Here is a 104,725-nt window from a genome sequence, read left to right as displayed (position 1 = left end):
TCTCACATATGGGTGACTTCATCCATGGAGGAAAAAAAAAATATATATATATAAATATAAGAGCTGTCATACTGGGACAGACCGAAGGTCCATCAAGCCCCGCATCCTATTTCCAACATTGGCCAATCCAGGTTATCCAAACCTTTTTTAAACCCCACTAAACTAACTGCTTTTACCACAGTCTCTGACAACGAATTCCAGAGTTTGAGTGAAGAAATATTTTCTCTGATTTGTTTTAAATTTACCACTTTGTAGCTTCATTGTGGGCCCCCTAGTCCTAATATTTTTGGAAAGAGTAAACAAGCGATTCACATCTACCCGTTCCACTCCACTTATTATTTTATAGACCTCTATCATATCACCCCCCCCCCCCCCCCCCCAGCCATATTTTCTCCAAGTTGAAGAACCCTAGCCGCTTTAGTCTTTCCTCATAGGGAAGTTGTCTCATCCCATTTATCATTTTCATCACCCTTCTCTGTACCTTTATTAATTCTACTATATCTTTTTTGAGATGCAGTGACCAGAATTGCACATAGTATTCAAGGTTTGGTCACACCATGGAGCAATGCAAATGCATTATAACGTCCTCATTTTTGTTTTCCATTCCTTATCTAATAATACCTAACATTCTATTTGCTTTCTTAGTCACTACCACAGACTGAGCAGAGGGTTTCAACGTATCATCAATGATGACACCTACATCCCTTACCTGCCTAATGTAGAATCTTGCAATCACATAGCTGTAGTGGGTTCTTCTTTCCCACATGCACCTGCTCACATTAAACGTCATCTGCCATTTGGATTCCCAGTCTCATAAGGTCCTCTTGTAATTTTTCACAATCCTTTTGCAATTTAACAACTTTGAATAACTTTATGTTGTCAGCAGATTTAATTACCTCACTAGTCACTCCCATCTCTAGATCATTTATAAATATGTTAAAAAGCAGCTGTCCCAGAACACACCCCTGTGGAACCCCACTATCCATTTAGAATACAGACCATTTAACCCTACTCTCTGTTTTCTATTTTTTTAGCCAGTTTTTAATCCACAATAGAATACTACCTCCTATCCCATGGCTGTCCAATTTCCTCTGGAGTCTTTCATGAGGTACTTTGCCAAATGCCTGTTGAAAATCCAGATATACCATCCAGATTATTTTCGAAAGAGAAAGACGCCCACATTTCGACCCAAATCGGGAGATGGGCGTCTTTCTCCCATGGGCGCCCAAATCGGTAAAATCGAAAGCCGATTTTGGGCGTCTCCAACTGCAATCTGTCGCAGGAACGGACAAAGTTGACGGGGGCATGTCGGAGGCGTGGTGAAGGCGGGACTGGGGCGTGTTTATCGGCCGAGGAGAGATGGGCGCCCTCGGCCGATAATCAAAAAAAGAAGGGCGCCAGAAGCAAGAATTTGGGTCAATTTTTCTGGACCCTTTTTTCTCATGAACAAGTCCCCCAAAAGTGCCCCATCTGGCCAGATGACCACCGGAGGGAATCGGGGATGACCTCCCCTGACTCCCCCAGTGGTCACTAACCCCCTCCCACCCAAAAAAAAAAGAACTTTAAAAACATTTTTTTTCCAGCCTGTATGCCAACCTCAAATGTCATACCCAGCTCCATCACAGCAGTATGCAGGTCCCTGGAGCAGTTGTTAGTGGGTGCAGTGCACTTCAGCCAGGTGGACCCAGGCCCATCCCCCCCCCCCCACCTGTTACACTTGTGGTGGAAAATGGGAGCCCTCCAAACCGCCCCCAAAACCCACTGTACCCACATCTAGGTGCCCCCCTTCAGCCATAAGTGCTATATAATGGTGTAGAGTTGTGGGCAGTGGGTTTTGGGGGGGTATTTGGGGGGCTCAGCACCCAAGGGAAGGGAGCTATGGAGGTATTTTAATGTTTTTTTTATTTACTTGTTACAAGTGCCCCCTAGGGTGCCCGGTTGGTGTCCTGGCATGTGAGGGGGACCAGTGCACGATGAATCCTGGCCCCTCCCATGACCAAATGCCTTGGATTTGTTCGTTTTTGAGCTTGGTGCTTTCGGTTTCCATTATCGCTGAAAAACGAATCCGCCCAGCTCAAATCCGCCGAAATCCGATGCATTTGCCCGGCACAGACCGTATTATCGAAAAAAAAAGATGGCCGCCCATTTTTTTTCGAAAATACGGTCTGGCCCGCCCCTTCATGTGCCCATCCTCGGAGATAGACGTCCATGGAGATGGCCGTTTGCGTTCGATTATGCCCCTCCACATCAACTGGCTCACCTTTATTCACGTTTGTTCACTCCTTCAAAGAAATGGAATAGATTGGTGAGGCAAGATTTCCCTTCACTAAATCCATGTTGGCTTTATCTCATTGATCCATGCCTTTTAATATGCTCTGTAATTTTGTTCTTTATAATAGTCTCTACCATTTTGCCCAGCACCAGCGTCAGGCTCACCGGTCTATAATTTCCCGGATCACCTCTGGAACCATTTTAAAAATCGACCAATTACTGGCTACCCTCCAATCTTCCGGTACCTTGCTTTAAATTCTATCAGTACTCTGCGATAAATACCATTTGGTCCAGGCGTTTTGCTACATGATAGTGTACTGTCACTTTAAAACATTGAAGCAGTGCTCCCACCTTGCTGACAGATACTCGAGCATGGGACCAGCAGTCTAGCATTTTCCGCAGAGCAGAGGGGTTGATTTTCTGATCTCTCCTGAACTCGACAATCATTGGCCTTTTGGTGCCTTCCCTTTTTCAGCATACTTTTTTCTTCATATTCTTCTTCTTTCTCACTAATTTCGTTCAATTTATTCATTTTTCTAAATTCTTTTTCATTTTTTTTATTTTTCGCTTTTGGGACTTCTGAACCCTTCTTTTGCGTGAGGCAGAATATTTTCAGGTATGCGACTGCTTGATCTCCCTGGGCCATTGAGCCTTTTGACATTGCATCAGCTGTTTTCCCTTCTATGTTAATAAGGGTGCAAAGTGGCTTTAAGAAGTGTACTTGATTCAATAGGATCACCTCAGACACAGACCCCCATAACTGGTGTGTTCAGTGCTTGGGTCTGGAGCACCAGGACATACATCATGGCCTCTGCCTGCTCATTCAAGTGAGGACACTTTAAAGCCCACAGAGTACAGCGTAAAAAACATTTTGGTTGTACATCCACATCAAGCATGGCAGAAGATTTGGTACCTCACGTAGAATCTGCATCAGGAGGGTCCAACTTCGGACTTGGTACGCAACCTTGTAAAGACTCTAAGTCCTCTTTGTCAGTGCCACGTACATCAGGGGACGTGCAGCATAAAAACCTAAGAAGCATCACCCTCGTTCTCCCTCTTGGCACTTGCCAACACCTCCCTGCATCAACATCCTTGATGCACGGGAAGTATCCATGCCACAGAGACTGCTCTCCTCCTCTCCAGCTGATTTCTCATCGAGAGCCTTTGAGGTCTTCGAGATCTCATAAGCCTGCACAGGTTATAATGCAGGCTGCGTCCTCATCGCTTTCTTAGCCAGTACCGAAGCCTACTCTACAGAAGAAAATCCAGGCTATTCTCAAAGAGGAGCTCTCGGGGCTACTGCATATGCAGACTATACAGACTTACAGGGTGCTTGTGTCAGCCTCTGCCCAGTCCATCGATAGATCGGAGAGACAGTCGCGGGAGAGGTCCCGTACACCAGCTCAAAGTCGACCATCAGCAGCATCATGAATCCAACTGACACATGTTGGCATTGACATAGAAACTTTCTCCAGCCTCGGAGATGCATCTGCCTCGACACAGAGCCAACATGCTAGTTAACACTTCCTTCCATGTACTTCCCAAAAACAGTACTTTGAAGAGAGACTCGGACCTCTCAGCTGAGGAGTCCTATGGCATTCCATCTGATCCTTTGCAAGTCTTCTCCAGAAAGTATATCCTTTCCTAGCTTTGTCTGTGAGATGGCCTATGCCATACCTTTCAAATTGAAGACAAAGGAAGAACTTCATTCAGAGCTCTTTCAGGATCTAAATCACTGTTCCACTTCATACACTTATGAAAAATACTCTGATCAAGAACTGAAAGACTCCACTAGCAGTTCAAATTGCTCCAAAGAAAATTGACACAGTGTGAAAAATATAGAAATGCACTGGATTAAAAAGAAACTAGTTACCCCATCATTCCTTAGTTGTGGAACGTGCTTTAAAATGTACATGCAGTACAAGATCTCATGCTTCTACGCCTCCAGGCAGAGAAGCTAGAACATTAGACTCTTTAGCCTCAATGCTAACCATCGTATATTAGATTATCAACTTTATTCCATAATTTACTTAAAATCTCTAATATTCTCTCCTTTGCAGACTTCTTACATAAGTACATAAGTATTGCCATACTGGGAAAGACCAAAGGGTCATCGAGCCCAGCATCCTGTTTCCAACAGTGGCCAATCCAGGTCACAAATACCCGGTAAGATCCCAAAAATGTACAAAACATTTTATACTGCTTATCCCAGAAACAGTGGATTTTCCCCAAGTCCATTTAATAACGGTCTATGGACTTTTCCTTTAGGAAGCCAGCCAAACCTTTTTTAAACTCTGCTAAGCTAACCGCCTTTACCACATTCTCTGGCAACGAATTCCAGAGTTTAATTACACGTTGAGTGAAGAAAAAGTTGCTCCGATTCATTTTAAATTTACTACATTAAAGCTTCATCGCATGCCCCCTGGTCCTGGTATTTTTGGAAAGCGTGAACAGACGCTTCACATCTACCCATTCAACTCCACTCATTATTTTATAGACCTGTTGAAAAGGCTGATGAGTTCCTCAAGCATCACAGGAAATGTCTAGATTGTTGTAAATATCTGGCAGAACAGTCCTTTGATGTCTCTGCATGCATTTCTGCCTTAGGAGTAGCAATGCAGCATCTTTCCTGGCTCAGGGTCTCCAACCTCAAATCTGCTGTGCAATAGCATCTAGCAGATGTCTTTCTTGTGGAGATAACTTGTTTGGTGATGAAGTCGAGGAAGTGGCCGACCTAGTATACAGATACTATTAGAACTCTATCCAGGCCACAGACTTCTGCCACCTCTTTTTCTTCTAGAAGATTTGCAGGAGGTTTCCAATGCTACAATTAATATACATCTAAGCATCATTATGCCCTCCTCCACCTCAAAGGAATATTCCCCAACACTGACGGCCGTGATGGCAGTGAAGACAGAAATCAAAAACTCCTTGAGGCATTCAAGATGGCGTCTGAGTAAGACGTGTTGGAAGCAGCTCCTGTTCCAGCTCTCTATTTTCGACGAAGAAATATACCTTCTATACTAATGCCTAAAAGGAGAGGAATACAACGCGCCAGCCCTGCAACGCCTGTCTTACCTGTTGCTGGGACATTGGATCGCTTCCTTGCTCTGGGTGGATTGTCGGGAGCTGCCTCACTGTTGCATGGTCTGGGGAGAGGTCTCCCAGCATTGCAGCCTGAGTTTGAGACATCTTTCAGCCCCGAACAGACAGCACCACTTCCAATGCCGGTGGTGAACCCGAGGACGGTCCAGGAAACCCCAGAGGAGGACTCAATGGGGTTTCCCGGCACGGGTGCCGACTCGAGGAAAGAAATGCCGACTGTCCCCGCGGTGGAAAAGGCGGGTGAAGAAGGAGGAGATACTACTCTTGGGGAAAACCGTGAATCACTTTGGAGACAACCAGGGAAAGCTTCCACTACAGATTTGGTCTTATCAAGTAAGTCCTTTTTACCTCAAAAACCTACAATGATAACCTTAGAGGCCTCTTTTTCACAGAAGTTTTTACTTCTTAATCAACAACATAACTCTGAATTAGAAAAAATAACTACGATGGATAAAACATTAATAAATATGGGTAAAGAGGTGGAAAAAATTCAGAAATGATATAAAACTCTCCCAACAGATACAAGCAAACCTTATTAAAGAAAATCTTTTTTTACATAATAAAATTGAAATATTAGAAAATTTTCAAAGCTCTAATACCCTCAGATTAACAAATTTTCCTAAGCAATTGTCAATTTCACCTTTAATAACTTTTAAAACATATCTAACTGAGATATGAAAAATTCCTGAAGGATCATATCCTCCAATATCAAAAATATATTATATTCTACCGTTTTTCAAGAAACAACAAGAACAAGGAGAGAGACTTGATCAACATTTAGAGAATTTAGATATGAACTTAACACAAATATTGCAGGGTGACAAAATTGGAATGACAACTGCTACACTTAAAGTTATATTTATCCTGCAACCTGATAGAGATTGGGTACTAAAACAATATTTTCTTCATAAAGATCAACTTTTCCTGGACTGTAAAATTAGAGTTTACCCAGATATCTCCAGAGTAACACAGAAGAAAAGGCAAGAGTTTTTGAAACTGCGTCCGAAAGTGACTCAGTTGGGCGCTTTATTCTGGCTGAACTTCCCTTGCAAATGTGTTTTAAAATTTAACTCTGTTAAATATGTTTTCTTTGATTCTAAACAATTAAATTCTTTTTTGGAAGCTAAGCTGGCTGAGCAGCCAGTGACACATCCAAGTAGGGTAATAACATCGACTCCATCAATATATACAGTATAAAAGGCGAGTGTCGTACTCACTCGCAAATGCGCAGTAGAGACCTCGGCCCCGCCCCTGCATCAATACGTGATGACGGGGGGCGGAACAGAGAGGGTCTGTACTGCACATTTCTGAGGGAGGGACACTGCCATCTAACGCTCCCCCCACCCGAGTCACCGCCGCCACCCACCTTCTACCCGGTCGGGCCCTCGCTCCACTATTGAAACAGCGAGGGTCCGGGAACGCAGCACTGAGCTCTGCTGAGCTGCCGACATCGCCCTTCCTTCTTCTCTGCCTCTGTCCCGCCCTCGATGACGTTACATCACACGAGGGCGGAACAGGCAGAGAAGAAGAACGAAGGCCGACGTCGGCAGCTCAGCAGAGCTCAGTGCTGCGTTCTCGGACCCTCGCTGTTTCAATAGCGGAGCGAGGGCCCGGCCGGGTGGAAGGTGAGTGGTGACGGCTGGGGGGGGGGCGAATTCGGAGGGGGAGGGGCAGCGGCGAACTCGGCTGCGGGGGCGGGCCTTTCAACCCCCCCCTTCCTATAATAGCCCGTTTTTACGGGCTCAAAGGCTAGTAATAGTATATATAACCCGGCGAATCTTCTCGGCCGTCTTTTTTCTTTTTTAAGTGTTAGATGTTATTAAATCTACCTTAAGTTTTGATTACCTTAAGAATTGTGCAATGCCTCCAATTGTTGGACTAAAGATGAGTAATAGATCATTCCTAATGTGTAAGAAATGTATAAACATTATTTTTTGATGTATGTATTTTGACTTAAAATCATCTTTTCATATTTCAAATGTTATGTTGGAATTAATCTGAAAAATTTAATATAAAAAAAAAAGAAATCACAGACTCCTTCTGAGTCTAAACAACTACCCAGTTTTTTACTCCTTCATAGAGAGCATTTCCACCATACAGTTATTCTTGCCAAGCTACTTCTGATGACCCCTCATAATCTCTGACCATTGGGTGCTACATATCATACATCACAGTTTAGCTCTGCATTGGGGAAAAAAGACCTTCTGACCATCAACCAAGAGAGTCAACTCCCTCCAAATGATAGTACTTCAGAAGGAGCTCTCTGCCTTCCTCCAGTAGAATGCAACAGAATCAATTCCTCCGCTGGAGAGGAGTCGAGGGTTTTACTCCAGATACTTTCTCATACTAAAAAAGATAGGGGGGAGTACAACCAATTCTCAACCTGTGAGATTTAAACAACTTCCTACTCAAAGAAAAATTTCACATGGTTTCCCTGGGATAACTTCTTCCCATGATCCAACTCAATGACTGGCTTTGTTCTTTAGATTTGAAGGAAACATACACTTATATATCTATCCTCCCTTCCCACAGAATGTTCATATCTATCCTCCCTTCCCACAGAACGTTCCTGCGCTTCTGCTATGGAACTCAGCATTAGCAATACAAGGTCTTACTGTTCAGCTTGGCTTGGTTTCAGCTCCTTGAGTCTTCACAAAATTCCTGATAATGGTAGATGCAACACTTCACAAGTGGAACTTACACATCTTCCCCTACCTTGACGACTGGTTAATCAAGGCAGCCTCTTGAGAGGTGGCACAGACTTCAATTCTGTCCACCAGAAGACTCATAGAACTCCTTGGGTTTGTGATAATTACTCCAAATCACATCTTCAACCTGTTCAAACCTTAGAGTTCATTGTGGCTCTCCTTGACACTATTCAGAGTCAAGGCCTTCTTCCCTCAACCAAGAGCAAACAACCTAATATATCTCCCTAAATAGATTTCCACATCCATCCAGGTATCTGCTTATCAGTACTCCACCTACTCAGGCATATGGCTTCAACAGTCCATGTAACACTATTGGCTCAACTTCAGTTCAGAATTCCTGAGTGGACACTCTCCTCTCAGTGCTCCCAGGCCACAGGATTGCTCTCAGCCCGTATTCGAGTTAGTCCACAGCTACCTCACTTCATACAGTGGTGGATACTGTCCCAGAATTTCACCAGGAGACTTCTGTTTCAACCCCTTCCACATCACAAAGTCCTCACCACAAATGCCTCCATGCTTGGTTGGAGTGCTCACCTCGGTCTCCACACACCAGGGTTCTTGGTCCCCATACAGGTTACAATTTATATACCACTAACACCAAAAGTCCAAAGTGATTTACAATAATATTAAAATCAAAACAACCTCTTCATATCAGAAACTCAATCAAAACTAACAAAGAAATTCTTTAAAAAGAAAAGTTTTTAGCATCTTTCTAAAATAAGTATACTCCAAATTGTTCATGAAACAAGAAACATATGCTTGCCAGATTTTATGTGCTTGGTAGGCAAAATGTTTATCAGAAATCTTTAATCTCTTAATGCCCTTGGCTGAAGAGAAAGCAAAAGGGGAGCAATTTATAGTTCTTCTACTCTTAACCTGAAAATTCAAAGTGGGAAACTAAGAGGGGCATAATCGAAAGGGACACCCAAGTTTTGATGAGGATGTCCTCGCAAAATGTCCCCATCCAGGGGCGGGGAAACCTGTATTTTTGAAACAAGATGGATGTCCATCTTTCGTTTCGATAACATGGTCAGGGACGCCCAAATCCTGAAATTTGGTTGTCCTTAGAGATGGTCGTCCCTAGACTTGGATAAAGTCAGGAAAGTAGACATCTGTCAACCAAATCCGCCCCGTTCTGGGTGCTTAGACTTTTTATGGAAATCACAGATTGTTTATACCAAATGCTTGGTTAAACAGCCATAAATTTAGGTTTGTTTTAAATCTAGAGTAAGAGGCTTCATGCTCAAGATTTTGGGTAAGAGAGTTCCAAAGTTTAGTCGTAATACAGCTACATTTTGCAGGATGAGAAGTCTAACCATAAATTTTGTGAGAAGGGACCATCCAGTAATTTGCCTGCGTAGAGCGAAGTCAATAGGAGAGAAGGGAGTGCAGGTAGGATGATATCCCTGTATAAAATGCCCTCTGGGTCAATATAAGGATCTTAAATTTAATCCTTGAATATACTGTCACATGAGCTGTGGACCTTGCTCCAGAGAGTAACCTGACTGCTGTGTTTTCTATCAACTGTACGTGCTTTTGATATTGAAAGCAGCCCATTAAAAGGGAATTACAGTAATCGATTCTGCTTATCCCCAGAGCTTGGTTGCTTTCTGATCTAAGAAACACAAAAGAGATCTGATATGAGACCTCCGTTTATGTTGGATTTCTTTAATTTTAACATATATATAGACCCCTTTTTAATGTGTTACTTTTACTTAAATGGACATTATTATTTTGCATATTTTTCTTACGTGCTGTATTATTGAAAATTATTATTATTAGCATTTGTATAGCGCTACCAGATGCACGCAGCGCTGAACACCTGATACAAAGAGATAGTCCCTGCTCAAAAGAGCTTACAATGTAAATAATACAGACAGACAAGATAGTTACGGGTGAGGGAAGTAATGGGAGCTAAAAAGCAGCCGTGAAAAGGTGAGTTTTCAGCATAGATTTGAAAACAGGTAGAGATGGAGCTAGACGTATAGGTCCAGGAAGTCTATTCCAGACATAAGGTGCCACGAGAGAAAAGCAGCGAAGCCTGGAGTTAGCAGTGGAGGAGAAGGGGGACGACAAGAGAGATTTGTCCAGTGAGTGGAGTTCACGGAGAGGAATGTAGGGAGAGATGAGAGTGGAGAGGTAATGGGGGGCTGCAGAGTTGGATGCATTTAAAGGTCAGTACGAGAAGTTTAAACTGAATGTGGAAGCGGGCAGGGAGCCAGTGAAGTGACTTGAGGAGTGGGCTAGTGTGGGTATAACGATTCTGGCGGAAAATAAGTCATGCCGCAGAATTTTGGACAGACTGGAGAGGAGAGAGATGGCTGAGCGGAAGACCAGTGAGAAGTAAATTACAATATACACCTTACGTGACTTTCGTCAGTATCTTATGTTAGACAATTTCTATTGTCCTTAATATTTTTATTGCATTCACTTTTTAGTCATCAGCTCTCATCCTTATATTGTTATACACAAGTCTTTAACATATAGATGTATTTTGTGTTCACAGTGATGTCCTGTTGTTTTTACATAATGGAATACACAATTACACACAATCTAATTTTAATGTAAAAAAAATCCATACCCTTTTATTCATTTTGGTTCCTTTGTTTTCCTAGTACACACACATATACATGCCACAGTCTAGATAATGTGTTCACAGTTGATTTCTCCTTTAAGCATTCAATCTTCTTTCTTTTTCTTCATCCCAAATGCATATCAATATTTTCTCGCAACATAAGTCTGAATCATTTTTCTTTTATTACCACCAGTTACACATACACGCTTTCCTTCTTCAACAAACACACACAAACACCAGTTTTCCAACACTGATTGCAGATTAAGGGCCCTGTTTGCTAAGCAGCGTTATAGGCGCGTTAACCATGTACGTGACTACAATATCCTTATAGACCAGGGGCATAGCCAGACACCCAAGTTTGGGTGGGCCAGGGCCCAAGGTGGGTGGGCAGCACTCCGCTTTGTCCTACAAGTGATTTGGTTTCTCCCTCTCTCACCTGCATGCCATATGGTCTTTCAAACATCCCTTCTCCCCCGTATACCTTTTAAATAGCAGATTTTCACCGTCAGCAAAAAGTTGTTGGGAGTTTTTGGCTGGTGGGGCTTGGGGTCCCTGCCAGCCACATTATATGTGTGCTGCTACTTGGTGGGCCTGAACCTAAAGTGAGTGGGCCTGGGGCCACCCCAGCCCACCCTTGGCTACGCCACTGTTATAGACGCCTACATGATTAATTGTAGGCGTGCTAAAAACACTAACACGCCTTAGTAAACAGGGCCCTAATTTAATTTTGTTCTCAACACAGGTTTCTAGACAAATGACCATTCTACTTTTCTTTTCCCATTAGAAATATATATTAGGTTCTGGAGCACTTGGCTTAGGCATCAGTTTCTTCATATGTTTAGTGTACAGACATTTTTCATTTAATAAGCCCCGCAATTATTCACTCTTTTATTCAGAGACATTTTCCCTAATATTTCTGAAGTAGGTCTGTATTTGTGTATCATCTGTCATGTTTTTCATTATTCCTCGTTACAGCATCCCACTCATCTATGACTAGTAATGCCGCTTAAGATGTGAATAATGATTTTCACCTTAGCGCCCCTGCAGTATCTGCAACCTTTAGGGTCCTTTTACTAAGGTGCGCTGAAAAATGGCCTGTGCTGGTGTAGATGCGTGTATTGGACGCTCACAGCTCCGTTTTTCAGCGCACCTGCAAAAAAGGCCTTTTTTATGGCCGAAAATGGACATGTGGCAAAATAACAATTGGCACACGTCCATTTTGGGCCTGAGACCTTACTGCCACCCATTGACCTAGCGGTAAGGTCTCACATGTTAACCAGGTGGTAATGTTCTATGTGCATGCAATGCCAATTACCACCCGGTTAGTGCTGCATGCCAGAATATTTCCAGCGCGCTTAGTGGACGTGTGTAAAAAATGAAATTACCGCCTGGGCCATGCGGTAGCCGGGCAGTAGTTCAAAATTGACGTGCATAGTACACGCTTATGCGTCTACATGGCTTAGTAAAAGGGCCCCTTAATTTGTTGTTACAATGTGTACCTTTTCTTAAACACTTTCCTGGGACTTGCATTCCCTACTGATTTATTACCATACATCAGAGGCTACTTTCTACCGTTTCAGCTACACAGTCCTAAACATTGTGTATCTGGTAATTTTTTTCTAAGTTCCACTGATTGCTTCATGAGCATGCGCTTTACTTGGCGCTTTTTTTGTATACTTCCAAATTGAAAAAAAGTGATCTACAAAACTGACCACTCTGCAGACTTCACTTACCTAGGAACCAAATGGTGGAACTCCTTACCACCTTATCCAGCTTATTTTCGAAAGAGAAAGACGCCCATATTTCGACCCAAATCGGGAGATGGGCGCCCAAATCGCTATAATCGAAAGCCAATTTGGGGCACCTCTAACTGCAGTCTGTCGCAGGAACGGACATTGACCGGGGCGTTCGGAGGCGAGTTGAAGGCGTGACTGGGGCGTGTTTATCAGCCAAGGAGAGATGGGCGTGCTCGGCTGATAATGGAAAAAAGAAGGGCGCCAGAAGCGAGAATTTGGGTGACTTTTTTTGGACCCTTTTTTTCCGAACAAGTCCCCAAAAAGTGCCCCAACTGCCCATATGACCACCGGAGGGAATCGGGGATGACCTCCCCTGATTCCCCCAGTGGTCACTAACCCCCTCCCACCAAAAAAAAAGAACTTTAAAAACTTTTTTTCCAGCCTGTATGCCAACCTCAAATGTCATACCCAGCTCCATCACAGCAGTATGCAGGTCCCTGGAGCAGTTGTTAGTGGGTGCAGTGCACTTCAGGCAGGTGGACCCAGGCCCATCCCCCTCTACCTGTTACACTTGTGCTGCTAAATGGGAGCGCTTCAAACCGCCCCCAAAACCCACTGTACCCACATCTAGGTTCCCTCCTTCAGCCATAAGTGCTATGGTAATGGTGTAGAGTTGTGGGCAGTGGGTTTTGGGGGGGATTTGGGGGGCTCAGCACCCAAGGTAAGGGAGCTATGGACTTGGGAAGTATTTTAATCTTTTTAAATTGTTACAAGTGCCCCCTAGGGTGCCCGGTTGGTGTTATGGCATGTGAGGGGGACCAGTGCACTACAAATCCTGGCTCCTCCCATGACCAAATGCCTTGGATTTGTTCATTTTTGAGCTGGGCGCCTTTGGTTTCCATTATCGCTGAAAACCGATACCGCCCAGCTCAAATCCGTGATGCATTTGCCCAGCACAAACTGTATTATCAAAACAAAAGATGGATGCCCATCTTTTTTGAACATACGGTCTGGCCCGCCCCTTTGAGGACACATGGAGATGGGCGTTCACGTTCGATTATGCCCCTCCATGTGTCCTATCCTGTTTATTGTAAGCCACATTGAACTCAAACTTGTTTGGGATAATGTGGGATATAAATGTCACAAATAAATAAAATAAAAAACCACGTCATGGAAGCGAGGCTAGACTTAGCGTTTCGCTATTTTTTCCTGAGCAATACATAGAAGAGTTCACGCAGTTATTAACTAAAGGTCTTTTTTTAAGGTAGCGCTTTATTTTGGTATGTGCAGTCTATGCATTAGCACTTATGTTTACTTTTATGTCTACAGTTTTATACACATAGGTATACGTGAACATATTGTTACCGTAGATTACTTCAAATAGAACTGCTACAGAATAAGCCCATTGTTGTTATTATTATCACATAATTTGAGCCTTTTTCTGAAAAATGAGGCTCTCTGTGTTTTTTCCCCTCTCAGTTCACCAACGCAGATCACGTGTACTTCTCTCCTTTTAAAAGTTTTAGGCAATTCCAATCCATTAGCACTGCTCCTGTCTCAAGGTTTATAGGCACTTTTGTCACTAGGGGGTCCTTTAGCTAAGGTGCACCAAAAAGTGGCCTGTGCTGGTGTAGACACGTGTTTTGAACGCGCACAGGTCCATTTTTCAATGCACCTGGAAAAAAAAAGCCTTTTTTTTTTAAGTTGAAAATGGACGTGTGGCAAAATAAAAATTGACACACGCCCATTTTGGGCCTGAGACCTTACTGCCACCCACTGACCTAGCGGTAAAGTCTCACGCGTTAACCGGACGGTAATCATCAGCATGCATACAATGCTGATTACCGCCTGGTTAACGCCGTGCACCAGAAATTTTCCAGGGCTCGTAGTGGGCGTGTGTGGATAATGAAATTACCACCCGGGCCACGCGGTAGTTGGGCAGTTCAAAATTGATGCTTGTAGTATGCACGTATGCACCTACACGGCTTAGTAAAAGGGCCCCTAGTTCTTCTATCAGCAGTTCTGTGTGCTTTTTAGAAGCTTCTAGTATTTTTATTCATGGGTGCTTTTGTTCCTGGTTTGTCTATTAGCAGTCATGGGTACTTTTCATATATATGCACTGCTTCTTTTTTTTTTTTTTTAAGCCATTTTTGTTACACACTTTCTTTACATTTCCTCTTGGAGGAAGTCAATATAGGCAGATGATTCCCTTCCCTTTTTTTCACTGTATTTTTGTTCATATTACATGCTTTGCTCACCTTCCTACCATTTGTATTATGTGTGTGCAGCGGCAGTCTGAACTCATTCGTACTGACAAACACATCGCTGTTCATTTTTAAAAAGCCATTTTTGTCACACAGATCTTCCTTTATATTTCTTCCTGGAGAAAGCCAGTACGTGCATGAGCCCCCTTTTTCCCCCCCATATTTTTTCATGCTAAATGTTCACCTTCCAATCATTTGTATTATTTGTACAGTGAATTTTCAGCAGTCTGAACTAATTCATACGGATAATTACTGTAGAAATCATTTACTCTGGAATGCAATGCCTGAAGGGCTGTGCTTAGCATAAGACTATCTCTACTTCAGGAAGCAGGTGAAAGCTTGGCTCTTCAACCAGGCCTTTAATGGAAGACGTAACTAACTTGTTTGTCTCACTCTCACACACACATAGAGTGACATGGGTAGCACATACTGCGGCAGGACATGTTTATGCACTCCTACCCTAGTGAGATAATATTGAACCATCTTTCTGACCTCATGTGCAACTTTCTTTGAATTAGTCACCTTATTTTCTAACTCTTCTTACTCTCTTACCTATCTATATGTTCCATCTTTGCTTATACCCTTCACTGTCAGTTAAAATGTTCTATTACGTATTGTGTTGACATTGTAAGTAGTATATTATGCCATACTTTGTATTGTTATTTTAATATTTTTACTACTGTAATTGCCGATTGCTCATGTTTGATCTATTCTGTGCACCGCCTTGAGTGAATTCCTTCAAAAAGGTGGTAAATGAATCTAATAAATAAAAAAAAAATAAAAAATTTACACAGTGAAGCTTAAATACAACGCACAAATCCTTTTCATTTTGCAATGTTTTTCTGAACAAGATGCAATACCCTACCCAAATGTCCACTATATATGAGCAGGGTCCTCTGGATAGTCAGGGGTCCTTTTAGTAAGCTGCAGCAAAAGGGAGCCTGCTCTGGTGTTGGCACGTGTTTTTGATGCCCGCCGAGGCCCCCTCTTACCACAGCAGGACTTTTTTAAAGAAATGGACATGCGCCTTCTTTGAGTGGGAGCACTTACTGCCACCCATTGAGATGGCAGTAAGGGCTCCCACTCTACTTCAGAGGTAATCAGGCAGCGGTCGGCACTGCTCGATTACTGCCGGGTACACACCAGCGCTACAAAAAATAGAAATATTTTTTGTAGCGCCGGAAATGGTGCATGCTGGAGGTGGGAACTACCGCCGGGCTGCTGTGGTAGCGTAGCGGTACTTCCCTTTTAACGAGCGGTAAGGCCACATGGGCTTACTGCCGTTTTGTAAAAGGGCCCCTCAAGTTGTAACATTTGCCTTGGTGTATATACCCTGTAGACCCATCTTATGGGGGTCTTTTACTAAAGCTTAGCTCGAGTTATATGCAGTAGAGCCCATAGGAATAAAATGGGCCCTGCTGCAGATAACTCGAGCTAAGCTTTAGTAAAAGACCCCCTATGTTTGCAATATCTGCTCTGAGCACCTATCTTTATATACATGTTTAGTCTTAATTTTAGGTCAGTCTGTTACACATTTTTTTCTTTTCTTTTCTTTTGAATACCACATTTTTACTCTATTTCATTTTGCATATATCTATGGCTTTGCACTGTGAGACGTTTGTCATACTTTCAGTTTTTCAATAACCTGTATGATTTTCACATACCATACTTATATTTTTACTGTACTCAAGCATTGCCTATATGGATATTCTAGCTCTGACATTAATCTTTATAGACCAACCTGATGTTTACAATATCATTCTTAAGCAAGAATTTTTACATGCAGGATTAAATCAAGGTTAGTCAGATATACCTTTTTTGCCTTATATTTGTACTAGCTGTTGAGCCCGTAAAAACGGGCTGGTATTGGAGTTTTCCTTCCCCCCCCCCCCCCCCGCGAGGTCGCCACCGCTCCCCCCCCCCTCGGAGTCGCTGCCGCCGCTGACACCCCTCCACCCGGCCCGGGCCCTCTCTTCGCTTCTGAACTTACACATCCATTTGCCGAACACAGCAAGGCACATCAGCTGAGCTGCCGTGGGCCCTTCCTTCTCTGCCTGTGGCCCCGCCCTCCTGTGACATAACGTCAGCAAGGGCGGGACACAGGCAGAGAAGGAAGGGGCAGCTCAGCTGATGTGCGTTGCTGCATTCGGCGAATGAATGTGTAAGTTTAGAAGGGAAGAGAGGGCCTGGGCCGGGTGGAGGGGTGGCGGCGGCGGCGACTCAGAGTGGGGGGGGGAGGGGTAGCAACCTCGGCGGCACAGTTTCCCTCTCTGTCCCGCCCCTCCCGTCATCACGTATTGACGCGGGGGCGGGACAGACAGGGAAGTCTCTACTGCGCATTTGCGAGTGAGTACGGTCACTCGCCGTTTTTATGTTTGATACCAGTGTGTATTTATCTATTGTTTTGCATTTTCAGTTCTCGTATATCATCTTGGTTGCCTTATTTTCGATACTAATGGCCCTGTTTACTAAGGTGCACAAATTTTTTAGCACGTCTTAAAAATTAGTGCGTGCTAATGCTAGAGACACCCATAAGAATATAATAGGTGTCTCTATCGTTAGTGCGCACTAAAAGGTTATTGTGCCTACAGCGCGGCTTAGGGACCTTGGTGTCCAGCTGTTCTTGTTTTTTAACCTCTTTTCCATCATCTTAGAATGTGCTATTTCTCTCACATATATTTCAGATTTTGATGATAATTCTTATATTTGTAATTTTATTGTATTCTTACATCAATGACGTTTTTTATTGAACACTATATTTTTCTCTTACGTATATTTTTTCACTTATGTATTTTACTTACTTTGTCTTTTACTTATGTATTACATTTTTTTATTGATGCATTGTTTATGTTTATTTAGACTCCTAAGGCAAACCTGTGGCTGAAACACAGTACTGGGTCGAGTCTTCCATCAATAAACTTCATTTAAAATCCTACAGCTGTCACGTTCATCTCTGGCGCGCATGGAAAGGTCTACTTCCTACTCTTTAACTATTAGGGCCCTGTTTACTAAGCAGCAATATAGACGCATTAACATTTTTAACACGCGCTTATATTATACCTATAGGCGCCTACATGGTTAGCACACACTCTAAGTATAGGCGCGCTAAAAACACTAACGCACCTTAGTAAACAGGGCCCTTAGCCTGGGACATTCTTAGTTTGTTCCATTGTGCCAGAAAAACATCCAAGTTCTGGAAATGCATAAATCCCACCCCCAACATGCCTCCAACTCTCCCCCTTGTGATTTGGACGCACTGCAGATGAACTGTATATAGAAATGTCTTAAAAATGGGTTTCAAAAATAGCAATTTGAATGTTTTGGCAAAAAAACATCCATCTGCTGCTTCGTGACACTTTTTGGATGGTTTTTCTGTTTTGAAAATAAGCCCCTAAGTATAGGAAGATAAGTAAGAAGCAAGCGTAATATTGATGGAAAGAGAATATATTAATTTGAAATTGTTATTGCATTGATGAAAAGTTGCCCTTATGATGAAGGGTGGTGGTTCTCTTTGAGAAGCCCCAAATGTGGGATGTGAATCTATTAAAGTCCACCTCTGAAGATCTAACAACAACTTTTTCTGGGTTTTGTTTGTGTGGGATATGGGTTGTACAGTGTGATTTATTTTAAATAAATATAACATTGTTGCCCATGTTTCTTTGTAAAATAGACCCCCATAACTATCTCTAATAATGTACAAATGCCCATGGACAAATTTATACCTGTTCCAAAAAATGTGTAACAGTGGCATAGCCAAGGGTGGGCTCAGGTCCACCCACTTTGAGCTCAGGCCCACTCAGTAGCAGCACACCTATGATGTGAGTGACAGGGATCCCAAGCCCCAGCAGCCGAAAACTCTCAACAACTGTATACCTTGTAAATAGCAGATCTTCACCTGCAGCGATGAGCAACTGATACATGCTGTGGGGCCAACATGAGCAGTGTATACTAGTTGCTGCTCACTGCCAATGAAAATCTACTATTTAAAAGGTATGTGGGGGGGGGGGGGGGGAGGATGTTTGAGAGACCATATGGCATGCAGGCGAGAGAGGACGAGACCATATCACTTGTGGGACAAGGTGGAGTTCTGCCTACCCATCTTTGTCCCAGGCCCACCCAATATTGGGTGTCTGGCTACGCCCCTGATGTGTAAATACATTTGTGTACTCAATACATGTATACATGCATTTCATAATATATGCACGTATATCACAAGGCCATTTCTGTTCCACCCAAACCATGCCCCTGGGCACACCTATATGCAAATCACATAAAAGTAGGCTCACTCTGTGTGCCCACTTTTTTTTTTTATCAGTTTGCAGTTGTGCAATTTTATAAAAAAATAGTTTTCTGTGTATAAAACATGCTGAAAATGCTTTATAAAGTTACCCTCAGGATGAAAAAAGATGTGTACTTGTTCACACATTACTTATGTGCTCATACCACCTTTATTGAAATTTTGTCAAAATGTGTAAAAAAAAACCCCAAAAAAACATCCTCCAAAAAGTGAACATTTCAGTTTGTAGAAAGCAAGGAGCTAATCTCCTGATTGGAATGTTCTGTCAAACATGCACAACAATTTAGGTTTAACAGCACCATTACCCACGCTGCATCCAAATGATCTTTACTACTGCAGTATTTCACATCCATAGATGCAGACGACATTTCTGTGGCTCACTATTTTTTTTTTGTACAACTTGATAGCATGCTTCTGAGGGGTGGGGGGGGGGGGGGGGTACGCCAACACGCACCAAGAAAGTTACAGTACTTGAGAAGGAATTGGTGATAGTGCTTACAAATCCTTGGCATTCTTCGGACACCATAATTGAATTTCAAAAGCGATGGACCATCAAATCACCACTGGTGTGATACCTTATGAACTTTTGTTTTTTACATTAATAAAATATCAGTGCTTGTAGAAGAGAATGATGCTCAACATCACTCACCATTTCTAAAAAATAATAATAATAATTCTAGAAGCAACTATAGCTGCAAAGGTTTAAAGAGTCTCCACAGAGTATAAAGCCCTATGGCACAAAGACAGAGAGAGAGAGCGGAGAAAAGAATGATTAAATTCAGTGTAAACCATCTGTATGGCTAATAGCCACATTGAGTAGCTTCTGAGTTTCTTCTGTCTGTTGACGAACTCTATTAAGCTGCTCTGCCAACGGACTCTGGCTAATGGCAGATGAAAACTCCATATCTGAGAAAAGAATACACAAACATTTTAGTGTCCACATTCAAATGGGATTCTGGCATTAAGAAGCATTTCACCATTGTGAATTATTTTGAAATCTATATACAAAATCTAAATGTGCTCATGTGTGTCTGTATTTAAAACAAATACACGAGGCTAGACCACAGTAGTTCAATGCCAGTGACAGAAGACCTGGGTGCAATTTCTGGACTTGCCTTCCGCTCCTTAGGGTCTGTTGGGGTTGGGATAGAAACAGAGAAAAATGACGGCAGATAAAGACCATATGGTCTATTCAGTATGCCCATCTACTCTCCCTTCCTTTCCCTTAGGGATTCTATCTGTGTGTCCTAAGCGTTCTTGAATTCAGATTGTCTCTGTCTCCACCACCTCCACCAGGAGGCTGTTCCACAAATTCACCACACTTTCTGTGATGTAGTAGTATTTGGAAATATGGTGGAGATGGCATTCATAGCCTCTTGGAGAGAAGGAATCCCAGACTGCTAAGAGCAAAACCTACTGGCTGGAATGAGGAGGCTTGCATTCTGAGTTCCAGAGGGAATCAGAGCCTAGGGCTCCTGGTCAAGGACCGTCCATGCAATGGATGGGGCCGTATGATGGGAGGCGGGATGTAAAAATAGAGAAATACCTCTGGTGGTTGCGAATGAAGATTTGTAGCACCAGTGTCCAACATAAGCTAATTTTGATTGAGGAGAAATCTCAAAAGTTACAGGGGGAAATTGCAGAGCCAAACAACATGCACTACAAAAATTTGCAACAAACTGAGGGGCCCTTTTACTAAGCTGCGTAGGTGCCTATCGCGCGCCCAACGCATGCCAATTCGGATCTACCACCCGGCTATCACCTGGCCCAGGCGGTAATTTCATTTTTTTACATGCACCGGATAATATATTTATTTTCCGGCACGTGGCGCTAACCAGACAGTAATCAGCACTGTACGCGCGCAGATGATTACCGCCCACTTAACGCATGAGACCTTACCGCTAAGTGAATGGGTGGTGGTAAGCTTTCAGGCCCAAAATGGACATGTGCCAATTTTCATTTTGCTGCACGTTCATTTTCGGCCAAACAAAAAAAAGGCCTTTTTAGCAGGCTTGCTGAAAAATGGACCTGCTCGCGTCCAATACACACATCTACAACAGCGCAGGCCATATTTTGGCGCACCTTAGTAAAAGGACCTCTTAGGGGCATGTTTACTAAGCCACAGTAAGCCAGCCTAGTACAATAAAAATTCTGCACTAGCTGTTGGGGTGGGAACAAGGGTTATAGGCAGAGATACTGTGCAGCCAATACTTGATTGTAAGCAATATGTTATCGCATATTAAGTGTAGCCACATTATTGATAGTTATAGTTATTAGTGATAGCTGTGATAGTTAACATCAAGAACTGGTGTTAAGTGCAGCTGTGCTTCCAGCAGCCAGATAGTCCAGCAGCTCCCAAAATGAACACCACCCCTCCATCAAGCACCCCCCACCCAAGAAGCTCCCACCCCTTAAGACCCCACCATAAGGTAATCCCCCCCATCTTATCCACCTCCCATCAAGATATCACCACACAACTAGCCTGGAACACCCCCCCCCCCTTTAATTACTCAAGCTATCCCAGGTAGTCTATTGTAGGGGGCAGGAACAGTCCTCTTCTGTTCCTACTCCTTCCAGTGCTGCAGTTCAAAACAGCAAGTCTAACCCTTACCAGTAGTTTTGCGATACTATCATTAGGGTTCGTTCTACCAAATAATGACAATTGCTCCCTATTTGATAGATTGAGCTCTGGCAGCTCGGGGGAGGAGTCTGGGTGGAGTTTCTAGATACAGAGTTAGCGGAGATATTCAAAATGGCCGTCCTAACTATATGCAGTTAGTTATGCAGATACTGGTTTCACTATCATAGATACCCGGGTAACTGCCAGAGATCAGGTTGTACCTGGATATTTAGTACCAGCCAGTATCCAGATACCGGTGCTGAATATCTGGGTATGAAAAACTGCAGTGGCCAATGTTTAAATCAAACACTGAACAACACTGTTGAATGTCAGCGGGTAGGAGGTTGTTATTATTACAGACAACATCATATGTCACACTGTAGATATACTGTATGGCTTACAAGCAGAGTACTGGTAAATGAAATTTAATGTGAAGAAGTATAGGCCAGGGTAATGTAATTCAGGCACAAAAATTAGCAGGTATACTAAGTTGTGGATAGAGCAAAACTTTGCTACTGCTAACCAAGGAAATGACCTCAGTATAGTCAGGGCCCCTAGCTCACAACCATTCTGCAGCCAGAGAAATGATGCAACAAAAACCACAGAAGTGGAAAGAATACAGATATCCCACGGAGAATCACAGGAAAAAAAAGGAGTGGGATCAGAGTCAGACTTCAAAACAGACCAGAGACGCTGGTCGTAGGTCAAAAACTTTAATAAAGGATGGCTCGACAAGGTACCATGTTTTGGCACACGAGGTGCCTTCTTCAGGAGTCTTGTTGTCTGTGTCTGAAAATCTTAATCCTCAATTTGTGGATTCTAGAAGGAAGTGGTCTTTAATTTGCTGCTTCTGAACAACACTATAGAGCTATGTGTGCCAAAACATAGTACCTTGTCAAGTCATCCTTTATTAAAGTTTTTGACCTACGTCCAGCCTCTCTGGTCTGTTTCGAAGAGCCTGACTCTGTTCCCACTCCTTGTTTTTTCCTGCCAGAAAAATGACTGCAGAATTTGTCTCCTATTCTGTAATCACAGCAAATAGCCTACTATCCTATAGCTGCTTTGAGTTGTGGCTAGTCCTGATCACATTTCTCCCACCACTGTAAGATGGGGCAATGGGCTCTGTGCCTGCACCTCCCTCCTTGTGAGAAGGAGGTCTCTTTTACCTCCCACTGCCAGTGGCAGTTCCTCTTTCCTACTGTCATTGCCTCGTGCACATGTCATCCCAGCTGCTATCAGAACGTAGGCATGATGGCTGCCTTGCAAACCTTTGTCATGAGGTCTGCTGAGGTTGCAGTATGTGAAAACATGCTGGCATAGTGTGGCTGCACTCTGAGAGATAGCTTCCAAGGTAAGTGTATACATAAACAGAAGACAGGTTGTATATGTTATATACTTTACAGACTGCCTTTAAAATGTATGTTTAGTTTTTAGTTTGCATTTTAAACTAGAGAGGTATGGTAGCCGTGTTAGTCCACTCTTAAGGTTATCAATAGAAATCAAATAAAATAAAACATGGAAAAGAAAATAAGATGATACCTTTTTTTATTGGACATAACTTAATACATTTCTTGATTAGCTTTCAAAGGTTGCCCTTCTTCGTCAGATCGGAAATAAGCAAATGTGGTAGCAGATAGTATATATAAGTGGGTAGGAGGTATGCATGGGGACATCAAAGCATTTCATTGATACCTGAAAGGTAACTTTAAAACAATACAGGAATGTAAGACCTTTGAAGTCAGAATGATTGAATATTTTGACACCCAACAGACAGGACTTAACAAAGATCTGGGTTTTCTAGCCCATTATAAACCATAAAATTGTGTTTCTCTGTTTATCACCATCCTCTCACCTACCCACACCCATCCTGTTAGAATATCAATGAAATGCTTTGATGTCCCCATGCATACCTCCTACCCACCCCCTTCCTCCCACTCTGCCAGACTGTCAAAGTAATGCTTGGATGTTTCACTTATATATACTATCTGCTACCACATTTGCTTATTTCCGATCTGATGAAGAAGGGCAACCTTTGAAAACTAATCAAGAAATGTATTAAGTTATGTCCACTAAAAAAGGTATCATCATATTTTTTTCCATGTTTTATTTTGTTTGATTTCTATTGATAACCATTTTAAACTATACACTCTTCTATATAGAAACATAGAAAAATGTAGGCAGATAAAGACCACATGGCCTATCCAGTCCACCCATGCACGCCATCTACTATCCCTATCAATCCCTGAGAGATCCTATGTACTTCTCCCAAGCTCTGTGGAATTCAGATACTATTTTCGCTCCACTATGTCCACTGGGAGGCCGTTCCATGAATTTACCATCCTTTCCATGAAGGTTACTTCTGAGTCTAACCCTTTCACCTTCATCCTGTGACCCCTCGTTCCAGAGCTTTCTTTCAGTTAAAAGAGACTCACCTCCTGTGCATTTACGTCACATAGGTATTTAAAAGTCTTTATCATATCTCCCCTCTCCTGCCTTTCTTCTAAAGTATAGATATTGAGATCTTTAAGTCTCGACGGAAAGCAGTTGAAGGCTACCAAAATCGGCTTTCGATTATGCCGATTTGGGCGACCCTGAGAGAAGGACGCCCATTTCCTGATTTGTGTCGGAAGATGGGCGCCCTTCTCTTTCGAAAATGCCCCTAGAGTGTGTCATATGCCTCCTTTGCAGAGAGATCACTGACAAAAGAAGTCTCAATAGCAAATGCTAACAACGTTCCTTAACCTATCTACTGTAATAAAGGGCAGACAATGTTCTCTCTTGTCTATATGCTGGTGCAGGGATTTACAGAATGGAATACTGATTTATTTAGAAGATGTATAGCTGATTGTTCTACTTGAAATGTTTTTGGAATCTCTAAGTCACCTCAAGCTGCCTACAGAGGCAATGAATAAATACAAATATATAAAGAATATAACAGGTAGAATGTTAGCTTTATAATTGCTTTTTACCCCTTATAACCAATTTGTTTATAGTTAAGTTTGCATGAATTCTAATTCACCATGAATAATTCATGGACAAGTCACATTTTTTACAGCGATTCTTTAATAGTTATTTTATGATCCAGAAGTTTCCTTTTTTTTTCTGCTCTATTTGGCTTTGCTATGTTTTACATAGTAACATAGTAAATGACGGCAGATAAAGACCTGTATGGTCTATCCAGTCTGCCCAACAAGATAAACTCATTTTACATGGTATCTGATACTTTATATGTATACCCGAGTTTGATTTGTCCTTGCCTTTCTCAGGGCACAGACCGTAGAAGTCTGCCCAGTACTGTTCTTGTACTAAGTTCTGAAGCTAACATCGAAGCCCCTTAAAATTAACACTCCAGCCCATCCCTAACTATTCAGTCACGATCAGGGCGTAGACCGAAGAAGTCTGCCCAGCTCCCATTTTGTTTCCAATTACCGGCGTCGCCACCCAATCTCTGCTAAGATTCCACGGAGCCATTCCTTCGGCACAGGATTCCTTTGTGTTTATTCCACGCATGTTTGAATTCCATTACTGTTTTCATCTCCACCACCTCCCACGGGAGGGCATTCCACATATCCACCACCCTCTCCATGAAAAAATACTTCCTGACATTAGTCCTGAGTCTGCCCCCCTTCAACCTCAATTCATGTCCTCTAGTTCTACCGCCTTCCCGTCTCCGGAAAAGGTTCGTTTGCGGATTAATACCTTTCAAATATTTGAACGTCTGTATCATATCACCCCTGTTTCTCCTTTCCTCCAAGGTATACATGTTCAGGTCAGCAAGTCTCTCCTCATACGGTTTGCAACGCAAATCCCATACCATTTTTGTAGCTTTTCTTTGCACCGCTTCCAGTCTTTTTACATCTTTAGCAAGATATGGCCTCCAAAACTGAACACAATACTCCAAGTGGGGCCTCACCAATGACTTGTAGAGGGGCATCAACACCTTCTTTCTTCTGCTGGTTATGCCCCTCTCTACGCAGCCTAGCATCCTTCTGACAATGGCCGTCACCTTGTCTCTTCACCTTCAGATCCTCCGACACCAACACCCCAAGGTCTCTCTCCTGAGTCGAGCTTACTAATCTCTCCCCTCCTATCCGGTATCTCTCTTTTGGGTTTCTGCACCCCAAGTGCATCACTCTACACTTCTTGGCATAAAATTTTAACTGCCAGACCCTCAACCATTCTTCTAACGTTTGGAGATCCCTTCTCATCGTTTCTACTCCCTCCAGGGTAACCACTCTATTGGCTATTTCGTGTCATCTGCAAAAAGGCACACCTTTCCTTCCAACCCTTCGGCAATAACTCCCACAAATATATTAAACAGAATAGGCCCCAGCACCGACCCCTGAGGAACTCCACTGCTCACTTTCCTTTCCTCCGAGCGGATTCCATTTATCACCACCCTCTGCCACCTTTCGGTCAACCAGTTTCTTATCCAGTTCACCACTTTTGGTCCTAAGTTCAACCCTTTCAGCTTATTCACGAGTCTTCTGTGGGGGACCATATCAAAGGCTTTGCTCAAGTCCAGGCACCAGGAACTAGGCTACTTGTCACGAAGGTACTGTAAGCGGGGCTGAAATTCCTAAAGAGTGCTCAGCCCCAATGATGCCCAGGCGCACCCCTCCCCTGACGTCCTGTCGATAGCCCCAATCCAGCAGGTGTCAGTGTATGCGCACTCCCCAAACTTGAATCTGGACCTAAGACAGACCAGCAGCTGTGGTTTGCAAAAGCTATGAACAAAGTCACCGTAGTTCACATTTGCTTTGCATTCTGGTTTGATGTCACTTGCCTTCACTCAGTGTGCAGACAGTAGATATCCCCAGCTGCTGGAAACGAAGCTCCTGGTGTTTGAGGAAATTCATGAGGTAGTGCTGGACTGCTTCCATTTCACATTTCAACAGAGACATCATTTTTTCTGCAAAAGAGAAATAAACAAATGAACCTAATTAAGCATTAAGGCAGTGCTTCCATGACTGAAGCCAAATACAACTGAAGGGAGAAATGAAGATGTAACTACAGCGGCAGAACAAGGTCAAAAACAGTTTTCATATACTAGTTTGCCACTTATATAAAGAAATAAAATGAAAAAAAAAGTGGAAAATGTCCTTTTATTCTGATGATGTCTAGAAGAGAAACATGAAAACAACGGGCCTCTGGCTATGAAGTGTAACTAATCTTATCAATAAGTGGGCTAGAGGGGAGAAACAAAATGGAACTTACCAGTAGTTCAAATGTTAAAAAAAAAGTGACGTGGCAGGACATTTTTTTAACAACTTAACTCAATTGCATATTATGGGGGTAATTGTATAACAGAATGTCTATGGGAGAAACCCCAAAAGGCGCCTATTTCACAAAAACTACATAAGCACCTATGTGTCTTGATAAAATATAATATCTCCTCATTTATAAAACTTTCCTCCTCCCTGCTTTTTCTTCTTTTTGTAGTCTAAGAAAGTGATTGATTGTAGATAAATATATTTTAGTTTTTTGTTTTCCTCGTATTGTATTAGATTACAGTCATCTCTGTATTACTGTTTGCAAGTGACCCTTGTAAAAAGAAAGATTATCCTTTATAATAAAACTCACCCTCAACGTTCTGAGGACAGTGACGTCACTGTCACTTCCTTCCAGAACGGTTCGTAAGACCATGGTGGTGAAGCCACCGAAATCGCCCAGGCTAGGGGCCCCGCCCTCGCGTCAAACGTCATGACGTCGAGGGCGGAGCAATGGCGTTCGGTGCGTCCAAGAGGCAGATGCGGAATGCGGCGCAATGCCGTCAGAACGACGAAGGGGTCCGTAGGTAGGTAGGTAGGGAGGGAGAAGGGGGGGTTGGGGAGGAAAACCTTGCTAGCGCCCATTTCATTTGCTCCTGAAACGGGCCTGTTTTCCTAGTATATAAATAAAAATAAATTAAAACGAGAAAAAAAAATAGACTCCCGAAACCAGCTCCAAGAGCACACAAAGGCCCAGGAACAAATTTACCACCGTTCTGAAAAAGGTGGAAATGGGTACATGTATTCTAGCTGTGTAAAATGTAACTCCATCTCTCCTCTGCCCAAATTATACCCCAGTTCATTTACACAAACATTGCATAAAAGGAGGCACATTCTTTCCATGCATCTACTTTTGACATGTATATGGGACTGTGCTATTACATAAAAAGCATGTAAAACAGGCATTACATAGAGAAATTGTATGAAGCTCTTTCCAGTTATTTATTTGTTACATTTGTATCCCACATTTTCCCGCATATTTGTAGGCTCAATGTGGCTTACATGGTACTGGAGAGGCGTTTGCAGACTCCGGTGAGAACAAATACAAAGTGGTGCTATGGTAAGATAAAGTTTGTGTGGCACAGCCACAAATGGGAGTCTGCGGAAGGGTTGAGTTATGTCCATTATGTGCTTTAGTTTTGTTGTGTCGCAGGGATCAGACATTTAGGTTGGGTCAGTAGGGTATGCCTTTTTAAACAGGATAGTTTTTAGTGATTTCCGGAAGTTTAGATGGTCGTGTAATGTTTTTGAGGCTTTTACATAAGTACATAAGCACCGCCATACTGGGAAAAGACCAAGGGTCCATCAAGCCCAGCATCCTGTCTCCGACAGTGGCCAATCCAGGCTTCAAGAACCCAGCACCCCCCCCCCCCCAAAAAAAAATTAATAATGTTCAATGGACTTTTCCCTCAGGAATCTGTCCAAACCCCCTTTAAATTCCGTAAGGCCAGCTGCTGTCACTACATTCTCTGGCAACGAGTTCCAGAGTCTAACCAGGGGCGTAGTCAGACAACAGATTTTGGGTAGGCCTAGGCAAGAAGTGGGTGGGTGGGCACCAAGTGTTCTCCCCCCCCCCCCCCCCCGCACCACCACCAAAAAAAAAATATCTCAGCTGGCGAGAAAACGCTTCTTTCCACTTTGACAGTCTTCAGCAGGAATGCGCTGAAGACTGAGCATGCGCAGGTGCCAGTATCAAGGAGAGTAGTGTTTTCATTACCATCAGGGGGAGGTCTTCAGCTGGTGGAGCTGGGGATCTCCACCAGTTACTAATATAGATTTCTCCAGAAGGAGTCAGTAGCCTTAGGATTTATTCATTGTATAAACACAATCAAATCTGACATTATTCCATTTTGGATTAAAACATTAATATTACCATGTAATGCCAATTGTCTGATGATAGAAGCAGCCTGAAATGATAGTTCGGGATGATGCCCTTGGCTTGCCAGTCCCATCATGCGTCTTAAAAGTGGAATGTCCATCCTTTCCACCAACTGCGACTGCACCAATTCTGCAGAGACGGCGGGTGTGGAAACATTATAAAACTTACAGCAAACTTGAGTGACCTGCCATTGCTTAAAAAAATGTCCTCTGTTAAACATACAAGCAGCTAATCAACCATGTCATACACCAAAGCCACCTTATAATATATCCTCATGTAGCAGTAACATGTCTTTGTGGGCTCTAACACCATTTTATTGGACCAAAAAATGTTGGGGTGAAGGAACTTTCTGCATAGATGTGGCTGAATTCTTTATTTGTAACTGTTTCCTTCCTTCAACCTTACAATTACATCTGAAGAAAGGGACCTGTATGAATTCAAACTCATAGACCACAACATCATTTTTGCTGGTCTATTAAAAGTATTAAAACCAACATTAATTCCTATTTTTTCCCCAAGACCAATATGGTTTCTGGAGCATGTCCCATTATTTATTTAGATTTTGCTCACACCTTTTTCAGTAGTAGCTCAAGGTGAGTTACATTCAGGTACTCTGGATATTTCTGTGTCCCAGGAGGGCTCACAATCTAAGTTTGTACCTGAGGCAATAGAGGGTTAAGTGACTTGCCCAAGATCACAAGGAGCAACAGTGGGATTTGAACCAGCCACCTCTGGATTGCAAGACCAGTGCTCTAATCACTAGGTCACTCCTTCACACACTTATGTGAGCTGTACTGAAAACCTCCCAGTTTGCTGCTAATTCCAATTATTGTTCAATATTTCCCCCACATTATTCTCTGCTGAAAAACATTTCATCATTTTTCCATCTATATATTATATAGACTCCCCTTCCCCCATCTTCTCCTAGGTTTGCTCCTTTTCTTACCTTTTGTACCACTGTTTTATATTTTAATTGTTAACTGCTTTGGACTCTATTCTATTTATGGCGCCTGAAAGATCAGTGTTGAAAAAATTTCCGCCTAGGTGTATTCTATAAGCTTCACCTAAAGTTAGGCACAGTTTATAGGATACGCCTAGCTGGGTTATTGAATATGCCCAGCAGATATTCCTGTGCCTAACTCTAGGTGCGTCCATTTACACCAAGTAAAACTTGGTGTAAATACCGGCGCCTAAGTTAGGCGCTGGACAGGGCGTATTCTATAACCTTGCGTGTAACTTTTTGGAATGCCCACAACATTGTCATTCCTCACCCATGACTACATCCCTTTTCGGATGCGCACATTAGAATTTATGCACACCGCTTTGCAGAATACACTTAGGGCCCTGTTTACTAAGCCACGTTATAGACGCGTTAGCGTTTTTAATGTGCGTTAACCATATAAGTGCCTACAATATCCCTATAGGTGCCTACACAGTTAGCAAATGCACTAATTGTAGGTGCATTAAAAATGCTAATGCGCCTTAGTAAGCAGGGCCCTTAGTGAGTTGTGTGTGTAAATTCTAATTAATGCCAATTAGTGTTGACAATTGCTTGTTACAAACAGTTATCAACACTGATTGGCTTGCTAAGGTAATTAAACTGTGTGTGCAAATCTGGAATACGACAAATTTGTGCATTCAATTTCAGTCATGCTATACAAAATCCAGGGGTTTATGCCTATGTGTAGGCCTAGCAGTATATCAAATGCACATTTATATCTTGGCTGGTACAGCTCTAATTTGCAGGAAGACATCTGAATCATAGACGTAAATGTGTCTGTAACAATTCTAGTAGAGGGAGAGATACAGGGTTTTTTTTTTGTTAGTAAGGAAATATAAAAAGATCTAGAAGTCCTTTTACACAGCTGCAGCAAAAGGGGGCCTGCGTTGGCGTCGGTGTGCGTTTTTGACGTGCACTGAGGCCAACTTTTACCGCGGCAGGTAAAAGGCAGGTCTTTGTTTTTTCATGACATGGCTGTGTGGCAAGTAAAACACTTGATGCATGACCATTTCGGGGGGGGGGGGGGGGGAAGAGCACTTACAGCCACCCATTGAGGTGGCGGTAAGGTTCCCGCGATAACCTGGCGGTAACCAGGCAGCGTGCAGCACTGCCCGATTACCACCGGGTACACACCGGCGCTATAAAAATACAAATATTTTTGTAACGCAGGATATGACATGCACTGGGGCGGGAACTACCGCTGGGCTACTGCTGTAGCCCGGCGGTACTTTTCTTTTAGCGAGCGGTAAGCCCACTTTGGTCTTACCACAACTTTGTACAAGGACCTACTAGTTTCTAAAGAATTCTGCCAAGAAACAGAATGGGAGGGAATGTTATTTTGGGGGTTGGGGTGGGGGAGAAGTCCAATTAGTTGAAATGCCAAAGCAATCTTGACACCTCTGTGGGTCTGATTCATACCTCACTGTAATATACACATGACTATAGTCACATGGGCACTTTGGCCAATTACAGTTTAGTTCACATTAAATGGTTTACGTGTCATACCGTGTTTTGTCAGCTCAGCAATACATGACGTCACACACACAAGTGATTCCTCTTCATTTTCAGCGCTGAGAAAAGCTTGGAGAAGTCCCTCAAAACACTTAGTCTTAATGATTGCCTGCCAAACCGAGAAAGGGAATACAGGCTTTCAGGTTTAAATAATGTAGCAAATCAAGAAGAAATGGGGAATTTATTTTAGTATCCCATATAGGGCACAGGATCTGGTGGGGCCAAAGCGCCCAAGGACCTTCCACCTTGTAACTCTGCAGGTCTGCTGCACACTTGGAAAGATGCATGTAGATTTGAAAATTGAATATAAATGTGTATTTCCTCCACATTCATGCTGGGACCAACCTATTTTTTCCATGGCTAGATCTAACAAAATGTAGCCACTCTCTCTGAAAGATGCAGTTTAGTTATCCAGTTACATTCCTTTGAAACTTGTTCTCAATGTAACCCATACAAAGCAGATATATGTATTAAAAAAAAAAAACAGGCCTATAAGACTATGAGGGGCATAATCGAAAGGGACTCCCAAGTTTTGTGGAGGACGTTCTCGCAAAACGTCCAGATGGAGGGGCAGGAAAAGCCGTATTATCAAAACAAGATGGACGTCCATCTTTCGTTTCGATAAGACGGTCGGGGAAGCCCAAATCTTGAAATTTAGGTCGTCCTTAGAGATGGCCGTCCCTAAACTTGGTCATTTCTGATTTTCGGCGATAATGGAAACCAAGGACGCCCATCTCAGAAACGACCAAATGCAAGCCCTTTGGTCGTGGAAGGAGCCAGTATTTCTAGTGCACTGGTCCCCCTGATATGCCAGGACACCAACCAGGCACCCTAGGAGGCACTGCAGTGGACTTTATAAAATGCTCCCATTCCACTCCACTCATTATTTTCTAGACCTCTATCACATCTCCCCTCGGCTGTCTTATCTGTAAGCTGACGAGCCCTAGCCATTTTAGCCTTTCCTCAAAGGGAAGTCATCCCATCCTCTGAATCATTTTCGTCGCCCTTCTCTGTACCTTTTCTAATTCCACTATATCTTTTTTGAGATGCGGTGACCAGAACTGCACACAGTATTCGAGGTGCAGTTGCATCATGGAGGGCTACAAAGATATTATAACGTCCTCATTTTTGTTTTCCATTCCTTTCCTAATAATACCTAATATTCTATTTGCTTTCTTAGCCGCCGCCGCACACTAAGCAGAGGGTTTCAACGTATCGTCAACAATGACACCTAGATCCCTTTCCTGGTGGGTGACACCTAATGTGGAACCCTGCATCACGTAGCTATAGTTCAGGTTCCTCTTTCCCACATGCATCACTTTGCACTTGCTCACATTAAACATCATCTGCCATTTGGATTCCCAGTCTCGTAAGGTCTTCTTGTAATTTTTCATAATCCTCTTGCGATTTAACAAATTTGAATAACTTTGTGTCGTCAGCAAATTTAATTACCTCACTAGTTACTTCCATTTCTAGATCATTTATAAATATGTTAAAAAAACAGATCCCTGGGGTACCCCACTATCTACCCTTCTCCATTGAGAATACTGAGCATTTAACCCTACTCTCTGTTTTCTATCTTTTAACCAGTTTTTAATCCACAATAGAACACTACCTCCTATACCATGACTCTCCAATTTCCTCTGCAGTATTCCTGGCTTCAGAATATATTGTCATCTGGGAATTGTAGTCCAAACTCCTATTAAAGGGACCAAGCTTAAAAGTACCGTTCCACTTTTTTGGCCACATACACAGTGGCCCCCCAGGTTACGTACCACAGTATTTATTATTTATGTTGTGTGTGTGTGTGAAATTATCCCTTTATTAATATCTTTTTATTTGGTCTATGTTTTACTATTTTTGCCCTGTGGTATCTGTTTTGTAATACCCATCCTCTTTTCTTTTGGGAAGCCCCAAGCGATGCTACTTCTTTCTGTATGTGTAGCTTTTTAAAACATATGCTCCAGCTAAGAATTCAGCAGAGCCTTTTGAAAAACATTTGGGGAAATGTGAATATCCCAGTGTGGCCACCCCATTGTACATGTAGAATTCCTATGCAAAATGAAGCTTAAAATCTGCATAATCATAGGTAAAACATACGTGCATATTTACACCTGCTTGGGAGCAGGTGTAAAATGCATGTGGGTGAAATACACAGTACTGGTCTAAAATTCCTGCAGTGTCAATATTATATTTCACTTGGAAGACTTCAGCTGGACCAAAATTTAACAATTAAATTACTGACTGGTATGAAAAATGTGATCATGAGACCCTTCTGCTAAAAAGTGTCCACTGCTTGCCTCTCTCTCTCATAGAACAACTTTTAAAATCTTGCTTCTTGTCTATAAATTCAAAGTCGTGGTCTTCCTCTATGTCTGTCTTGACTACCAATTCACATTGCTTGGATATGTATATAAGTACATAAGCACCGCCATACTGGGAAAAGACCAAGGGTCCATCAAGCCCAGCATTTGTACAGCACTGCGTAACCCTAGTAGCGCTTTAGAAATGTTAAATAGTAGTAGTAGCATCCTGTCTCCAACAGCGGCCAATCCAGGCTTCAAGAACCCGGCAACCCCCCCCCCCTCACCCCCCCCCCCCCCCCCCCACACACACACTTTTTAAAATAATGTTCAATTGACTTTTCCCTCAGGAATCTGTCCAAACCCCCTTTAAATTCCATAAGGTTTAATTTAATTAGATTTGTTCTCAGTCTATCCCAAATACCATCTTTAGCATGACTGCTCCGACATTAGGGAATGCTGGGCAGGCTGGATGGGCCATGCAGCTCTTTATCTGCTGACACTGTTTACTAAGGTGTGGTAGAGATTTTAGCGCATGCAAATGCTAGAGACACCCATAGGAATATATGGGTGTCTTTAGCATTAGTGCGTGCTCATTTTTAGTGCAGGCTAAAAATGCTAGCACACCTACAGCACAGCTTAGTGAACAGGGCCCTTAGTATGTTACTTTGGGGCTCATTTTCAAAGCACTTATTTAATTTTATTTATTTATTAGGATTCATTTACCACCTTTTTGAAGGAATTCACTCAAGGCGGTGTACAGAATAGATCAAATATGAGCAATCGGCAATTACAGTAGTAAAAATATTCAAATAACAATACAAAGTATGGCATAATATACTACTTACAATGTCAACACAATACGTAATAGAACATTTTAACTGACAGTGAAGGGTATAAGCAAAGATGGAACATATAGATAGGTAAGAGAGTAAGAAGAGTCAGAAAGTAAGGTGACTAATTTAAAGAACGTTGCACATGAGGTCAGAGAGATGGTTCAATATTATCTCAGCTAGGGTAGGAGTGGATAAACATGTCCTGCTGCAGTACGTGCTACCCATGTCACTCCTTGTGTGTGTGAGTGAGACTAATGAGTTAGTTACGTCTTCCATTAAAGGCCTGGTTGAAGAGCCAAGCTTTCATCTGCTTCCTGAAGTAGAAATAGTCTTATGTTAAGCACAGCCGTTCAGGCAGTGCATTCCAGAGTGTGGAGGCTACTCCGGAGAAGGCTCACTTACGGGTATCACATCTAACGTACAGAACTTTGTAAGTAAGTCCTTTGAAAATAGGCCTGTATCACTCTCCCTAGACTTGGAGCAATCCCTAGAAAAATGTAAAACCTATTTATTTCAGAATGCATATGGGTGATTGAATGAGGTGGCATGGAGGGCTGTCCAGTACTGGAGAATGCAGGTGGCTCTTTCCCTAGATATCCGTTCCAATTAAAGTTGTAACTTCCACACTATTATCTAAAATCGGTTATTTGTAAGCAGTGTGTGCTTTCTAGCAAAAAAGGTGCCGGTACTCAAATGCCAGGCCACCCTTCAGGGGTGGGGTGATCACCGAGGGACCCACCCCACAATAGGCAGGCCCCCTGCAACCAATCACAGAATCTATGAAAAGGCAGAATTGGTGTGTAGAGCCTTGGGGACCATGAGTCAATTTTAGCAGATAATGAAAAAGGTGCCGGTACTAAGTATCCCCAAGTACCCCCTCAAAAAAAAGTCCTGTTTTTAAGTCACTCAGAAGTTTCTTTCAATGATGGGATATCAAATACTCAAGAAACCTGGAACTAACTCAGAAGGTAGCAGGACCTATACCTTCTTTTGATTAAAAGGCTATTTATTTTTTTTCAAATAATGGAAGTCAGTATGAAATATGAAGGCCATTACAACATAAGTTAACATTTGAGATGACTATGTTGAACTATTGCTTTAAAATGATCACTTAAAATTATAAAAGATGAGCTAGAGAAAGCAGAATGGCAAGGAAAAGTGTCCATTTACAATAGCTAAGCAAGAAGTAAACGTTCCAAAGTTGCTCATTTCTGTCACTGGAAGCCTCAGCATCCATTTTGAAAATACAGCAGCGGCGCCTATGGCACAGGAGAACAAAGCAGAGATGGAGGAGTGGCAGAAAGCAGGAAAGAGTGGGCGGCCTTCAAGATCAAGGTAGATCTTCTTGGGAGGGCTGTAGTGTAGCGCAGGGTAAGCATGGCAGTTTCTGGCGCCTCTTGATTGTTGGTGCCCCCCTGCCATGCATACCCTGCTTACCGCATTCCGCCGGCCCTGCAGAGGAGGGATAACGCTCAGACTACTACCACCACCCACAGCCATGAAGCAGCAGTGCCCTGTGCAACTACAAGTTTGAATAGTCTTAAGCCTGTCTCTGTTTGCTAGCTGGATCCGCGGAGTAATTTTCAGATACTTTACCTGTATGTTTTCGGGAAGGTTCAGGTTCTCAATAATTTGGGCAATGTGACCTGTCAGCAATGGGTTGGGTGTCTGAGTGAGCAGTAGACTCCTCAGACTCTGCAGCAATTCTTCACACATCAGGGCACCCTGCAAAAAGCAGTAATATTTTTTTCACTTCTACAGAGGATAATAAAACATCTTCAATTGTCATGACTCTATAGACGTCGCTTATTATAGTGTATAAGCCTCTCGGAAGGATAGGTAGCTATAGTTAGCAAAGTTAAGGCCATATGGTGAAAGGAAATGAAGGATTAAGAACATAGCAGATTCTAAACAGAGTATATCACATAACTATCTTGGTGTCATGTGCAAAGATATGTAAATTGTACTTATTAAATGCTGTTGCCCTGCTGACAAAGGTGACTCTTATCCCCTTAGCTCTGTGTCATGCTCTTTATGTGGACTAGATATGTTACTATCAGTGCATTCTTTCTAGTGAAAAAGGTGCCAGTACCCTTCGAGGTGGGGTGATCACTGAGGGACTCACCCCACAATAGCCAGACCTCCTGCAACCAGTCACAGAATCTATGACAAAGCAGAATTGGTGTGTAGAGCCTGAGCTCTTTCATTAAAACTTTGGGACCATGGGTCAATTTTAGCAGACAATGGAAAAGGTGCCGGTCCTCAGTACCTCCAAGTACCCCCTCAAAAAAAGCCCTGGTTACTATAGATCTATTATATGCCTTAGTTTGTGGTTGTTTTAATTTGTGTACACCAGAGGATATTTTAGTATTGCTGGTTGACCTCCTAATCTGGAATGCTCTGATACTGCAAACCAGGATTTACATGGTTAACTATGCAGCTAAGGGAATGCCCCTCTCAAAAAAAAAAAAAGCCCATCAAACAAACTGCTATGAGTCTCCTCCCCCCCACCCAAGACACACATACACACACATCATTTGATCATAGCCAGCAGAGAGCCAATGATCTGTGGGCTCAGCACACTAAAGAGTGGAATGAACTCTAGGTTCCAGGTTCCCTTTGATTACCACTTGCTTAGGGTCAGACCATCAAAGTGGATTACATGCAATAAAATATACTGGAAAGAAATTACATTATACAGAGAAAAGTAAACTCTTGGCCATCTTTTCAGCTAGATATGGAGGAGATATCAGCTTACACCGGACATATGGTGCAGAATTAATCCTGTAAGCCTGACATTCTTTCAACAGCATAGAAATTGTGGATTCTCAAAGCCTCCCTGTAGGTAGGTAATTGGAGCCCATCATCTGATATTGTTCAAATCAGGATAGCCAGCAGACGTTACTGCCCCATGTGCAAAGAAAACTATTTTGGGTTGTTTGCTGAGGGTAGCCAACACCTCCCTCTGCTTGTTTGATATATAAGCTGAAAGGAAAGGGCCCAGGGTTGAGGGCTAGAGGCCAGGAATCACTAGGTCCCATTGTCAGGGGTCATAAATCAGTGAAATCTCTTCATAGAGCAAATTGTCCTAAAACCTGTGTTACAACACATTGAGCTAAACAAACCTGAACTGACTATGCTCCATGTAGGATTGAACCCAACAACAGCTGTGGGAGTCTAGACTCAAGTCAGTCTGCAATGGCAGTCCAGCCTAACAGCCACCCTTACAATATCTATAGAGACACCCACTCCTAAGCATTTCCCTGAAACTGGGGCCCAATTTACACAGAGTAATCACGCCTCTTTTGAACCTCTGTACCAGTGCCTTCGCCATAATACTGCATAATACAAATGGGAGGAAAGCATAGAGCCTTAAGGAACCCCACAATTCAGAAAGCGAGCAGTAGAAGTGTCCTGCGATAGTTGAACAACATACTTACAACCAGCGATAAAAGATGAAAACCAGTAAAGGACAGTATCAGCAATACCCATAGAAGAAAGATGAGAAAACAGTAAATCTTGGTTAACCAGATCTAAGGCTGAGTGAGGTCAAGTGATATCAGAAGAACTGTCTTACCATTATCGATGGATGTGTAAATATTATTAAGAAGGGAAATCATTATGGTTTTAGTAGAGTGGCCAGCCCGGAAGCCTGATTGCATAGGATGTAGCATATTACATGATTCAGTGTGGTCCGTTAGCTGCCTAAAAACAATCCTATCTAAGATCTTCAGAAGGAAAGGGACATGAGAAATGGGCCTATAGTTACTGGGATCAAGAGCATCAAGGGAGGATTTCTTTAAAGTAGGATAAACTACAGAGGGTTTCCAAGAGTCAGGGATAAAACCAAATGACAGACTGTGTAGAATCATAGAATGAACGAAGGGAACCAGACCGTGTTTAGGAATATTAATCCAGAAAGGATGGATTGGATCTAAAGAACAATGAGTCTTGCAAAGGGATGTAATTGCTTTAGTGGTCTCAGCCAGGGAGGAGAGATTTAACTCAACCCAAGATGAGGTTAAGGCTATATTCACAGAAGCTAGACAAACAGGAGAGAACTCATGATAGGAGGGACAATACTGACAAAGAAATTATGTTCCCCGAGGAATAAACAGAATTTAGAGCCAACGGGGGAGCTGTATTTCCAAAAGAGCAAGAAGAAAGAGAAGCACAGATATCATGACTCTTCTGTTTGAATTTCAAAGCAAAATCCTCAGCAGACAAGGAGACGGTAAGATGTTGCATTGAGCCTATGGAGGAAAACTTAGAAAGCAAGCAGAAAAAAGCTTGCAATTGATTAGGTGCTCCATGAATAAGTTCAGAATAATATTTAATGCAGGCCTGTCAGAAATGATTATAATTGTACTGAAGCAACTATGAGTAGAAGAAGAAGGTGACTTACGCCATGCCCTTTCAGCATGGTGAAGTTGATGTTTTGAAAGATGAAGATCTCCCTTAAACGAGGGCTTGTGATTAGCAGTAAAGGATGTTGTCACACAATACGGGACATAAGGTGCAACAGAACCATGAAGGGTGGAATCTCAGAGTTCTGATTGAGTGGCTATGGGCAATTCACAAAACTCCTTTGGAAAAAACGCAGTTAAAAATGGAATTGCAGAAGGATCAATTTATTTAAAATCCAAGAAAGAGGGACTAGGCGTGCAAGTAGGTAGATCCAACTTAAGATGTAAATCTAAAGTAATCAAGAAATGATCTGACCACAGTAGAATAGAGAACTCAAAATTAGTAAAAACAAAGGGTGAAAAGGTATGAGATAGTATTAGGTCCAGAGTATGACTTGCCAAATGGGTGGGAAAAGGAACATGTTTTAAGAGAGATAGATCCACTAACAAAGATAATTGTTATCTAAGGGATATGATGGCTTATTCACATGAAAATTGAAGTCACCTAGAATAACCAGATTAGGAAATTGAATACTAACATCAGTGAGGCATTAGAAAAAACGGTCTGTAGTAGAAGACAGCAAGAGGGAGAGAGATACACAAGTAGAAAGTAAAAAGGTGGAGTAGCATTTAAACCAAGCAGTCCAGGAATGGAAAGGTATCATAGCCTAGAGACGAAAGAGGCAATGTGGACGGAGCAAGACCTGCATCACTTCTGCCATGAGAACTAGAATTTCAAGAGATTGAGAAAGCCAAATAGCCTGGAGGAAGACACAGTGACAGCAGTAGAGAGTCACCATCACAGAGCTAGGTCTCCATAAGAAAGAAAAGAGACTGAGAATGATTCTGGAGAGATCTCCAGAATCATTCTATAAAAGTTGCCAAAAATTGTGCGTACAATTTAAGTGATTAACGAGCCAATTAATACCAACAATTACATTTAATTGGCACTAATTATATTTAATTGGTTTTTAGTTGTGTAAATTTAGGATCTGTGCCTAAATTTTACGTGAGGCCCAAAAAAGGCGGTGTGGAAATAGGAGGTTCATAGGTGTTTTGGGGCAGAGAATGGGCGTGGTTTCAAGTTACATGCACAACTGGGGCAATGCCCATAAATTTAGGCGTGGACATTTACACCACGTTTTCATCTGTACAAATTGCAGCAACTAAATGTACGTGTGACCTCTGCGCTTAGGCGATATTCTATAAACTGCGCCTAACTTTAACCATGGTTTATAGAACAGTGCTTTTTTCTGTGCCAATTTTTTAGGTGCCATATATAGAATTCACCCCTAAGCCCAGATTTTCCTGAGCTTTAGTAAAAGGGCTCCTGAGTAACTAAATTCTGTTGAAAGGCTCCCCAGACCAACATATATGCTGGCTGGGAATTTGCAGAATAACTCGGGTCTTGCTGGCACTGGAGTGCTCTGAGTGTCTCTGGTGAATATCTGGAAAATCTAGGCAAATATATCTTTTGGAAGAAAAGCTTTGGCAAAGCCAGGGTGTTTTCTAATATACGCCACCTTTGAGCCTAAAATAAATTTGGGTGACTCAAGTTCCTGGCAAGTAACTTAAACATTATTTTACAGAGAGAAAAGAAACAATACTAGTATTTTGGACAATTTTCCATTCATTGAGACACCTCTAATTTTATGCAGCCTGCAAATATTGTACAATTACGTTTTTTGCTTAGTAATGTATGGTAAACTGTCAATTCCATACTGTTCAAGAAAATGCTTAATTTAAACAAGTTTGAGCTCTTCTAAAACTAAGGTGATTAACTATAGTGTGCTAACATGTACTAATACATGCTAATGTGTGTATTTTTTTACATTTTTTTTAAACCAGAGGGCCCACTTCTTGCAGTGAGACATATTTACTAATAAGGGAAAGGGAACGGGACTTGATATACCACCTTTCTGTGGTTTTTACAATTACATTCAAAGCGGTTTACACAGGTACTTAAATACTGGGGCAATGAAGGGTTAAGTGACTTGCCCAGAGGCACAAGGAGATGCAGTGGGAATCAAATCCAGTTCCCCAGGATCAAAGTCTGCTGCACTAACCACTAGGCTACTCCTCTACTCTGTATGTTAGCATATGTTACACAGAGGGGGATAATCGAACGGGTACGCCTAACTCCATGGCTGCCCATCTCCGAGGACGGGGGGCGCGAAGGGGCGGGACAGATCGTATTATGGAAAAAGGTGGGCGGCCATCTTTTCTTTCTATAATACGGTTGGTGCCAGCCAAATGCCTAGGATTTGGGCGGATTTGAGATGGTCGGCATCAGTTTTCTGCGATAATGGAAACCGAAGCCAGCCATCTGGTCCCCCTCAATTGCCAGGACACTAACCGGGCACCCTAGGGGGCACTTTTAAAAATTAAAAAAAACATTAAAATACCTCCCAGGTGCATAGCTCCCTTACCTTGGGTGCTGAGCCCCCCAAATCTCCCCCAAAACCCACTCCCCACAACTCTACACCATTACCATAGCACTTATGGGGGAAGGGGGGCACCTAGATGTGGGTGCAGTGGGTTTTGGGGGGGGGTTTGGAGAACTCCCATTTACCAGCACAAGTGGAACAGATAGGGGGGGAATGGGCCTGGGTCCACCTGCCTAAAGTTCACTGCACCCACTAAAAACTGCTCCAGGGACCTGCATACTGCTGTCATGGAGCTGGGTATGACATTTCAGGCTGGCATAAAGGCTGGCAAAAAAATGTTTTTAAAGTTAGGTTTTTTTTTTGGTGGGAGGGGGTTAGTGACCACTGGGGGAGTCAGGGGAGGTCATCCCCGATTCCCTCCAGTGGTCATCTGGGCAGTTTGGGCACTTTTTTGGGACTTGGACGTAAAAAAAAAGGGTCCCAAAAAAGTGGACCAAATTATCGCTAGGGCTGCCCTTCTTTTTTCCATTATCGTCCGAGGGCGCCCGTCTCTTAAGCACGCCCCGGCACGCCCCTGTCCCGCCTTTGCTACCCTTCCAACACACCCCTGGGAACTTTGTTCGTCCTCACAACGGACTGCAGTTGGGGGCGCTCAAAATCGGCTTTCAATTATACCTATTTGGGCACCCACGAGAGAAGGGCAGCCATCTCCCAATTTGGGTCAGAAGATGGAAGTCCTTCTCTTTCAAAAATGAGCCTGACAATGTAGTAAATTAAGATTTAGATTTATTATTTATAACCTTATATAGGGCAAATAAAAAAGAACATCGATATAAAAATAAACACAAAAATAACAGTCTTAAACATTAATACAAAACCCCCCAATGTATACAGTGCACTTCATTGGTATTCCCTACATACCGAAACAGGAATGCATGTGTCCCACCCAGAGAGTCATGTCTATTCAGCAGAGTCAAAGGGATCCTTTTACCGAGCTGCTGTAAAAGGTGGCCCACGGTAGTGTGGGCATGTGGAATTGCTGCATGCCCAGGCCACTTTTTACCACAGCCATAAAAACCCTTTCTTTAAATGGAGGTCATAAATGGCTGTGCACTAACCCAAAAAAAAAATTGGCTCGCAGCCATTTACTGCCTGAGCCCTTACTGCCTCTTATTTAGTAGGCGGAAAGGGCTCATGTGCCACTCACGAGGTAGCGGGCAGCGAATAGCGATGGCTGTGCGCTGCCCCCCCATGCTAGAAAATAAATTTTATTTTCTGGGTGTGAGAAACGGTGCGCAACAAACACAGAACTACCGCAGGGCACCTAGGCATGCTCAGTGGTGGTGCTATTTCCCCGTGTGCTACCCAAGCGGTAGCCCTACTGCCCTTTAATAATAGGGCCCAAAAGTAAGCCATACACAATAAATTTGCCTTCAAGTGACGTTTGGATGTTCAAGAAGGCATACTACAACGACCAATCCTAAATAATAGATAACTAGACGTTACATGAACTAGACAAAAACAAACTCTTTACATTAGATTGATAACATTCGCTGCCACTAATGAAAGTTACACAATACGCACTACCACTTTATCTCTCATGCCGGAAATGAACTTTATTTCTCATGCCGGTAATGAACTTTTTATATTTGTTTATCTAACTTATTTTATAATTCACTCTATCATTCAGGAACTTCAATACAATACCTCTTCCGCTACCGTATACAGTTCAAGCTTCTCCTATTGACCTTCAAGTGCACTCAATCTGCAGCCCCCCATTACCTCTCTACCCTCCTCTCCCCGTATGTTCCCACCCGTAACCTCCGCTCTCAGGACAAATCACTCCTATCTGTACCCTTCTCCACCACCGCTAACTCCAGACTCCGCCCCTTCTGCCTCGCATCACCTTATGCCTGGAACAGACTTCCCGAGCCCATACGCCATGCGCCTTCCCTGCCCATTTTCAAGTCCTTACTCAAAGCCCATCTCTTCTCCCTTGCCTTTGGCGCCTAACCACCTTCCCCATTCATGATACCTACACTGACTACATAGTTTGTTACCTTTAGATTGTAAGCTCTCTTGAGCAGGGACTGTCCTTCCCCATGTTTTAACTTGTACAGCGCTGCGTAACCCTGGCAGCGCTATAGAAATGCTAAGTAGTAGTAGTAGTAGTAGTCTTTGTATTCTATTGTACCATTTATCTACCTTAATGCAATACCACTTGTAATTCTCTATCCGGAAATGGTGATCGCCATTACTGCATAATGTAAGCCATATTGAGCCTGCAGATTGGTGGGAAAATGTGGGATACAAATGCAACAAGTAAATAAATAATGAATGAGTCTCATTTTCCAATCCAGAAGGCAACGTATTTCATTCAGTAGGTTCAGTAATTGAGAAGGTCCCTTGTCTAGTCATATCCAAACGTAGACGATTCAAAGCAGGTACAACCAAATTACACGCTGCTATCGAATGTAACTGCCGTGATCGTGCATATCTCTTAACAGCATGCCTCAAATAAGCAGACGAGTCTTGATACAGCGCACAATGAACCAACACTAATAATTTAAACTTTACCCAAAAAAGCAATTGGTAAACATTTTAGTCTCTACAAATATACGAAAATATGCTCAAACTTAGGAAAGCCAAAAATCAAACGCACTGCTGAATTTTGTACCACCTGCAATGGTTGAACACAAGTCGTAGGTAACTCCAAATAAACAATATTGCACAACACTGCAGCACGCCTAATTTATCGATCATCAAGATACGTATCCTCTTTTCCACTCTTGAGAAAGCTTCACTGGCTTCCGATAAGATCGCGTATATTTATTTGTTACATTTGTATCCCACATTTTCCCACTTATTTGCAGGCTCAATGTGGCTTACATAGTACCGTAAAGGCGTTCGCCAAGTCCGGTAGAGAAACAAATACAAGGTAATGCTGTGGTCGAATCAAGTTCATGAGTTTGGGTGCAGTGGGGATAGAAGAGAGGAAGGGTTATGTGGTGTCCATTACGAGCTGTGGTTTTGCTGTGTTGCAGAGTTCAGGCACTTATGTTTAAGTTCTGTCCTATGATTTTTAAAAAATAATTTATGGCTATGCTCCTTTATATCTAGAGAACTTCATCCACCTCTCAGTCAGAAATTCAGCATAAGGATGCAGATTATCTTTGTTATTACAATGCCCCAGTCCAAGGGATGTGAAATACAAAACCCTGTTTAATGGAACGTACTTTTATCGATCACCACACTGGTGGAATTCATTGCCAATGAATTTTTGACAAATTTCTCAATATTCAGCAATTAAGAAAGCTATTAAAACCTATTTTTATCATCTTAATTTTTTTAATTGTTTTTGTTGGATATTTTAAATTGATGTACATCCAGGAGTTTGTCCTGCTTCTTCTGACTTTGTGCTCTGCATAGAACTCTCAGGGAACATTGTGGTATAGAAGAGCAAAATGTAATTTAATGTAAAGTAGTCTAGGCCACTCAAAAACATGGCCCCCACAACCCTTACGAAATCCATTTTTGGCAACAGCTGCTGCAACCGACTCAGTATATGCAACTTAAAAAATGAGCTTCAAATCAGCTGCTGAATCTGGGCCTAAAAGAAAAGCAAGAATCAAACATTGATTCCTAACAACCTATCATGATTTGGAGCTCTACTTAAATTAAACTATGTCATATTTGCATCATATTTATAGTACAAAAAAAATGTCTAAGGTGCTGTTGAAGAAACATTTGACAAAATCTTTCTCCTTTTCCTTGATGAAATTTCGTTCTTACCTTATTAAGAGGATGCTGGGAAAATATCCAGAGAAGGGCTATGGATGACTTCTGGACTTCTTTATTGTTGGAGTCAAGAAGCGCGAGCAGCAGAGGTAGGATGTTCATGGCTATGAGATCTGTCTGAGTGTCTCCTGAAGGAAGAATTGACTATGTTGGTTACAAGGGAAGCAATCATTACTCACAAAACTGCACAGGGTAATAAGGTATTGAGATACATTCAGGGCAATAAAAGAACTACCCAATATTCTGACATTACCAGCCTGCAATTAGGCCAAAGGTATCAATCCTCCATTCTGGGAGGAGTGGCCTAATAGTTAGTGCAGCGGGTTTTGATCCTGGCAACCTGGGTTTGATTCCCACTGCAGCTCCTTGTGACCTTGGACAAGTTACTTAACCCTCCATTGCCCCAGGTACAAAAACTTAGCTTGTGAGCCTTCTAGGGACAGAGAAAGTACCTGCATATAATGTGTACAGTGCTGCGTACGTCTAGTAGCGCTATAGAAATAATTAGTAGTAGTAGTTACTAGTGGGAGGTCCAGCCAACTGACCAGTATCTTTCACTCAGTCTAATATACCAATGCAAGTAAGAAACTGGACCAAAACTGATCTAAGACTGGGGGATCATATAAGCTGTTATGAAAAATATCTGTGAGCACCTCTGATGGTGTATAAGCTGGTACAAAAGAAGTATTGACTCCCTAAACCTAAGGGGGTTGATATTCAAAGTGATTTAACTGGCCAGAAATGGCTCCCGGCCTGTTAAATAGCTTTTGTGGGGTTATCTGCTAATATTCAGTGGCATTTAACCAGTTAGTGATGCTGGATATCACCACTGGCTGCTAAACTCAAAGCCAGCAAGCTTATGGGCAGAGTTGACACTTATGCAATTAAAAACCAACATTCAGCACTTAACCACCTAAACTTAGCAGTCAAATCGGACTGCATAAAATCACACTTAGGGCCCTGTTTACTAAGAGGGGCATTTTTGAAAGGAATGTTCATGTTTTAATATGGATGTCCTTGCAAAACGTCCCGATCCAGGGGTGGGGAAACCTGTATTTTCGAAACAAGATGGACGTCCATCTTTCATTTCGAAAATACCGTCAGGGACGTCCAAATCCTTAAATTTGGTCGTCCCTAGATTTGGTCGTCCCTAGACTTGGTCGTTTCTGATTTTCGGCGATAAAGGAAACCAAGGACGTCCATCCGTTGGAGGAGACAGCATTTGTAGTGCACTGGTCCCCCTGACATGCCAGGACACCAACCGGGCACCCAAGGGGGCACTACAGTGGACTTCAGAAATTGCTCCCAGGTGCATAGCTCCCTTACCTTGTGTGCTTCGCACCCCAAAACCCACTACTGTACATCACTACCATAGCCCTTACGGATGAAGGGCAGCACCTAGATGTGGGTACAGTGGGTTTCTGGTGGGTTTTGGAAGGCTCGATGTTTCCTCCACAAATGTAACAGGTGGGGGGGGGGGGTATGGGCCTGGGTCCACCTGCCTGAAGTGCACTGCTGTACCCACTAAAACTGCTCCAAGGACCTGCATACTGCTGTTATGGACCTCAGTATGACATCTGAGGCTGGCATAGAGGCTGGCAATCAATATTTTGAAAGATATCTTTTGAGGGTGGGAGGGAGGGTCAGTGACCACTGGGGCAGTAAGGGGAGGTCATCCCCGATTCTCTCTGGTGGTCATCTGGTCATTTCGGGCACTTTTTGTGCCTTGGTCGTAAGAAAAACAGGACCAGGTAAAGTCGTCCAAGTTTTCGTCAGGGACGTCCTTGTTTCTTTCGATTATGGGTCAAGGACATCCAAGTGTTAGGCACGCCCAAGTCCTGCCTTCGCTACGCCTCTGACACGCCCCCTTGAACTTTGGCTGTCCCTGTGACGGAAAGCAGTTGGGGACATCGAAAATCAGCTATCGATTATACCGATTTGGACGACCCTGGGAGAAGAACGCCCATCTTCCGATTTATGTTGAAAGATGGGCGTCCTTCTCTTTTGAAAATGAGCCCAAAAGGCACGTTAGCATTTTTAGTGCGACTACAATTAGCACGTGTGCTAACTGTGTAGGCGCCTATAGGGATATTGTTGGCGTGTCCATGGTTAGCATGCATTAAAAACGCTAACGCACCTATAACGCAGCTTAGTAAACAAGGCCCTTAGCCGCATAAGAGATAGCCAGCCCCATAATCCAGATATTCGATGTCGCAACCTGGATGTGGCTTGGCATTAAATATCCAGGAATAATGCCAGAGACAGCTAAAAAAAAAATCTGCACACTGTCATTGGCTGAATATCTACCCCGGAATCTTTATTTCATCCAGTCAGAACATTTGGTATTTTGCTGAAACCCTTTGTGTTAGTGATATACAATAATAATTCATACGTTCTGAATTACATAAAATATTTTATATCGAAATTTGCTTTACCTCAATTAGGGCTAGATTTACTAACATGTACTACTGTGTTACCATGAGCTAATGTGACTACTAAACCAGAAATTACCGTCCTTTAAAAAAAATGTTTTTATATTTTTTAAAATACACAAAAAAATGTGTAAATGTGATGTGCTCAGAAAACAAAACATGCCTTGATCAGTGTAAATAACATCCAAACTTGGCCACTGTTATCTATCATCGCACATCTAGCTTCTCTTGCTATTATAGTATTATAGTCTTATTAACATTCATAGATATCATATTCAGTATTTATCTCACAACCACAAATTCATATCTCAATTCCTTATTGTAGGGAGCCACGAACACAGTGTGCGATGGAGATAGAGTCCAACAACTATCCAGTTGGAACTGGTTGTCTTTGAGCTATGGACAATTCTACAATAGGGTGCCTCGATTAAGGTGCCCCGGTAATGTGGGTGAGAGTCTAATCTGTATGGACATTTGGGCGCCCTGGTATCTGTATAGATCACTAGTGTATATTTGAGTACCCAATATTAGTTTATATTTAGGCAGCCTATTTACACTTACCATAAACGTGGTATAGATGGGCACACCTAAATGTAGCAGGCAGTGGGGCAACCTACAGTATTCTGTAAGTTGCCTGTTTAAACGTCTGCCCTGCCTATGGTCCAGTCATACCCCATCCCCTTAAAAATATGCACCATGCCAGTAGTTGCTAAGCCTGGTCCTGGAGGTACCCCAGTCAGTCAGATTTTCAGGATAGCCACAATGAATATTCATGAGAGAGATTTGCATATAATGGAGGCAGTGCATGCAAATCTCTCTCATGAATATTCATTGTGGTTATCCTGAAAACCTGACTGGCTAGGCTGCCTCCAGGACCAGGTTTGGGAACCACTGCACTGTGCCATTTGAATGTCTATTTGCAGAATTCCACTTAGAGTGGCATAATCGAATGGGGCACCCAAGTTTTCATAAGGGCGTCCTCGCAGAACAGCCCTGCGAAGGGGAGGGGAAACCCGTATTATCAAAACAAGATGGGCATCCATCTTTCGTTTCGATAATACGGTCGGGGATGCACAAATCTCAACATTTAGGTCGACCTTAGAGATGGTCGGCCTAAATGTTGAGATGGTCGACCTTAGAGATGGTCGTCCCCGGTTTTCGGCCATAATGGAAACTGAGGACGTCCATTTCAAAAACGACCAAACCAAGCCCTTTGGTCGTGGGAGGAGCCAGAATTCGTAGTGCACTGGTCCCCCTCACATGCCAGGACACCAATCGGGCACCCTAGGGAGCACTGCAGTGGACTTCACAAATTGCTCCCAGGTGCATAGCTCCCTTACCTTGAGTGCTGAGCCCCCCCCAAAACCCACTACCCACAACTGTACACCACTATCATAACCTTAAGGGGCACCTACATGTGGGTACAGTGGGTTTGTGGTGGGTTTTGGAGGGCTCACATTTACTAGCACAAGTGTAACAGGTAGGGGGGAAGGGACTGGGTCCGCCTGGCTAAAGTGCACTGCACCCACTAAAACTGCTCCAGGGACCTGCGTACTGATGTCATGGAGCTGGGTATGACATACGAGGATGGTATGGAGGCTGGCAAAACATATTTTTAAAGTTTTTTTTTTAGGGTGGGAGGGGGTTGGTGACCACTGGGGGAGTAAGGGGAGGTCATCCCTGATTCCCTCCGGTGGTCATCTGGTCAGTTCGGCCACCTTTTTGAGGCTTGGTCGCAACAAAAAATGGACCAAGTAAAGTCGGCCAAGTGCTCGTCAGGGACGCCCTTCTTTTTTCCATTATCGGCTGAGGACACCCATCTCTTAAGCACGCCCCAATCCTGCCTTCGCTACGGTGCTGACATGCCCCCGGGACCTTTGGTTGTCCCCGCGAAGGAAAGCAGTTGAGGACGCCCAAAATCGGCTTTCGATTATGCCGATTTGGGTGACCCTGAGAGAAGGACACCCATCTCCCGATTTGTGTCAGAAGATGGGTGCCCTTCTCTTTCGAAAATAAGCCTGAAAGGCACCCAAATTACATTTTCATGGCTAAGTGTACCCTTAGTTGCATAAATGTCAGTATTCTGTTTATTTAGGTGCACAGTTGGTATGTAAATGAATTGTTATAGAATTTCCGTTTACTTGAAACTACCCAGTGTATTTTCTCCTGTTTTATAACACCTCCTAACTCACTTAGCCCACTCACTGTAGCCACTAGTCAGGGATCACACCCCCAAAACCCAGTAGTGCAAACCTAGAATCTGACGGCAAAGTATTGTCACTTTCCTCTTGTTAACCTACTTGTTTTTGTTCGTGTATGTAAACCACTTAGAAGACTTCTAATAGGCAGTCAATCAAATGATTATTCAACTTGAACCTTAACTGTGGCTTTCCTCCCACCAGGGTCTGTGCAAACTCCTTTTCCACCATCCCCAGCGCAGACTAGCCCAGGTCACAGAAGCCTGGCTCAGGAATGAAGCTCTGTAGCACTGCTGCTGAGCATCAGATAGGCTCCAGCATTTCCTTCGCTTAATATTTCCCCTTTTCTAAACTGGCTGTATTGCTACATCCAGTTTCACCAAATTTTTAACTGCTGGAGACTTTTCAAGGATATATTACAGAAGAGAAGCATTTGCCTGCCAATATTTTGGGAGCCCCTCCTCTCAAATACAAAGGAGAATTGAAAGAACAGAATGAAAGAAATACATCTCACCATTTGTGGCTAAGTTTCTCAGACACACACAAGACTGGATTGAGACCTAGTAGAACAGAAAGATAGTTTGAATAACAAGGTACAACAATGTTTAATAGCTACTTAGACTGACTATACTAGTAAAATAAAATAGATATGGCTTATAGAATATGCGTAACAGGAAAATGCAAAAATAATTATATATTTTCTGGATTAATAAAATTATAACTGATCCCCACAATCCAGGTAAAAAGACAAAAATATATATAATATATTTCCAGTCCAGAAGAAACTTTTAGACTACTGTACATAACCATATCACTCAAAAAATCATTTGCCATTCATTTGCAACCTTCTATGAATTTTTATATGTGCACATTTGGTGCAAAGCGTTCCTCACTCTAAGAAAATGAGTCTGATCTCTGTAAACTAGCATGGCAGACCCGCAGGAGCTGAAGCAGACGGAAAGGTTTATTGAAGAGACCCACAGTGACATACTATTACGGTACCAAGTCCAGTCTAGCATGCCTAGGAGCCAGCCACCAGTGATCTCCCCTAGGTCAAACCTTTGGTAGATTCCTGAATCCTGGAGTACATAAGCATCATCAGTGGATCCTGGGTAGTGAGCACACACATCCACAATCTCCCCCTGGGCATCATTCGTGACCTGCATGTTCGGGGGGGGGGGGGGGGTCTGAGTGCAACGCGTATGCCGTTGATGACATCTGTGACTGAGGGGAAGTAGTCTATGGTGTACAACTGAGCCATGTTGGAGGCCTGGGCAGTATTGGGAAAGGTAATATATTGTGAGGTGTGGGTGAGAAAGGCATCGAGGAACTGGGCAAGACAATTGGAGATGGCGGGCTGGATGAGGCCTGCATTGACTGCTAGCACTGACTAAAAGGTTCCAGTGGCAAGAAAAGCAAGGGAAGTCTGTGACCTTAAAGTGGACTGGCACTGGATTATTCCTGCATGTCCTGGAGAAGGGGTTTTAGCTGGTCACAGAGATGCTTTAAGACAGCCCTATCAAAGCAGTACCTAGTAAGACATTTCTGGTCAGTGAGGTATACGGGGGGTGGGGGGAGGTAAGTGCTCAAGTTTGCAGATGACACAAAATTATTCAAAGTCGTTCAATTATACACAGAGCGTGAGAAATTGCAAGAGGACCTTGAGAGACCACGAGATTGGGCACCAGATGGTTGATAAAATTTAGGGCCATGTTTACTTAGCCACACTGTAGGCGTGCAAACCTTTTAGCGCAATTTAATAATAGAGACACCCATAGGAATATAATGGGTGCCTCTATCATTAGCATGTGCTAATTTTTAGCGCGTGCTATAAGGTTTGCACGCCTACAGCGTGGCTTAGTAAACAGGCTCTTAATGTGGACATGCACAAAGTGATGCACAATGTTAGGAAAAGAGTGTGCGGTAACAGCCACAAGAAAGCAAACAGAATGTTAGAAATTCTTAGGAAGGGAATAGAAAATTAAAGAGACAATGTCATAAATACCTCTGTATTGCTGCATGGTGGGACCACACCTTGAATATTGGGCTAGATTCTATATTTGGTGCCAAAAACCTTGGCACACAAAAATGCTATTCTATAAACTGTACTTAATGTTAGGTGCAGTTTATAGAATAGCGCTTATGTGCAGGACTTACGTGTAAATTTAGGCGCTGCCATTTGCATCAACAAAAACATGGTGCAAATTCCTGAGCCTAAATTTATGTGAGTGGCCCTCATATTCTATAATTATGTGCGTAATTGAAAACTATGCCCCGATCTGCCCCGAAACGCCCAGGACCCTCCCATTTCTGCATCCCCTTTTGGGACTGCATGTAAAATTTAGGCATGAGTCTGTCAATTAAGTCTAATTAGTACCAATAACTGCAACTTTTATAGAATTAGGGGGATTGTGTGCATCTCTAGAAAAATATTGTAGAATTAGAAAAGATACAAAGAAGGGTGTCCAAAATTATAAAAGGGATGGAATAATTCCTTTATTAAGTAAGGCTAATAAGGTTTGGGCTCAGCTAGGAAAAGAGACAGCTGAAGGGATATATGCTGAAGGTCTATAAAATTATGCATGGAATGCAGTGGATAAACACAAATCAGTTGTTTGTTCTTTCAAAAAGTACAAAGGATAAGAGATATGATCGAAAATATATTTTTTTTCAGTCAACACAGAATTTGTTGCTGAGGATATGACGAAACTAGTTAGCGTAGCTGGGTTTAAAAAAGATTGGACAGCTTCCTGGAGATAAAGTCCTACAAACTATTATGAATAAGATTCGGAAAAATCCACTGCTTATTCCTTGCTTAGGGAATATGGAATCTAATGTTTGGGATCTTTCCAGCTACTTGTGACCTGTATTAGTGACTGTTGGAAACAGGATACTGAGCTTGATGGACCTCTTGCTTGGCCTAGTTTGGCAGCTCTAGTGTTTTGTTCTGCTTCCTTAGCTGGCAATTACTCTGTTTGTGTTAAAACAGTTACAGACACTGTCATTTTTAGGACACGGATAGTTTAACAAGTTCAGGACTAATGCCTTTTTCATGTTGTGTTTCTGTTATTCTCCCAAAGTGGGTGCAACACAAATCATTTACAAGCATTGTGTCATAACATTGCCAACAAACACTAGGTCATGTCCTGTGGCACGTGAAGAAAAAAATATATATTTGTGTCCTGTTTCTGTCTGTGGTGATCATGGTGTGCAGTAAACTAGTCAAGTTTGTATAAGCATGTCATGTGCATATTTTGTAACCAGTTCTCCGCTCGGCCTGTTCGCATTGATATTGTGTTATTAATATACAGTACATGTTCTTTGGCTCTTAGTTATTCTAGGTAACTGGAAATCCAGTGATCTAATTGACTTTCACTATTGGTGGAACATGGTAGGTGCTATGCAGCAATAATAGTGGAGAATAATGGGATTAAAGTTTTCTTAATACCTGAAGAAGGGTAGAAAAGTGGAAGGTGATATTGGTCATTCTACGTTTCATTGTAACATCTGAAGTTGTTTTTGAAGTCCCACTCCAGCTCATCCAAATCTGTTCAGCCACAATTAAGGTACTCATTTTGCTTCCTAATTACTGGTGTTGCCATCTAATCACCACTAAGCTTCTATAGATCCATTCCTTCTAAACAGGATTCTTTTGTGTTTATCCCACGCATTTTTGAATTTGGTTACCGTTTTCATCCCCATCACCTCCTGCGGGAGGTCATTCCGGGTGTCTACCACCCAACTTTCTGACATTATTCCTTAGTCGGCCCCCACTGTGACCTCAATTCGTGTCCTCTAGTTCTACCACCTTCCCGTCTCTGGAAAAGGTTTGTTTGTAGATTAATACCTTTCAAGTATTTGAACATTTGTATCATATCACCCGTTTCCCTTTTTCTTCAGGGTGTACATGTTCAGATCAACAAGTCTCTCCTCACACGTCTTGCAACGTCTTGCTTTTCTCTGAACTGCTTCAAGTCTTTATACATCCTTAGCAAGATAAGGCCTCCAAAACTGAATATAATACTCCAAGTGGGGCCTGACCAGTGACTTGTACAGGGGCATCAATTTGTTTTCCAATGTTAATGGCATGCTGCATTATCATACTGTTACAGTGTTTATATTGTAAACTGTTGAAACTCAAAAATATGAACAAAATATAAAAGATTACACATAAAAGTATTTAAAACCATTTGATCCCACCTATCTGACAATAATGAGAGTTATTGTAATGGTATATATGAAACCCCCCCCCCCCCCAAACAAACAAACAAACCCATAGAGCAAATGCAGTGCATTCAAAGAGAAGTGAGATCCACAATCTCAATTGTTAGGCATGTGAGAAAAATATCTTGTCGTTGCCTAATTGACATTTCTAGTTCCAACAAAGTCTCAAACTCAAAGATACTTTTCAACAGTACCACAACTTTTGGAGCACTGATATGCTGTAAACAGCTCTGGGGTCATTATCGTTTTACCCACCAGTCTGAGTTTACAAGGGGCCACCTTTCTTCAAAAATATTCAGCCTCCCTCTGACCGTCAGGTTATCTGGTATGGGTATGTTTATGTCTGCTATGCTCCACTGGAGACAGTATAAAACTTGTACCCTTTTTAGACTGGGGTGCTGGCTGGGATTTCTGAACCCTTGTCTGCTGGGGCTGGGAGTGTGAACCCCAAGGATGCTGGAAAGTGCTAGTCAAAGAAGCAAACCTCTGCCTTTGAGAGTAGTAGGTACTCTTATGACTTCTATCTGAAGACCTTCAAGAAGTGGAGGCCACAGAAGGAGCAAGCTAAGACAGGGACTTCATGGTGCCAGTCCATTTCTTAATGAGGTCAGCAACCTCCCCTATCTTGGTTTGTTACCTCGGCAAGGAATGTTCATCAATTTTTCTTGAATAATTGGTTCTAGATCAGAGACATGCAGCCAAGAGACTCTGCATAGGCCAATACCTATGGCAGAAAGTCTGGATACCACGTCAAAGACATCAAAAATTGCCTGACCTATGTGCTCTTGACACTCCTTCTGCTTAGTTGCTAACTGGCAAAGTTCTGTGGCCTGCTCTGGAAGCAGAGTGTCTGCAAACTCTAGCACACTGTGCACCAAATTCTTCAAGTAAATGCTTATGTAGAGTTGGTAAGACTGGTTGAAGGGGATGAGCATTGAGCCTTGAAACACCTGCCTCCCAAAAGACTCCAGAGTGCAAGCATCCCTGCTTGAGGGAGCCGAGGCATGGGTCCTTGAGCTTCTGGCTCTTTGGATAGCAGATTCAATCACCAAGGAATGATACAGAAGCTGAGGCTTCTTGAATTCAGGAGCCTTCTGGACTCTATACATAGAGTCCACCTTCTATGGAACAACTTGCACAGTGAGTAGGGTCTCCCAATTCTTCATCTGTGTGGTCTTCTTTGGAGGGGAGTCATAATCAAGGATGCCCAATATCTCAGCCCTGGGCTCATCCTTGATTTCTAACTTAAATGGTATGGCCTCCGCTGTCTCCCTCAAAATGTTGACAAAAGAGAGCTCCTCTGGAGGTGGCTTTCTCCTTTCCAATGGTGGAGAGGGGTCTAATGGTAGTCCAAGGGATCCCTCCTCTGGGAGGTCTTCTGGCTCTACATCAGACATCCAGGAGCAGTCGGACTTTGACTAGGCAAAGTATTCCTCAAAGGATGTCTGTATCTGCTTTGGACCACTGGATGTGCAACCAGGCTTTTTGTGAGAGCACTGAGGTATGAGTCCCATCCTGAACTCCGGGGTTGCTTCCTACCCTAATGGGCTGGAAAGGAGCACTGCATAAGTTGGTGCCAGCTCCAGTGCCTGAGGAGGCACTGGCATTGACACATGCCAGACAGATAGGGCATGGGTCTCCAGGATGGGCTGGAGCAACACCACAGTTTATATCAGAGTTCGCAATGCTTCAGTGTCACGCTGAGCTAGGATGCGCCCCAGCTCCTTCTGTAACATTACCTGGAGCCAATCCTCAAAGACAGGCATCAGTAAAGGCAGGGCTGGCACCATGTGGAGAAAGTCTGTGAGAATAAAGGAGCAGAATCAGAGTGGAGTTTCAGATTTTGGGAGACTGATGCATTGCCATTGCTTCCATGAAGAGGGTGTGGTTCTCATGGCATTTATGCTTCTCAGGTACAGACGATGCTAGTGTCCTAGATCTCCTGGCACCATGTTTTTAAGAGGACAGATGAGGATACTTCTTCACATTCGCTCGATACCAAGCATGGGAGTCCCTTGGTACTGATGAGGATGATGAGTTCTCAGTGTTGGGTACAATGATGCTCGGCCTGAACGAGCATTACCAGCACCCGAGTTTGAGGCATGGGGAGATCTCCTTGAAGTCGATGTGTCTCCTGTTTCTGGTACAGCTCCAGAAGCTATAAGGACTAATACCTTTGATGCCAATATCATTGGACCAGACTTCAGCATGCCAAAAAGTCTCTCCCATAGGGCCTCATGACTTTTCTGTGTTTTCTTCTGCATTTGAGCACATAAAGAACAGTGAAAGGACTTACAGTCAGGGCCCAGGCAGGTTAGGCACACATTATTATGGGTCCATGACAGACATGGTCCAAGCACAGCTGTGCACCACTTAAACCTACTGGAAGGTTTCTGGGACATAACTGGAAAGATAGACGCAGCATAATCATTGGCTCAATTTTTTTTTGAAAAATAAAGACCCAGCCAGGACCTTGGACCTAAGGAGGCTGCAAGCCATGGGAAAAAAATGGAAACTTTAAAAAATGCCAGAAAACCCTATGAAACTAAGGAGAAAATAAGAAAAAAATAATGGTCCCACACTACTCATGAGAAGAGGTAGGAAGGCAAAGAGGGAAAATTCAGTGTGGAGAAAAGCCATGTCTTCACTTCTCTGTAGATGAAACAGAACTGCGGGTCCTGTGTGAGTCAAGCAGGTGGGAAGACACGCACGCGTATGAGCGGTCAGGCCTGCAGAAAGCTTCAGGAATCTTCTGAACACTGGGCAGCATCCATGCTGAAGCTCTGTCAATTGCATCACTTATCTGCACTAATCTTCTGTCCTGCTTGTCCTCAGAGAAATGACTTTTCATTGCTGAATTACTACACAAAGACATTTTCACCTGACCAGGTACAGCTGTGCTGTAACTTTTTATTCATATCCAATTAGCTTGCTGGTTATTATTTTTTTTCACACGGGAAATTGTAGCTCAGTAAAAACAGAATATATGTTTTCCATGGAGCTGCTCTCACCAGTCAAAAGGATACTAATCACTTAATGATGTCTGATAAATATCTACAGGTATATCCAAGAGAAAAACATTTCTTAAGCTCTATAGTTCAGTTTCATTATTTAATGGCTTACAGCCTGATTCATTAAGCTCCCTCCTCATAGACAGAGATTGAGATTAAAAAAATAAAAAGAAGGCCTTAGTGAATCAAGCCTTTGTCCAAAGAGCCATTCTAACAAGGAATGTGAGAGCAGATAGTGGCTCTGGGGCTCATTTACCCTTTCTACTTCCTCAGAGTAAGGGTGTTCTGTGATTATTTCATCTTTTCTTGAACTCTGATGTTTTTTTCCCCATCTCCTTCACTGGGAAGTTGTTTCATGTGTCTACCACCCTATCTGTGAAGACATTTCTTTTCTCTTTCCTTATTCTACTCCTTTTCAGCCCCCAACTGTGACCTTTTAATCTACAGCTCCTTTTCCATGAAAAAGGTACGTGCATATAGCTTTGAGTTATTTGAACGTTTCTAATATCACCTCCCTTTTCCCAAGACTAATGTTACGACAAGCTGGGACCCAGAGCAATTACCCTGCTTAACCCACCCTCCTCTGCTATATACAGTAGATACAGTATTTAGGTCCTTAAGTCTCATGTCATGGGGCTTAAGGTACAGAATCCTATTCTTAGTGGAACAGTGTGCTAAACAAAAAAAAAACCTCTGGGTTCAGTATTCCAAAAGGTTCGTCCAACTAATATAATAAAATCCTTACTCCAAGTTTGCAGAATTCCCCCAGGAGTATTGTAACACTAACAAAAGTTTCAGATTTAGGAAGACTTTATTTTAGGAATCCACAGATCTTCTAGCTGGAGGCAACTGTTAACTTCTCACAGCTGACAATACTTGTTGCAACATAGCACTATGATTGTTGCTACAGTGTCAGCAGTTGAAAGAAATTGTCTCAGGATCTGCAGCTTGCACAACGTAACCCCCTCTCCTCCCCTCCCCAAAACAAAGTCCTCTTGCCCCAGTTTCTTCCACCATAAACTCTCTACCCTCTCCCAATTCATCTCCCCCACACATTCTAACTTCATAGCTTATATCTTCCTCATATAATACCCCTCGATACTTAGGGTTACCATATGGCGCCAGAAAAAGGAAGACAGATTGAGCCAGTCCAGATACTCATTCTGTCCTTTCAGTTTGTTTTCCTTCACACATCTTTAGCGATCTAATACACTCTTCTGCTTCCTTCCACATATCCAGGGCCGCCGAGAGACCGAACTGGGCCCGTCCCCCCGGATACAGCTGGTAATTTCAGTCCATTCAGCCTATCCTTGATTCTGGGAAAAGTAATGGAGTCACTGCTAAAAGGAAAGAATAGCGGAATATACCTAAAGATCTTGGATCACAGACAAAACATCAAATTAAAAAGAAAACTAAATTATCTTGACACACTGCTAGGGATCAGGCACCACCATTTTGGAAGATGGCAGCACTGAGGTCAGGAGTAAGCGGACCTCATAAGAACCTAAGAATAGCCATACTGGGTCAGACCAATGGTCCATCTAGCCTAGTATCCTGCTTCCAACAGTGGCCAATCCAGGTCACAAGTACCTGGCAGAAACTCAATTAGTAGCAACATTCCATGATCTCAATCCTGGGCAAGCAGTAGCTTCCTCCATGTCCATCTCAATATCAGACTATAGACTTTTCCTCCAGGAACTTGTCCAAACTTTTTAAAACCCAGATACGCTAACTGCTGTTACCACATCCTCTGGCTTCCAAGCTTTTAGAGGTAGGAGGGGGATTGGTAGGATTGTGGGATCCACTTGGACAACCAGAAACTATTTTGGTGGAGTTGATGGACAGGGGGATGCAAGGTCCACAAGGGCCACAAAGGATCTTGGGTCATCTGAGGTGAAGCGTTTTACTCCTTTTGCTCCCAGCTGCATCTTTACTTCAGCTATGAACTGGCATAAAGATTCAATGCTAAGAAATGAATTAAAAAACGCACTAGATTTTAGCATGTTTTTTATACCAAGAGCAACTTGTTAGGAAAGGATCTATATTGTTTGTTTGTTGGTTGTTTTTTTGTTTTTTTTTGCATGTACATTGTGCAGCTTTTTAGTATGGTGGTTTAATGCTGATTTCCCCACATTAAAATTTCTTTTGTAAAAAAAAATGTACCTATCCAATTTAAATTATAACATTCAATCACAGTGAACGTAAACAGAAATAAGAAATCAAATTACTTCCATTAATCTACTTAAGCATAAACACACCTTAGCCCACAACAGAATAGGATCAAGCAAAGATAAAGAAAATTAAAGTAAAATTACATTTAAATAGAGGACCTTTAGGGCTTCTTTTACTAAGGAGCAGTAAGCAATAGCGTGTGATTACCGTGGGATACACTAAGGTGTCCTGCAGTATGTTTTGAATGTACACGAGCAAACCAAACGCTAAAAAATATTTTACAATTTTTCTGGGGAGGAGACATTCTGGGGCTACATTGCCACAACATGTGAGGCCTTACTGCCTATAAAATAAGTGGCGGTGAGGGCTCACACATTCTTTTTTGGTAATGGCGCATACTAATGGCAACATTACTGCAAGGTCATTAATTCGGAAAATGGAAAACTGGCCATTTTCAGTAGTGGTGTAAAGTGGCCACTTTTTACTGCTGCCTTGTAAAAGGAACCCTTAATGCCCTGTTTACAATGGTGCGTTAATGTTTTTAGCGCACCTACACTTAGTGCTCATGCTAGCCATGTAGGCACGTACATGGTTAACGCGCGTTAAAAACGTTAATGCGCCTATAACACTGCTTAGTAAACAGGGCCCTTTGTGAGTTAACAGCAACTGGTTAATGATCTAAAGTCATTGGCAAACTCTTTCTACTGAACTAGATTCCCTATCAAGAAGAAAATCTATGTGCTGTTTACGGTCAAAGAACAAAATGATTTATACCACTATAGGTAAAAAGCCATTGGAAAGGAAATTTAAGCATAAAAGTACCACCTAAAGTGAAAATTCTTGGCTTCAATGCCAAAAATTCTTTACATCTAAGCTCGGTACTTCTAGATAAGTTAGGAAATATGTAAACATAAGACCCAAAACACTACTCATTATTTCTGAAGTCTCAAACCTGTGTTTCGGTCTGGCTCTACTGCAAATGTTACCAACATCGTAGGTCTTCCTGTTACCAATTCTAAAAACTTCAGTCACATTTAGAGTCTTCTTGAGGATTTCCCTGAGATCTAACAACAGGTGCTTCTCTACCAGGCAGTGATAAATATACTGCCCTTGCAATAGGAGGTAAATTATCTTCAGAGAAATTCAACACCTGATGCATCTCTTAAACCATGTCCATTGAGCTAGGGAAATTCAAAAACTGAAGGTTGTTCTCTCTTTCACAATTTTCAAAATATTCCAGCCTTCTTAACAGTTCCCTCTCTTTAAGTTGTTGGACATTCAGGGGCCCTTGTACTATGTTTCAACAATCTTTATTGATAATCCAACATGTTAAATATTTTCAATAGAACAACTTTACAAGATTTGGAATATCCAAACATGCTGCATATAAACAACATAATAGTATTCAGGATCCAAAATTTAACATTTTCTCCCCTCCTCACCCAATCTTCCCCCTTCCTCCCCCCTCCCAAGTATTGCATCCACCACTTTAAACATTAAGTAGTAATAACACTATATCCCAACCTGAATTGGTCAATAGACCCAAAGATATAATACAGCCAGACAGTCTTATTGAGTACTAACCTCTCCAACCTTGAGAAAGCCACCCTCCCTACTACAATCTCCCCCCTCCATCTAAGCCCCAGAGGGTCTGGACTCTTATGACCTCCCGGAACGATGGACGGGAAGCATCTTGAACCGGCTCTTATTTCCCTCCCCCCTTACCTCTATCTATGGTAACCATTATAATTAAGCAATTATAAAAAAAAATGGATATTCTTAACAAGTTCCAGTGTGTGCGGCAGGTGGAAAGGCTCCAGTCAAACGCAGATAGGGGCCCTTTTACTAATATGCGTAGGCGCCTATGAACGTACAACATGCATCACATTACAACTTCCGCCCAGCTACCGCGTGCCCCGGCTGGTAATTCTAATTTTGGTGAATGTCCAAATAGCGCAGGTTTAAAATTTTCTCATATTAAACAGTCAAAATGAATTCAAAACATGCCAGTTAGACTATTTGGGTCCAAAAGGTATGACCTTTTGATCCGAGAACATTGGCTCTCTATTTCATTTTGCATACAGTTTATGGTTCTTGTCATTACTCAATAAGGGGCCCTTTCACAAAGGCACGTTTGATAAATATGAAAGCTAATATTTTATGATTGGTAATAGTTATTTTTGATTTTACGTGTGTCTTTCAATGTAAAGTAAATCCTCTGACGCAGCCTCTTGGGAGGCAAAACGTGGACACGTTGGGTTATTTGTAATCTAGTTTTATGGTTTCTGAACATTGACTGAATCCGTTCTGTTCTTTGATTGTTTTAATCATTTGCATAATACATGTAACTAATCTTTATTTGTCCTGTTTGTCAGTCTTGAATAGATTGTAAACTCTGTTGAGCAGGGACTGTCTGTTACGTGTCTGTGTACAGTGCTGTATATGCCTAGTAGTGCTATAGAAATGATAAGTAGTTGGAGTAGTAATGCTAGAGATTGGGTAGGCTCTGCAGAATTAGGAATGGACAGACCAGCCGGGTCTTGCACACCTTCTCTGCTATCATTCTCTGTTTCTTTTCTTATAGCATTGTACTTGCCATAATTGTGATGGTAACTTGTTCCACAAGCTGGATACATTATTTAAACTGGGTTTACTTTGATAATGGCTGCAGCATGTCCCTGCTTTGCTCCTCCCTATGTTTCTTTTTTTTTTTTTTTTGGCTTGTTGCAGTAGTACTTAAATTTAAGTTTTCTAAACAGAGGTCCATTTTTTCATCACTTTGCAATTTCATTCTTAATGACAAATCAAATACATGGAAACATATTTAAACATATTCATGATGACAGTCCTGGCGATCAGCCTCTGTGTGTGTCTAAGAAAGGTATTTACATATTTAGTTTTCCCTGATAAACAGACCTGTTTGCAGTCCCCAAGAACTGGAGCAGGCCACCTCTGCCTCTACCAAGTCAACTTTTCCGTCTCATCATCAAAATGAAGTTCGTAATTTTACCGTACCTTGTCCACAGATGAGGAGAGAAGAGAGAGCAGCATCCTTAGAAGAAATCTGTCCCCAACTTGCAACATGGCTTTATGGTGCTCTGAGTTTGCAGCTATTTTGCTTAAAGCAGCACAACTGTAATACTACAAAAGAAAAAAAAAATTTTCAATGCACGGAATGAAAATACTGTGCTGTATTTTCAACCCTCATTGCCGTTGACTTAAGCGCAATCTGAATGTTTGGTTCTGCTCTCTGTATAGGTAGTGGTGCTGCATACACATTGTCCAGTAATTGCACTAACGCTATCCATTTAGTTAAGGCTTTTTGGGGTCCTTTTTACTAAGGTGCACTGAAAAGTGGCCTGCGCTAGTGTAGACGCATGTTTTGGATGTGCACAGATCCATTTTTCAGCGCGCCTGTAAAAAATGCCTTTTTTTGAGGGGCCCGAAAATGGATGTGCGTTCAAAATGAAAATTGGTGCGCGTCCATTTTGGGTCTGAGACCTTACCGCTACTCATTCACTTACCGGTAAGGTCTCACGCATTAACTGGGCAATAATCGTCAGAGCACGTACAATGCCAGTTACCGTCTGGTTAGCGCCTGGCACCAGAAAATACAATGTATCTTCTGGTGCACGTAGTGGGTGCGCATAAAAAATGAAATTACCACAGGGCCACGTGGTAGTTCTGACTTGGCTTGCATTGGGTGCACATAGGCGCCTATCGTTTATCCAGACCATCACTTGCTACAGAAGTAAATCAGAATGGTTTACAGTATGATATAACATTAAAATATAACATTAAAAAACAGTAAATCAACATACTCTGAAATCCATTTGTGATAGGAAAGCACAGCAAAACCAGACATCCTTCATACAAATTTCACAAGTTATGATCATAATCCCTTCCTTCTCTTGTCTTTATATTAAACACTAGGAAAAAAGGCCTGTTTCTCAGCGCAATGAAACGGGCGCTAGCAAGGTTCTATAATGGTAGGGGCCCCCTCCCTCCGTCCCTCCAAGCTGCTTGCCTGCCTCCGTGTGACCGTCGGACGTTGTTCGTGGTTCGCTCTGTGTGGGGAGGGTTTTTTTTTGCTGTGCCTCCGTGCCTGTGCCGTTTCGGCCCTCGAGTGTCATTGCTCCGCCCTCGACGTCATCACGTTTTGATGCGAGGGCGGTGCAGACACTCAGGGGCACACCGGATATCTCGGGCGCCTCAACTTCCATGGAGGCTTCATTAGAACGTTGGGGTTGCCTTTTATGTAGAGAGATTATTTTCAAATGAATCTTGAAAAAAATGTGTTTTTAAAATTTTGCGAAAATTAGTATAGGAATCTTCAAGCCTAAGCTCTTTAGGAAGACAATTCCAGAGTGTAGGGGCTAAGAAGAAAAATACAGATGTTCGTGTTGATTCCCATCTAACCTTAGGAGATGAAATTACCAGTCTGTTGTCTGTCAATGACCGAAGTGTCCAAATTGGTGTATAAGGAATAATGAGATTAGACAAATATGGTGGACTAGATAAATAGAATGCTTTATGTGTCAGTGTAAGAATTTTGAATTTTATCCTAGCTTCTATTGGGAGCCAGTGCAGTTGATATAACAGTGGAGTAATCCTGTCATATTTTGAAGCTCTACAAATCATGCGTGCTGCTGTATTTTGAATCATCTGTAATCGTTTTAAATTAAGTTTTGAAAGACCTACATAAACTATATTACAATAGTCTAAACGTGATATAATATAAGCATAAGTTAACGTACATATGCAGCTTAATAAAAGGGCCCCTTTGTTTGGTAGGCTTATACTACAAGGATAAATTATCCATTTATCCCCAGATTCTATATAGTGTGCTTGAGTTGGGATTGCAAATCTGAGTGTATTCTGATTTGTGTGCGCAATTCAATTGGTTAACAAGCCAATCAGCACCAATAATTGGATGTTAACAAGCAATTATCAGTACTAATTGCCACTAATGAGAATTTAGGTGCACTACTCGCTAAGAATGTTCTATAAAGTAGTCCGCGTAACTTCTACTGCGTGGATCTCAAAAGACAGCGTGGCCACGGGAGGCGCAAGGGCGGGTCATGCACATTCTTAAAATTTACGCGCAGTGTTATAGAATAACCTGTTCTGCACCTAAAGTTAGGTATGGGCATTTACATCAGCTTTTCATTGGTGTAAACCACTACATTTTAGTCACATGGACAGTTTACACGTATTCTATAAACCACGCCTAAAGTTAGGCGTGGTTTACAGAATAGACATTGTCGTATTTTCCATCCATGCTGATTTTTTTTTCTGCCCAATGCTCAGAAAAAAGCATGCGAAACAAAACTGCCTTATCGCTGCAAAAAATAACATCAGGTCGGAGCAGGCATTAGGCTGTTGGAAGAGAGAATTTCTCATGATTCTCATGCTTCTCTCATGAAACTTTCTGTAAAATCTGCTGGTTTTAATTGCTTTTGGAAGCAGAAGAAAGCCCATGCAAGCCCTTAAGCGCTGGTCGTGAGAAACAGCAGACCCAAGTGAAAGCACATATTGGCGTCTGTTTCCTGCATCTAAATTTAAAGTGCCCATACTAAAAAAAAAAATTTAAATGCCCAAAGTGAAAACACACATTGGTGTCTGTTTCCTATCATCATATATAATAATTTGCACCTCCAACGTTCTGAAGCTGACTGCCAGGAAGTTGAAGCCCAGTTCGTAATGTCTGGAGCCTTCCAGTGACGTCACCGTGTTGCCTGGGAAACCGCGATGCGTCCGAAACCCATTCTGTACAGCTGCTTCGCTGAGTTTACTCCTCACCCCATGCACATGGACCCACACAATGGCCGTGTGCCTAGCAGCTTAAGCTTTACTCCTTCCGGTTGCCTGATGATGCCTTTCAGCTCCTGTTTTGAAATGGACTTGAGGCGCCACGGAATTTGGAATGGGAGCTCTTTGGGGAAATTACCATGTCCCAGGCCAGTCAGAAGCCAGGACTACCTCTCCTAGAAGGCTTTGCGTGGGCGCGTGCAGATGGTCCAGCACTGGAGGTAATGATGTTTGAGATCATGGTGCAGGTAGCCGGAGTTACGACAGCGGCACTAGCTGTCGCTGAGAACGGGAGCAGAAGCAGTGAGAAGGGGAAGGCCCGAGGCCGCAGGTGGGTGGGAGGTGGAGAAACGTTGCGCGGAACTTGCCCATCATAGCATTGGAAAGCGTTCAACGCGGAGTTACAAAGCGTCGGAAAAACTGAGCATGAGGCCCGGGGTCTGCATACATGCACACACGCGTGCGTCACTCCTCTGTCTATTTGGAACCTGCTGGGTTTGCGTTACGTGATGTGGCGCACGGAGGGGGCTGGGCAGGCGGTGCGGGGAGGAAGCTTTCTGGCCGGGCGCAGGGAGAGCAGGAGGCTTAGTCTCCGAGCCTTCCTCACCGACCATTCCTCCTTCTCCCAGAGTCATGACGGCAGCGGCGGGAGGAGGCATGCAGCAAGACTTATACCAAGGAGGTTGGATTGAGAGCAGGAGACGGGGAGAAGGAAAACCTAACGCAAGGAGGTTAGATAAAACAGGAGGCAGGGTGAGCCTACCTAGCCTATTATATTGGCTGAAGTCAGTAGGCGGAGCTTGCCGCTACACTGGTTCAAAAAATATACACACACACTCTCTCAGACATACACATTCCAAGGAAAACCTTGCTAGCGCCCGTTTCACTTGTGTCAGAAATGGGCCTTTTTGACTAGTGTCTAAATATAAGCATCCAAGCTATAAAAAAAAATGCTTATATTTAGGCCACAGAAAACAGACACCAATGTGTGCTTCATGTTTGGGTTTTTCCAGGCGCATGCGAGCAGGAAACAAGCTTACTATGGAACTCTTCTGTGCATACGCCAAACACAGTCCTCCCACAATCTTCCCATCGAACTCCCTACTGCTTAACGCTATGAGCACACATATATTTGCATCTCATTAACAATGAGCATTAGGGTATTGTTCTTCTGCACTGTTCTGGCAGTATTTCTACGGCGCTATTTGGAACAGCGCCAGAGTTTTGAGCATTGGGGGCCTCAATTTGTAGAATACTGACTAAGGGCAGTTAGGCAGGCAACTGCAAATTAGTGCTAATTATCACCAATTACAGCTAATTATTGGTTGTTAATGCTAATTAGCAGCTAACTGAACAATTAAGTTACATTAGTAACAGAGTATTGCGAGCACAACTTTGCGCACTAAGAGGTGAATTCTATATATGGTGCCAAAAAAAGCACTGCTCATTAAGCCGTGCTTAAAGTTAGGCATGGTTTGTAGAATAGCGATTAAGCACAGGGGTCACACCTAAATCTAGGCACATCCATTTGCCCCAACGAAAATGTGGTGCAAATGCCAGTGCCTAAATTTAGATGCCCTGTTGCGCATGTTACTCAAATTCATGCCCATGCTCCACCTCCAAACCTACGTAAAATTTAGACGCGCATACCCTAATTGATTTCAATTAGCACCAATTGCTTAGCCAATTATTAGTGCTAATTGACTTGTTCAGCAATTAAGTTGCACGTGCAAATCGGCTATGCATGCAGATCTGCGCACGCAACATTAGTCACCAAGGGGTATCAAATTGTGAACCCAGGTTTATAGAATTAAGGGATAAATGGATAGTTTGTGGTGTCACCTTTGCTCCTTCCCCCAACCTAACTTACAAATATATGGAGAGCATCAGGGTCTTTAGTGATTTAAAGAGCCCTACAGTATCTGTATAATATCTGAAATTCTTGTGCATTGACCACCCAAAGTCTAATTCATAACACTCTTTGAAAACTTCCCTGAGGACTATAATTTCTCAAATCATCTGTTCTGCCATAGTTGTTTCTCTCCTCGCATTGGCATGCACCCAATTTATGTGTGCAGTTTAATTGAGGAATGAGCCAATCAGTGATAATAATTGGCTTATAATAATTTATTTATTTATTTCTTTATTTGTTGCATTTGTACCCCACATTTTCCCACCTATTTGCAGGCTCAATGTGGCTTATATAGTACTGTCAAAGGCGTTTGCCCAGTCAGTTGATAACAAGTACAAGGTAGAAATGTGATCGTATGAGGTTTATATGGAGGGTCAGGAAGAATGAAGATTGCGTGTTGTCCAGTACGATCAAAGTCATGCTGTATTGCTGGGTGAAGAGGTTTACATGGGGTCGTTGGGCTAGGCCTTTTTGAAGAGGTTGGATTTTAGTGATTTCCTGAAGTTCTGGTGGTCGTGGATTGTTTTCAGGGCTTTTGGGAGGTCATTCCATAGTTGAAATTTACGTCTGCTTCTTTTTAACCGTATTGCACACATAAATCCTAATGCAAGCAGCTGAAAGGGGGGTGGGGCCAGGAGCATATTGGGGGTGTTGTAGAATTTGATGGAATGTGCCTACATTTAGGTACATGTACACCAGGTTTTCAATGGCATAAATGGCTTGCCTAAATGTAGGCAGTTCCCCGGCACTATATGCCATTCTATACACCATGCCTAACATGGCGTAAATCCTGGCGCATAGATATAGAATATGGCTCACTGCTCCTAAAAGTACACGTATAAATTTTGGAACGCCCACAAGAGACCCATTTCCCCACCCTTAACCACACCCCTTTTTGCCTGTGTACATTAAATTTAGGCACAGTGCTCATTATTGCTTGTTAAGTGCATGCTGTTATAGCATACGCTTCGATTTCAGCGCGGAACGCTAGGCGTGCTATATAGAATCCGGGGGGGAAAGCGCTTTTTCAGCGCTTTTTCTGGATTCGTCTAGATTTTAGATGCCATTTACAGAATCTGGCCCATAATGTGGCTGCATTTTTGCAAAGATTTCTATGGAACTGTATCCTCTATTTTCTAAACACACATCTGTGCCTATATTTCTGTAAAGAGCCTAGGATAAAGGTAGGTAAAGAGCCTATATGTCTGTAAAGAGCCTATTAAGGCAGGAGTGGGCAATCATGGTCCTCGAGGGCCACAACCCAGTTGGGTTTTCAAGATTTCCACAATGAATATGCATGAGAATTATTTGCATGTGCTGCTTCCATTGTATGCAAATAGAGCTCATGCATATTCATTGTGCAAATCTTGAAAACCCAACTGGATAGTAGCCCTCGAGAACCATGCTTGCCCACCCCTGTTCTAAGGGGTGCTAGCAGTGACACCTAGAGACTCTACTAAAACAATGTACTTTGATCTAGCCCTGACATCACTAATTGCTAAGGAAGAATTGTGACCAGTACTTAGGGGAGGAGACTGTTTTAGAGGGAACTTCACTGGGGCATATAAACCTGTGCTTGATTCAAATCATTGTCTTTGGCTTTTTGCCTCCTGGGCTGAATAATCTACATGTGAGGGGAGAGCACATCCAGCCCAAAGGCCCTAGGCATCTGAACCCAAGCAATTATAGGACACAGAGAATCCTGGTTACCCTGGTCAGAACAGTCTGTAAGGAGATGTCTAGGAGCACCTGCAGTTACCGTATACATTTACGCTTTGTGAAGGGAACAGGGAACCTGCTGTACCCACTAATAGAGCTAACAAGTAAAGGAGAAGTTGGGCATAGTTGTGTATTTTCAGCAGGCTGAACCAAACAATGGAAGGCAGAGATTGAACAGCATGGAGAAGACCACACAAACCAAATAAAAAATACATACAATTTATTGTAGCCAAATAGTCAAAGGAAAACATGTTTGTATTTGGTTTGTGTGGTCTGCTCCATACTGTTGCTTTTTGGCAGGGTGGCTAGGATCACCTACCATCTATACGGGCACTTGGAACAGCTCTGGAGGCTGAGGAAACAAGAACCATGGACAGTGATAAGCCTCCTGGGGACCATCATATTTCCTACCAGGATTAAGCTACCTAAAGCACAGTGCTGGAATCTCAGAACCCCCCCCCCCCCCCCCCCAGAGACTGTGAATGACAACCTTCTTTGCAGAGTTTAAAAAGGGATTAGACGGTTTCCTAACAAACAAGTCCATAAACCACTACTAAATGGACTTGAGAAAAATCCACAATTCCAGGAAAAACATGTATAGAATGTTTGTACATTTGGGAAGCTCGCCAGGTGCCCTTGATACTGGCATAGACAGGTATTTTTTTAATAGGGGGTGCATCTCCCACACCCGCCCCTCCCCCACACCTTAATATCACCTCCGCTCCAATCTTTGCCCAGGAAGCGGCAGCGGCACTCTCTAAACCATCCCACCCTTCACGAAACAGGCAGTTGCATCAGAAGAGGTGGGATGGTTTACAGTGAGAGAAAGTCCCGGTGCAGGCCGCAGGCAGCCTATGAGTGGCACTGCCTGGGCAAAGACTGTATGTATTCTTCCTTTTTCATCTATGTCTAAATATATTGTACAGATCATTAAGTCACATTGGCATGTCATTCAAATGGATGGACTTTTTGATGAAAAACCACTGATAGCATTCACTCGATCTAAAAACATTGGTGAAATATTATCATGGAAGAGACTGTATAGAAATATGAATAGGATATCTATGGCTATGCAGACAAAATGTGAGCAATGTCAATGGTGTAATACAGCTATAATAGGATCCCTATGGAGTGATCCTCATCTAGGTAAACAAGTATCGTTGAAACTAGATTCAAATTGTAATACAAAGATGGTAGTATATGCTATTGAATGTCCCTGTAGGAAGATCTACGTAGGACGAAGTATGCGACCGATAAGAATTAGATTGACAGAGCATAAATCGAGGATCTTAAATAAAAAAGTGGAAGCACCCCTAGTGCAACATTGGATAGATCAGGGTCACTCAATTTTAGATCTAAAGTGGCGTATTATTGACCAAATTATAGAAGGGTGGGAGGGAGGAGATCTTGAAAGTATATTAAACTATAAAGAACAATACTGGATATTCACTTTGGATACGATTGAACCTGCGGGGCTAAATTGTGAAATTGACTGGCAGACTCTTGTATGAAGGATATATAATGGAAATAGTGTTTCTGGGATTATTTTTACTCTTTAATTCCCACTGGCAGACAGGGAGGTTGAGAGTGACGCTGTACGCTAGTTTACGTTAGCTTACGTTACCGGATATATAATCCGTATTAAGTGTAGGTCGGCCATCTTAGATGGAGACTATTTGACAAGAGCGGGGTGAGTAAACAGCTTAGCTGTAGATTGAAACACAGTATGAGGCATAATTATTGTTTAAAAATTGTTTCTATACCTAGGAGACTACCTTGAAACAGCGTTGTAATACGCGAAACATGGATCTGTGTCGGTGTGACATCTGGTCTCCAGCCTATGAACACTGAAAATAACTGAATACCGATTAGGAGAAAAATGAGATAAGCTAAGTACTTGAAAAAGCTATTGAAATGAATGAAAAATATTAGATGTAATAATTGAGAATAATATAGATAAAAATTTTAAAAAGTTATGAAGAATATCTTAGGATCGATGACGAGTGCGTTACTCCCCTTTGAGACATATGCTAGGCTCATTCAGCCTTATTAGGGGTAAGTGCGCTAATCTGAAAGATCCTTTCATATAGATATATATATATATAAATATTTATATGAATATACACTGTGATTTTGAACTCAGTAAGCTATGATGATATATCTACTGAATAAGGATTGAAGCTGAGCATTTTTGACTTACTAGTACCCACCTCCATGACAGCAGAATGTGTTCTATCCTCTGACAGCCTTTCCCTGGTTCTGATGTGGCTCTCGGGTGAGTGTGACACCTTTTCTGTTAAGGGCACTGCAGAGTCACATCAGCAATGCATTGTGGTGGGTGTAGGGTATTGGGCTCCGTGATTCCACTAGCTTGTGCCACATGCTCACGATGTTGGTAGGCTCTACTCCCATGGTGCTTTTCCCTCTGCTGGGTCAGAGTGTGCCCTGTTTTGTTTCTGCTAGTCCATGAGGTAGTGGCCATTTCTGTAAGCCAGTTTTAGATCCCTTTCACATGTTAGCCACGTTAGAGAACTTAGTTCTTACCTTGAATGTTGCTGAAAGAGGGCATTGTACAGCATTCTGCTAGCTCTGACCTACTGCTAATCTCAGTACCAGGGAGACTCGTTGCCAGTGGGGCACAACCTCTGATCTGCAGTTAACTGTGAGTAAGCGTGCTTATTCCAATAAAGGACGTTTTCGGAGAGATTAGTCTTCAGGTGTCAACTGGTGTGCCAATGTTGTATAGCAGCAACAAGTCCTAGAGGTCTATGTGTATGCAGGTCCCTGGAGCACTTTTAGTGGGTACCGCAGTGCACTTCAGCCAGGTGGACCCAGGCCCATCCCCCCCCCTATCTGTAACACTTGTGCTGGTAAATGGGAGGCCTCCAAAACCCACTGTACCCACATGTAGGTGCCCCCTTCACCCCTAAGAGCTATGGTAGTGTTGTACATTTGTGGTTAGTGGGTTTTGGGGGAGGGGGGTTGGGTGCTCAGCACCCGTGGTAAGGGAGCTATGCATGTGGGAGCGTTGTCTGAAGTCCACCGCACTGACCTCTAGGGTGCCCAGTTGGTGTCCTGGCATGTCAGGGGGGCGAGTGTACTACGAATCGTGGCCCCTCCCACGACCAAATGGCTCGGATTAGGACATTTTTGAGCTGGGCGTTTTTAGTTTCCATTATCGCTAAAAAAAACTACCATTTTTTCGAAAATACGGTCTGTCCTGCCTCTTCACGTACCCGTTTTCGGACATAGACGCCCATGGAGATAGGTGTTCGCGTTCGATTATGCCCCTCTATTTAGCCTCTCCTAAAATTACCCTCTATATCACACAGAGAAAAGCAACTCAGAGAGTGTAGCACATGATAGATGGAGTAAAGAATCACTGTTTTTACACAGTCTAAGTCACTACTGGCAAACTGACAAATTTTCACTGGTGGTCTTACTGAAGATATATACTTCATTGGCTTACATTAGCTGCCCTTTAACTAAAAGACATTAAACACGAGAAAACACCACAAAATGTATTCAATCGTTTTGTGGTTATATCCATTTTTCCACACACTAACCACATGTTTTAAAAAATATATATTTTTAGAGGGAGCGTATCACAGGCAGAGAATGGGCGTGCAAGTGCTGACCAACTAGCCTGTTTGCATTAATGTGTGGAAACTGGTTAACACTGAGTTAACATGGGAGCATTTAGTGCCTTCTAAATAGGAGGTGGTAAGTGTTCTCAAATTATTTCTTTGCAAGTCCTGCATGCTAATGAAAAAATTAGCACAGGACTTGAAAGAAAGTTTTGTAAAAAAGGCCTAAATATTGCTGCATTGAATCTGGGTTTAGTGTGAAAGAAAGTTGTTGGTTTTTTTAGATTTTGCTCACATCTTTTTCAGTAGTAGCTCAAGGTGAGTTATATTCAGGTACTCTGGATATTTCTCTGTCCCAGGAGGGCTCACAATCAGTGGCGTTCCTAGGGGGGCTGACACCCGGGGCGGATCGCCGATGTGCCCCGCCCCCCAGGTGCAGCGTCCCCCCCGGAACAGCGCGATGCCCCCCCCACCGGCGAACCCCCCCCGATCCCCGGCGAAACAACCCCCCCCGGGTGCACGCCGCTGGGGGGGGGGGGTGCTGCGCGCCTGCCGGCTCTTCATTTTCATGCTCCCTCTGCCCCGGAACAGGAAGTAACCTGTTCTGGGACAAAGGGAGCATGAAAACGAAGAGCCCACAGGCGCGCGGCACCCCCCCAGCGGCGTGCACCCGGGCAGGACTGCCCCCACCGCCCCCCCCCCCTTGGTACGCCACTGCTCACAATCTAAGTTTGTACCTGAGGCAATGAAGGGTTAAGTGACTTGCCCAAGATCACAAGGAGCAGCACTGGAATTTTAACTGGCCACCTCTGAATTACAAGACCGGTGCTCTAACCACTAGGCCACTCCACTCCACTCTAAAACACCCTAAGCCCAGATTCTAGTGTCCTTTAGTAAAAGGGCCCCTTAATTCTTTAATGTTTCTCTCAGAACAACTGGATGTCTGAGAGGGCTGGTCCAGTTGGACAGTGGCAATCTTGTGCACTCCACTGTACAGGATTCGACTCCCAGCTCAGGTCCTATGAGGGCAGGCAGGGATGGGGATATTCCGATGGTGGTGTTCACAGCCCTTAGCTAGAAGGCAATCTCAACCAAGTGGCCAGACTTGCTAGGATCTAGAGGACACTGAAGTGTGTGGCCCCTCGCCAAAGACTGTTCTGAAATAACTGGGCTGCCGTGGGAGGGGAACAGACTGATTTGTAAATTGATGTGTCCCTGCACCTGCTGGTAAATAGAGTGCACTGTTGCAGGTAATCTAGAACAGGCTCTACACTGGCAAATCCTTTTCTGAAGCAGAAGCAGAACTAAGCACATCCTGATTTGGACGTCTCAGTTCCAATCTATGTAAAATAAGACTCTTAATGACATTTCTAAACTATACGAATGGGAGGGGGGGGGGGGGGGGGAACCGGTTCATGGCTCTGTAGCCTGATAAATCCAGCTATAACGAAGGAAAGAAAACTGCTGGGTTGCAAAAAATAAAAAGTAGGGATTGAGGAGCACCTGATTAGCCAGCTGTTCCAGATAGTGGCCAGTTCTGTACTGTACATAGCAGGTGCTGGTGTGTATGTACTTAACACCCTGCAGGTATATCAAACTTGCCTTATCACATAGCCAGACAGATGTAACAGGCCTGAGCCAGTGTTTACTCTCCTGCTGTGTGCCTTTTACCTTTAGCTACCTCAAAACCACACAGAACGCAATCAGCAAGAAACCCCCCACATTTCTCCTTTTTTTCTCTTACTGACAAAGCTGCAGAGGTGATTCCCAATATTTGCCTTCCACGCATTAACTTCTAACATTTTCTCCCTATGTCTGCAGGCAAGAGAATTATAGATTTAGCTGAGAGCACTAAGCAGATATTTGTTTTATTATGTAGTTACTACCTGCACTTCGGAGTCAGGAGACTGTAGCAGCAGGGTGAGAACTGGCAGGGCACCTTCTCTGCACAGAACATGCTGGATCCTCTCTGCCAGAGAAGATAAGGAGTTTAAACAGACCTTCATGAGAACATAAAATACAGGCAACCTCATAGCTTTCCCAATGCAGGCCAACTACTGAAAATTATTAAAACAGAAAATGTTAAACCTCAGAAACTTAAACAGAAAATGTTTTTTTTTTTTTTAAAGGGGGCTATTCTTCCCCCCACAATGGGGAAAAAAGGCTTTAAGGGGCTAATTTTATAACAGGAAGCCTATGTGAAAAGTCCAAAAAGAGGCCTAGGGCCCCTTTTACTAAGCCACATTAGGCTCTACGCACGCACAACGTGCGCCAAAATAAATTTACTGCCCGACTACCGCGTGCCTCTTTCATTTTTGGCACACGCCACTACACGCGTCTAGAAAATATTTTTTATTTTTGGATGCATGTAATGGACGCGCACAGGTCTTTACTGTGCAGATTCCTTACCGCTAGGTCTATGGCTGGTGGTAAGGTCAGACACCCAAAATGGAGGCGTGGCAATTTTGATTTTGCCGCATGTCCATTTTTGGCAAAAATTTTTAAAAAGGCATTTTTGGTACGTGCGCTGAAACATATTTCTAAGCGTGCCCCAAACCGCGCCTACACTATCGCAAGCCACTTTTTACCATGGCTTAGTAAAAGGACCCCCTAATTTATAAAAGCAACATAGGTATTCAGGGGCCAATGTTCAGAGCCAAACGCGGGCACAAGAGGTGATTAGCGGCGGACTAGAGCCCACATTAGTGAACACAGAATGCTCAAAGGCAATAACGCGGGAGACATTGTTCGTGCCAAAAATTAGTGCACATAGCATGCTAATGTAGTCAAACAGATGTTAATGAGATCATTTCCTATTCTCTCCCAATGCTCAGAGAACAGCGAATAAAACAAAGATGCCTTACCTCTGAAAACCTAATGCCAGCTCACAGCAGGCATGAGGGTGTTTGAAGAGAGGATTTCTCATGATTATTTCCTTAAAATATGCCAGTTTTTCTATAATTTGGAAGCCCCTAAGTGCTGGTAGTGAGAGACCAATGTGTGTGAATCTGAGCAAACCCAAAAATGAAAGCACACATTGGTGCCTGTTTCCTGCGCTTAAATATAAGCCTTCCAAGTAAAAAAAAATTTGAAATGCTTATATTTAAAGACGCAGAAAACAGACACCAATGTGTGCTTCACTTTTGGGTTTGCCAGACACATTCGCACAAGAGCTGAACAGGGCCGCAGACACAGCCGGGCCCGGGACAAGACCGACTTCTCACCTGGGCCTCCGTGGTGCCGCCCCTACCCCCATGCAACCCTCACCTGGGATACTGCGGTGCCACCTCCTCCCTACACTCGCACCCCTTCACCCACTCACGCCACCCCCCCGCCACATACACATTCGGTCTGCCTGCTCCCTTACCTTCTGTGTCTGACTGCTCCTGGTCCTGTGTGCCAGGACCCGGATGTCTGTATTAACACGGTATCCCAGGTTACCGCGTTAATGCAATCATCTGCGTCCCGGCTGGCATGCAGGAGCACAAGAGACAAATCTGGAAGAAGATCCCCTTGGAGGCCAGGCCTGTGGAAATTTACCCCCTCTGCTCCCCCCCCCCCCCCCCCCAGTGGCCATGGACCTGAGCTTACTGCGAAACTCTTCTGCGCATGCACCAAGCACATTCCCCCCTTGCTTTCACTTTTACAGTGTGCATATAATGTGAAATCCATTTCCTTTGATCATTGGCGAGCTAGGTTTCTGCACTGTTGGCTTATCACAGCAGTTCTGAGCGTCGGCCTGTCAGAGCTATCCCTAAAAGCACAATGTCTCTGACCAAATTTACACCTGCTCCAAAGAAGGTATCAGGGGTGAACTGAGAGTGGTCTGGACCCCCTGCCCGGCCGCTGTCTGACACCCTCCCTACCGCCGCTCTGCTGCCCCCCTCTACCGCCATAGCTGCCACCCTCACTGCCTTGGTCCTACCTGAAGAGCCCTGGTGGTCTAGTGGTCTCTGCACTGTTGGGAGCATGTTCTTTTCTGCCCCCTGCACTGCCACTATTCCCCCCGCCTGCCGGCATCGCCGTATTTTCAAAATGGTGGCCGAGACTTCCTGGTATAGTCTCATGGGTCTCAACAGTCTCGCGAGACTTCCATAGGAAGTCTCAGCTGCCATTTTTAAAGTACGGCAGTGCCGGGCAGGGGGAATAGTGGCAGCACAAAAAAACATGTTCCCCTCCCTTTCCCCTCAGAGGCCACTAGATCACCAGCAGCACACATTTAAAGGTAGGACCGGGGAGGGCTGTAGTGTGTAGCATGCATCCGGGCAGAGCCTCTGGGCCCTCGGGCACCACCTGGTTGCCTGAATGGTCAGTCCACCCCTGCAAGATATAAATGTGAGCATGTCTGTTTTATAAAATATATCTGTACATCCCACCTCTGTCCTTGCTCTGTTACAAGTATCCTGCCACAGAAAAGTACCTGATCGTGTGAGATTCAGGAGAGCTCCAACAGCATTTTGTTGAACTCTGGGATCATAGGATTTAGCAAGAGCCATTAGAGGTATGATTCCTCCTGCAGAGCCTATCGCCTCTCGATTGGACTCTGTTCAGAGAGAATGAAATACAAGAAGATCAATTATAGCACACCTGAGTTTTCTGAATGCTCTAATGTGCACCTGAAAAGAACTTTGGTTGCTTGAGAATCTTCAGTCTTAGGCGCCCTCCCTGCCTAGTTAACGTCCTGGTTCCTAGCCCATCATACAACTGCAAGATTTTACATTTAAACTCTGCAATCATGATCATTCCACAGCAGACCTATAAAAACCTGCAGCCTGGCGCTTTCTGCTTGGAACCTAAAGTACAGGAGAGACTATTAGGAGTGCTCAGGCACCCACAGCACCTACAGAGCTGGTGCCTATGGGAGGGGGGGGGGAGTATTATATTTTTAAATATTGAACTATGGGGCCCTTTTACCAAGCTGCGGGAAAAAGGGCCCTGCGTTGGCGGTGGGGGTAATTTTTCCCACATGCCAGAGCCGTTTGTACTGCAGCGAGTAAAAAAATCCACCAGCACACATGGCCATGCGGTAAGAGAACTTTGAACGCATGGCCATGCGACAGGAAGCCCTTACCGCCACCCACTGAGGTGGCGATAAGGGCTCCTGCGCTAACCCGGTGGTATCCGGGCAGTGCGTGGCGATGTCCGATTACCGCCGGGTTATTGCCGCACAAGATTCCAGGGAGGGGTTCTTTTTCACCCAGAAATTGCACGTGCTCAGGGTGGGACCGCTGGTGGCCGCATTGGGCCGGAGCGGTCCAAAAAAAGCAAGTGGTAAGCCCGCGATGGGCTACTGCTGCTCTACATAAGGACCCCTATGTATTTAGACACATACATATAACGAGGACTATTTCTAAAAAGTCATTTTCTCAAGTAAATGGGCTATTGAAAATTGCCTGGTCCCCTACCTTCAGGTAAAAAGTACCTGATGATGGTTGAGTCTCTGTGGCTGTCAGGACCTATTATTTTATTTATTTATTTATTTATGTATGCATTCTTTTATCCCGCTATTATCCAAAAACAAGTTTCCGTTCAAAGTGGCTTACAGTTTACATTTTGGTGAAGTAACAACAGAGCTTTGCAATGTGGGGTGCGGCTTATAGTGACCACAACTGCTTTTTGCTGCTCACCCCTAAAGGCTGCCACCCTTATGTCTAATGTTTGGGCCAACCCCGTTGCTGTGGCTTCTGTTTACCCAGCTCTGCAACTATAAATCAGATCCATTCTCTATTGTCAGGGCTAAACTATTTTAACAGTTCTTTCAAATTAATTGTGCACTCAAACTCAGTGGTAGTTTAATAAGTACACTTTATGAAGTAATAAAATGGACACAATCATTATACTTCTAGTTCCTGAGCCTTCCCCCTGAGTGCTTTAGCATAGGCATCACCTATGAAATCGCTTGGTGAAGTTTTTCAAGCATTTTATCTATGCAGATGACATTAGGGTTTTTTTTGCCTACATCCTTGTCCTGGTTAGAGACGCTGAAGCATATTCAGATACTCATTGGTCTCAAGTTTGGTTGAATGGCCCAAGAGACTCCAAATCAGCTACTTTAACACAATCTCTTTTCTTCTTTGGACTCTAAGAAAGAGTAAATTGTCTGGTTCCTCAAATTTTGACCTTTGCTAGTCATGCAAAAAATATACAGGAACGCTTATACATCTTTTAATAGAATGTCCTAATCTAGTTTTGTTTTGGTCAGATGTCTGGGATAAGATTTTTGGTTTCCAAGCATCTTTTTTTACCAAAATATATAACCTGGAAGTCCATTTGTATTCCATTTTTTCTTTCAGATGATGATAAATTATTGACTTTCTAATATCTGTTGCATTAAAATTAATTATCTTGCATTGGAAGGACAGCTCTCAAGTGAATCTATCTCTGGTGGAACTGGATTTTACTATACAAAAAAATATAAATAGTCTATTACTTATTCCTCATTGGGTCCTCCAGCTGGTCTTAAGAAATGGAAAAATCTAGATCATTTTCTTTCTCTTATTACTTAGCCTATATATAGTGTTGTTTATAAAACTCAGCTTTGGTTATTGTATGATGTACTCATGTACTTGTTTTTCTGTGTTGAAAATGTTTGTCGTATATTTGTAAAGCTCAAAAAAAATAATTTTTAAAAAAGGAATGTATGAGCATAATAGAGAATTGGATTTCAGTTCACTGACTCATAATGAATAAGGAGAAAATGAAGTTTTTGTGGCTTGGAGCTAATAATAATCTGAGATATACTTCTCATTTTACTATTGAGCATAATATGCCTTCTCAATGGACCTACATTCCAAAAGTTTGAGGGTTGAACTTACTTACAGTGCAGCTTCAGGGAAACATCATGGTGAAGTCCACTTATTATATTCTTAGGAAATTAAGAGCTATTAAAAAAGTATTTTACTGTAGATTCATTTAGGATACTTGTTCTGTCGCTTTTGCTGCCTCGATTTGACTATTGCAACCTTGCTTTGATAGGTTGTTCTAAGACCTTGTTAAATAGACTACAGATTGCTCAAACTATTGCTGATCTATGGTCTAACCAGATTTGATTCAGTTCAAAGTTATTATTCTAGGGGTGCCTCCAGCACCAGGTTTGGGAACCACTGTAGAGAATAAACATCTGTACTGTATAATGCTAGCAGTGCCTATACAAGATACAGCTGAGCTCTTCCTGGACTCCATGCTTCAGCTTCTACTTTGGTAGGTGTTACTCGCTCAGTAGTTTGCTTCTTATCTACTTCTCCCTTGTTGCTGACTTTGCCTGTACCTTGATCACTCTCTTGCCTGCTGCCTGCCTACTGACCTTGCCTGTACCTGGATTACTCTCTTGACCTGCTGCCTGCCTACTGACATTGCCTGTACCTGGATTACTCTCTTGACCTGCTGCCTGCCTACTGATTTTACCTGTGCCTGGATTACTCTCTTGCCTGTTGTTTGCCTATTGACTTTGCCTTTTACCTGGATTACTCCCCTGCCTGCTGCTTACCTGTTGACATTGCCTGTTCCTGGATTACTCCCCTGCCTGCTGGCTGCCTATTGACTTTGCCTGTGCCTAGATCACTCTTTTGCCTGTTGCCTGCCTGGCCAATACGTTCACCACCCCACTTCCAGCTCCGCCTCGTAAGTCCTGTAGGCCACCTGCACCTAGGGGCTGAACCTCTGGGGAACAGCGGTCAGCGCAGGTGAAACCCGGGGTTGTCCAGCAACCAAGCAGAACCTGGTCTGAGTACTAGGCTCAGCAGCGCTCTACTTGGTACAAGAACTCACAAGTCTGACATTCCAACAGTGGCCAAGCCAGGTCACAAGTACCTGGCAGAAAACCAAATCGTGGCAACACTCCATACTATAATCCCAGAGCAAGCAGTTGCTTCCCATGTCTGCCTCAATGGCAGACTATGGACTTTTCCTCCAGGAATTTGTCCAAACCTTTTTTAAACCCAGATACGCTAACGCTGTTACCACCTCCTCCAGCAAAGAGTTCCAGAGCTTAAATATATGTTGAGTGAAAAAATATTTCCTCCTATTTGCTTTAAAGTATTTCCATGTAACTGTAGCCTGAGAAGCAGAAGCCAAGTTTGGGAATCTAACTTTTGTTTTCTGTACAACAGTGGTGGATATCAGTACTGGATCATTGGGTCAGTCACTGGGATCTTTATAAACACACAAATTGATGAAAACAGCTGACTGTCTTATTGGTTCTGTCACAAATAATGAGGCTTTTGATACATTTGAGCCTGAAGAAAGTGGCAGAAAAAATACGACTTCTGGTAATCAAAAGCAGAAGTATAGCAAAATGAATCCACTTCTAAGGGAGTTCTAAACATTACAGGCATAGGCCAAATTGTCTCATGAAATGCTAATCCAATAAAAGAAAATCCTACGTTTAAAAAAGTTAAACCACATCCACAAGACTGTCTAACTTGCTGTCCTGTTGCTAAACTGAACATAAGCTAGACAGTAACAGAATGTAATCAACTTTAACCTCAATTCTTGGAACTGATTTTTTTTGTTGTTTATTTCTCTTTTACAGAACTCGTGCAGCAGGAATCATGTGAGGAGACTTCTCAGGGGTTCTTATGATCACATGGTGACTTCTGACAGGTGAGCTCGTTTTCACTGGCATCTCACAACTTCCACAAATTTCAGACCTTGGTAAATGATGCAAATTACAGAGTCATCAGGCTGACTTACTGAACAAAACAAAATGGAATTTGCAAACTTTGTTTTCTTCCAAGGCCCATCACTGGGTGCTTAAGCTTTTTAGGTTGCAATAGAATATGTCTAGATTATGACAATAGGTCAAATAGCTAAAATAGAGAGAGTTTTCGGTCTATAAAAAGAGACCAAAGTCATTTTTATCCATCGTTCAAAAGGGAAACTAGATTGTCAAATATGTCTAGAACTGAAAGCCATGGTACATTTTCTGGATGTCTGCTTAGGCTTCCTGTACTGATGGAAGCTCATCTAATATTTTCAGCAAGGGGCAAGCATCACAATTAGTTGCTTGTCTAGAGGGGCAGCTATCACAGTTGACTAAGCTGGAAATTGAACCCTATTGATGTGTCTACATCTGTAGTGAGACACAAACTGACTGAAACAGGTCAATCTCTTCCTTCTGAACTGATTGCTGATAAATGCAGAGGGGTTTCTGTTGCTTCCACATCCTGGAAGCCATTGAGGGGTGAGACCAGGCCACAAAAGTTTCTCAGTCGTCAAAAACAGAAAAAGAAAAAATTTAAGAAACCAAAGACTAAAGCAATGCAAGATCAAAGTAACTAGGTGGCCACTACTTATAAGATTTTGTTTCATAATTTTAAAATTTTCACTTTGCAAATGCTAGCGGACTGCCTCTTTTCGTATATCGATGACTTTTTTTTTCTTTTGGAAACCCCAGTGTTTGGAGTTAGGATGTCTAATCCAGGCCAGAGGCTTCCTGAGTATTAGTGAACTAATCATGTTAATAGCCTCCATCCACAATCCCAGCTTGTGTTTAGTCCCCAGGGAATCTGCTCTCTCTGCTGAAGTCAGGTAATGCTTTGACTTCAGGTTCTCAGGTATGTCACTGTCACCCGTGGCTGCTCCTGCAACCCCAATACCTTCAGAAATAAACAGGATGCAGAAGCCAGGCTTCAGCAGCCAGGAACAGTAACTTGGTCTTTTGTCAAAGGAATACATGGTATAACGTAACATTTCAAAATTTAAAGAAGAATCTCTAACAGTTCATTTAACTTATGGAGTTTTCATCTACCCTTTCACTCTTTGGCATGTATAAGGCAAAATACAAGACAGTAAAATGATATTGCAATACTGAATCAAGATACAAACATTGCACAATAGCAGGAACATTCTGTTTCAATTCATTCTCACAATTCTGCAGTTCTGTTTTGAATGGGCACATTTTGCATTCTAGTTCTTTGCCTCCATGGAACTATATCAGGAAATGATCGAAAGATGCAAAAGGGCTAGCCTGGTGTCTTAGTGGAAGTGCTGCACATTCCCATGTGGAGGAGGACCTGTATTTGAACTTGAGTCAGACCTTTTGCTTTCCAGATGAGCTGGAGCTAGGGATGCCACAGAGGGAACATTAACAGCTCTAGGGGAGGGAAGAAGTCAGGTCATCACCCATCAGTGACAGCTATTGACCAGAGTTCAGAGTCATCTTTGAAGAATTCCAAAAGGAAAGTTCTTTGAATTTCCTACTACACTTCCTCAGTCGCAGGGATTCCTAAGTTCATCAAAGAAAAGATACAGAGCACTGAGCTCATTTGGGTGGGGGGGGGGAGGAGGGAGTGCTCTAATCACTTGTTGTTATGCTACAGAACTTCAGAACTATCCCCCCCCCCCGAATTCGATATAGTGTGCTTAGATTTAGGTGCCAAAATTGGCGTGGATTCTATAACACTGTGCATAACTTAATTGGCTTAACAAGCTAATGAGCGCTGATATCAGCACTTCACAAGCAATAATGACCACTAATTGGCACAGATTAGAATTTAGGCGCACAACTCGCTAAGCATATTCTGTAATGCTGTTCGCCAAACTTCTCTCAAGTGCAGGAAAAAAGGGGCACGGTTAAGGGCGGGGAAATGAGCAATTCATGGGCATTCCAAAATTTAAGCACCTAGTTATAGAATATGGCCCAGGCGCCTAAATCTATGCGCCAAGATTTACACAATGTTTTAGTTGGTGTAAATGGATGTGCGCACATTTAGGCGCTGAAATATCAACTAAGTGTATTCTATAATCGGCGCCTAAATCTAGGTGCCAGTTATAGAATACGCTTAGTCAGCACTGATTTCAGCACCTATTTTTTTAGGCGCCATATATAGAATCTCGTCCTATAGGACTAAATTCTATAAGCGGTGCCTAAAAAAATCAGCGTTGAAAAAAATAGCGCTTAGCGCTATTCTATAAACGTTGCTTAAAGTTAGGCACCCTTTCTAGAATAGCGCTTAGTGCCGTGAACCGCAATGACATTTAGGCACGACCATTCATACCAACGAAATCTTGTTGTAAATCCCCATGCCTAAATTCGTCGCAGATCCCCGTTATTCTATAACAACATGCATAAATTGTGGGCATGTCCCCTTCCGCCTATGACCTTCCCATGGCCACGCCCCATTTTTGGATCTGCGCATAAAATGTCATTAAATCCATTTAGCACCAATAATTGTTTGTTAAAATTTCAATTATCGGCGTTAATTTGCTTGTTCAATTAAATTGCTTGTTCAAATTGGGATGTGCAAACAGAATTTGAGGGATAGTGTTGGAATTAGGTACATAACGTTAGGAGATCCAGTTAATGCTGGTGGAAAAGGAAGTGACACCAGGACCTTTCTGTAAATATAAGACCAAAAGAAAATAAATTGTTCGAGTGCATATGCATATGTGGGACCCTTGTGATGAAAGGCCAAATGCACTACGATGCTATCCAGGGATCTCGATTCCATTTCATTAACAGTCAAAGCTGTCATTACCAATCTTACTGCAGAATTGGTTCTGCAGTCTTTGTAGCCAATAGTCCATGCACCTTCCCTCAGAATAGGAGCACAGCCTTAATGGAGGTCTTTCTCTCTGGTGCTGTCCCATACACAATCTTACAGTCTGACTAATCGTATTGTATCGATAATACACTTACCAGAGACTGCCAAAGTCATGATACATGCGCAGGAGTTGCACTGGACAATGGAGTCTCCTGACTCCAGCAGCTCCAGGATTGGCTCAAGTAAACCCATTTGGACAACTGCTTCTTTATTTACTGCCAATAAGCATAAAAAAAGCTAATCAGTCTCAATATATCTTCTTTTCTGATGTAAAATGAATCATAAGAACATAAGCAGCGCCATAGTGGGAAAAGACCAAGGGTTCATCAAGCCCAGCATCCTGTCTCCGACAGTGGCCAATCCAGGCCTCAAGAACCCGGCAAAAGCCCAAAAACAAAACAAAAGTTTAAATTAATAATGTTCAATGGACTTTTCCTTCAGGAATCTGTCCAAACCCCCTTTAAACTCAGCAAGGCCAACTGCTGTCACTACATTCTCCGGCAACGAGTTCCAGAGTCTAACTACGCACTGAGTAAAGAAAAACTTTTCTCCTATTTGTTTTAAATCTACTACATTCTAGCTTCATCTTATGTCCCCTGGTTCTATTGTTGTTAGAAAGTGTAAACAAATGCTTCACATCTGTCTGTTCCATTCCACTCATTATCTTGTAGACTTCTATCATATCACCCCTCAGCCGTCTCTTCTCCAAGCTGAAGAGCCCTAACCGTCTTAGCCTTTCCTCATAGGGAAGTCCTCCCATCCCTTTTACCATTTTCGCCCTTCTCTGTTCAGTTTGGGGAGACAGTAAACCTACGTTACAAGATGGGAATTAGGAATATCGTATCCAATAAAAGTAAATGCTTCCTGAACATAGAAAAATACAGAAACTGAAGACATATGAAGGCCCAAAAGGTAGTTGAATCATCGTACAGTGAGAGGATGTCTAAGAGCTGAGAACAATGCAAAGTGGACATGTTGGCATAATGGCAATTGCAAAGCAGATCTTGTGTGGTCCAAGTACACAGAACAGGATCATGCCTAAACTTGTAGTGGCATGAAGATTAGTTGGGAGACTTATTTGATATTACAGTGCATGTATACAAGCCAGACAGCAAAGCTGAATTTATTATGCCTGAGATCCTTTTTTGTTTCATAGCAAAAGTAACCCAACCCCTGTTGGCCAGTATTCAAATAAGAGCACCCAAAGAATAAAGAGCATTGTTTCAGCTAAACAGGAATGAATATAATCAGTTTTGACTCCTGTATATTAGACAGGATACATATGTTTGCTTTGCAGGTCCAGGTTGTTTTTTTTTTGGGTTTTTTTAATTAGCACAAGAATGACTGTAGTGGAGTAGAGGAGTAGCCTGATGGTTAGAACAATAGACAACCAGAGAAGCCAGGGCTCAAATTTCTCTGTGTTTTACAAGGCCCCCAGGTGACAGGAAATAACTTCTGTATCTGAAAGCAACTCACCATGAGCTACAACTGACAAAGACATGAGGTAAATCCAAGCTCCCTTCCCTACAGTACACGCCAAAGTCCTCCAGAGAACAGCTGAAGTACAGGCAGAAATAGTACCTGAAGCCTCCCTTAGAACAACTACCACCGAGGGTACAATCATAGAGGAATGGGAACTGAATTGTTAATTTTGACACACAATCCCCCCCCCCCCCCCGATATTCAAAACCATTTAACCGGCCAGGAATGGCACCTGGCCAGTTAAATGGTACGTAGCTGGCTATCCGGCGATATTCAGCGGGGGTTAATTGGAGGAATGGGAACTGAATTGTTATTTTTGACACACAGACAATCCCCCCAATATTCAAAACCATTTAACCAGCTAGGAATGGCACCTGGCCAGTTAAATGGTATGTAGCTGGCTATCCTGCGATATTCAGCGGGTGATAATTGGCTATCTCCCACTGAACATTGCCAGCTAGCGGCTAGCAGATATCAGCTGATATACCCAGCTATCTGCCAGTTTTTAAAGCTGGTTTAGTGGCCATATTTGGCTGCATGAAAACGTGGGATATCTTTGACTGGTTTAAAGATAACTAGCTAGCGCCGAATATCGGCTTAGCCAGTTGTCTTTAAACCGGATATTCAATGCCGCTCACCGGCAGTGGCCTGGCATTGAAAATCTGGGCTTAGCGCCAACCGCAGGAGTTAGCCGGTCTAACTCCTGCAGTCTGAATATTGGCCCCAATAATAATCAGTACTAACTTGTGATGATGAATTTAATGATGTCCATCTGTCCACAGGGGGCAGAACTGAGCTCATCTCAGGCTATATTTTGTTGTTTCACTCTCAGACCATGTAACTTGTACCTACATATGTCAATGTCTGAGGAGGAAAGACTATGGGGGCACACTATGGAGGCACCTCCTTTTAGGCAACCCAGTGCTGTGCTGTGACAGCCTATTCTATAATGACATCTGGACTTTTTTTGTGAATTTGATTTTGTTATTAAAATGCATGTTTTGATTTAGTAAAATTCAGTTTGTTACATATGCATGTGCTCTGAGAAATACTGCCACTGAGCACAATGACCATTGAAGTCTTAAAGCAGCTCAGGCATAAGAAATACTGCTTAACATTCCTGTAGAAAAGGTGATGGTCAAAGCCAGCAGGAAGCTTGGGTGCACAGGGAAGGGAATGACCAGCAGGAAAAAAGAGGTGATAGTGTCCTTGTATAAGTCTCTGGCGAGGCCCCATTTAGAATACTGTGTGCAATTCTGGAGACCACACCTACAAAAAGATATAAACTGAATGGAGTCGGTTCAGAAGGTGGCTCCAAAATTGGTCAGTGGTTTCTGTCATAAAGAGTATGGGGACAGACTTACAGACCTCAATAGGTATACTTTGAAAGAAAAGCGGGGGAGAGGGGATATGATAGATACGTTTAAATACCTCCGTGGTATTAATAAACAGGAGGTGAGCCTTTTTCAAATGAAGGAACACTCTGGAATGAGAGGGCATAGGATGAAGTTAAGAAGTTACAGGCTCAGGAGTAATCTAAGGCAATTTTTTACAGAAAGGGTGGTGGCCGTGTGGAACGGCCTCCTGGTGGAGGTGGTGAAGACAAGAACTGTGTCTGAATTTTAAAAAGCACAGGATAGACATGTGTGATCTCTCAGGGAAAGAGGAAGATAGTGGTTGCTGAGGATGAGTAGACTAGATGGGCCATTTGGCCCTTATCTGCCATCATGTTTCTATGTTTCCATTGTACTGCAAGATTTTGCAGCATTCTAACAACCCAAAAATATTTTTACTACCTCCTGCTTGCTCGGTTAAGGAAGAGCCAAGTCAAGTGGGAAAATAAGAGTGCATACTCACCATTTCCTTCAAGCAAAAAATTGACCAATGATAAGGAAGACGTCTGCTGAACCTCCAGATCACTGCTTTGCAGCAAACAATGGTAAGGCTCCAAGTATTCTTCAGGCAGTTGTGTATTCACTGCATGAAAAATTAAAACAGTGGATGAAATCTCTCGACTCACACAGAGAGGCATTTTCGATATGACGTCTAAGTCCACTTTGGACGTTTTGCGTTAAACGTACCAAATCCGAATAGCAAATGTAACCATTTTCGAAAAAGAAATGTATCTATTTTTTTTTTTTCAAAAATACCATTTGTAACAAGGTTTTGTGCTCTGTGAGTTTATCTTTTCAGTCAATTTTCAAAAAACAAAACAAAACAATGCACAAGTGAAAAACATTTTTAGTAGACGGGTCCCCCAAAGACAGCAATGGGGCACCCTAGGAGCAGTGGTGTGCTGGAGCCAGCTCGCACTGGCTCGCACGAGCCAGTTGTTAAATTTTACTGATTTTTGCAAGCCGGTTGTTGGAGTCAGGCAGCGAGCACACAAGCATCTGTTTTTTTTTCTCCTCCTCTCTCCCTCCTCCCCAAGCCCCCACCTGTCCATAAGCCCCCAGCATACCTCGTCATGTTGTCCCTTAGGTTCATCATCCCCCCCCATCACCACTGCCTGACCAACCCGGAGCCTTTTCTCTGCTAGATCCCACCCACAGGAAGTTGCATCAGTGGGGCAGTACACTACTCGGCAGAGACAAGGCTCCGGGTCGACCAGGCAGCGTCAGGTGTTACCACTAGAGCTGCTGGAAGAGTAAGGTTTGAAGAATGGCCAGAGAGGGAATGGAAGCTGAGAGAGGTAGGACTCGCAGAGGAGCAGGAAGAAGATGATGCTGGGTTTGGATGAGGACGGAGACAGCATGAAATAAAACAAAACAAAACATTGAAGCTATTTACATAGTAGTAACATAGTAGATGACGGCAGAAAAAGACCTGCATGGTCCATCCAGTCTGCCCAACAAGATGAACTCATATGTGCTACTTTTTATGTATACCCTACCTTGATTTGTACCTGTCCTCTTCAGGGCACAGACCGTTTAGGTTAGTCTGTTTCCCCTTCCCGCGCAGCTGTCTTCGCCGTTAAACCCAAAACAAAATCAAGCAAACTTATGAGCTGCTGCATCTACGTTGTCGTTCTTTATTGTTGGTAGCATTTTAATTTAATCTCACTTATATTTTCAAACATGCCAGCTTGTGCAGCATACAGATGAACATAGAGGTAGTAGTAATTTGTTATAAATCGTACTTGGTGTATCATTTGGAGGGGCTGGTTATAGGGACACCCTCTTGCATGTATTATATTTGTGCAGAAATTTGTTTTCTCTTGGTATAGGGCCACTAAAACAGATATTAAGTTATAAGAATCAGGTGCTGCATCCATGTTGTCGTTCTTTATTGTTGGTAGCATTTTAATTCAATCTCACTTATATTTTCAAACATGCCAGCTTTGGCAGCATACATATGTACATAGAGATCAGAGGAAGTATAATCAGAGGACGTATAGTAATGGAATAACTTTTCATAGATAGAGTAGTAATTTATTATATATCATAATCAGTGTGTCATTTAGAGGGGCTGGTTATAGGGACACCCTAGCATGTATTATATTTGTGCAGAGATCTTTTTTCTCCTGGTAAAGGGTCATTTAAACAGATGTCATATTATAAGGATCAGGTGCTCAACATTCGGAGTTTCTATCTATCTATTTATTTAGTTACTTATTTGTGACATTTAACCCTGTTATTGGTGCAGAGATTTTTTTTTCTCCTGGTAATGGGCTTCTAAAACAGACATCATGTTATGGGAATCAGGTTCTCAATGTTCAGAGTTTCTATCTATTTATTTACTTATTTATGGCATTTTATCCCACGTTAAACCTGAATTAGATTGGAACCTGGAAGCATTTAAAAAAAAAATTCCCGGAGAGAGTAATGCATGATCTCCCCCCCCCCCCCCGCCCCGGCTCTCTCCCTGGATATAGCCAGCTCTGCAATTTGTGGGGGTGGGGGTGGGGGCGCAGAGTTGGACCGGGGAGAGAGCCTGTTGTTAAAAATTTACCAGCACACCACTGCCTAGGAGGCACTGCTGTGGACTTCATATAAATGTTCCCAGGTACACATCTCACCATTTCTCCCTTATTTTGTCTGCTGAGCCTTCCAAAACCCACTGCCCCCAACTGTACACCACTACAATAGCTCTTATGGGTGAAGGGGAAAAGGTTAGCTTGAAACTGCTTCACACACAAGTGGTGTGATACACTGCAGGAACCATGAAGCCCATGCTCAAATTAACACTAGTGCTGAAAGGGGGGGGGGGGGGTTAACATGTTATTGTGCGCCCAATGTTCAACTGATTTCAGCACAGACAATGAAACCATTAGTGGAGATTGCATTTAAATGCAGCCGTTTCAAAAGCTTCCCACGTGCATTTTGTGCAGGAAATTTTATGCCAGGTCCGGGACAGCATTAGAAGGGCTGGTTGAGAGGAGAGGTGGCTAGCATTACCCCTTCTCTCCCTCCCCTCTGACTACTCCACCGCACTTGCCCCTGCAAAAATATGGTCCCCTCCTAACCCAACCCATTTTCAGCACTGACCCATATATTTTTCCTGTTTGACTTTAATAGGTAAGAGATTAGTCTGCCTAGCACATAGCAAACTTGTCTTTAAAAAAATAAAATTTTATGTTTCTTTTTAAACGTTAGAATTTAATATAGTATTGCAAGCAAAAATACAGAAAAAGAAAGGCAGATTTCAAAAGAAAAACATCTAAATTATGATCATTCTACAAATTCACATCAAGGAGAACAGATAGAATGTCAAGAAAATATTCCATAATTATCAACGATTGACCCTGCAGGCTAAACAAACCTAACTTAGAACCCAAATATAAACAAACTCATCTATTCTCCAGCTGCTAGAAAAATAATTAACCTTGATCTTTAGCTATCAGTTCATTAACCAAGAAAGTCTCCAATTGAACTGGATTAAAAAAAACCCCAGTTGTTCTCAAAGTCTATCTGGCATTTACAGGGAAACTTAAGGTAAAAAAGAGGTTCCTACAAACTCTAGGGGCTTTGTTTACTAAGGTGTGCAAGCATTTTTAGTGTGTGTTAATGCTCGAGACACCCATATATGTTCCTTAGTAAACAGGGAAGTAGGTTCAGGGCCTGCCCAAGGGAAGATGCCGCCCTCCCCAGCCAAGATGTTGCCTCCCCCCCCCCCCCCGGGCCGAGATGCTGACCTCCTTTCTACCTTCAGCCCGTTTGTGGCATTGTACTGCCGCCGGCACCTGCCTCTTCCCTTTACTGCGGCTGCCTGAGCCTCTGATGAAACAGGAAGTTACACCAGAGAGGCAGCTGCAGTAAAGGGAAGAGGCGAGTGCCAGCAGCAGGGCTGCGTATGGGAATCACTACTGCTGCTGGGTAATGCTGCGAATGGGGGATGCCGGGTGCCGGCGGCTGGGCAGTGTATGGGAATCGCTGCCGCTGCTGAGTAACACCGGGGAGATAGTAACATAGTAGATGACGGCAGAAAAAGACCTGCACGGTCCATCCAGTCTGCCCAACAAGATAACTCATATTTGCTGCTTTTTGTGTATACCCTACTTTGATTTGTACCTATGCTCTTCAGGGCACAGACTGTATAAGTCTGCCCCGCACTATCCCTGCCTCCCAACCACCAGCCCCACCTCCCAACCACCGGCTCTGGCACAGGCACAGACCGTATAAGTCTGCCCAGCACTATCCTCACCTCCCCAGCCCTGCCTCCCAACCCCAGCTCTGGCACAGACCGTACAAGTCTGTCCAGCCCTATCCCCGCCTCCCAACCACCAGTCCCGCTTCCCACCACCGGCTCTGGCACAGACCGTATAAGTCTGCCCAGCCCTATCCCCGCCTCCCAACCTCCAGCCCCGCCTCCCGATCTTGACTAAGCTCCTGAGGATCCCTTCCTTCGGCACAGGATTCCTTTATGCTTATCCCACGCGTGTTTGAATTCCGTTACCGTTTTCATTTCCACCACAAGAGTGCCGCCTCAGGTGGCCTAATGGTCGTGCCGCCCCTGCCTAGGTCTTAACTAAAGGAAAGTTTTCTATGAAGTTGAGTCAGCCTGGAGACATCAGGGAACAACTGCTCTGTTTGACCACAAAACAATACATTCTTTTTAGGAAAATATGCTTTTACAGTTTTTAACTTAAATTCCTCTGACTGAAATACAGCTAATAAAGTAGTTTGCTTACTTACAGAGGATTCCAAAAACCTAGATAAATCTAAACTGTCTGGGGAATTAATCACATCAACCGCACCCTCTTCTTTAACTTCTTTGGAGCCTCTAGGTAGACAATAAAAATTAACTTTCTCCACTGATTCATCATTTGGAAACTGCAGTATATCACATAGGTATATTTTAAAGACCTCTAGCGGAGATGAATAATGCATAACTGGAATGTTTAACAGTCTCAGATTACGTGCACATGCTGAATTCTCCATTTGTAAATATATTAACAAATTATCCTTAGTAACTGCTGCTAATGCAGGGTTTACCGCTTTTACTTGTGAATCAGTCCTTGTCACAGATTGTTCAACAGTAACTAACTAAAGGCTCCTTTTACCAAGCAACGGTAAAAGGGGCCTTTTGGTGGCGTCATTGCGTGGGTTTGACGCACGCCGAGATTGCCTTTTACCACTGCCGGTAAAAAGCTTTTTTTCAGTGCAGGGAAGGAAATGGCCATGCACTAATCAATGGCATTGGCAGGCAGCCATTTTCTGGGGGAGCCCAGCAGTAACCAGGCAGTGCGCGACAATGTCTGATTACCACCGAACACGCCCCCAGCACTAGAAAATACTAAAATATTTTCTAGCACCTTAAGTGGTGCGCACTGGGAACGGGAACTACCGCCAGGCTCTCCCGGGAGCCCAGTGGTAAAGCCGAATCGTCACGTAGCAAGCTGGCGGTAGGCCCACCGCACTTTGGTAAAAGGGCCCCTAAACGATTACATTGTTCAAACAATTTAGAAGAGGCATTCACTGAAAACGTAGAAACTAACAAGTTCTCATGTAGAGTGTTTTCCATTCTCGATATTGCAGAACTAATATCTTTGATAAGAGAACTCCTCAGAGTCAGTCAGCTGATGCAATGGTTAACAAAGAAGGAAAAGAGTCAATGGAGAGTTTCAAAGCTTGTGGAGATACCGAGACGGAAGGAAAAATGGCAGAAAGCCCACTAACAGAAGACATCTATCAAGGGCTAATACACTTCCATTCTCAGGAGGTAACAACTTTTCCCACAAATATGCAGGCTCAGGAAAGAATTGAGAAGCATATGCATAGAAAATAGTGTTTGCATGCAAGTTTCTTGTGAAAAAACAGAAGACATTTATTTTGGGTGTAAACTGGGAAGGGGATAAACTTTTTGGAAGATAATTTTATTGTGCTCTGGGCTTTTGGCTGAAATGCCATGGGTTTTTCCTATGCCTTCTTGGGCACTGCCTGTTACTGATGCTACTTCTTAACTACAATTTGCAAACAACAAAAGAGTTGATCTTATCTATATCTGCATTTCTGTTATTTTGTTCATGGAGCTGATATATATGTAAATTGCACAGTTAGGATCTGCGAATGACAGATGTACTTTAATCTTCACTGAAACCTAATGCACCCCATTGGTGACATAGAGCTGAAAGTGAGCAGACTTTTCCCACTAAAATGGGGGACTAACCTTCTTACTCAGAGAAACCAGGCAACTATATCCAGGTCTTGAAATATATACTTCTTACATGATATGTTAGTTCTGTCAATGTACTGAATTGCCTCTGCATTGCTCCATAGTGCGACTGCACCTTAAATACAGTGTGCAGTTCTGGTGGCTGCATCTCAAAAAAAGATATAGTGAAATTATATAGTGGAATTAAAATAGGTACAGAGGAAGATAATCAAAATGAAGGGTGCAACTGCCCAGACTATTTTGAGAACCCACTGGTCTGAGGTTACAAGGGGCCACTTTTCTTGGAAAAAAATGAATCCTCCTTCCTACCGGTAGGCTCTCCGGGATGGTCACTTTTACAGTGGCTATACTCTCTTTGAGCCAGTTGTCCCTAGCTTAGACTGAGGAGTCAGTTGGTACTTCAGAGCTCAGTACTGCCTTGGGCAAAGTGAGAGCTCTGAGGGAGCTGAGAAGGGGGTGAGTAGAGGTCATGACTACCACCTGAAAACCTCTGAGATACTGAGGTCACAGAAGGGGTGGGCCAAGACAGTGACTTGATGGTATCAGTTCTCTTTTTGATAAAGGTCAGCGACCTCCTCCACCTTGTCACCAAAAGATTGTCTTCTCAAAACAGGATGGCCATCAGTTTCAAGGGTGAGGATGCGGAGGAACTGAAAGAAATCTCGGTGAACCTGGAAGATGTACTCAGCCAAATTGACAAATTAAAGAGTAGTAAATCATTGCGACTGGATAGAATGCATCTAAGGGTACTGAAAGAACTCAAAACATGAAATTGCTGATCTGCTGTTAGTAATCTGTAACCTCTTGTTAAAATTGTCCATAGTACCTGAAGATTGGAGGGTGGCCAAAGTAACGCCGATTTTTAAGAAAGGTTCCAGGGGTGATCTGGGAAATTACAGACAGGTAAGCCTGATGCCACTGCTGGGTAAAATAGTGGAAACAATTATAAAGAATAAAATTATGGAACACATAGATAAACATGGTTTAATGGGGCAGAATCAGCATGGATTCAGGCAAGGGAAGTCTTGCCTAACCAATTTGCTTCATTTCTTTGAAGCTGGTTGATGTAGTGTATCTAGATTTTCTGAAGGCTTTTGACAAAGTTCCTCATGAGAGACTCCTGAGAAACTTAAAGAGTCATGGGATAGGAGGCAATGTTCTGTTGTGGATTAGGAATTGGTTATTGGACAGAAAACTGAGGTAGGTTTAAATGGCCATTTCTCTCAATGGAGGAGAGTGAATAGTGGTGGAGTGACACAGGGATCTGTACTGGGACTGGTGCTATTTCACATATTTATAAATGATCTGGAAATTGGAATTATGAATGAGGTGATTAAATTTGCAGATGACACAAAACTATTCGAAGTTGTCAAAACACATGCAAATTGTGAAAAATTGCAGGAAGACCTTAGGAAACTGGAAGACTGAGAATCCAAATGGCACATGAAATTTAATGCAGACAAATGCAAAGTGATTCATATTGGGAAGAATAATCCAAATTATAGTTACCTGATGCTAGGGTTCACCTTGGGTGTCAGCATCCAAGAAAAAGATCTAGGTGTTGTTGTAGACAATATGCTGAAATCTTCTGCTCAGTGTGCCGCAGCGGCCAAAAAAGCAAACAGGATGCTAGGAATTATTAGGAAAGGGATGAATAATATTATAATGTCTTTGTATTGCTCCATGATGCAACCTCACTTTGAGGATTGCGTTCAATTCTGGTCACCATATTTGAAAAAAAGATATAGTGAAATTAGAAAAAGTTCAAAGAATAGTGACCAAAATGATAAAGGGGATGGAACTCCTCTCATACGAGGAAAGGTTAATGATGTTAGGACTCTTCAGCTTGGAAAAGAAACGGCTGGGGAGGGGGGATATGATTGAGGTCTACAAAATCCTAAGTGGTGTAGAATGGGTAAAAGTGAATCGATTTTTCACTCTTTCAAAAAGTACAAAGACCAGGGGATAGATACTCAATGAAATTACATGGAAATACTTTAAAAACATATAGGAGGAAATATTTTTTCACTCAACAATTAGTTAAACTCTGGAACTCATTGCCAGAGGATGTGGTAACAGCAATTAGTGTATCTGGGTTTAAAAAAGGTTTGGACAAGTTCCTGAAGAAAAGGTCCATAAGCTGCTACTGAGACATACATGGGAAATCCACTGATTGCCCTGGCATTGGTAGCATGGAATGTTGCTACTATTTGGATTTCTGCCAGGTACTTGTGACCTGGATTGGCCACTGTTGGAAACAGGATACTGAGCTAGATAACTATTGGTCTAACCCAGTATGGCTATTCTTATGTTCCTGAAGTGCTGGTTCAAGGTCTGAACCATGCAGCCAAGCAAGTCTGCGCATTCCAACACAAATGGCGGAGATCTTGGATGCCTTATCGAAAGCATCATATGTAGCTCTGCAGCCTGCCCTGGAGTCTGCAAACTCCACCATACTTGCACAAGGTTCTGCTACTGTATACTCATATAGAGCTGGTATGACTGCAGGAAATGTGCATAGCACCCTGGTAAACCTTCCTCCCAAAAGATTCTAGAGTCTGAGCATCCCTCCCTGAGGGTACCACGGTTTGCAACTTGGAGCTCTTGGCCCTTTTAAGGGTGGATTCGACCATCATGGAATGGTGAGGAAGCTGTTGCTTCTTGAATCTGGGCCTTCTTATATATTATACATACATAGAATTGGCCTTCGTATGAATGGGCTGTATAAAGAGAGGGATATCCCAGTGTTAGGGAGTGAGTGACATAGCAGGGGCATAGCTAGGTGGGGCCACGGGGGCATGGGCCCCTTCAGATTTAGCCCTGGCCCCCCTGCTTTCACCCCCCTGCCGCCCACCCTCCCCCGCCACATTTGACACCCCCTCCCACCGCTGCCAACCCTCCCCCGCTGCCGCAATCAGGTACCTTTGTTGACTGATGTGGATATCAAACATATAAACGGCGAGTGACCGTACTCACTCGCAAATGTGCAGTAGAGACTTCCCTCTCTGCCCCGCCCCAGCGTCAATACGTGATGAGGGGGGCGGGACAGAGAGGGAAGTCTCTACTGGCATGCTGCAGACGTCGGAACCGCTCCCCCTCCCCCCTCCCCCGGAGTCGCCGCCACCGCCCCTCCATCTGGCCGAGCACTGTGAACTTACATCACCACGCAGCAGCAGGCACATCAGCAAAGCTGCCGTCGGGCTTCCTTCTCTGCCTTTGTCCCACCCTCGCCGACGTTACGTCACACAAGGGCGGGACACAGGCAGAGAAGGAAGCCCGCCCTGACGGCAGCTTTGCTGATGTGCCTGCTGCTCGGGCCGGGTGGAGGGGCGGCGGCGGCGGCGGCGCCGACCTCGGGGGGGGGGCTCGGAACCCCCCCCCATTCCAAAAGTAGCCCGTTTTCACGGGCTCAACGGCTAGTAAATAAGAAAATAAGAAAGTCAGTGAAAATATTAACAAAATAAGAAAAGTCAACAGGTGACAGATTTCTATTAATTTATTTGTTGAATATTATTCTCTCAATAGTAAGATATATTTATGGACATAGGGCTCGTGGTTAATGGTTTTTCCTCCTAGGTTTTGGTTTTTTTTTACATTAACCGGTGAGCACCGGGTCCTTCTGAAAATGGACCAATGATAAGATTAGCTCCATTAATAGCGTGGCAGCTCATTTAAATATTGAGCAAAGTGTGATCTCTTTGAGACCAGTCAAGCTTGGAAGCGTTGAGGTCCAATTGGATAAAAGTAGTAACTTAGATACCTGTTGGGAGACCAATAATCAATTACCAACTGGGAAATAGAATAAGGAATTAGATTAAAACCAGTGGTTCCCGTAATTCAGACTGTGTTAAGTAGTATACCATGCCATACTTTGTATTGTTGTTCGAATATTTTTACTGCTCTAATTGCCTATTGCTCATGTTTGATCTATTCTTACTGTACACCGCCTTGAGTGAATTCCTTCAAAAGGGCGGTAAATAAATCCTAATAAATAAATAAATAACGCTTAGGGTCATTGCTTCATTCTGGCCAACTGAGGGCATCAAATTACAAAGCTTCTTGAAAATATAGCACTAGAATGACCAAACAATGAATATGACTCATTTCTTTTACCTGACTCTTTAGTAGACTTAATTCAAATTGTTTTGATAAATCATTCTGCTCCAATTTAACCGAACCATCACCAAATCTCACTCAAGGCAGTCTCTCCTGAAGGAAAACCTTCTGTAATAAAAGGTTGAATCCTTTGCAGCTGGGGAATTCTGCGTGAAATGTTGCTAAACAGGTGTCACATTAACTCTCTTAACCCCCTGTTTGTGGCTTAGTAAAGGGGGGGGGGGGTTAGCTTCTTGAGTCTGCAAAAGATTCTCTAGTTGTAGGGGATCCAAGAACATATATTCCTTCCCTTGAAATTTCACTTGGCATTGCCTAGGAAACTTCAAGAAAAAAAAGTCACACCAAAAGCCAAAGCAACAATGAAAAGCAAGGAAGAAAATGTACAAAGAACCACAATTCACCCCATAATCCCTGTATATGCAAATTTCCTGTTACTGTTGTTCATTTGTATTGCTGCAGATACTGCTCCTAACATCTGCTCACAAAACCAAGGGGATCTTTTACTAAGGTGACCTAGAGTTTTTAGCTCGTGCTAAATATCAGTTGGCGCTAAACACTGGGACGTCCATTATATTCTTATGGGCATCTCAGTGTTTAACGCCATCTGATTTTTAGTGCATCTTAGTGAAAAAAAACCTTAGTGAGTAAAGACATACACAGGGTAATTTTATAACAAGGTGCCTAGGTTAATAGGGCAGGAAGGCACCTATTTTACAAAGGCACATAGGTGCTATGTAGATTGATAAAATGATAGCAAAAATGCTGCAAAAATAGCGCCTAGATTGAGACGCAGGTCTAAATAGCGTGAAAAGCACATGCAATGTGCGTACGTCATGTGTAAATTGTACGTGCATAAATTGTGACTCTGCCCTTGTTCTGCCAAAAGGCCTCCCATGAGTACCACATAGAAAATTAGGCCACATCCAAAAATGCAAGAGGCCTTTTACGCACATAAATCATCATTTTAATCGCAAAAAAACTTTATAAAAATGACCTCCACAATGTCTGAATAAAACACAGCACAAAGTAGTTTTGTTGTTGTTGTTTGTAGTCTTATCACCCTGAACCATCCTCCTATCCCACCCCTGCCTCTGGCCATCATACTCAGGCAGGGCCGCCGAGAAGGAGGGGGGGGGGGGGAAATTCCCCGGGCCCGGGCCTCCAGGGGGGCCCCGGTGCCAGGATCTCTCTCTCTTCTGCTCCTGCAGGGACCTGAGTGATCGCGTCCCGACAGGAGCAGGACAGAGAAAACTCCGGCACCATGGCCGGGCCCCCCTTGGAGGCTGGGGAGAACCCGGAGGAGCAACTCCAGCACTGCTGCCCAGCTGAGTGGCTGCTTTTCCTCTCAGGGTGCAGGCTCGGTTTTGAAACCAAGCATGCCCTGAGAGAAAAAGCAGCTACAGGGGCAGGCAATCGGCAGAACAGCAGCACTGGAAGACATCTTCTGCTGGCAGGGCCTCGGGATCCCCGCCAGCCAATAAGGCATTTTACGGTAGCGATCTGGGGGTGGGAGCGGCTGTGATCCATGGGGGGTGGCAGCAGCGGCCCTGCCCTGGGCCTGGTGGTGGTGACCCTGCCCCGGTTCAGTCTCTCGGTGGCCCTGTACTCAGGTCATCAGGAAGCCCCTACAAGCTCCACGGCTGAAGAGATGCCTCCTCCTAGGTGCCTCCCTAGGGCCACTGGCTGGCAAAGGCTGTCTTCCTACACATCCTTCCCTTACTGGGCTTGAGCATGTCACCTCAGAGTTTCACTCAGGCCCAATGGCAAAAGATAAATCTGAAAAAGGGGGGTCATAAAATATGCAATTCCTACTTACAATGCTGGCTCATGTGTAAATAGTAGAGAGCAGCAGACTGCTGAAGGTCTGGATTTTCTGAAAATGCTAATGTCCTTAAGGACTCCAGGGATTCTGTGCTCGGTGGCGATGTCTCAAAACCTGCGTGGATCACAAAAACAAAAAATACAGGCCTTTTTTTTTTTTTAAAGAAACACTAACGTTCAATGAATTCATTTGAAATTATTTATTAGATTATGTATTAAGAAGATTTTGTAACCGGATTGCACCTTGAATAGCCTGGTCAGCAGCACTTAACCCCATATCAGGTGCTGTTATCTAGGTAAGTACTTTTCAATATTGACCTAATCGTTTTTTAATTATACACAGAAATTAAACCTCTTTCAGGGGCCCTTTTACTAAGCCAAGATAAAAAGTGGCCTGCGGCAGAACGAGCACGTTTTTGGGTGCGCAACGGGCCATTTTTTTTACCACGTTTAGGAAAAACGGCCTTTTTTTAAGGGCCCGGAAAATGGACATGCGCTTCAATTGAAACCAGCATGCGCCCATTTTCGGACTGAGACCTTACCGCCACCCATTGACTTAGTCGTAAGGTCTCACGCGCTACCCGGGCGGTAAGCATGCAGCGCAGGCCAACTGCCATTTACCACCAGGTAAGTGCCCCACAGTAGCATGCAGTAGCCGGACAGTAATGCCGATTTGGCACATGCTGGACACACATCGGACCTTATGTGCCTTTGTAAAAGGGCACCTCAATTGTATTTTCACTGACACACACACATAATTTTTATACACTACGGTTCTGTTACTTTACATGCAGAGCACAGATACCAAGCAGGAGTCAATGCAGCAGCAGGAATGCTACTCCGTCACTCTGAGTCAGTCCATGAGTCCACATGCATGCAGGTCTAAAAGAGAAAGATGGTGACAACCCTTGCCCTGGCCACCATTTTGTCCACTGATTTACTCTGTTCACAAGAGTACATCTGTTTGGAAAACAGTGAAAAGTTCTACAAGTTAGCATTAATTCTATTTGCATTGTCAGGAAAATGTTCCACAGGCCATGTTTCCAATTATTAAGATATTTATAGACCGGCTTGCTAAGTGGGGGTACAGAAAGGCCATGAAAACTTAGGCACCAGCATGAAGGGGGCACTGGAGGAGCACCTGGTGTATGTCCTCAGTCACAGGAGTGGCAGCTCTTTCAGAAGCTAGGGAGGCAGGCAGGCAGCATTTGAACTTTTAACCCCATGCAGGCTCAAGATTTGCTCTGTTCCGCTCCTCCATTACAGAGGGGTGGGGTATGACAGGCTGTGAGCATACACAGGGGCTTAAAGGCCCACGTGCTCCATTTTACCCTTTCCCTTTCAGCTTGGATGGCTGCAACCTGGTGCCACATTGGCAGCAACAGTGGCAAAAGGAAGGCAAGCAAAGGGAGATGCTGGATGGACTGAAGGGGGTAGAAGCTACACCTGGGGGAGGGGTAACAAGAGATGCGGCTGAACCTGGTGGGAGAGGGGAGAGGCATTCAAGGGAAGATGCATGACTGGGGGGTGGGGTGGGGTGGGAAGGAGAGATGCTAGACCCAGAGGGGGATGGGTTGAAGGCATGGGAGACGTACCATACAAAAACATGGGCTGATGAGACAAAGTCAGCACAAATTTAGTGAAGGGAAGTCTTGCCTCACCAATCTACTGCATTTTTTTGAGGGGTGAACAAACATGTGGACAATGGGGAGCCGGTGGATATTGTGTATCTGGATTTTCAGAAGGCGTTTGACAAAGTGCCTCATGAAAGACTCCAGAGGAAACTGGAGAGTCATGGGATCGGAGGTAGGGTATTACTATGGATTAAGAGCTGGTTGAAAGATAGGAAGCAGAGAGTAGGATTGAATGGCCAGGATTCTCAATGGAGAAGGGTAGTTAGTGGGGTCCCTCAGGGGTCTGTGCTGGGACTGCTGCTTTTTAACATATTTATAAATGACCTAGAGATGGGAGTAACTAGTGAGGTAATTAAATTCGCAGATGACACAAAGTTATTCAGGGTCGTCAAGTCGCAGGAGGAGTGTGAAAGATTACAGGAGGACCTCGCAAGACTGGGGGATTGGGCGTCCAAGTGGCAGATGAAGTTCAATGTTGACAAGTGCAAAGTGATGCATGTGGGTAAGAGGAACCCGAATTACAGCTATGTCATGCAAGGTTCCGTGTTAGGAGTCACAGACCTAAAAAGGGATCTGGGAGTCATCATTGATAAGACGTTGAAAACTTCTGCTCAGTGTGCTGCAGTGGCTAAGAAAGCGCACAGAATGTTGAGTATTATTAGGAAAGGGATGGAAAACAAACACAAGGATGTTATAATGCTGTTGTATCGCTCCATGATGCGACCGCACCTCGAATATTGTGTTCAATTCTGGTCGCCGCATCTCAAAAAAGATATAAAGGAATTGGAGAAGGTGCAGAGAAGGGCGACAAAAATGATAAAAGGAATGGAATGACTTCCCTATGAGGAAAGGCTAAGACGGTTAGGGCTCTTCAGCTTGGAGAAAAGGCGGTTGAGGGGTGATATGATAGAAGTCTACAAGATAATGAGCTGAGTAGAGTGAACAGATGTGAAGCATTTGTTTACACTTTCAAACAATAATAGAACGAGGGGACACAAGATGAAGCTAGAATTTGGTAGATTTAAAACAAATAGGAGAAAGTTTTTCTTTACTCAGCGTTTAGTTGGACTCTGGAACTTGTTGCCAAAGAATGTAGTGTCAGCAGCTGGCCTTACGGAGTTTAAGGGGGGTTTGGACAGATTCCTGAAGGAAAAGTCCATTGAACATTATTAAAAATATATATTTTGGGGGGGTTTTGCTGGGTTCTTGAAGCCTGGATTGGCTGCTGTCGGAGACAGGATGCTGGGCTTGATGAACCCTTGGTCTTTTCCCAGTATGGCGGTGCTTATGTACCAGGGGAAAAGGGCAAAAATAAAAGAATGAGTCCCTAGGCACAGAAGATCTGTGTTATGTCTCTGCAATTATGCAGCTCAGGGACTTTACAGAACAGAAGAATGTACGGTAAAGAGGCCAATCAACCAACACTGTGCACAGCCCTGTTGATCATGGACTTTTCTCATACAGAATGGGATGAAAGCTTTCATGATTCAGACCTTCCCTCAATAATCTGCCTTCACTTATGGAAACACATTTAAACAGTATTTCATAAAATTTATAATACCAGATTTTTGGCTCTTTCTTTTATACTGTATAAACCCATCCAGGCATAACTGCTACTGAAACCATTCTCTCAGAAGTACTTCAGGAACCTTAGTAATGTGCTGAATCAGTGAACTGAATAAAAAAAAAAAAAGCCCGCACATTTCCCCAGCTTTCTTCAGGTAGTCTTTACCCCCAGAGCTTCCCAAGACTGTCCCAGTGACCCAACAACAGATCAGGGTTTTGGGATATTCACAATGAATATGTATGAGATAAATCAGCATATCCCTGCTCATATACAGTCACCCCCTCATCCTATACAGGGCCGCCGAGAGCCGGAGCCGGGCCCGGGACAAGGCCGCCCCTGACCCACCCGAGATCGCCTGGCCCCGCCCACCCGAGGTCACCGCCCACCCGAGATCGCCGGGCCCCCCCCGCCGCCCACCCACCCGAGATCGCCGGGCCCCCCTCCACCCGCTATCGGGTCGGGCCCTCGGAACTAACCTTAAGCCTTCTTTCAGTTCGCAGCAAGCAGTGGCAGGGCAGGCCTCTCCTCCTTCCTTCCGTGCCCCGCCCTCACGGACGTTACGTCAGGCGAGGGCGGGACGTGGAAGGAAGGAGTGGCCTGACCTGCTGCTGCTTGCTGCGAAGTGAAAGGAGGCTTAAGGTTAGTTCTGGGAGTGACGGAGGGCAGGCCAGGTGGCGACAGAGGGCGGGCCAGGCGGCGGCGGCGCCGGGCCCCCATGGAGGCCCGGGCCCGGGACTTTTGTCCCCCCTGTCCCCCCCTCTCTGCGGCCCTGATCCTATATAGTCTGCCAAAAGTTAGGCACCAATTTGCTAGGCCTTTTCTGTTTCAAAACTATTACTTTAGTTTGATTGTTAGGTAATTTTCCCTCCACATAGGAGTTCTCAGAATTTCTACTGCAGCAGCCCGGCGGTACTTCCCACCCCTAGTGAGCCATCATTTCCGGCACTACAAAAATGTATTTATTTTTTAACGCTGGAGTGTACCTGGCAGTAATCAGGCACTGCTGTGGGCTGCCCAGTTACTGCCAGGTTAACGCGGGAGCCCTTACCACCACCTCAATGGGTGACGGTAAGGGCTCCCCCCCGAAATGGCCGCGCGGCAAGTGCTTTACTTGCCGCACTGCTAGTTCCTGCAGGAAGGCGGGACTTCCTTTTTGTCAGCTGTGGTAAAAGGGGGCCTCAGCGCACGTGTAAAACATGTACTGAAGCCAGCTGCAGCTTGGTAAAAGGGACCCTTAGGGACTAATTTAAAGCAGGGGCATAGCCAGACCTTGGCGGGAGGGGGTCCAGAGCCCGAGGTGGGGGGCACATTTTAACCTGCCTCCCCCAGCCGCCGACCCCCCCCACACACACTTTTGACCCCCCCCCCCCCCACCGCCACTCCCCCGCCACTTTCGGCCACCGCCGCCCCTCTCCTGTCGCCACCAGGTACCTTTTGCTGGCGGGGGTCCCCAACCCCCACCAACCAAAGTCTTCTTCAGCGCTGGTCTCCGGCGCATTCACAGATCTGTTTCTGTGAGTCCTCCCTCCTGACATCCTGCATGCATATCGTGGACGTCAGGGTTCACAGAAACAGATCAGCAAACGCGCCGGAGACCGGCGTTGAAGAAGACTTCGGCTGGCGGGGGTTGGGGACCCCCACCAGCAAAGGTACCTGGCAGCGGTGGTGGCGGGGGGAGGGTCGGCGGCAGCAGGGGGGTCAAAAGTGGTGGAGGAGGGTTGGCGGCAGGGAGGGGGGGTCGAAAATAGATGGGGCCAGGGCTAAATCTGTGGGGGCCCATGCCCCCGTGGCCCCACCTAGCTAAGCCCCTGATTTAAAGCCAGTTGCAAATGAGGTCAGAAAGGTGTTTGAACATTATCTTAGCTAAAGTAGGAGTGGATAAACATGCCTTGCTATAGTATTGCAGCAGGTGCACACAGTTACAACTGCTATAGATATGGCATAAGCAGGTGTGCCTAAAACTGCCAAGTAACTTTGGCCAGTATTCTGTAACAGATTTGGTGCTTAAATTTGCTGTTATGGAATACTTTTGGCGTCTAACTTAGCACCCTTTATAGCACTGCACTCCGAAAGCCCAGTTTGGCTGTGTGAAGCCCAGGTTTATCCTTCTAGAGAGCCCCTGCCTGCCTTACCTGTCTCGATGTGCCGCAGAAACTCCTGGGCCGCCTCTTTCTCGTGCTGTTCCAGGACGGGCCGGTATAGCTGTCTGACATCGAACTTCCTTCGCCTGCAGCAACAACATTCGCTTAGCTGAAGCAAGCACTGTTTAATCTGCTGCACCAGCCCTGAAGAGACTCTTCGAATGAAGTTCACAAAGTCCTGCAGCAGCTGCAGACACCTGTCACACAGCCGATCCATATATTCGGTGAAACCTGTTCCTGGACAGGAGGACAGAAGGAGAACAATAGGTCTCCTGCAACTGCTTGGTTAAAGTTAAGGTGCTGAGTTAGCAGCATGCATGATGTTAAAAAAAAAAAATACAGTAACCAGAATAGCACTCACGGCAATGTAGAGCTGATACAACGTTACTATCTCCAGGAATCTCGTCCTTTTCTTTCAGAATATTAGGATAAAGCCAATACCTGGTCAGCCTTAACTGAAGACTGGTTGATGCGCGCCTAAAGCAATCTCTTGCTGCAGAAATAAATTCTATCACAGAGCCTGACACCCAAAAGCAGGCGGTCTGCCTTTATCTCCCATAGACCTTAATGAAGAGTGAAAACAAAAGCACAGGGGCTTCAGAGAGAGGCACTGTCTGGGGCATAAACAAAGAGGGATCGGGTGGTTGTGTGAAGTGACATCACAAAAAGGCACCACCTTATCTAACCTTCTGTCATGCGCACCGCCCATTGAGAGACCGGGAGACGAAACCCCCAACGAAACAGGTTTTTCCAGTTTGCATCTGGGACAAAGAA

At 43.5% G+C, this 104,725-nt stretch overlaps 1 protein-coding gene and 1 long non-coding RNA gene across 3 annotated transcripts; one reads left to right on the top strand and one right to left on the bottom strand.

Annotated features, from left to right (window-relative positions):
• The first annotated feature begins 14,380 nt into the window (after nt 1-14,380).
• LOC115466923 lies at nt 14,381-31,889 on the top strand. Its single transcript, XR_003941619.1, has 3 exons — nt 14,381-14,399; nt 23,028-23,031; nt 31,734-31,889. It is a non-coding gene; the product is annotated as an uncharacterized LOC115466923 (long non-coding RNA).
• LOC115466922 (vacuolar protein 8-like) lies at nt 19,101-104,355 on the bottom strand. 2 transcript variants are annotated; one of them, XM_030198504.1, is made up of 15 exons: nt 104,313-104,355; nt 103,943-104,188; nt 98,605-98,724; nt 86,916-87,035; nt 83,672-83,791; nt 76,454-76,576; nt 73,920-74,002; nt 62,020-62,145; nt 50,112-50,157; nt 44,962-45,095; nt 35,973-36,101; nt 31,232-31,346; nt 28,720-28,854; nt 26,363-26,488; nt 19,101-19,862 (listed from the first exon to the last, which is right to left on the bottom strand). In XM_030198504.1, exons 2-15 carry the CDS (start codon nt 104,166-104,168, stop codon nt 19,735-19,737), a joined length of 1,731 nt encoding a protein of 576 aa, XP_030054364.1. In that variant the 5' UTR covers nt 104,169-104,188; nt 104,313-104,355; the 3' UTR covers nt 19,101-19,734. The 2 variants fall into 2 exon arrangements, with proteins under 2 accessions (XP_030054364.1, XP_030054365.1); XM_030198505.1 differs by having other exon boundaries at nt 103,943-104,182.
• Nucleotides 104,356-104,725: the final 370 nt, after the last annotated feature.

The sequence above is a fragment of the Microcaecilia unicolor genome, chromosome 3 (genome assembly GCF_901765095.1).
Source record: "Microcaecilia unicolor chromosome 3, aMicUni1.1, whole genome shotgun sequence".
Taxonomy (NCBI): domain Eukaryota; kingdom Metazoa; phylum Chordata; class Amphibia; order Gymnophiona; family Siphonopidae; genus Microcaecilia; species Microcaecilia unicolor.
The sequence above is the reverse complement of the archived record's forward strand: the minus strand, read 5'-3'. Positions and strand labels throughout refer to the sequence as shown.

Bases quoted from the DNA above. Each gene is read 5' to 3' on its own strand.
- LOC115466922 (XM_030198504.1), bottom strand. From the start codon at position 104,168: ATGGATCGGCTGTGTGACAGGTGTCTGCAGCTGCTGCAGGACTTTGTG. The intron at 76,577-83,671 runs GTAAGTGTATTA...CTCTCTGAACAG, and splicing joins CATGACTTTGGCAGTCTCTG to AGTCCAATCGAGAGGCGATA. The intron at 45,096-50,111 runs GTGAGATGTATT...TTCTTCCTTCAG, and splicing joins GAGAAACTTAGCCACAAATG to GAGACACTCAGACAGATCTC.